This window comes from Pangasianodon hypophthalmus, chromosome 26 (assembly GCF_027358585.1).
Source record: "Pangasianodon hypophthalmus isolate fPanHyp1 chromosome 26, fPanHyp1.pri, whole genome shotgun sequence".
Taxonomy (NCBI): domain Eukaryota; kingdom Metazoa; phylum Chordata; class Actinopteri; order Siluriformes; family Pangasiidae; genus Pangasianodon; species Pangasianodon hypophthalmus.
The window spans coordinates 17,093,116-17,237,294 of record NC_069735.1 but is presented as its reverse complement, the minus strand read 5'-3'; the positions used below and the strand labels follow the sequence as shown (position 1 = coordinate 17,237,294).

Here is a 144,179-nt window from a genome sequence, read left to right as displayed (position 1 = left end):
TTTCAAAGAAACATCCATATGAATGCCAGAACCCAAAGCATCACACTGACTCTGCCGGCTTGTCTTCTTCCCATAGTGCATCCTGGTGCCATCTCTTCCCAAGGTAAGCAACGCACACACACCCTGCCATCTACATGATGGAAAAGAAAACTTGATTCATCAGACCAGGCCACCTTCTTCTATTGCTCGATGGTCCAGTTTTGAGGCTCACATGCCCATTGTAGGTGCTTTCGGTGGTGGACAGGGGTCAGCATGGGCACTCTGACAGGTCTGCAGCTACGCATCCCCATATGCAGCAAGTTGCTATGCACTGTGTGTTCTGACACCTTTTTATTAACTTTTTTCAGCAATTTGTGCTATAGTAGCTCTTCTGTGGGATCAGACCAGATGGACTAGTCTTCGCTCCCCACGCACATCAATGAGACGTCCATGACCCTGTCACTGGTTCACTGGTTGTCCTTCCTTGGACTACTTTGGTACACACTAACCACTGCATACTGGAAACACCCCACAAGACCTGCCGTGACCTGACCCAGTCATTCAGCCATCACAATGTGGCCCTTGTCAAAGTCACTCAGACTCTGACGCTTGCCCATTTTTCCTGCTTCCAACACGTCAACTTCTAGAATTGACTGTTCAATTCAATTCAGTTCAATTTGTTTCCAGAAATAAATACATTCAAATTGAATTAAATGATAATAAATTGTAAATATGTGAATTTATCCCTAATGAGCAAGCCAGAGGCAACGGTGGCAAGAAAAAAAATTCCCTGAGACGATATGAGGAAGAAACCTTGAGAGAAACCAGGCTCAAAAGGGAACCCATCCTCATCTGGGTGCTAACGGATAATGCAATTATAAATAAATCCCTTCTACAACTGTGTACTACATGGACATAGTGCAATTGTGCAATCAGTAAATTCATATTCATATTTCAAAATATAATTGTTATAAACTTATAAATGAGCAAAAGCATTTATTATCATATAGCATGTTGCATGTAACTGTCGTCGCTATTCCGTCATGTTGGTGGCTTTCCCAGACTTTGTAAGGAAGGAATTTTTGAAACTGGACCTTTATGAATTTTAATTGAATACTCATGCTTTAGAAGGAAGCTCTTTGGATTAAAGATTTTTTCTGGAATTATATTGATCTTTAACCTGGATTTTTAAGTAGGATGCAGAGTTCATAATGAGTCCTTCACATATCCAAACTGTGAATGGCAGCTAACAGATTAATCCTGACAAATGTTTACACTTTACACAATATTCTCCAGTTCTGTTGTTTAAAGTTGTCATGATTTGATTTCTTGTCGATTTCATAAAGCAAGTGTCCAGAAGACATCAGAAAGTCTAAAGACGGCTTTACACTGTATGATTTTCAGCCCGATTTTGCTGACACAGACAAAACTTACACGTTGTAAAAGAAATGTTTGTTTGTGAGCTGAGACCGGAGGTCTTACAACGCACAATGCGACACGCTCACCAGCGGATGATTAAGTGCCACTGGTCTGGCAGGATGAGATCTGTTAAAGCACTGCTGAAATCGTACAGTGTAAAACCAGCTTAATTTACAAATTAGCCATCGATGTTTCTAGAAGCTTTCCACTGACCAAGTAGGTGTTGTGATGAGGTTGAATAAACGGATGAATGGAAACTTTGTTGAGTACTTATCATTGTGCCTCGTGTCTCATGCGGTGAAATTAACGTGCTTCTGCAGATGTAGCATCAGATGGCTAAATGGAATACATTCACTTACCCTTAATGAGGGAGTTTGTTCATTTTATGTTTTTCTTATTTCAGTGGTTTATGTCTGCAGTGTTTTCACCCTGTCTAATAATACATTTTGATGTATTCCTCAGACACGATTATCATTGCTGCAGAGAATAAAAGAAGGAACAGACAACCAGATTATTGTGTGCGTCGTCCATTTAAAGTTTGTGACGGTTGTGTGGGATGTGTTAAGGCCACATTGGGGACAACAATCGTTACAGCAACACACCTGATTCAACTCATCAGATGATTAACAAAGCAGACATGAGTGTGTTAAAGCAGGAAAATGCTATATAAGATAACATTACTCCTGTAGCAGGACTCAGAAACATGACAACAGGTGTGGGCCACATGACCAAAATATCAAATCACACTTCATACCATACATGAAGACATTTTCAGGGTACACAATATGTATCATTATATAAACACTTGCTAAGGAACTGTCAGCAAAATATCAAAAAAAAAAGAAACTGTTTTAGAAACTACACTTACTACGGCCTGTCAGTCAGTCTGTGTGTTACCATGGCAACATGCAGCCTTGGCTTCTTTAGGAACTATTTCCATTGACGGAGCAAAAATAACCAAAAAATTTGGCCATATTTTGTCTGACATGTCAGTTACTTGATATTAATTTCTTATTAATAGAACTGTCACACTTGCAATCGTGCTGTTTATCTGTGGCCTCGTGCCTACGGCCACATCACAGCCACGCCCATATTCAGTTTAACAGCATTCTTGCTCATGTCTTATTGCTTAATTAATTTTAAAAATAATTATTTATCATTAAAAAAATAAGGAAATATAAAAAAAAATATTAGCAAAAAATTGCAACATTTTGCCCTTTTAAATATTCAATACAAATATTTTAATATTGACTTTGAAATTGTTATAAAAATACACAAAAAGCCACAATTGTCTCAGACACAATTCATCATGAAATCAGTATTATATCCATAATTCCCAGCACAGATAAGCAATCGGTAAAAGTTGCCAAAATTCACGTAGCTCCCAATTTAACAACAAAAACTACAACCGCATTGAAAAAAAACCAACACTGAGCCTCTCTATGTTCAGGAAATGTACATATACTGAGGAATAAATATTAAAATATTATTAAAATTAAATTAAAAAATTAAAATATTAAACATTATGTTTTCTTACTGTGCCTTCTTGACCTTCATGTCCAGCAACCAAACTACGACTAAAGAAAAGCGTGAGAGAAAGAGTGTGTGGTTAAGAGGTGTTGCTGATGTGTGTGAAAACACCCCCTTTTTGTTTCCTCTTTATTGCTGAATTAGTCCCTACGTCAGAATAGGAGAAAATATTCAGACAAAGAAAGATAAAAGATATACATTTTAAATGAATCTAAAGAAAATTCTCTATAGTAATCTGTAGTGCTTGTGCATTTATTACCTCAGAAGTTTTATACAAAAGCAAATTAAATACACCAGACTTTTTTTATTAATTAAGGCAAAAATAAAACTTTACTAACATTTTCAAACATGTGCTATTGCATCAGATTGTGTTTGCACCAGAGTAAAAACTGTGTATGCATTGTGTACAGTACATTTTAACACATCAGTCCAATGTGTGAACAAATGAACCCATTGCCATGCCAACTGAGGAAGTGAAACTACACCCCAAACCACAAAACATACACTACACAATGTTTAAAACTGTCTGTCCTATTTTTAGGTATTATGGGTATTTATCTAATTGTGTGGTATATTTCATCTTGGGGCAGATCTCTGTGAACATGGGCAGGAATGGGGTCAGCTCAGGGAGTGGAAAAAAAAACAAATATATTCAAATGTTGATCCCAGCTACATAACCTTTAGACTCTGGACTAATGCAGCTTTAACAGGAAGTGTTGGTGTTGAATTGTCCTGTAGTGCAGTACCACTGCTCTGCCACAAGGGGCAGTCATGAGCAGTTACTTTTCTAAACGCTAATCTCACATTTCAATTTCTGTTTGTGTAAGCAGAACTCAGATGGCAGTCCAAGTCCAAGATGGCGGCGCGGCAGTAGCACGCAGCGACCACTCCGGATACAAAATGGTGCTTTTTTCGTCCTTAGGCCGACTTTTTAACAGCACATGGACATCGGAGCTACCGGTGTTCGTGTATACCACCGCCAGACAGACACAACAATACAGCCACTCTGCAGGATGATCTGGTGGAGAAGCTAGGCGATCTCGGCTTGCTGCGGGGACCAGGCCTCCAGCCCTCGGCGTCGCCTGATGCCGGTGGCCGGGGGAGGGGACGTCGCAAGCGGTGCGCGAGAAAGCAGAAGCGCGACAAGAGGGCGGGGGTTCGTACTAGGCTAAAAACAAACCCTAGCCGTCTGGCTCTCCCATCCATCCTGCTCTCCAATGTCTGCTCCCTGGACAATAAACTGGATTACATCCGACTCCAGAAAACTACGTGGCGTGAGTTCAGAGACTGCTGCGTCTTTGTTTTCACGGAGACGTGGCTCAGCGACAGAGTTCCGGACGCTGCCATTCAGCTAGACGGGCTAGCCTCGTTTCGAGCCGACAGAAACACTGCTCTGTGCGGTAAGGCTCGCGGCGGTGGCTTGTGTTTACATCAACACGGAATGGTGCAAGAACTCTGTACTAGTCTCTAGTTACTGCTCATCGCTGGTGGAGTTTGTGACTGTTAGATGCAGACCTTTCTATTTACCACAGGAATTCACTATCATCCTCATAATTGGTGTATACATTCCCCCCAGTGCTAACGCTAATGCTAAGGAGGCGCTCTGTGAACTGTATGGGGCTATTAGCGAGCTGCAGAACTCAAACCCTGACGGACTGTTTATTGTTGCCAGAGATTTCAACTATTCAAATCTCAAGTCAGTGCTCCCTAAATTCCATCCGCATGTGGACTTTGCAACAAGAGGGAAGAACGTGCTGGACCTTGTTTACACAAACATCCCAGGCGCATACTGGGCGGAGCCCCGCCCCCACCTCGGCTACTCAGACCACATCTCTGTTATGCTAATCCCAGCATACAGACCGCTAGTCAGACGAACCCAACCGATTCTGAAGCAGGTGAAAACCTGGCCAGCAGGAGCCATCTCTGCTCTTCAGGACTGTTTTGAACACACTGACTGGCACATGTTCAGGGAAGCGGCAACTGACGGCGACTTCACCGACTTGGAAGAATACACGACATCAGTGACCTGCTATATCAGCAAGTGCATTGATGACGTCACTGTCTCCAAGACCATCACCTCACGCTCCAACCAGAAGCCATGGATGACTGCAGAGGTGCGCGCGCTACTGAGGACCCGGGACTCTGCTTTCAGAGCAGGCGACAAGGTGGCCCTAAGAACAGCGAGGGCCAAACTGTCCCGGGCCATCAAAGAAGCAAAGCGCGCACACGCTCAGAGAATCCACAACCACTTCAAAACCAGCAGAGACACACGGCGCATGTGGCAGGGCATCCAGAACATCACAAATTACAGGACACCACCATCTCCCTGTGACAGTGATGCCTCCCTCCCAGATGCGCTGAACGACTTCTACGCCCGGTTCGAGGCACAGAACGGCGTGACGGCGAGGAAGACCACCCCTTCTCCCAATGGCCAGGTGCTGTGTCTAACCACGGCCGACGTGAGAAAGACAGATCTACACAGAGTCAACCCACGAAAGGCTGCTGGACCAGACAACATTCCTGGCAGGGTGCTCAGGGGATGTGCAGACCAGTTGGCAGATGTTTTCACGGACATCTTCAACACCTCCCTGTGCAGCACCGTTGTTCCGACGTGCTTCAAGGCCACCACCATCGTCCCCGTGCCAAAGAAGTCTTCAGTGTCCTGCCTCAATGACTACCGTCCCGTTGCACTTACACCCATCATCATGAAGTGCTTCGAGAGGCTCGTCATGAGGCACATCAAGACCCTGCTGCCTCCCTCACTGGACCCCCTGCAATTCACTTACCGCCCCAACCGCTCAACAGATGACGCCATCACCACCGCCCTCCATCTGGCCCTCACCCACCTGGACAATAAAGACACTTATGTTAGAATGCTGTTCATAGACATTAGTTCAGCATTCAATACAATCATTCCTCAGCACCTGATTGGAAAGCTGAACCTGCTGGGCCTGAACACCTCCCTCTGTAACTGGATCCTGGACTTCCTGACCGGGAGACCTCAGTCAGTCCGGATCGGGAACAGCATCTCCAACACCACCACACTGAGCACTGGAGCCCCACAGGGCTGTGTGCTCAGTCCATTGCTGTTCACTCTGCTGACTCACGACTGTGTAGCAATGCACGGCTCAAATCACATCATCAAGTTCGCCAATGACATGACCGTGGTGGGTCTCATCAGCAAGAACGACGAGTCAGCATACAGAGATTAGGTGCAGCGGCTAACGGACTGGTGCAGAGCCAACAACCTGTCCCTGAATGTGGACAAAACTAAAGAGATGGTTGTTGACTTCAGAAGAGCACAGAGTGACCACTCTCCGCTGAACATCGGCGGCTCCTCCATGGAGATCGTCAAGAGCACCAAGTTTCTTGGTGTTCACATGGCGGAGAACCTCACCTGGTCGCTCAACACCAGCTCCATAACAAAGAAAGCCCAGCAGCGCCTGTACTTTCTGCGAAGGCTGAGGAAAGCGCATCTCCCTCCCTCCATCCTCACCATGTTCTACAGAGGGACTATCGAGAGCATCCTGAGCAGCTGCATCACTGCCTGGTTTGGGAATTGCACTGTCTCAGATCGCAAGACCATGCAGCGGATAGTGAGGACAGCTGAGAAGATCATCGGGGTCTCTCTTCTCTCCTTCTCGGACATTTACACCTCCCGCTGCATCCGCAAAGCCACCAGCATTGTGGATGACCCCACACACCCCTCACACACACTCTTCACCCTCCTGCCGTCTGGTAAACGGTATCGAAGCATTCGGGCCCTCACAACCAGACTGTGCAATAGTTTCTTCCCTCATGCCATCAGACTCCTCAACACCTAGAACTGGACTGAAGGAAGGAACACACACACACATACATATACACACATACACACAACTGAACATCTTCCATGCACATGTTTTACACATGTTTTGCACATGTTTTATGCTGCTGCTGCTACTATTATGTTTACACATAATACATTATGTTTACATTACTTCAGTTATTTATATCAAACTCTGTATTATTTGCACTATTGTCACTTGGTCAATTTCAAACAGAACTGCGTACTGGTTGGTGTTGTAGTTACTGTACTGTCTTGTTCTGTCTTGTGCGTCCGCACGTTTGCACTTGTGCACTTTATGTTCAATTTATGTAGTCCCCGTAGTTCTGTGTCGTTCTGTGTTGTCTTATGTAGCACCTTGGTCCTGGAGAAACGTTGTTTCGTTTCACTATGTACTTGTATATGGCTGAAATGACAATAAACTCCACTTGACTTAAATGCGTGTAAAGCAGTTCTTTCCACATGACTGAGTGAAATAAACTGAACAGCTCCTCCTTCAGGCCAAAGGAGTCACAGCAGGAGATGGTCATAGAGAGAAACTCATTAACCCAGTGTTAATTATGGCTTTACAGGACTGTGACACTGATACACACCGGCATGATTAAGTAAAAAAAAAAAAAAAAAAAGATGGTCATTTGTCATACACACTTCAATAAATGACCTCATTTAAAGACACACTGCATCTCAATGCACCAGGGTATACATGATAAACACTATATATTTATATATTTGACTGAATCTTGTAAGACATATTGAGGATGAGCATTCCTTTTTATTACGCTGAGTTACAAATAAAGGAAAAAATAAACCAACAAAACAAAATAATGCTAAAGTAACAGATATACACCAAACAAAGTAATAAACAGTAATAAAATACACTTAGGTTTAGGGGTAAATATTTAAAATATTCCAGCATACTCTATATGATAAACATAAAAAGATAAACTATAAAAATACAGTATAACCATATATTTATACATTATAAATCAACACAACAATTATCATATAGCATGTTATAGATAAGGGATTTCACCCCTGAACCTAGAGAAATGATGAACACCCCCTTAACATGAAATTTCAACTCGTTAACTTGGGGTAGTCTTCTCAAGTACCAGTTCCTTCCCCTTTTACGGAGTTACAGCACAACAACACGGCCGCTCGTTCTGTGAACAGTGTAAAGTTGGTCTTCTCTACTTTTAAATGAGTTTAAAGCAGTACTGGCTTTAGATCAGTTAATATATAGACAGTATAGTTTTGAGAAGGTAATCATCAACATTACAGTAATCACTAATGTACTCTAGCTTATTGCTAAGCTACTTACTGTTGTCTGCTGTAAGTGCTGTGATGCAATTTTAGTCCAAAATGTTGCATGAATGTTTATAGGGAACAGAACCAATAGTGCGGTTATAGTAGCTGTTTATGAGCTTCTGCTCTGACAGAACAAACAAAAGACACGCTTTTATGGAGATGTCCATGTTTTTTTTTTTCTCCACTTTGCGAATTGCAAATTAGCTATCGATAAATGAAAAACAAATACGTTTTTAGATTTCCAGTATGTACAGGCAGAAGTTTTATCAAAGTCTGGTGATGTTGATCATAATAAGCTGAATTTAACCAGGTGCTATATTTTCATTGGGCCTAACTGGATTTTGAGTTAGGATCCGCAAGTGAGTCACATTTACATTTACATTTATCTCATGGGGCTGAGGCTTTAAATATTCAAAATGTGAACGTTAGCTAACAGTTTAGTCCAAATATTTTTTTTAGTTATCCAATGTTCTCCAGTTACACTTGGTTGCACATGATATACACATCAAGACATCAGAAGGTATCAAAAAATAAAAAATAAAAAAGCTCATGTGGCATCTGGAGAGTTTCTAGAAGCTTTCCACTGACCAGGTGGGAGCTGTGGTGAGGTTGAATAAATGGGTGAATGTTGATTAATTCACTCTGCTGTAGATCACAGTGGGATCCTCAGCATTGGAAGGCCTGCAGAAAAAGAGTAAATGATCAGAGTAAGATCCAGCAGAAGATCATTTCCAGCTCTGTTGGAGTGGAGGAAACAGACGGGCTCCTCTCACCTGTAGTCAGCACCGGTGCGAGTAAATCTAATACTAGCGTACTGAACCTCCTTGTCCTCAGAGCCAGAAGCTTTCACAGCAGAACTCTCAGCGCTTCCGGGGTCACCGGCACTCCGGCGTACAACTCTGGCATACAGGACTTCATCCTGATCGGCCGAGGCTGAATCAGGTACAGTGTTGATTGGATTTGTCATTGCTACATTGGCATAAACATCATCCTGAGGTGGGAGAACATGACATCACAGAGACAGAGGAGTGAAAATGGTGAACATCTACATCACATTGTCGTTGAATTCTGGATTGTGATTGGTCAGAAGGTATTGATTAATTTTCTATAACAGCAGCTCCGACAGTAGGGCAGCTGCAAATCACAGGTTTATAGTAATGCACTCATTCGTTATACGTTATCGTTTCTATAGTAACGGCTCATTCACAGGGGTGTGTACAGTGGATGCTGCACATAAACAGATTAAAAAATGGGTATAATCATTGATATGGTTAAGTCTTCTGTAAGGAGACATGTATTTAACATTTATGGAAGGAGTCTCCAGTGTCATTGTAGCAGTCAGAGGTAAAGCTGTAACTTTAAGTTTTTTTGACATCTTCAGGACAGAGGAGTTTACGCTTTGCAGTATCTGAGGGAACGACTGTTTATAGCTGCGATAACATAAATGTGAACAGGAACTAACTTGTTTCACGAATGTCCCACAACATTAAATGTAACTATAAACAGATAAAAGTATGAAGTGTGGTACTGAAATAAATAAACAAGTAGAACTGGGGATGCCTCTGTTACATAAAGCAGGTCCAGGCAAGTTGAGATGGATGCAAATGCAGTAAAGGTTTTACTGAAGAGAGGCAGGCAGAAGAATCCAAAACGACAGACAGAATCAGCATCAATGAATATGCGTGGGTCAGACAATCAGCAAACAGAGAACGCTGGGCAAAGGCAGAACACGAAAACCATGTAATAAACAAAGTCGAGAAACCAGGAAAACAAACACAGAACAAAGGCTTGGTATGGATCAGGCCACAAAACACTGAAACAATACTTTGCAACTTTACAACGAAACACGAGGGTATAAATAAACAGACTAATCAAGGTCAAATCTATTTCAAGGTCAAATCAAGGTCGAAGCTATTGACGAAAACATATTTCTGACATTTGACCTTGATATGACCTTGACCCTGATTGGATCAATTCCAAAATGTATTCAAGTAAAAATCTATTCATCTACAGCTTATAATGTTAATGCCAAATAAACAAACACTCAACACTTGTTCTTGAGATTTTTTGCTTACAAGAATCTCAGATGTATGCACAGAAGGACCTAGTGGCGGGGGCAAAAAAATTGTAATCCCTGGCAAATCGCTGTTGTATAAGAGGAAAAAAACACTTAGGCACATGCTGTTATAGGAAATTAATCACAGTTGGGGTGGTAACAATAACTCACCACTCCGTTGTTGGTTATTTTGCTATAATAGAAATACACTGGAGTTTTTAAATGATAGTATAAACACACTTCTGAACAATTATCTGTACATTTACCTGTTTTGAACTTTGGTCTGCTGTTGAACCATTTCTTTTCTTTTTCCTGTTGAAAAAAAAAACAACAATAAAATATCTACATTGAATGAAATATAATAAATCCATTAGTCCTGTCACAGTAAACACTAAACATACACAATATGGCCAAAAGTACGTGCACCCCAACCATCACACCCATATGTGGTTCTTCCCCAAACTCTAACCACAAAGTTGGAAGAACACAATTGTATAGAATGTCTCTGTATGCTGTAGCATTACAATTTCCCTTCACTGGAACTAAAAGGCCCAGAAATGTTCCAGCATGACAATGCCCCTGTACACAAAGCGAGCTCCATGAAGACATGGTGTGTTAAGGTTGGAGTGGAAGAACTCGAGTGTCCTGCACAGAGCCCTGACCTCAACCCCACTGAACACCTTTGGGATGAACTAGAACACCGACTGCACCCCAGACCTCCTTGACATCCCAACATCATTGGCTGATCTCACTAATGCTCTTGTAGCTGAATGAACACAAATCCCCACAGCCACGCTCCAAAATCTAATTTAAAAGCCTTCCCAGAAGAGTGGAGCTTATTATAACAGCATAATAAAGATGTTCAACAAGCACATATGGGTGTGTTGGTCAGGAGACACATACTTTTGACCATGTAGTGTACATAAAACTTGGTCAATTAAAAACAGGAGTGTTTACTAGAAAAATATTCAAACGTGCAGAGCTGTACAACAGAAAATATTGTAAAAATTCTGACTATGACCTCACTCCAATTTTTATATTAAGGTGAAAAAGAAATCTTGTATTTTCTTACCTTATAAACATGAAGGTGATAATCAGACAAACACACACAAACACAACAGCCCCAACACCTGCGTACACACCTAAGCTCTGAAACCCTGTGTGGACGATGATGTGATAATGATTCAGTGTTAAATATTTATCAGTGTGATTCTGAGTTATCGATTTACATCATCGCTCTCACCGTTTAAAGTGACGGACACTGCAGCTGATCTCTCAGAGCCGTGTTTATTCTGAGCCTCGCAGTAGTACTGTCCACTCTGTAGAGCTCTGAAACTCTGTCCAGATCCTACAGGTGATGATTCTTTCTCCTTAAACCAGGTGTAGTTCTCCACAGGTGGGTTAGCATCACTGCTGCAGGTCAGAGTCACTGAAATGCCCTCCACTATCTCACCAGAGGAGTTGATGGACACTGAGACATTCTTTGGAGGATCTAAAATGGGTAGGGAAGTTAGACTTTAAATTAAATCTATGATAGTTTTATCTCTTATTGGCTGTGAGGAGATCTTCAGCTTTAACTTACACAGAACATTCAGAGTTACACCGATGGAGTCCTGATGTCCGACTTCATTACTGCACTTGCACTTGTACTCTCCACTGTCCTCAGTTCTGATCTTGGAGATGATGTAGGCCTTTCCTTTTCCTACTGATGTCTTCCCCTTAAACCAGGTGTAAATCTCAACAGGTGGGTTAGCATCACTGCTGCAGGTCAGAGTCACTGAACTGCCCTCCACTATCTCACCAGAGGAGCTGATGGACACTGAGACGTTCTTTGGAGGATCTAAAGTGTTCCATGGTAAGAGTGAGGAAATCAGTTCATGATCATAATCAATGTTTTTCTTGATTCCTTTACGTTCATTAAATATCATGTGTTTCATCATCAATTGAGTTACACTATATATAAGAAAAGATAAATAAAGCTCACATCTGACGCTGAGGGTTTGAGCAGGAGAGGGGAGATGTTCATATCCTCTTACAGCACAGCTATAACTGCCTGCATCCTCACTGCTGACCCGCTGCAGGTGGACTTCATTGCTCTTGGTGGTCTTTGTGGTTAAACCACGTCTGTTTTTGTACCAGATGAATGTGGGATCAGTCAGATTGCAGGTGGTTTTACAGGTCAGAACGGCTGATTGTCCCTCTGTCACTTCTGCAGGAGCGATCACCTGAAGATCTTAAACAATGAGAGAAACATTAATCTGCTTCAGTGAATAATCTACCAGCTCGTTTCCCTCAATCAGTCCTTCACAGTTTTTATGCAGATAAAGAAAGTAAACTCTGTGTTTTCCTCAACCATCAGTAAAGCTAAATGTTGTCAAACAAATAAACAAACAAACAAACAAGTAAATAAATACTAGGCCCTGATTTACTAAGTGTTTGTGCGTGTGTGTGTGTGATAACAATGGCAAATTGTCAATTTTGTGTTCGAATATGAGATTTGGAGGTTTTCTAACTAGTAAAAACTAGTGGGTGGAGTCAATGCAAATAAAATAATTTAGCACCTACAGTGTAAGTTATTGTCTTATAGAAATGAAAAACTGGTTTAAAATTCTCACAGTAAAGTTTTAGATTAGATATTCACCACAATTTTAATCATATCTACCTTATTAACAGAAATATGCTAACGTCTATGCTCTTTCATTTTTCCTTCATATTGTGGTTTGAAGTTTTCAGCACATCATATGACTTTTTATTGACATTATACTCGACCCGTAATTACACATACATGTGGCTGATATTAAATATAAAACCAACTTTATCACAGAAATATAATCTTTATTCTGAGAATCTTTCTTACTGAGATTATTTCTAGGAACTGAACATAAAGTCTGTATAAATGTATATTTTTCCTTTAAGTGGTGAACATGGGATGACATGATGAAGCTGTTATAATGATTATGTAATTATCTTCTTAAGCTCTGACTGGAACTTTTTGTTTAGCTGTTTATGTATTTGTTTTTGTTTTGTTTGTTTTAGCACTTTAATAAACTGTAATTAACATTTAATTCTGTCTTCTGAAATTTCATTTTACATTTCTGATCTAACAGCTGATGAGAAAATTTAACACACAGAAACTTTTGTAAATCACCTGTAAAACAAGCAGCAATTTGTCAGATCCATGACAAAATTAGTGTCTGAGTTTGTAATCTTAGTAAATCAAAGCTTTTAAGTGTTTAATTTTAAAAAATAATCATAATTCAATAAGAACATGTTAGAGAGCTTCATTAATCTGCTACAAAACTCTCACACTCCTGTATCTAAAGAGAGATTATGGCCTGAGTGATATATGTAGAAAATAAGATGATTTTATTTACCTGTAACAGTGAGTGTAACTCCGGGTTCACCCATCCATCTTTCTGTTTCTTTGTTTGTTCTGATTCTGAAGTAGTACTTGTGTTCATCTGTTTTCTTCACGTCACTCAGTCTGAGGGAGAAGTGTTTCTGCTCATCTCCTAAATACTTCACTCTGTCTGAGTAACCTGATTCCTTACACAGATCAGTCGGCTCTTTACCCTTAACTGGGTTTATTAACCAAAAACTGTTCTCCACTGTAAGACCTGTTGGGTGTGTGTAAGTGCCGTTCATAAACACTGTAGATCCTTTTATAGCACAGAGATTTAGTTGGCTGTATTTCACACTCCATTTATTCCCAAGAGCTCCTGAAACATGATATATGAAAGAGGTGATTAGAGGTCATTATCCTGAGCCCCATAAAACACTGAGTTAGCTTACAGCTTCACTTCTTTCCTCTGGAACTCCGGGTTGGAGAAATAAAACCAGTTCTTTACCACTGGAAGAAAACCGTGTGCAGGATTTGGACATAGTGGTGTGTTTTAAATTCAGAGCTTGTAATGTGAAATTAACATTTAACAGCATCCACTACTATTCAGTCGTCACTTACGTCTGTTTTTCTTTAAATCCAGCGTCACTGATAGACAAATTGTAACAAGAATATTTCACCTGGACTTCAGGTTTTGGGGGCAGGAGATGATGTTATTGTTTATTCCATTTTATATCTTACTAAGAGTTGAGTTAAGCACGCACACATCAGTATTCAGACCTCAGATTTAACTGCAGACTAAAACACTATTCACACGTTATGTGAGAGTTATGCACGGGGGCGGAGTTTTTCAAAAACACAGGCGTGTCTTAGTTAAACGTGATTCTGACCACGAACTTAATCCCATTTTTCTCACGTTATATCAGCTCAAGGGAGGAGCAGTGTTATATTTATAATGTTACAGTTATAACAAGTATCAAAATATACTGGTGGTTAAAGATTTATTTATTGTCTCTGGGGTGTGTAGTTGTGATGATGTTAATGTGTGACTCACCTGAGATCATGAACAGAAAGATCAGATAAAGTGGAGAAGCCATTTTGAGGGACATCATTGCTGGAAAGCTTCTATAGGAAAAAAAAAAAATATATATATATATATATATATATATATATAATCTGAGAATTGAAGGAGAAATGTTCTGGAAAGATGTCTAAAGTAGAATAGTACACAAAAATCACACATATTTTACAAACCAGGATGCTTCAAAAGAAAAAGATGCAGTGCTATCAGTTAAGATAAAGAATCGGGTAAAAAGAGAATAATTATGTAGATTTATTAGTTGTGCATGAAGCTAAGTAAATATTTCGAGTTTAAATAGTGCATGCACTCATGGGACAAACAGCAGTGATGATTGATTCGTGGTCTCGCTGGTTCATAAGTTTCAATATTGTCACCAATAAACTCAATTAAACAGCAGAAGATTTAATCAGAAACTAAGAATAGAAAGAGCAGGTATATAGAAGACAAACTGAACATGAAACTCTAGCTGTATGAAACACATTTGATAAATGAATAGAGCTACATGTATTGGCCCCGATGGCCTTCCACACTACATCACCACAGTACCACCTACAGCCACAGCTACATAATCAGCCTTTCTCCTCTCTGCTCCTGGAGTACTCCTGCTCTACTAATGTCAGTGCTTTCCCTTTTCCCAACACACCTGATTCAACTCATCAGATAATTAACAAAGCAGACGTGAGTGTGTTACAGCAGGAAAATGCTATATAAGATAACATTACTCCTGTAGCAGGACTCAGAAACATGACAATAGGTGTGGGTCACATGACCAAAATATCAAATCACACTTCATACCATACATGAAGACATTTTCAGGGTACACAATATGTATCACTATATAAACACTTGCTAAGGAACTGTCAGCAAAATAAAAAAAAAAACCCAAAAAAAAAAAAAAAAAAAAAACACAATGAAACTGCTACTACACTTACTACGGCCTGTCAGTCAGTCTGTGTGTTACCATGGCAACACGTAGCCTTGGCTTCTTTGAGAACTATTTCCACTGACTGAGCAAAAATAACCAACATATTTGGCCATATTGTGTCTGACATGTCAGTGACTTGATATTAATTTCTTATTAATAGAAATGTTACATTTGCAATCGTGCTGTTTATCTGTGGCATTGTGCCTACGGCCACATCACAGCCACGCCCATATTCAGTATAACAGCATTCTTGTTCACTGTTACAAATATTTTAACATTGTTAAAACCATTATCTCAGACACAATTCATCATGAAATCAGTATTATATCCATAATTCCCAGCACAGATAAGCGATCGGTAAAAGTTGCCAAAAGTCATGTAGCTCCCAATTTAACAACACAAACTACAACCGCATTGAAAAAAAAAACAACAGTGAACCTCTCTGTGGTCAGGAAATGTACATATACTGAGAAAATTTAGTAAAATATTAAACGTTAATGTTTTCTTACTGTGCCTTCTCGACCTTCATGTCCAGCAACCAAACTACGACTAAAGAAAAGCGCGAGAGAAAGAGTGTGTGGTTAAGAGCTGTTGCTGATGTGTGTGAAAACACGCCTTTTTGTTTCCTCTTTATTGCTGATTCAGTCCCTACTTCAGAATTGGACAAAATATTCAGACAAAGAAAGATAAGAGATACACATTTTTAATGAATCTAAAAGAAAATACTCTACATGCTCTCTAAATATATTTATAAGAAACCCTAAGAGACTTGCACTGAAGCAGAGAGTTTTCGCCTCGAGTAGGATGAAGTCATTTTTGGGTAATGTGTTGCGTGCTTGTGCATTTTTTTAATAAAACTGATCCATTTCAAAATTAATTACACCAGAATTTTTAAAATTATTATTAAATAAGCAAAACAAAACTTTACTAGAATTTGCACACATGTGTTACTGCATCAGCAAGACTGTCTTTGCACCAGAGTAAAAACTGTGAATGCGTTGTGTACAGTACATTTTAACACATCAGTCCAATGTGTGAACAAATGAACCCATTGCCATGCCAACTGAGGAAGTGAAACAACACCCCAAATGACAAAACACACACTACACAATGTTTAAAACTGTCTGTTTTATTTTTAAAACGAGTACTTTATAGGGTAAAAATTATATGTATTATGGGTATTTATCTAATTGTGTGGTATATTTTATCTTATTATGAGACTTTCTGTCCTCCCTAATGTGATACAACAAGCATTAGGTGTTTTTATCATCTATATCTAAATTACGAAGTAAGCCAATGCCCTTTATAAATAAACAGCTTAGCTCATTGCTTGAATGATCTAATGCTGATGCTAATCTTTGCTAATGCTAACTCTAGTTGGAATCTACTCTAGGGGCCTCCGTACATCCTGAGGCAGATCTCTGTGAACATGGGCAGGAATCGGGTCAGCTCAGGGAGTAAAAAAAAAAATCATTCAAATGTTGAACCCAGCTACTTAACCTTTAGACTCTGGACTAATGCAGCTTTAACAGGAAGTGTTGGTGTTGAATTGTCCTGCAGTGCAGTACCGCAGCTCTGCCACAAGGGGCAGTCACAAGGGGCAGTTACTTTTCTAAACACTAATCTCACATTTCAATCCTGTCTTCAATGCCTCCCTTCATCACTCGGAAGTGTGTATCACCTACATCACATGGGTGTGAGTGTGTAGAAGATTTTTAATATAATATTGTATATAATAGCAGAATACCGAAAGTAATACTGTAATACTGAATATTGCATCAGTATAAGTTTAGGATGTTGTGACAGGAAAAAGCTCTCAATTCCTGAGAAAACAGATTTTTATGTAATAGTGAATGAATGTATTATGAAATGAAAGTTTCTGTTTGTGTAAGCAGAACTCAGAATAAATGTGTGTAAAGCAGTTCCCCTTCAGGAACTCGAGCTGCGTCACAAAACGCTATGGGAATGCCCCCGCGTGACCGCGCTCTCAATCACGTATCTAATCCGTCCAATGGATGGGCGAGACGTCACGGGCAGGGTGACGTAGCGACCCGGAAGCATAATAGCCCGAGCGGCGAGCCCCACGTTAGCTTCCTGTTTTCAGCGAGTGCTCTATGTATATTGTTTGTCTTTGTTCTGTCTATTTTGTGTTTTATCGGCGGCATACCAAAGGCCAAAGATAAAACTAAGGGCGAGAGCGGGCAGCGCTTCAGGCTGTGTGTTCCTCCCTGTCCGCGATATATTACGGGCGGGGATACACACAGTCTGCGCGTTGCCTGTTTGGGAGCGGAGCACGCTCAGTTGGCTCTCGAGGGAGCCGGCTGCGCACATTGCGAGCGTTTACCGCTGCGCACTCTCCGCTCCTGCTGGGCTCTCTTTGAGGAGAGAGCCCTCACTAGCGTGCCTCGCGGTGCCGGCCCCGCTTCTGCCGAGGCAGAGCGGCGGTTGCGCTCGTGGGGCTCGCAGATGGACCTGGCGGAGGGAATGAAGACGGGCCCGTCCCTTTCTCCTTCCTCACCCTCCAGGTCCACTGTCCCCTCCCTGGGTTCGGAAGCACGCTCTGAGGTTTCTTCCCCCCGGGGAGCGGACTCTGCGCTCCACCTATCGTCCTCCGAGGAGGTCGATGTGGAGAGCGTCGACCCAGAGCCGCAGTCTCCTCAATACGGGGAGCTGCTCGAGGTGGTTACGCGGGCAGTCGCTAAGCTGAACATTGACTGGCCCACTGAGACACTGCCTGAGCCTCAGTGGTCTAAGCTGGATGAGCGCTTTTTGCGCAGTAGGCCGCCACCTCCGCCCCGGAGCCTGCCCTTTTTTCCAGACCTCCACACTGAGGTGTCGAGGTCCTGGAATAGGCCTTTTTCAGCCCGGTTGTTCAGCCCCACTCCCTCCTATTACGCTAATGTTGCGGGGCTGGACTACTCCGGTTACAGGGCGATGCCCAGGGTTGAACAGACGCTAGCCAGCTATTGGTCCCCTGCTGCTGCATCGTCCCTGAAGGCTCCGGCGTTGCCTACCAAGCCGCTGCGGACCACCGCTGGTCACGAAGTGCGAAGTGCGTGGATGCTGCCTTGGCTCCTATGCGAGTACAGGGCATCCGCATACTGAATTACAACACGACGGTGGTCTCTTACATCAACCGCCAGGGAGGTCTGCGTTTGCGCCCCCTTTACAGGCTGGCGCGCCAGATCCTTGTGTGGTCCCAAGGGAAGCTCCTCTCATTGAGAGCAGCCTACATCCCTGGTTATCTCAACGTGGGAGGAGACGCCCTGTTGAGGCAGGGGCCGGTGCCCGGGGAATGGAGACTCCACCTCGAGATGGTGGAGCTCATATGGCGTATGTTCGGCAGAGCCCAGGTGGATCTGTTTGCGACGCAGAAGACGTCGCACTGTCCCCTTTGGTTCTCTCTGACTCATCCTGCTCCTCTTGGACTGGATGCCATGGTACAGCCGTGGCCGAGGCTGCGTCTGTACGCCTTTCCTCCGGTCGCTCTGCTCCCGGGAGTTCTGGAGAGAGTGCGCCGGGACGGAATTCGCCTACTGTTAGTAGCCCCGTTCTGGCCGGGTCGAGTATGGTTCTCGGACCTGATTTCCCCCCTAGACGGCTCCCCATGGGAGATTCCGATCAGGAGGGATCTCCTCTCACAGGCAGGGGGCCATCTTCACCCCCGCCCGGAGCTGTGGAAGCTGTGGCTGTGGCCTCTGAGGGGGCACAACTCCGCGCTTACAGTCTCTTACCCGAGGTTGTGGAGACCATCCTCCAGTCCAGAGCTCCCTCTATGAGGAAACTGTACGCCCTGAAGTGGAAACTTTTCACTTCCTGGTGACCGCCGGCTTGACCCTGTTCACTGCCCAGTTGGTACAGTGCTGAAGTTCTTGCAGGCCCGCCTCTCTGTGGGGCTGACCCACTCCACCCTGAGGGTGTACGTGGCAGCTATTGCGGCCTGCCACGCCCCTCTCGATGGCCAATCAGTGGGCAGACACCCCTGGGTGACAGATTTCCTCCGCGGTGCGCTGAGGATCAGACCTCCAGCTCGATCTCGGGTCCCCTCGTGGGACCTGGCCGTGGTTTTAGAGGCTCTCTGCAAACCCCCCTTCGAGCCCATTGAGGAGATTTCGGACCATCTTCTGACGTTGAAAACTGCCTTTCTCTTGGCAATTTCCTCTCTTAGGAGAGTGGGGGATCTTCAGGCCCTCTCTGTGGCCCCTTCCTATTTAGACTTTGCGCCTGGGTTGGCCAAAGCGTTCTTGTACCCCCGTGCGGGGTACGTACCGAAAGTCTCCTCCTCGGCACCACGGCCGGTCGTGCTGCAGGCTTTCTGTCCTCCTCCCTTCAGGGAGCCCGACCATCGGAAGCTCAATTGTACCTGTCCAGTGCGAGCACTGGACGCGTACGTCCACAGAACTGCCCTGTGGAGAAAGGCGGACCAATTGCTTGTGTGCTTTGGTCCCCCTAAGAGGGGTTTTCCTGCTTCTAAGCAGACCCTCAGCCGGTGGATTGTAGAATCCATTTCTCTGGATTTCGAGTCCTCTGGTCTCGCCAGTCCCCTGGGGGTCAAGGCTCACTCTACCCGAGCGGTGGCAGCCTCTAAGGCCTTTCTGGCAGGTGTGTCCTTACAGGACATCTGCAACGCGGCGGGATGTCCACGCTCCTGACCTTTGCCAGGTTTTATGACCTAAATACGCGAGCCACTCCCGGCTCCTCTGTCCTTGTGCCTTAGGCTTGCCTCCTCCTGGAGGCAGGGACTTGTAAGTCTGGCAGCGTGGGTATACTCGTTCCCATAGCGTTTCGTGACGCAGCTCGAGTTCCTGAAGGGGAACGTCTCCAGGTTACGTATGTAACCATGGTTCCCCGAGGGAACGAGACGCTGCGTCTCGGTGCCACACTTCCGGCGTCCCTGCGGCGCTTGCTTCACTTTCCAGTAAGCTAACGCGGGGCTCGCCGCTCGGGCTTTTATGCTTCCGGGTCGCTACGTCACCCCACCTGTGACGTCTCGCCCATCCATTGGACGGATTAGACACGTGATTCAGAGCGCGGTCACGCGGGGGCATTCCCATAGCGTTTCGTGACGCAGCGTCTCGTTCCCTCCGGGAACCATGGTTACATACGTAACCTGGAGACGTTCTTTCCACATGACTGAGTGAAATGAACTCAACAGCTCCTCCTTCAGGCCAAAGGAGTCACAGCAGGAGATGGTCATAGAGAGAAACACATTAACCCAGTGTTGCATGATGAAGTGAAAAAAAGAAAAAAAAAAATGGTCTTTTATCATACACACTTCAAGTGAATGACCTCATTTAAAGACACACTGCATCTTAATGCACCAGTGTATACATGATAAACACTATATATTTACGTATTTCACTCAATCCTGTAAGTCTTATTGAGGATGAGGCTTCTTTTTAATATACTGAGATACAAATAAAGAAATAAAACAGAAAACACAAAATAGTCATAAAATACCAGATATAAACTAGCAAATGTAATATTTACAATAAAATATACTAAGGCTTGTAATTAAATATTTAATAATACTACTACATATGTAATAAACATAATGATGGTAAATTATTATAAATATATTACAAAATATAATTGTAACTTATAAATGAGCAAAAGCATTTATTATCATACAGCATGTTGCAGGTAACTGTCGTCGCCATTCCATCATGTTGCTGGCTTTCCCAGACTTTGTAAAGAAGAAATTATTTTAAACTGGCCCTTTATGAATTTTAATTGAATACTAAAGCTTTAGAAGAAAGCTCTTTGGATTAAAGATCATCTCAAGAATTTTAAAGACCAATAAAATTCTAGAGAGGATCTTTAATCCAAATAGCTTTCTTCTATTATAAAGTGGGGTACTTTCTGATTAAGTCAACAACATTGTAATGCTGGTCGTTGGGTAGATAAGAAAGGCATGACTCCAAAGTAGTCAGGACAGCAGAATTTGGCAATTTCCCACAAGAGATTTCAGCATTTTTATCTTCCAATCCATCTACTTCAGGGGTATATGGACGATCAACTACATTAACCACTGATACTGGTTTAATCATATCCATTGAGTAATAAGAGAAATAAGTCTTTAACATATTTATGTGACACACTCTGCTTTTACGATGTCGATCAGGTGTACGGATGGCGTAATCAATGTCACTTAGCTTTTTCTCAATCACATATGGACCAGAGAATCTTCCCTGCATGGCAGAGCCAGGAAGAGTGAGTAGCACCAACACAGCATCACCTGGTTGAAAACTGCACACAATACGTTTCTGGTCGTAATGGGTCTTCATCTTAGATTGAGCTTCAGAAAGATGGGCTTTAGCAATATCCCAAGCCTTGTGAAGTTGCTCATCAAAAGAACTAACATCATCTTAGATAGACACACTTTTTATACGCAAACCCAAATCTATTCCTTTTTATTGATGCAACTCTCTAATCAGTCACTGAAACACTGGAAGCCTGATTTATGATCTGTAGCCCAGAAACCCCACAGCAGCCTGCAGCTGGACACACCACAATAACACATGAACTTCATCCTTTTGACCACCAGGTGTCACAATCACACATTGTGATGAAAAGCTTTGCGTAATCAGCAATTTATTGATACGGTTGGCTGCTATCACTAGTTACTGCACTTTTTATAAAATGAAATTTCAAGCATTTTTCCAGCACTTTACAGTAAATTTTCAGAAGGCATTGATTAATTTTCTATAACAGCAGCTTTGACAATATCAGCAGTAGTAGTAGTAGTAGTAAAGACTTGTATGATGCTCCAGTAGCACCCTGAAGTTGATTATTTTCCTAAAAACAATAAGCCAACAATAAGCCTGCTTGTCTCTTAAGTCTATACCTAATGATATTTTATATTTTATTTGAATGAGCTTAGCCTTGTCTCCATTTCTGACTAATTCAACAAAAAAGGAAACAAAATGGTGTTTGGATGTTGGACGTAGTTAAGGAGGCACAGTAAGAAAATATAGTTCAATATATTTTAGCTAATAAATGCACTCATAAGACTAATATCTACATTTCCTGAACATGGAAAGTCTCAGTGTAGTTTTTTAAAGCAGTTAACTTTGTGTTGCTGACTTTCAGAAGCTTTTAATGGTCACCTCTCAGTGCTGTGAGATATAGATTTAGAATATTGACATCATGATAAATAATGGCTGAGATAATTGTGTTAATGTTAGTATTTTTATAACACATTTAAACTCTGATTGGAGGCAGAAGATTAAATGTTAAAATATTTGTATTAAATATGTAAAATTGCAAACGGTTAACTCATTAGTTATTTATATTTTTTTCTCATTTTCAGTGGCAATTAATAATATTTTATGCTAAATAAAATGAACTTTTTTTTGCTATTTTGCAGTTTGTCATATCGTGTACCCCAATACGTCTACAAGTATCATGATATTATTTAGATATTTTGGACCTACTTCCTCGTGTCCTGCTACAGGAGTAATCTTGTCTTGTCTCATATAGAGTTTTTGTATTATATAGCATTTTCCTGCTTTAACACACTCACCTCTGTTAATTATCTGATGAGTTGAATCAGGTGTGTTGGGAAAAGGGAAAACACTGACATTAGTAGAGCAGGAGTACTCCAGAAGCAGAGAAGAGAAAGGCTGATTATGTAGCTGTGGCTGTAGGTGGTACTGTGGTGATGTAGTGTGGAAGGCCATCGGGGCCAACACATGTAGCGCTAGTCATTACTGTTGTTTGTCCCACGAGTGCATGCACTATTTAAACTTGAAATATTTACTTAGCTTCATGCACAAGTAATAAATTTACATAATCATTCTCTTTTTACTCAATTCTTTATCTTAACTGATAGCACTGCATCTTTTTGTTTTAAAGCATCCAGGTTTATAAAATATGAGTGATTTTTGTATACTATTCTATGTTAGACATCTTTCCAGAAAAGTTCTCCTTCAGATATCAGATACTAATATGTAAATAATGACAATTCTATGAATATGCAAATTAGACCATGACAAGTAAGCAATGTTTTAAGCATGTGTTAACAGCAGTTGTTCTCAAATGGGGCAGAGGTTGCTGGGCAGAGGTTTGCTCTCGTCTTCCTTGCTGACGTCAGCCTCTAAGTGAGAGAGAGACAGAGATTAAGGCGCTGCATCACCTCACCTAATCTACCTTGAGAATGGCCGCTGGCTCCTTTTACACTGTCCAGTCTTCTGCTGGAGGGTAGATGATTGCTGCCGCACTCATTGACTGCCAGTCAAGTTGTATTTCCTTGCTCTGCCTCTCAGCCACGCGCACTCAAGCTCTCCAAAACAATAGGGGTGCTGAACCGGCACTGTCCGTTCAGCAACCTTGCAGCAATCATGCGAAGAACATTGTGCTTCTTTTGTGCGTGGGCTGCTGGGCCACCATCAAAGTGCCCCCCCAAAATCTGAGCCTACTTCCGGCATGCGATGTGCCCAGAGGGAGAATCGACGGGAGAGCCCATCTGCATTACCGTGCTCAGCCCCTGCTCAGTGTTGCACGGTGAAATTAAAGTCCTGCAGGGAGAGAAACCACAGTGTTACCCGGGCATTGGTGTCTTTGGCCTTGGCCATCCATTGCAGGGGGGCATATTCGGTGACCAGGGTGAAGAGTCGGTCAGCCATTTAGTACCTCAGTACCACTACTGCCCACTTGATAGCCAGGGCCTCCCTCTCCACCGGAGTATACTTCCTCTCAGCTGGGGTCAGCTTTCGGCTCACCTAGAGGACCGGGTGCACCTCCCCTTCAAAGGTTTGCAACAACACATATCCCAGTCCTGTCTCCAATGCATCCATATGTACTGTGAAGGGGAGGTTGAAGTCGGGGTTTCTCAGAACGAGAGAGCATGTCAGCGCCTGTTTCAGCATCTCGAAGGCCTCTTCGGTCTCTTGACTCCAGCACATCTGGTCCAGCTGGCCTTTCCTGGTATGGTCTGAGTGGGGAGAGGCAATCAAGGAGTTTTTTGTGGCTGGATGTGGGTAGGCTCTGACAACCTCCACCTTCTTGTCCTGTGGCATCAGGAGACCCCTGTTGATGCGGTACCCTAGGTACTGTGCCTGCATAAGTCCCAGGTGGCATTCCGGAGCTCGCCCAGGACCTCCCTGAGATGGTGGAGGGGGTCGGACCAGGTGGAAGAGTGGATCACTACATCGTCGATATACGAGGTGGCGTATTGGCGATGGGGCAGCAAGACGATGTCCATCAGTCCCTGGAACATAGTTGGAGCCCCATGAAGACTCAATAGGATGACCTGGTACTGCCATTGGCAGCCAGAGGTGGAGAACACCATCTTTGGTTTGTCCTCTGTGCTCAGGGCCACCTGCCAGTATCCTTTGGTCAGATCTAGGGTGGAGATGAACCGGGCCCTCCCAAGTGGTTGACCCTAGGGATGGGGTAGGTGTCGAATTCTGAAACCTGGTTGAGCTGCCAGAAGTCATTTCACAAATAGATGCTTCTGTCGGGCTTGGGCACCATGACTATGGGGCTCGAACAGTGGCTGGTGGACTCCTAGATGACTCCATCATGAAGCATCCTGCTGACCTCCTCCTCAATTGCCTTACGGCGGGCTTCTGGGACGTGGTAGGGCTGCTGTCTGACCACAACTCCCGGTGGGCTTTTAATGTTGCAGTGGACCAGATGCGTCAGGCCCAGGGTGGAGGAGAAGACATCAGCAAACTGGTCCACCAGCTCAGACAACTTCTGACTCTCGGCCAGGGTGAGCGGTCCATTGGAAAGACTCGCAAATGCAGACACTGCAGTGGCAGGTTCAGTCCACTTTTTCAGTAGGTTGATATGATACAATTGCGTGTCTGCATGATTAACAGGCTTCTGCAGGCGGTAGTTGATGGGGCTTACCTTCTCAAGGACTGTAGGACTACGGGCCTTGTCAGTGAGCCAGGAAACTACAGGAGGCATCGGGAAGGAGGAAGAGGACCTGGTCTCCGGGCTGGAACTCTCGGGGTTGTGTGGGAAGATTGGAGGTCCACCTCTTTTCTTGTTGGGCAGCCTCCATATGCTGATGATGGGAATCACCGGGTCGATTCGTTCTTGCATCTCCTGAACATAATCGTGGAGGGAGCACTAGGGGGAGGGTTGCTTTTCCTATGCCTCCCAGGGCACATCCAGCAGTCCTCGAGGTCACCGTCCGAAGAGGAGCTCAAAGGGGGTGAATCGGTGGATGCCTGGGGGGTCTCTCGGACTGCAAAGAGGACGGAGGGGAGGAGAAGGTCCCAGTTCCTCCTCTCCTTGTCAACCATCCTCTGGAGCATCCTCTTCAATGTTTAGTTGAAATGTTCCAACAGCCTATCTGTCTAGGGGTGGTAGACGGATGTCCTCAGGTGCTTCATCTGCAACAGCCAACACAGATCCGCCATTACTTTTGACATAAAGGACACACCTTGGTTGGTGAGGACGTCCTTTGGATTCCAACCCGGCTGAATAGGAGCAAGAGCTCACGGACGATGTCCCGGGAGGTGGCCTTCCGAAGTGGGACTGCCTCAGGGTACCAAGTGGCATAGTCCATGATGACCAATATGTATTCGTGGCCCCAGGCAGACTTCAGCAGTGGCCCCATGAGGACCATGCCTATCCTCTCGAAGGGGACGCCGATAATGGGGAGAGGGATGAGAGGCTCCAGAGCAGGCTTGTACGGGTAGCCCTTTGACACTGGGGGCACTGCTGGCAGAACACACGGACCTCAGCATCCATCCCAGGTCAGAGAAAGTGATCCTTCAGTTTCTCCAGTGTGTTGTGGGCCCCCAGAAGTCCCCATGTGCATGAGGGCTTCGCTTCAGCTCCGGGGGACCACCAGCAGCTCACAGAGCTGGCCTCACCTTTCTGTCTTGTCGTACAGGAGACCCCCACAAACAAGGAAGTGGGCAGCTGGGAGTTGCTGCTCAGGATTCTGAAGGATCCCCTCAGTGACTTGCACCTGGCCCCAACAGTTCTTCAGTCTGGCATCGTCCATCTGCTCCTGGCCAAAAGTCCCCTCCCGGGTGACCTGGGAAAACACAGAAGTGACAGGGTTAGTAGGGATAGAGGTCTCACCTGCTGAGGTCGCCTCGGTGTCTCCTTTGCCCTGGGCCAAGCAGGCCTGCCGGACTCGCAGCCATGTTGCTCTGGTTCTGGTGACTGTCAGGGAGCCAATGGCCTTGGGGTTGAACAGGAGGGAAGGCCAGGCTAGGGTGATGGTGCTCCCTGAGTCTAGGAGGGCCTGCCGTTGACCTCGACAGGGATAGTAGGGAGGCTGGGAGGGGTGACTTTGTGGAGGGTGCATCCAATGAGCCAGCGCTTGTCAGCATGTTGAGGGGCAGCGGTTCCGGTGTGGGGGGCATGGACTCATCCCTGCTGATTCTGTAGGTAGATCAATTTTGGCTGGGTCTCCCCTCCCCTTCAAAGTTCTGTTAAAGGCATCTCATCAGTGAAGGCTGGGAGTACTCTCAACGCTCACCCCTGCCAATATCCAGGGTGGCCACCGCTCGCTCCAGTGTCTCCACCATCTCCACATCTCCCCTCAGGCCTACAGCTTTCCGCTCTTTGGGCGGCAAAACCCTCGGGAACCGAGGACCTCGGCAGCAGAGAGGGTCTCCGGCTGTAGCCACCAAAAGGTGGTGCATTGGAGTATGTTAATTTGGCCGCTAGGGGTGGCTTTTGGGTTATAATTCCACCGGTGGAACTCTGCCACTGCACTGGTGGGAGAGAGGCCGCAGCATAGATGGATCTCCTTCTTCATCAGGTCATAGTGGGCGGCCTTGTCAGGGGAAAGCACGTGGTAGGCCAGCTGCGCTTCCCCCATGAGGAAGGGTGCAAGGGCGTGGGCCCAGTCCTCCCTGGGCCAGTTTTGACGCTGAGCAGCTCACTCAGATGTGACTAGGTAAGCCTCGACTTCATCTTCGTGGGTGAGCTTGGTCAAGCGGTGCTGGACCTCTCGGCAGGGTTTGAGGGGGACTGAAGGGGCAGATGGCCCTTTCCTCAGTTTCAGGAGCTCTTGGGACCTGGAGACTTTTTTCGGCCAACTCCTGGGTCACTGCCTGCTGCTGTAGATGGGTCTGCAGAAACTGTTTAAATATGGGGTCCATCTTGATGCTGGGGTCTGTGTTCATGCCCACATCCTCCACCACTGTGACAGCACGGGACCACAGAAAGGCAGAACACAGACACCATGAGGCAGGAGTGAGGGGAATGTGCTCTTTATTTTAGAAGTGGATGCAGCAGCAAGTGACTGGTGAAGTGGGGTGAGGGCATGGTCATCCCGGAGATGAGCGTGGCGAGCAGACAGCAGCAGCGTGGCGGGGGGACGTAGAGGGCACAGTGGTCACTCTCAAACGGGGTGGAGGTCAATGGGCAGAGGTTTGTTCTTGTCTTCCTCCCTGACGTCAGCCTCTAAGTGAGAGAGAGAGACAGAGATTAGTGCACTGCATAACCTCACCTAATCTACCTTGAGAGTAACCGCTGGCTCCTTTTATTCTCTTCAGTCTTCTGCTGGAGGGTAAATGATTGCCGCCGCTATCATTGGCTGCCAGCCTAGTTGAATTTCCTCACTCTGCCTCGTAGCCACGTCCACTCAAGCTCTCCAAAACAATAGGGGTGCTGAACCGGCGCAGTCCGTTCAACACCCTGGTGGCAGTCGTTCAAGGAGCGTTGTGCTTCTTTTGTGCGCAGGCTGCAAGCCAGCTGTCACAACAACTTTAACGACTTTCATTCTATATCAAACTTTTCTTTCCTTTCGAAAATTCTAGAACGCTCTGTTGTTTCTCAATTACACAATCACCTCATTGCTAACATTCTTTTCGAGCCCCTTCAATCCAGTTTCTGTAAACTCCACAGTACTGAAACAGCTTTAGTTAAGGTCATTAATGACTTGTTAATGGCTTCTAATTCTGGTTCAATTTCTATCCTCGTCCTTCTTGATCTCAGTGCCGCTTTTGACACTGTTGATCACACTCTTTTACTTACCTTTCTTGGAACTGTCTTTAGTGTCTCAGTGACTGCTTTAAATTGTTTTAGAGCCTATCTCTCAGATTGTAGGCAGGTTGTCTCTCTGGGTGGATGCAGGTCAGAAATGGGTTCAGTTCGCTGTGGTGTCCCTCAGGGTTCATTCTTGGGCCCCTTACTTTTTGCTTTTATATTTTTCCTCTTGTTCAACTCTTAAGATCTGTCTGTCTTAATTATCATCTTTATGCAGATAACACACAGATTTACATTCATTCTAAACCTGGTGATAACATGGCAGTCACTTTTCTTTCACATTGTATTTCTGAGATAAAAATATGGATGGATCAAAATTTTCTCTGTCTTAACAATAATACTGAAGTAATGCTCATTGGCTCTCGTCACCAGCTTCGTAAAGCTGCCGCTTTAAATTTAACAATGGATGGCTCTGCTTTAGAGTTTCAAACAAAATTCAAAAACCTAGGAGTTTTGATCCATACGTGCGGAATACTTTTAAAACATTCTTCTTTCATCTCAGAAATATTGCAAGATTGTGGCCTATGTTATGTTTTTCTGTGGCTGAAAAGTTGATCAACACTTTTGTCTTCTCTCACAGTGATTATTGCAATGTTCCTTGCTGAGGTCTCTAAGTCTACAATAAATAAACTGCTTTATGTGCAAAATTCTGCAGCTAGAATCCTGACTAGGTCTAGGACAAGTGATCACATCACTCCTATTTTGGAATCCTTGCACTGGCTCCCTGTCAGGTTTCGTGTAGATTGTAAAATTCTTATGCTTTGCATGGTTTGGGTGGTTTTGCATGGTTTTAACCCATTACACCCCAAAATGTGGTCTTTTAACTGCCCCTCAGACTTGTTGGCGTACTATGGTTGATAGCGCGTTCTCTTCTTATGCTCCAAAACTGTGGAACTTACTACCATCTGATCTTAGAGAAGCCCAGTCTGTTAGTATATTTAAATCTTCTCTTGAAACTTATTTCTTTAAGATTATTTTTACTTGATTACTTTGTTTTGTTTTTTGTTATGTAATTATTATTATTACTATTATTATTATTAATACTTGTTTATATTTGATTATTAACTGTTTTTTGATACATGTTTGTATACTCTTATGTAAAGCACCTTGAGAGGCCTTTTTAAAGGCACTATATAAAATAAATATAAAATAATATAAAATATTATTATTATTATTATTATTATGTAAAGTATCAGATTATGGACTGGATAAGATCAGCGCTATAAATCTGGACACAACGTGTAACTGCACTCACAGTCTAAGGAATGTGCATATCAAACATCTCCACTTTTTATGTGCAAGTTTATTTAAGTGTGTTAGAGCCTCTGTAACATGGAGTTTTACTTGAGTATGATATTTCAGAACTGTTTCCATCTACAAACTCCACAGCAGCCTGCAGCAGGATGCAGTACAATAACAGATGCACTTCATCCTTTTGACCACCAGGTGTCACTGTCACACACTGCAATGAAAAACTTTGGGTAATGAATCGACAGAGTAGGAAGGAAAGCTTCATTCTGCCATCACTAGTTAGTATACTTTTCAAAAGTCAAATTTGAAACATTTTCAGCACTTTAATGTCAATAGTCAGAGTTTTTCCCACTATAATGCAGATCAACACTTTTTAAACTAAGGTTTAATTTATTTTATATTAAACTATGTTAAATACACTTCACGATTGTCCTTACTCCAGAAGTGTGTGTGTGTGTGTGTGTGTGTGTGAGAGAGAGAGAGAAAGAGAGAGAGAGAAAGTGTAAATAATTAATTTTTAAGATTGAATAGTTCTGTGAGGTTGCTGTGAATGTTTTGCCTTTATCAATAACAACTGACATGTGATTAATGAAATCACTCACACAGACCCGAAGTATAACTTTTGTAATTGATACGACACCAAATTTATGTCTCTCTGCTCCAAATCTCAATAGTGACATGAGCACTTCACATACAAAGTGATATAATATGTTCATTTGGAGTGAGACAAATTTAAACAACAATGTATATGAACAGCTTTGGCTAGTTGAAGTGTCTGTAGTGTGATATATACAAGCACTTTATCCTGGTCAGAGTCACAGCGAATCAGGAGTCTATTCCAGAAACACTGGGTGCCAGTCAGGACCTATAACTATTACAGCGCACACACACACACACACACACACACACACACACGCACGCACACACTGTTTAATTTCTTACTAAATACACATTCTCTGCTGAATATTTACATTCTGGACATAAGTTGAGCTTCAATGCCTTTATTTGTTTCAAATATTCACAATAAAGAAATAATCACTAATAAGTGAAAACTCAACAGCTGACTGGAACAGTCCTAACCTGCTGGCAGTAGAAAAAAGCACTTCACACACTGCTATAAAATGATTAAAGCTGCTTTAAATGTCTGTAAGTTGCTGATGTTGCTGGTGTAAAGGAGCGATTCAGTTTCTCCACTTCAGTGAGGAGCTCTCTCTATTTATCAGCTGTTTCAGGACTCAATTTATTCATGTTCCTCAAAGTCTGAAAGGAAACACACAGAAAAATCAGAAATGTGTGTTACAGCAGAACATTACTAACATTTATTTACATCAGTCATCATCACACACACTCTGATTTACTTTTATTAATATTACTGATTAAGAAATAAATATAAATTTACTGTTGTAGCTCTCACATCTTCAAATTACAATAAGTAATATGTTCACATTACTCTAATCTAATGGTGATTTTGTGTTTAAAAGCTAAAACTCACTGCTGCAGTCTAGTAGTCAGAGGATGTGGGTGTGTCAGCAGCAGGACGGGGATGAAAAGTCTGTGAAAAAAGAGGCCATGCCTTGTTGACTTTGAATAATCAGGTGTGTAACTCCATATTAAAATCAAAAACAGAAAAAACAACTTGCGCTGCATAAATCTGAATTTAATAGAACATAGATTTACAACAATAAAATACATAATCGTTTGCTTAGACCATCATCATCAAACATACTACAAGTGACTGTAAACACTTTTTCAGTAACCACTTACTGCAAGTGTGTGATACACATCATCAGCTGTCCGGCCTGCGAGATCGAGAGCTGCGTACGTGTCGTCTTTAGCACTCGGCCCAGCGGTCTGCAGAGAGGAGGGGAGGAGAACGTGAGCAGGTTCGGCTGAAGATCTTTACAGTAAGAGTTTATTATGAACAAAGAAATCACCTGATGGATATTTCTGTAATAACTCACCTGATAGTCACCATCATCTTCCTTTTTCTTCTTTCTCTTGCATCTGCTCACACAAAGTCGAATATTTATTCAATTCAATTCAATTCAGTTTATTTCTAGAGCACATTTAAAACAGCTGAATCGGATCAAAGTGCTGTACAGCTGAGAGGAATTGAGGTCAAAAAGGCACCTCAACATTACAGCACAAGACAGGGTAATATAAAACAAAACACACTAAAAGATAATAAAATATACAAAGTATAAATCTCCTCATTAAAATGACTAATTAGACACATGACTTAAAAAAACAAGGGTTAGATACAGTCGTATGCCAAAGAGAAAAGATGGGTCTTAAGACAAGATTTAAATTCTTCAGTAGTTGAAGCAGATCAGGTAGTGTATTCGACAGTCTAGAGGCAGCTACTGAGAACGCACAGTCACCCTTGTATTTTAATCGTGAACAAATTTATCCATCAGAAACATCTTAAGAGGAATTAGTGATGAATTTATCAGCATTAATATTCTCACCTCAGCCAGAAGAGTGCAGAGAGAAGAGCTGCAAGCCCAAAAAGTCCAACTCCAACAGCCACATACACAATCAAAGAACCATGAAGGAAACCTGATAGTACACACACACACACAGGAAGAGCAGAAGTGAAAAGATTTTTTAAAAAGAAAATCCATAGTGTATGATGTATAACAGAGCAGAGATCAAACATGGATGTATAATCATCGCTCTCACCATTTAAAGTGACGGACACTGCAGCTGATCTCTCAGAGCCGTGTTTATTCTGAGCCTCGCAGTAGTACTGTCCACTCTGTAGAGCTCTGTAACTCTGTCCAGATCCTACAGGTGATGATTCTTTCTCCTTAAACCAGGTGTAGATCTCCACAGGTGGGTTAGCATCACTGCTGCAGGTCAGAGTCACTGAAATGCCCTCCACTATCTCACCAGAGGAGTTGATGGACACTGAGACATTCTTTGGAGGATCTAAAATGGGTAGGGAAGTTAGACTTTAAATTCAATCTATGATAGTTTTATCTCTTATTGGCTGTGAGGAGATCTTCAGCTTTAACTTACACAGAACATTCAGAGTTACACCGATGGAGTCCTGATGTCCGACTTCATTACTGCACTTGCACTTGTACTCTCCACTGTCCTCAGTTCTGATTTTGGAGATGATGTAGGCCTTTCCTTTTCCTACTGATGTCTTCCCCTTAAACCAGGTGTAGATCTCCACAGGTGGGTTAGCATCACTGCTGCAGGTCAGAGTCACTGAAATGCCCTCCACTATCTCACCAGAGGAGCTGATGGACACTGAGACGTTCTTTGGAGGATCTAAAGAGTTCCATGATAAGAGTGAGGAAATCAGTTCATGATCATAATCAATGATTTTCTTGATTCCTTTACTTTCATTAAATATCATGTGCTTCATCATCTATTGAGTTACACAATATATAAGAAAAGATAAATAAAGCTCACATCTGACGCTGAGGGTTTGAGCAGGAGAGGGGAGATGTTCATATCCTCTTACAGCACAGCTATAACTGCCTGCATCCTCACTGCTGACCCGCTGCAGGTGGACTTCATTGCTCTTGGTGGTCTTTGTGGTTAAACCACGTCTGTTTTTGTACCAGATGAATGTGGGATCAGTCAGACTGCAGGTGGTTTTACAGGTCAGAATGGCTGATTGTCCCTCTGTCACTTCTGCAGGAGCAATCACCTGAAGATCTTAAACAGCGAGAGAAACATTAATCTGCTTCAGTGAATAATCTACCAGCTCGTTTCCCTCAATCAGTCCTTCACAGTTTTTATGCAGATAAAGAAAATGAACTCTGTGTTTTCCTCAACCATCAGTAAAGCTAAAAGTTGTCAAACAAACAAATAAACAAACAAACAAACAAATAAATAAATACTAGGCCCTGATTTACTAAGTGTTTGTGCGTGTGTGTGTATGTGATAACAATGGCAAGTTGTAGATTCTGTGTTTGAATATGAGATTTGGAGGTTTTCTATGTACTAACTAGTAAAAACTAGTGGGTGGAGTCAATGCAAATAAAATAATTTAGCACCTACAGTGTGAGTTATTGTCTTATAGAAATGAAAAAGTGGTTTAAAATTCTCACAGTAAAGTTATAGATTAGATATTCACCACAATTTTAATCATATCTATCTTATTAACAGAAATATGCTAACGTCTGTACTCTTTCATTTTTCCTTCATATTGTGGTTTGAAGTTTTCAGCACATCATATGACTTTTTATTGACATTATACTCGACCCGTAATTACACATACATGCGGCTGATATTAAATATAAAACCAACTTTATTAGAGAAATATAATCTGAGAATCTTTCTTACTGAGATTATTTCTAGGAACTGAACATAAAGTCTCTATAAATGTATATTTTTCCTTTAAGTGGTGAACATGGCATTATATAGAGATCTATTTGTACCATAATCAGTATTTTTTAAATTGCTTAAAACTTGTTAGTCTTCAATTTTATCAGTTTTTATTATATGCTAATATAATAAATTAATCTTTTATGTCCTCTATTATTATGTGTCCTCTTTTATTATGTGCCCATGTTGCAGGTTGTTTCTTGGCTTATAGTCTTATTTTGGTTATTTGTTAGTGTATGACTTGTTAATTTAATAAAACGTCTGCACTTGCATCCACCTCAGCTACCCATTCCTGACATGATGAAGCTGTTATGATGATTATGTAATTATTCTCTTAAGCTCTGACTGGAACTTTTTGTTTAGCTGTTTATGTATTTGTTTTTGTTTTGTTTGTTTTAGCACTTTAATAAACTGTAATTAACATTTAATTCTGTCTTCTGAAATTTCATCTTACATTTCTGATCTAACAGCTAATGAGAAAATTTAACACACAGAAATTTTTTAAATCACCTGTAAAACAAGCAGCAATTTATCAGATCCATGACAAAATTAGTGTCTGGGTTTGTAATCTTAGTAAATCAAAGTTTTTAAGTGTTTAATTTGAAAAAAAAAAAATAATAATTCAATAAGAACATGTTAGAGATCGTCATTAATCTGCTACAAAACTCTCACACTCCTGTATCTAAAGAGAGATTATGGCCTGAGTGATATATGTAGAAAATAAGATGATTTTATTTACCTGTAACAGTGAGTGTAACTCCAGGAAAACCCTGGAATTTTTCTTTGTCTTCATTTGTTATGACTCTGACGCAGTACATGTGTTCATCTGTTTTCTTCACGTCACTCAGTCTGAGGGAGAAGTGTTTCTGTTCATCTCCTAAATACTCCACTCTGCCTGAGTAACCTGGTTCATTACGCAGATCAGTCGACTTTTTACCGTGAGCTGGGTTTATTAACCAAAACCTGTTCTTCACTGTAAGACGTGTTGGGTGTGTGTAAGTGCCGTTCATGAACACTGTAGATCCTTTTAAAGCACAGAGATTTAGTTGGCTGTATTTCACACTCCATTCATTCCCAAGAGATCCTGAAACATGATACATGAAAGAGGTGAATAGAGGTGATTATCCTGAGCCCCATAAAACACTGAGTTAGCTTACAGCTTCACTTCTCTCCTCTGGAACTCCGGGTTAGAGAAATAAAACCAGTTCTTTACCACTGGAAGAAAACTGTGTGCAGGATTTGGACATAGCAGTGTGTTCTAAATTCAGAACTCGTAATGTGGAATTAACATTTAACAGCATCCACTACTATTCAGTCATCACTTACGTCTGTTTTTCTTTAAATCCAGTGTCATTGATAGACAAATTGTAACAAGAATATTTCACCTGGACTTCAGGTTTTGGGGGCAGGAGATGATGTTATTGTTTATTCCATTTTATATCTTACTAAGAGTTGAGTTAAGCACACACACACATCAGTATTCAGACTTCAGATTTAACTGCAGACTAAAACACCATTCACACGTTATGTGAGAGTTATGCACGGGGGCGGAGTTTTTCAAAAACAGAGGCGTGTCTTAGTTAAACATGATTCTGACCACGAACTTAATCCCATTTTTCTCACATAATATCAGCTCAAGGGAGGAGCAGTGTTATATTTATAATGTTACAGTTATAACAAGTATCAAAATATACTGGTGGTTATTTATTGTCTCTGGGGTGTGTAGTTGTGATGATGTTAATGTGAGACTCACCTGAGATCATGAACAGAAAGATCAGATAAAGTGGAGAAGCCATTTTGAGGGACATCAATGCTGGAAAGCTTCTATAGAAAAAAAAAAAAAAAAATATATATATATATATATATATATATATATATATATATATATATATATATATATATGAATTTTACTTATAATAATTCACAACTACAATCTGTTAATCCTCCTTTTCTTTAGAGAAATAATTAATAACAGACAATTATCACAGCATCCATCAGACGTCTTTCATTAGCTGAGGGATTATTTATTTTTATACCACAGTGCTGTTGAATTCTGGACTGTGATTGGTCAGAAGGTGTTGATTAATTCTCTATAACAGCAGCTCTGATAGTAGCGCAGCTGCAAATCACAGGTTTATTTTAATGTGCTTGTTCTGATACATTATCATTTCTATAGCAACAGATGATTCACAGGGACTTGTACAGTGAACGCTCCACATAAACAGATTAAACAAATGACTATAATAATTGATAATAAGAAATATTCTATAAGGAGACATTTTTTTAATGGAAGGAGTCTCCAGTGTCAGAGCTTTGTAACAGTAAGAGGTAAAGCTGTAACATTATGTTTTCTGACATCTTCAGGACAGAGGAGTTTATGCTTTACATTACACACAACATTAAATATAACAATAAACAGATAAAAAGTATGATGTGTCATTTGTTAAGAAAAAAGGTACTTATTGGCAAATTGTTGTGGTGTAAAAGGAATAAACATTGGGATTATTATTCTTTACATAATAATCATATTATATTCTCTGAATATGAGGACTGCTCTTTTTAACTGTTTATAGAGCTTTTTAATTAATCACAATAATCAAACATTCACAAGCCAAAAAAAAAAAACCTGTACATGAATTCACTGTTACCAAATCTACTCAGAGAAGCTCACACATGCTTAAAACATTGCTTACTTGTCATGCACTAATCTGCATAGTCATAGAATTGTCATTATTTGCATATCAGAATCTGAGAATTGAAGGAGAAATGTTTTGGAAAGATGTCTGAAGTAGAATAGTACACAAAAATCACATATATTTTACAAACCAGGATGCTTTAAAACAAAAAGATGCAGTGCTATCAGTTAAGATAAAGAATCGTCTAAAAAGAGAATAATTATGTAGATTTATTACTTGTGCATGAAGCTAAGCAAATATTTCAAGTGTAAGTAATGCATGCACTCGTGGGACAAACAGCAGTGATGATTGATTCGTGGAAAGAGCAGGTATATAGAAGATAAACTGAACATGAAACTCTAGCTGTATGAAACACGTTTGATAAATGAATAGAGCTAAATGTATTGGCCCCGATGGCCTTCCACACTACATCACCACAGTACCACCTACAGCCACAGCTACATAACCAGCCTTTCTCCTCTCTGCTCCTGGAGTACTCCTGCTCTACTAATGTCAGTGTTTTCCCTTTTCCCAACACACCTTATTCAACTCATCAGATAATTAACAAAGCAGACGTGAGTGTGTTAAAGCAGGAAAATGCTATATAAGATAACATTACTCCTGTAGCAGGACTCAGAAACATGACAATAGGTGTGGGCCACATGACCAAAATATCAAATCACACTTCATACCACACATGAAGACATTTTCAGGGTACACAATATGTATCACTATATATATATATATATATATATATATATATATATATATATATATATATATCGCTAAGGAACTGTCAGCAAAATTTAAAAAAAAAACCCCACAATGAAACTGCTACTACACTTACTACGGCCTGTCAGTCAGTCTGTTTGTTACCATGGCAACATGTAGCCTTGGCTTCTTTGAGAACTATTTCCATTGACTGAGCAAAAATAACCAACATATTTGGCCATATTGTGTCTGACATGTCAGTTACTTGATATTAATTTCTTATTAATAGAAATGTTACATTTGAAATCGTGCTGTTTATCTGTGGCATCGTGCTTACGGCCACATCACAGCCACGCCCATATTCAGTTTAACAGCATTCTTGTTCACTGTTACAAATATTTTAACATTGAGTTTGAAATTGTTATAAAAAATACACAAAAAGTCACAATTATCTCAGACACAATTCATCATGAAATCAGTATTATATCCATAATTCCCAGCACAGATAAGTGATCGGTAAAAGTTGCCAGAAGTCATGTAGCTCCCACTTTAACAACACAAACTACAACCGCATTGAAAAAAAAAAAACAACAGTGAACCTCTCTGTGGTCAGGAAATGTACATATACTGAAAAAATTTTAAACGTAAATGTTTTCTTACTGTGCCTTCTCGACCTTCATGTCCAGCAACCAAACTACGACTAAAGAAAAGCGTGAGAGAAAGAGTGTGTGGTTAAGAGGTGTTGCTGATGTGTGTGAAAACACGCCTTTTTGTTTCCTCTTTATTGCTGCTTCAGTCCCTACTTCAGAATTGGACAAAATATTCAGACAAAGAAATATAAGAGATACACATTTTTAATGAATCTAAAAGAAAATACTCTACATGCTCCCTAAATATATTTTTAAGAAACCCTAAGAGACTAGCACTGAAGCAGAGAGTTTTCGCCTCGAGTAGGATGAAGTCATTTTTGGGTAATGTGTTGGGTGCTTGTGCATTTTTTAATAAAACTGATGCATTTCAAAATTAATTACACCAGAATTTTTTTAATTATTATTAAATAAGCAAAACAAAACTTTACTAGAATTTTCACACCTGTTACTGCATCAGCAAGACTGTCTTTGCACCAGAGTAAAAACTGTGAATGCGTTGTGTACAGTACATTTTAACACATCAGTCCAATGTGTGAACAAATGAACCCATTGCCATGCCAACTGAGGAAGTGAAACAACACCCCAAATGACAAAACACACACTACACAATGTTTAAAACTGTCTGTTTTATTTTTAAAACGAGTACTTTATAGGGATTATGGGTATTTATCTAATTGTGTGGTATATTTTATCTTATTATGAGACTTTCTGTCCTCCCTAATGTGATACAACAAGCATTAGGTGTTTTTATCATCTATATCTAAATTACGAAGTAAGCCAATGCCCTTTATAAATAAACAGCTTAGCTCATTGCTTGAATGATCTAATGCTGATGCTAATCTTTGCTAATGCTAACTCTAGTTGGAATCTACTCTAGGGGCCTCCGTACATCCTGAGGCAGATCTCTGTGAACATGGGCAGGAATCGGGTCAGCTCAGGGAGTAAAAAAAAAAATCATTCAAATGTTGAACCCAGCTACTTAACCTTTAGACTCTGGACTAATGCAGCTTTAACAGGAAGTGTTGGTGTTGAATTGTCCTGCAGTGCAGTACCGCAGCTCTGCCACAAGGGGCAGTCACAAGGGGCAGTTACTTTTCTAAACACTAATCTCACATTTCAATCCTGTCTTCAATGCCTCCCTTCATCACTCGGAAGTGTGTATCACCTACATCACATGGGTGTGAGTGTGTAGAAGATTTTTAATATAATATTGTATATAATAGCAGAATACCGAAAGTAATACTGTAATACTGAATATTGCATCAGTATAAGTTTAGGATGTTGTGACAGGAAAAAGCTCTCAATTCCTGAGAAAACAGATTTTTATGTAATAGTGAATGAATGTATTATGAAATGAAAGTTTCTGTTTGTGTAAGCAGAACTCAGAATAAATGTTTGTAAAGCAGTTCCCCTTCAGGAACTCGAGCTGCGTCACGAAACGCTATGGGAACGCCCCCGCGTGACCGCGCTCTCAATCACGTATCTAATCCGTCCAATGGATGGGCGAGACGTCACGCGCAGGGTGACGTAGCGACCCGGAAGCATAATAGCCCGAGCGGCGAGCCCCACGTTAGCTTCCTGTTTTCAGCGAGTGCTCTATGTATATTGTTTGTCTTTGTTTTGTCTATTTTGTGTTTTATCGGCGGCATGCCAAAGGCCAAAGATAAAACTAAGGGCGAGAGCGGGCAGCGCTTCAGGCTGTGTGTTCCTCCCTGTCCGCGATATATTACGGGCGGGGATACACACAGTCTGCGCGCTGCCTGTTTGGGAGCGGAGCACGCTCAGTTGGCTCTCGAGGGAGCCGGCTGCACACATTGCGAGCGTTTACCGCTGCGCACTCTCCGCTCCTGCTGGGCTCTCTTTGAGGAGAGAGCCCTCACTAGCGTGCCTCGCGGTGCCGGCCCCGCTTCTGCCGAGGCAGAGCGGCGGTCGCGCTCGTGGGGCTTGCAGATGGACCTGGCGGAGGGAATGAAGACGGGCCCGTCCCTTTCTCCTTCCTCACCCTCCAGGTCCACTGTCCCCTCCCTGGGTTCGGAAGCACGCTCTGAGGTTTCTTCCCCCCGGGGAGCGGACTCTGCGCTCCACCTATCGTCCTCCGAGGAGGTCGATGTGGAGAGCGTCGACCCAGAGCCGCAGTCTCCTCAATACGGGGAGCTGCTCGAGGTGGTTACGCGGGCAGTCGCTAAGCTGAACATTGACTGGCCCACTGAGACACTGCCTGAGCCTCAGTGGTCTAAGCTGGATGAGCGCTTTTTGCGCAGTAGGCCGCCACCTCCGCCCCGGAGCCTGCCCTTTTTTCCAGACCTCCACACTGAGGTGTCGAGGTCCTGGAATAGGCCTTTTTCAGCCCGGTTGTTCAGCCCCACTCCCTCCTATTACGCTAATGTGGCGGGGCTGGACTACTCCGTTACAGGGCGATGCCCAGGGTTGAACAGACGCTAGCCAGCTATTGGTCCCCTGCTGCTGCATCGTCCCTGAAGGCTCCGGCGTTGCCTACCAAGCCGCTGCGGACCACCGCTGGTCACGAAGTGCGAAGTGCGTGGATGCTGCCTTGGCTCCTATGCGAGTACAGGGCATCCGCATACTGAATTACATCAACGACTGGTTGATTTTAGCTCATTCAGAGCAGATGGCGGCTCGGCATCGAGATGTCGTTCTCGCCCATATGAAGGAACTGGGGTTAAGACTAAACGCCGAGAAAAGCGTGCTTTCTCCAGCTCAGAGAACCGCTTATCTAGGCATCGTGTGGGATTCGACCACGATGCAGGCACGTTTGTCTCCTGCTCGGATCGGTCCTCACAGCGGTCGCGAGAGTGAAAGTAGGCCGGTCACTCACTGTAAAGCAGTTTCAGAGACTGCTGGGCCTATTGGTGATACCTTTTGGCCTGCTGCACGTTAGACCCCTACAGTGGTGGCTCAAGACCAGGGGGTTTTTCCGAAACAGAGGAAACCCGCTCCGCATGATCAAGGTCACGCGGCGATGCTGCGGTGCCTTAGCTGTGTGGAGAGAACCTGGGTTCTTGTCTCAGGGCTCGGTCCTGGGAGCTCCTGGTCACCGCGTAGTGCTAGCGACAGATGCGTCCCTCACCGGATGGGGAGCGGTCATGAGTGGCCGTCCTGCCCGTGGTCTGTGGAGCGGCCGCCATCTCACTTGGCACATCAACTGCCTGAAGATGCTGGCCGTGTTTCTGGCTCTGAAACACTTTCTCCCAGACCTAAGAGGCCGCCACGTGTTGGTGCGCACCGACAACACGACGGTGGTCTCTTACATCAACCGCCAGGGAGGTCTGCGTTCGCGCCCCCTTTACAGGCTGGCGCGCCAGATCCTTGTGTGGTCCCAAGGGAAGCTCCTCTCATTGAGAGCAGCCTACATCCCTGGTTATCTCAACGTGGGAGGAGACGCCCTGTTGAGGCAGGGGCCGGTGCCCGGGGAATGGAGACTCCACCTCGAGATGGTGGAGCTCATATGGCGTATGTTCGGCAGAGCCCAGGTGGATCTGTTTGCGACGCAGAAGACGTCGCACTGTCCCCTTTGGTTCTCTCTGACTCATCCTGCTCCTCTTGGACTGGATGCCATGGTACAGCCGTGGCCGAGGCTGCGTCTGTACGCCTTTCCTCCGGTCGCTCTGCTCCCGGGAGTTCTGGAGAGAGTGCGCCGGGACGGAATTCGCCTACTGTTAGTAGCCCCGTTCTGGCCGGGTCGAGTATGGTTCTCGGACCTGATTTCCCCCCTAGACGGCTCCCCATGGGAGATTCCGATCAGGAGGGATCTCCTCTCACAGGCAGGGGGCCATCTTCACCCCCGCCCGGAGCTGTGGAAGCTGTGGCTGTGGCCTCTGAGGGGGCACAACTCCGCGCTTACAGTCTCTTACCCGAGGTTGTGGAGACCATCCTCCAGTCCAGAGCTCCCTCTATGAGGAAACTGTACGCCCTGAAGTGGAAACTTTTCACTTCCTGGTGACCGCCGGCTTGACCCTGTTCACTGCCCAGTTGGTACAGTGCTGAAGTTCTTGCAGGCCCGCCTCTCCCGAGCAGGGTACGTACCGAAAGTCTCCTCCTCGGCACCACGGCCGGTCGTGCTGCAGGCTTTCTGTCCTCCTCCCTTCAGGGAGCCCGACCATCGGAAGCTCAATTGTACCTGTCCAGTGCGAGCACTGGACGCGTACGTCCACAGAACTGCCCTGTGGAGAAAGGCGGACCAATTGCTTGTGTGCTTTGGTCCCCCTAAGAGGGGTTTTCCTGCTTCTAAGCAGACTCTCAGCCGGTGGATTGTAGAATCCATTTCTCTGGATTTCGAGTCCTCTGGTCTCGCCAGTCCCCTGGGGGTCAAGGCTCACTCTACCCGAGCGGTGGCAGCCTCTAAGGCCTTTCTGGCAGGTGTGTCCTTACAGGACATCTGCAACGCGGCGGGATGTCCACGCTCCTGACCTTTGCCAGGTTTTATGACCTAAATACGCGAGCCACTCCCGGCTCCTCTGTCCTTGTGCCTTAGGCTTGCCTCCTCCTGGAGGCAGGGACTTGTAAGTCTGGCAGCGTGGGTATACTCGTTCCCATAGCGTTTCGTGACGCAGCTCGAGTTCCTGAAGGGGAACGTCTCCAGGTTACGTATGTAACCATGGTTCCCCGAGGGAACGAGACGCTGCGTCTCGGTGCCACACTTCCGGCGTCCCTGCGGCGCTTGCTTCACTTTCCAGTAAGCTAACGCGGGGCTCGCCGCTCGGGCTTTTATGCTTCCAGGTCGCTACGTCCCCCCACCTGTGACGTCTCGCCCATCCATTGGACGGATTAGACACGTGATTCAGAGCGCGGTCACGCGGGGGCATTCCCATAGCGTTTCGTGACGCAGTGTCTCGTTCCCTCTGGGAACCATGGTTACATATGTAACCTGGAGACGTTCTTTCCACATGACTGAGTGAAATGAACTCAACAGCTCCTCCTTCAGGCCAAAGGAGTCACAGCAGGAGATGGTCATAGAGAGAAACACATTAACCCAGTGTTGCATGATGAAGTGAAAAAAAAAAAAAAAAAAATGGTCTTTTATCATACACACTTCAAGTGAATGACCTCATTTAAAGACACACTGCATCTTAATGCACCAGTGTATACATGATAAACACTATATATTTACGTATTTCACTCAATCCTGTAAGTCTTATTGAGGATGAGGCTTCTTTTTAATATACTGAGATACAAATAAAGAAATAAAACAGAAAACACAAAATAGTCATAAAATACCAGATATAAACTAGCAAATGTAATATTTACAATAAAATATACTAAGGCTTGTAATTAAATATTTAAAAATACTACTACATATGTAATAAACATAATGATGGTAAATTATCATAAATATATTACAAAATATAATTGTAACTTATAAATGAGCAAAAGCATTTATTATCATACAGCATGTTGCAGGTAACTGTCATCGCCATTCCATCATGTTGCTGGCTTTCCCAGACTTTGTAAAGAAGAAATTATTTTAAACTGGCCCTTTATCAATTTTAATTGTCTTCATCTTAGATTGAGCTTCAGAAAGATGGGCTTTAGCAATATCCCAAGCCTTGTGAAGTTGCTCATCAAAAGAACTAACATCATCTTAGATAGACACACTTTTTATATGCAAACCCAAATCTATTCCTTTTTATTGATGCAACTCTCTAATCAGTCACTGAAACACTGGAAGCCTGATTTATGATCTGTAGCCCAGAAACCCCACAGCAGCCTGCAGCTGGACACACCACAATAACACATGAACTTCATCCTTTTGACCACCAGGTGTCACAATCACACATTGTGATGAAAAGCTTTGCGTAATCAGCAATTTATTGATACGGTTGGCTGCTATCACTAGTTACTGCACTTTTTATAAAATGAAATTTCAAGCATTTTTCCAGCACTTTACAGTAAATTTTCAGAAGGCATTGATTAATTTTCTATAACAGCAGCTTTGACAATATCAGCAGTAGTAGTAGTAGTAGTAGTAAAGACTTGTATGATGCTCCAGTAGCACCCTGAAGTTGATTATTTTCCTAAAAACAATAAGCCAACAATAAGCCTGCTTGTCTCTTAAGTTTATACCTAATGATATTTTATATTTTATTTGTCTGAGCTGAGCCTTGTCTCCATTTCTGACTAATTCAACAAAAAAGGAAACAAAATGGTGTTTGGATGTTGGACGTAGTTAAGGAGGCACAGTAAGAAAATATAGTTCAATATATTTTAGCTAATAAATGCACTCATAAGACTAATATCTACATTTCCTGAACATGGAAAGTCTCAGTGTAGTTTTTTAAAGCAGTTAACTTTGTGTTGCTGACTTTCAGAAGCTTTTAATGGTCACCTCTCAGTGCTGTGAGATATAGATTTAGAATATTGACATCATGATAAATAATGGCTGAGATAATTGTGCTAATGTTAGTATTTTTATAACACATTTAAACTCTGATTGGAGGCAGAAGATTAAATGTTAAAATATTTGTACTAAATATGTAAAATTGCAAACGGTTAACTCATTAGTTATTTATATTTTTTTTCTCATTTTCAGTGGCAATTAATAATATTTTATGCTAAATAAAATGAACTTTTTTTTGCTATTTTGCAGTTTGTCATATCGTGTACCCTAATACGTCTACAAGTATCATGATATTATTTAGATATTTTGGACCTACTTCCTCGTGTCCTGCTACAGGAGTAATCTTGTCTTGTCTCATATAGAGTTTTTGTATTATATAGCATTTTCCTGCTTTAACACACTCACCTCTGTTAATTATCTGATGAGTTGAATCAGGTGTGTTGGGAAAAGGGAAAACACTGACATTAGTAGAGCAGGAGTACTCCAGGAGCAGAGAAGAGAAAGGCTGATTATGTAGCTGTGGCTGTAGGTGGTACTGTGGTGATGTAGTGTGGAAGGCCATCGGGGCCAACACATGTAGCGCTAGTCATTACTGTTGTTTGTCCCACGAGTGCATGCACTATTTAAACTTGAAATATTTACTTAGCTTCATGCACAAGTAATAAATTTACATAATCATTCTCTTTTTACTCAATTCTTTATCTTAACTGATAGCACTGCATCTTTTTGTTTTAAAGCATCCAGGTTTATAAAATATGAGTGATTTTTGTATACTATTCTATGTTAGACATCTTTCCAGAAAAGTTCTCCTTCAGATATCAGATACTAATATGTAAATAATGACAATTCTATGAATATGCAAATTAGACCATGACAAGTAAGCAATGTTTTAAGCATGTGTTAACAGCAGTTGTTCTCAAATGGGGCAGAGGTTGCTGGGCAGAGGTTTGCTCTCGTCTTCCTTGCTGACGTCAGCCTCTAAGTGAGAGAGAGACAGAGATTAAGGCGCTGCATCACCTCACCTAATCTACCTTGAGAACGGCCGCTGGCTCCTTTTACACTGTCCAGTCTTCTGCTGGAGGGTAGATGATTGCTGCCGCACTCATTGACTGCCAGTCAAGTTGTATTTCCTTGCTCTGCCTCTCAGCCACGCGCACTCAAGCTCTCCAAAACAATAGGGGTGCTGAACCGGCACTGTCCGTTCAGCAACCTTGCAGCAATCATGCGAAGAACATTGTGCTTCTTTTGTGCGTGGGCTGCTGGGCCACCATCAAAGTGCCCCCCCAAAATCTGAGCCTACTTCCGGCATGCGATGTGCCCAGAGGGAGAATCGACGGGAGAGCCCATCTGCATTACCGTGCTCAGCCCCTGCTCGGTGTTGCACGGTAAAATTAAAGTCCTGCAGGGAGAGAAACCACAGTGTTACCCGGGCATTGGTGTCTTTGGCCTTGGCCATCCATTGCAGGGGGGCATATTCGGTGACCAGGGTGAAGAGTCGGTCAGCCATTTAGTACCTCAGTACCACTACTGCCCACTTGATAGCCAGGGCCTCCCTCTCCACCGGAGTATACTTCCTCTCAGCTGGGGTCAGCTTTCGGCTCACCTAGAGGACCGGGTGCACCTCCCCTTCAAAGGTTTGCAACAACACATATCCCAGTCCTGTCTCCAATGCATCCATATGTACTGTGAAGGGGAGGTTGAAGTCGGGGTTTCTCAGAACGAGAGAGCATGTCAGCGCCTGTTTCAGCATCTCGAAGGCCTCTTCGGTCTCTTGACTCCAGCACATCTGGTCCAGCTGGCCTTTCCTGGTATGGTCTGAGTGGGGAGAGGCAATCAAGGAGTTTTTTGTGGCTGGATGTGGGTAGGCTCTGACAACCTCCACCTTCTTGTCCTGTGGCATCAGGAGACCCCTGTTGATGAGGTACCCTAGGTACTGTGCCTGCATAAGTCCCAGGTGGCATTCCGGAGCTCGCCCAGGACCTCCCTGAGATGGTGGAGGGGGTCGGACCAGGTGGAAGAGTGGATCACTACATCGTCGATATACGAGGTGGCGTATTGGCGATGGGGCAGCAAGACGATGTCCATCAGTCCCTGGAACATAGTTGGAGCCCCATGAAGACTCAATAGGATGACCTGGTACTGCCATTGGCAGCCAGAGGTGGAGAACACCATCTTTGGTTTGTCCTCTGTGCTCAGGGCCACCTGCCAGTATCCTTTGGTCAGATCTAGGGTGGAGATGAACCGGGCCCTCCCAAGTGGTTGACCCTAGGGATGGGGTAGGTGTCGAATTCTGAAACCTGGTTGAGCTGCCAGAAGTCATTTCACAAATAGATGCTTCTGTCGGGCTTGGGCACCATGACTATGGGGCTCGAACAGTGGCTGGTGGTCTCCTAGATGACTCCATCACGAAGCATCCGGCTGACCTCCTCCTCAATTGCCTTACGGCGGGCTTCTGGGACGTGGTAGGGCTGCTGTCTGACCACAACTCCCGGTGGGCTTTTAATGTTGCAGTGGACCAGATGCGTCAGGCCCAGGGTGGAGGAGAAGACATCAGCAAACTGGTCCACCAGCTCAGACAACTTCTGACTCTGGGCCGGGGTGAGTGGTCCATTGGAAAGACTCGCAAATGCAGACACTGCAGTGGCAGGTTCAGTCCACTTTTTCAGTAGGTTGATATGATACAATTGGGTGTCTGCATGATTAACAGGCTTCTGCAGGCGGTAGTTGATGGGGCTTACCTTCTCAAGGACTGTAGGACTACAGGCCTTGTCAGTGAGCCAGGAAACTACAGGAGGCATCGGGAAGGAGGAAGAGGACCTGGTCTCCGGGCTGGAACTCTCGGGGTTGTGTGGGAAGATTGGAGGTCCACCTCTTTTCTTGTTGGGCTGCCTCCATATGCTGATGATGGGAATCACCGGGTCGATTCGTTCTTGCATCTCCTGAACATAATCGTGGAGGGAGCACTAGGGGGAGGGTTGCTTTTCCCATGCCTCCCGGGCCACATCCAGCAGTCCTCGAGGTCACCGACCGAAGAGGAGCTCAAAGGGGGTGAATCGGTGGATGCCTGGGGGGTCTCTCGGACGGCAAAGAGGACGGAGGGGAGGAGAAGGTCCCAGTTCCTCCTCTCCTTGTCAACCATCCTCTGGAGCATCCTCTTCAATGTTTAGTTGAAATGTTCCAACAGCCTATCTGTCTAGGGGTGGTAGACGGATGTCCTCAGGTGCTTCATCTGCAACAGCCAACACAGATCCGCCATTACTTTTGACATAAAGGACACACCTTGGTTGGTGAGGATGTCCTTTGGATTCCAACCCGGCTGAATAGGAGCAAGAGCTCACGGACGATGTCCCGGGAGGTGGCCTTCCGAAGTGGGACTGCCTCAGGGTACCAAGTGGCATAGTCCATGATGACCAATATGTATTCGTGGCCCCAGGCAGACTTCAGCAGTGGCCCCATGAGGACCATGCCTATCCTCTCGAAGGGGACGCCGATAATGGGGAGAGGGATGAGAGGCTCCAGAGCAGGCTTGTACGGGTAGCCCTTTGACACTGGGGGCACTGCTGGCAGAACACACGGACCTCAGCATCCATCCCAGGTCAGAGAAAGTGATCCTTCAGTTTCTCTAGTGTGTTGTGGGCCCCCAGAAGTCCCCATGTGCATGAGGGCTTCGCTTCAGCTCCGGGGGACCACCAGCAGCTCACAGAGCTGGCCTCACCTTTCTGTCTTGTCGTACAGGAGACCCCCACAAACAAGGAAGTGGGCAGCTGGGAGTCGCTGCTTAGGATTCTGAAGGATCCCCTCAGTGACTTGCACCTGGCCCCAACAGTTCTTCAGTCTGGCATCGTCCATCTGCTCCTGGCCAAAAGTCCCCTCCCGGGTGACCTGGGAAAACACAGAAGTGACAGGGTTAGTAGGGATAGAGGTCTCACCTGCTGAGGTCGCCTCGGTGTCTCCTTTGCCCTGGGCCAAGCAGGCCTGCTGGACTCGCAGCCACGTTGCTCTGGTTCTGGTGACTGTCAGGGAGCCAATGGCCTTGGGGTTGAACAGGAGGGAAGGCCAGGCTAGGGTGATGGTGCTCCCTGAGTCTAGGAGGGCCTGCCGTTGACCTCGACAGGGATAGTAGGGAGGCTGGGAGGGGTGACTTTGTGGAGGGCGCATCCGATGAGCCAGCGCTTGTCAGCATGTTGAGGGGCAGCGGTTCCGGTGTGGGGGGCATGGACTCATCCCTGCTGATTCTGTAGGTAGATCAATTTTGGCTGGGTCTCCCCTCCCCTTCAAAGTTCTGTTAAAGGCATCTCATCAGTGAAGGCTGGGAGTACTCTCAACGCTCACCCCTTCCAATATCCAGGGTGGCCACCGCTCGCTCCAGTGTCTCCACCATCTCCACATCTCCCCTCAGGCCTACAGCTTTCCGCTCTTTGGGCGGCAAAACCCTCGGGAACCGAGGACCTCGGCAGCAGAGAGGGTCTCCGGCTGTAGCCACCAAAAGGTGGTGCATCGGAGTATGTTAATTTGGCCGCTAGGGGTGGCTTTTGGGTTATAATTCCACCGGTGGAACTCTGCCACTGCACTGGTGGGAGAGAGGCCGCAGCATAGATGGATCTCCTTCTTCATCAGGTCATAGTGGGCGGCCTTGTCAGGGGAAAGCACGTGGTAGGCCAGCTGCGCTTCCCCCATGAGGAAGGGTGCAAGGGCGTGGGCCCAGTCCTCCCTGGGCCAGTTTTGATGCTAAGCAGCTCACTCAGATGTGACTAGGTAAGCCTCAACTTCATCTTCGTGGGTGAGCTTGGTCAAGCGGTGCTGGACCTCTCGGCAGGGTTTGAGGGGGACTGAAGGGGCAGATGGCCCTTTCCTCAGTTTCAGGAGCTCTTGGGACCTGGAGACTTTTTTCGGCCAACTCCTGGGTCACTGCCTGCTGCTGTAGATGGGTCTGCAGAAACTGTTTAAATATGGGGTCCATCTTGATGCTGGGGTCTGTGTTCATGCCCACATCCTCCACCACTGTGACAGCACGGGACCACAGAAAGGCAGAACACAGACACCATGAGGCAGGAGTGAGGGGAATGTGCTCTTTATTTTAGAAGTGGATGCAGCAGCAAGTGACTGGTGAAGTGGGGTGAGGGCATGGTCATCCCGGAGATGAGCGTGGCGAGCAGACAGCAGCAGCGTGGCGGGGGGACGTAGAGGGCACAGTGGTCACTCTCAAACGGGGTGGAGGTCAATGGGCAGAGGTTTGTTCTTGTCTTCCTCCCTGACGTCAGCCTCTAAGTGAGAGAGAGAGACAGAGATTAGTGCACTGCATAACCTCACCTAATCTACCTTGAGAGTAACCGCTGGCTCCTTTTATTCTCTTCAGTCTTCTGCTGGAGGGTAAATGATTGCCGCCGCTATCATTGGCTGCCAGCCTAGTTGAATTTCCTCACTCTGCCTCGTAGCCACGTCCACTCAAGCTCTCCAAAACAATAGGGGTGCTGAACCGGCGCAGTCCGTTCAACACCCTGGTGGCAGTCGTTCAAGGAGCGTTGTGCTTCTTTTGTGCGCAGGCTGCAAGCCAGCTGTCACAACAACTTTAACGACTTTCATTCTATATCAAACTTTTCTTTCCTTTCGAAAATTCTAGAACGCTCTGTTGTTTCTCAATTACACAATCACCTCATTGCTAACATTCTTTTCGAGCCCCTTCAATCCAGTTTCTGTAAACTCCACAGTACTGAAACAGCTTTAGTTAAGGTCATTAATGACTTGTTAATGGCTTCTAATTCTGGTTCAATTTCTATCCTCGTCCTTCTTGATCTCAGTGCCGCTTTTGACACTGTTGATCACACTCTTTTACTTACCTTTCTTGGAACTGTCTTTAGTGTCTCAGTGACTGCTTTAAATTATTTTAGAGCCTATCTCTCAGATTGTAGGCAGGTTGTCTCTCTGGGTGGATGCAGGTCAGAAATGGGTTCAGTTCGCTGTGGTGTCCCTCAGGGTTCAGTCTTGGGCCCCTTACTTTTTGCTTTTATATTTTTCCTCTTGGTCAACTCTTAAGATCTGTCGGTCTTAATTATCATCTTTATGCAGATAACACACAGATTTACATTCATTCTAAACCTGGTGATAACATGGCAGTCACTTTTCTTTCACATTGTATTTCTGAGATAAAAATATGGATGGATCAAAATTTTCTCTGTCTTAACAATAATACTGAAGTAATGCTCATTGGCTCTCGTCACCAGCTTCGTAAAGCTGCCGCTTTAAATTTAACAATGGATGGCTCTGCTTTAGAGTTTCAAACAAAATTCAAAAACCTAGGCGTTTTGATCCATACGTGCGGAATACTTTTAAAACATTCTTCTTTCATCTCAGAAATATTGCAAGATTGTGGCCTATGTTATGTTTTTCTGTGGCTGAAAAGTTGATCAACACTTTTGTCTTCTCTCACAGTGATTATTGCAATGTTCCTTGCTGAGGTCTCTAAGTCTACAATAAATAAACTGCTTTATGTGCAAAATTCTGCAGCTAGAATCCTGACTAGGTCCAGGACAAGTGATCACATCACTCCTATTTTGGAATCCTTGCACTGGCTCCCTGTCAGGTTTCGTGTAGATTGTAAAATTCTTATGCTTTGCATGGTTTGGGTGGTTTTGCATGGTTTTAACCCATTACACCCCAAAATGTGGTCTTTTAACTGCCCCTCAGACTTGTTGGTGTACTATGGTTGATAGCGCGTTCTCTTCTTATGCTCCAAAACTGTGGAACTTACTACCATCTTATCTTAGAGAAGCCCAGTCTTTTAGTATATTTAAATCTTCTCTTGAAACTTATTTCTTTAAGATTATTTTTACTTGATTACTTTGTTTTGTTTTTTGTTATGTAATTATTATTATTACTATTATTATTATTAATACTTGTTTATATTTGATTATTAACTGTTTTTTGATACATGTTTGTATACTCTTATGTAAAGCACCTTGAGAGGCCTTTTTAAAGGCACTATATAAAATAAATATAAAATAATATAAAATATTATTATTATTATTATTATGTAAAGTATCAGATTATGGACTGGATAAGATCAGCGCTATAAATCTGGACACAACGTGTAACTGCACTCACAGTCTAAGGAATGTGCATATCAAACATCTCCACTTTTTATGTGCAAGTTTATTTAAGTGTGTTAGAGCCTCTGTAACATGGAGTTTTACTTGAGTATGATATTTCAGAACTGTTTCCATCTACAAACTCCACAGCAGCCTGCAGCAGGATGCAGTACAATAACAGATGCACTTCATCCTTTTGACCACCAGGTGTCACTATCACACACTGCAATGAAAAACTTTGGGTAATGAATCGACAGAGTAGGAAGGAAAGTTTCATTCTGCCATCACTAGTCAGTACACTTTTCAAAAGTCAAATTTGAAACATTTTCAGCACTTTAATGTCAATAGTCAGAGTTTTTCCCACTATAATGCAGATCAACACTTTTTAAACTAAGGTTTAATTTATTTTATATTAAACTATGTTAAATACACTTCACGATTGTCCTTACTCCAGAAGTGTGTGTGTGTGTGTGTGTGTGTGTGTGTGAGAGAGAGAGAGAAAGAGAGAGAGAGAAAGTGTAAATAATTAATTTTTAAGATTGAATAGTTCTGTGAGGTTGCTGTGAATGTTTTGCCTTTATCAATAACAACTGACATGTGATTAATGAAATCACTCACACAGACCCGAAGTATAACTTTTGTAATTGATACGACACCAAATTTATGTCTCTCTGCTCCAAATCTCAATAGCGCCATGAGCACTTCACATACAAAGTGATATAATATGTTTATTTGGAGTGAGACAAATTTAAACAACAATGTATATGAACAGCTTTGGCTAGTTGAAGTGTCTATAGTGCGATATATACAAGCACTTTATCCTGGTCAGAGTCACAGTGAATCAGGAGTCTATTCCAGAAACACTGGGTGCCAATCAGGACCTATAACTATTACAGCACACACACACACGCACGCACACACTGTTTAATTTCTTACTAAATACACATTCTCTGCTGAATATTTACATTCTGGACGTCAGTTGAGCTTCAATGCCTTTAATCGCTTCAAATATTCACAATAAAGAAATAACCACTAATATGTGAAAACTCAACAGCTGACTGGAACAGTCCTAACCTGCTGGCAGTAGAAAAAAGCACTTCACACACTGCTATAAAATGATTAAAGCTGCTTTAAATGTCTGTAAGTTGCTGATGTTGCTGGTGTAAAGGAGTGATTCAGTTTCTCCACTTCAGTGAGGAGCTCTCTCTATTCATCAGCTGTTTCAGGACTCAATTTATTCATCATGTTCCTCAAAGTCTGAAAAAAAACCACACAAACATCAGAAATGTGTATTACAGCAGAACATTACTAACATTTATTTACATCAGTCATCATCATACACTCTCTGATTTACTTTTATTAATATTACTGATTAAGAAATAAATATCAATTTACTGTTGTAGCCCATATCTTCAAATTACAATAAGTAATATGATCACATTACTCTAATCTAATGGTGGTTTTGTGTTTAAAAGCTAAAACTCACTACCTTAGTCTAGTAGTCAGAGGATGTGGGTGTGTCAGCAGCAGGACGGGGATGAAAAATCTGTGAGAAAAGAACGAGGCCATGCCTTGTTGACTTTGAATAATCAGGTGTGTATCTCCATAGTAAAATCAAAAACAGAAAAAACAACTTGCGTTGCATAAATCTGAATTTAATAGAACATAGATTTACAACAATAAAGTACATAATCATTTGCTTAGACCATCATCATCAAACATACTACAAGTGACTGTATTTTTCAATAAACACTTACTGCAAGTGTGTGATACACATCATCAGCTGTCCGGCCTGCGAGATCGAGAGCTGCGTACGTGTCGTCTTTAGCACTGGGCCCAGCGGTCTGCAGAGAGGAGGGGAGGAGAACGTGAGCAGGTTCGGCTGAAGATCTTTACAGTAAGAGTTTATGAACAAAGAAATCACCTGATAGATATTTCTCTAATAACTCACCTGATAGTCACCATCATTTTCCTTTTTCTTCTTTCTCCTGCATCTGCTCACACAAAGTCGAATATTTATTCAACTCAATTCAATTCAGTTTATTTCTAGAGCACATTTAAAACAGCCGAATCTGATCAAAGTGCTGTACAGCTGAGAGGAATTGAGATAAAAAAGGCACCTCAACATTACAGCACAAGACGGTGTAATATAAAACAAAACACGCTAAAAGATAATAAAATATACAAAGTATAATTCTCCTTATTAAAATGACTAATTAGACACATGACTTAAAAAAACAAGGGTTAGATACAGTCATACGCCAAAGAGAAAAGATGGGTCTTAAGGCAAGATTTAAATTCTTCAGTAGTTGAAACAGATCAGGTAGTGTATTCGACAGTCTAGAGGCAGCTACTGAGGACGCACAGTCACCCTTGTATTTTAATCGTGAATGAATCTATCCATCAGAAACATCTTAAGAGGAATTAGTGATGAATTTATCAGCATAAATATTCTCACCTCAGCCAGAAGAGTGCAGAGAGAAGAGCTGCAAGCCCAAAAAGTCCAACTCCAACAGCCACATACACAATCAAAGAACCATGAAGGAAACCTGATAGTACCCACGCACATACACACACGCACACACAGGAATAGCAGAAGTGAAAAGATTTTTTAAAAAGAAAATCCATAGTGTATGACGTATAACAGCAGAGATCAAACATGGACATATAATCATCGCTCTCACCGTTTAAAGTGACGGACACTGCAGCTGATCTCTCAGAGCCGTGTTTATTCTGAGCCTCGCAGTAGTACTGTCCACTCTGTAGAGCTCTGTAACTCTGTCCAGATCCTACAGGTGATGATTCTTTCCCCTTAAACCAGGTGTAGTTCTCCACAGGTGGGTTAGCATCACTGCTGCAGGTCAGAGTCACTGATCTGCCCTCCACTATCTCACCAGAGGAGCTGATGGACACTGAGACGTTCTTTGGAGGATCTAGACAGTTCCATGATAAGAGTGAGGAAATCAGTTCATGATCATAATCAGTGATTTTCTTGATTCCTTTACTTTCATTAAATATCATGTGCTGCATCATCTATTGAGTTACACAATATATAAGAAAAGATAAATAAAGCTCACATCTGACGCTGAGGTTTTCAGCAGGAGAGGGGAGATGTTCATATCCTCTTACAGCACAGCTATAACTGCCTGCATCCTCACTGCTGACCCGCTGCAGGTGGACTTCATTGCTCTTGGTGGTCTTTGTGGTTAAACCATGTCTGGTTTTGTACCAGATGAATGTGGGATCAGTCAGACTGCAGGTGGTTTTACAGGTCAGAACGGCTGATTGTCCCTCTGTCACTTCTGCAGGAGCGATCACCTGAAGATCTTAAACAATGAGAGAAACATTAAATCAGGAAAGCTGTCCTGAAGCAAGGAAAGCGTCTAATTTAAAACTCTGCTCTCTCAAATTGTTTTTCAATCTAATGGCATTCATTTCAGTATTATTTTCAGTGTTTATAACCTTCTTAACTCTGGAGGCTAGTCACTTTTTGTCAAATTAATGATCAGATCAATCAGAGAAAACACTTTGTACTTTGACAAAAAATATTGACATAAGCAGTATGAATGTTTCAGAGACTCTCATTAATCAGGTATAAAACTCTCAAACCTTTTTCAGTATGAACATAATAATGACATTCATAAGTTTCAATAATCTGGTACAAAACTCTGACACTTCTGTGTGTAAAGAGAGATTATCACCTGAGTGACATACAGTGGCCCTAAAAATACTTGAACACTGAAGCCACACAAACATATGAATTTCACTACATTAGAAATCAACATTTCAAACCAAATGGCATTTATTTTAAAGAAGGATACCACAAGCACACTTTTTAAGCAAAACATTTCCCACAAAAACAGTTATTTTTAAAAATATAAAATAATAAATATACTTTTCAAAATTAGACAAAAAATTATTTGGACACTTAATATGAAGAATTTGTACAGTTAATATGATGAACTACACCACGTGTTACTCTGCTAGGAGCGTCTGTATGAAATTAAATGTAATTAGCTACATACATCCACTATAAATTAGCTTGGGAGCAGTTAAAGTTCAAAGATGAAGGACTTCTTGAGTGAAAACAGATGACATACAGACAGACCCTGAAAGCCCACTATCAGCCTGAACAGGATAATTGTGAGTAAAATCAAGAAAAACAGATGAGAAACAGCAGCAAGGATTGCTTCAGACATCAATGATACAGATACAATGTGCACAAACTATTCAAAACAGGATCAACGAGCATGGCTACAGAGGGAGAGTAGTGCAGCGGAAACCATTCATCAGCCTCAAGAATAAGAAAGCAAGGGTGAAATGTGCAAAAGAACATGCACAAAAAGAAAGCAGTTTCTGGCCATCTATCTTATTTTCAGATGAATCCTAATGGAACTTGGATGGATCTGATGTTGGAGTGTTTGTGTGGAGAAAGTCAGGATAAGAACTCCAAACACAGCACCAAGGGTATTATAAAGCACAGAGGAGGCTGGGGCTGTTTTTCCTACAGTGGTGTTGCTGAGCTTGGGTTCATTGATGGCATCATGGACTGAGGTATTCTGGATGGAAACTTGCAGAAATCAGCAAAGAAATTATTCATGAGACAGAAATGGATTTTTCAGCAGGATAATGATCCAAAGCACCAGCTGCTTTTTGAAAGAACACTTCCCAGATCACTGACCTAAACTCTATAAAGCATCCATGGTTGCAGTGGAGAAGAAATTGACAGATTGTCAATGTCAGTGGATGAACTGAAAGATTTGTTGGTTGAAACCTAAAGAAAATTCCACCAAAAGTTACAGAAACAGGCTGATTTCAGTCCCAGGCATTGTCAAGAAGTTCAGCAAAACAAAAGATGACAGACTAAACACTGGAACTGTGATCTTTAATGAAGGAACTATTGAGTGTCTACATACTTTTCCTCTAAATATTATTTTTATACTTTTAGTGTAATATATTTTTGGGAAGTGTTTTGCTTGAAAAGTTTGCTTGTGGCGTCTCTCTTGAAAATTAATGATATTATGTTTGACAGGTTGTTTTCTAATGCAATGAAGATTATAATTGTGAAATTAATTTAAAAAAAAGGTTGTCAAATTGTAAGTGTGGCTTAAGTGTCAAAGTACTTTTTAGGACCACTGTATGTAGAAAATAAAATGATTTTATTTACCTGTAACAGTGAGTGTAACTCCGGGTACACCCACCCATCGTTCTTTTTGATCATTTGTTATGACTCTGACGCAGTACATGTGTTCATCTGTTTTCTTCACATCACTCAGTCTGAGGGAGAAGTGATTCTGTTCATCTCCTAAATACTCCACTCTGCCTGAGTAACCTGATTCATTACGCAGATCAGTCGGCTCTTTATCCTCAACTGGGTTTATTAACCAAAACCTGTTCATCACTGTAAGATGTGTTGGGTGTGTGTAAGAGCCGTTCATAAACACTGTAGATCCTTTTATAGCACAGAGATTTAGTTGGCTGTATTTCACACTCCGTTCATTCCCAAGAGCTCCTGAAACATGATACATGAAAGAGGTGATTAGAGGTCATTATCCTGAGCCCCATAAAACACTGAGTTAGCTTACAGCTTCACTTCTGAACTCCGGGTTGGAGAAATAAAACCAGTTCTTTACCACTGGAAGAAAACCATGTGCAGGATTTGGACATAGCAGTGTGTTCTAAATTCAGAACTCGTAATGTGGAATTAACATTTAACAGCATCCACTACTATTCAGTCGTCACTTACGTTTGTTTTTCTTTAAATCCAGCGTCACTGATAGACAAATTGTAACAAGAATATTTCACCTGGACTTCAGGTTTTGGGGGCAGGAGATGATGTTATTGTTTATTCCATTTTCTATCTTACTAAGAGTTGAGTTAAGCACACACATATCAGTATTCAGACCTCAGATTTAACTGCAGACTTAAACACTATTCACATGTGAGAGTTATGCACGGGGGCGGAGTTTTTCAAAAACAGAGGTATGTCTTAGTTAAACGTGATTCTGACTTTGAACTTAATCCCATTTTTCTCACATAATATCAGTTCAAGGGAGGAGCAGTGTTATATTTATAATGTTACAGTTATAACAAGTATCAAAATATACTGGTGGTTAAAGTTTTATTTATTGTCTCTGGGGTGTGTAGTTGTGATGATGTTAATGTGTGACTCACCTGAGATCATGAACAGAAAGATCAGATAAAGTGGGGAAGCCATTTTGAGGGACAACATTGCTGGAGAGCTTCTATAGAAAAAAAAGGAAAACCTATAAAATTTGCTTATAATAAGTCACAACAACAACATACAACCTACTAAGCTGTTAATCCTCCTTTTCTTTGGAGAAATAATTAAGTAATGATATACAATTATCACAGCATCCATCAGAAGTCTTTCATTAGCTGAGGGATTATTTATTTTAATACCACAGTGCAGTTGAATTCTGGTTTTCTGACATCATCAGGACAGAGAAGTTTATGCTTTACATTACACAGAACATTAAATATAACAATAAACAGGTAAAAAGTATGATGTTTATGACAAATATTCACAAGCCACAAAAGAAAACCTGTACATGAATTCACTGTTACCAAATCTACTCAGAGAAGCTCACACATGCTTAAAACATTGCTTACTTGTCATGCACTAATCTGCATAGTCTTAGAATTGTCATTATTTGCATATCGGAATCTGATACTTCAAGGAGGAATTTTCTGGAAAGATGTCTAAAGTAGAATAGTACACAAAAATCACACATATTTTACAAACCAGGATGCTTTAAAACAAAAAGATGCAGTGCTATCAGTTAAGATAAAGAATCTGGTAAATATAGAATAATTATGTAGATTTATTTCTTGTGCATGAAGCTAAGCAAATATTTCGAGTTTAAATAATGCATGCACTCGTGGGACAAACAGCAGTGATGATTGATTTGTGGTCTCGCTGGTTCATAAGTTTCAATATTGTCACCAATAAACTCAATTAAACAGCAGAAGATTTTATCAGAAACTAAGGATGGAAAGAGCAGGTATATAGAAGACAAACTGAACATGAACCTCTAGCTGTATGAAACACATTTGATAAATGAATAGAGCTACATGTATTGGCCCCGATGGCCTTCCACACTACATCACCACAGTACCACCTACAGCCACAGCTACATAATCAGCCTTTCTCCTCTCTGCTCCTGGAGTACTCCTGCTCTACTAATGTCAGTGTTTTCCCTTTTCCCAACACACCTGATTCAACTCATCAGATAATTAACAGAGCAGACGTGAGTGTGTTAAAGCAGGAAAATGCTATATAAGATAACATTACTGCTGTAGCAGGACTCAGAAACATGACAATAGATGTGGGCCACATGACCAAAATATCAAATCACACTTCATACTATACATGAAGACATTTTCAGGGTAGACAATATGTATCACTATATAAACACTTGCTAGGGAACTGTCAGCAAAATTTAAAGAAAAAAAAAAAGAAGAAACTGCTACTACACTTACTACGGCCTGTCAGTAAGTCTGTGCGTTACCATGGCAACATGCAGCCTTGGCTTCTTTGGGAACTATTTCTATCGACGGAGCAAAAATAACCAAAATATTTGGCCATATTGTGTCTGACATGTCAGTTACTTGATATTAATTTTTATTAATAGAACTGTCACACTTGCAATCGTGCTGTTTATCAGTGGCCTCGTGCCTACGGCCACATCACAGCCACGCCCATATTCAGTTTAACAGCATTCTTGCTCATGTCATATTGCTTAATTGATTTTAAAAATAATTATTTATCATTAAAAAAATAAGGAAACATAAAAAATATTAGTAAAAAATTGCAGCATTTTGCCATTTTAAATATTCAATACAAATATTTTAATATTGACTTTGAAATTGTTATAAAAAATACACAAAAAGCCACAATTATCTCAGATACAATTTATCATGAAATCAGAATTATTTCCTTAATTCCCAGCACAGATGAGCGATCGGTAAAAGTTGCCAAAAGTCATGTAGCTCCCAATTTAACAACACAAACTACAACCGCATTGGAAAAACCCAACACTGAGCCTCTCTATGTTCAGGAAATGTACATATACTGAGGAATATATATTAAAATATTATTGAAATATTACTAAAATTATAAAAATAAAATATTAAACATTATGTTTTCTTACTGTGCTTTCTCGACCTTCATGTCCAGCAACCAAACTACGACTAAAGAAAAGCGTGAGAGAAAGAGTGTGTGGTTAAGAGGTGTTGCTGATGTGTGTGAAAACACCCCCTTTTGTTTCCTCTTTATTGCTGATTCAGTCCCTACTTCAGAATTGGAGAAAATAGTCAGACAAAGAAAGATAAAAGATATACATTTTTAATGAATCTAAAGAAAATGCTCTATAGTAATCTGTAGTGCTTGTGCATTTATTACCTCAGAAGTTTTATTCAAAAGCAAATTAATTACACCAGACTTTTTTTATTAAATAAGCCAAAAAAAACTTTATTAGCATTTTCAAACATGTGTTATTGCATCAGCAAGACTGTCTTTGCACCAGAGTAAAAACTATGCATGCATTGTGTACAGTACATTTTAACACATCAGTCCAATGTGTGAACAAATAAACCTATTGCCATGCCAACTGAGGAAGTGAAACAACACCCCAAACCACAAAACACACACTACACAATGTTTAAAACTGTCTGTCCTATTTTTAGGTATTATGGGTATTTATCTAATTGTGTGGTATATTTTATCTTGGGGCAGATCTCTGTGAACATGGGCACGAAAGAGGTCAGCTCAGGGAGTAAAAAAAACCCAAATATATTCAAATGTTGAATCGAGCTACTTAACCTTTAGACTCTGGACTAATGCAGCTTTAACAGGAAGTGTTGGTGTTGAATTGTCCTGTAGTGCAGTACCGCTGCTCATGAGCAGTTACTTTTCTAAATGCTAATTTCACATTTCAATCCTGTCTTCAATGCCTCCCTTCATCACTCTGAAGTTTATATTACCTACATCACATGGCTGTGAGTGTGTAGTGTGGAGAACATTTTTTCAATATCAACACACTCTACACTGAAAGTAAATACACTGCAGTTACAGAGAACATTATAGCCAGAAATAACCAGGAGTGAAGATCATTAAATTAAATACTGAAGATAATGCTGTAATATTGAAGATAATAATATAATATTTAATGCAATATTATAATACTAAATATTATACTGTAATACTAAATATAATACTATATATGATGTAGCACTTGTATATGTATTACATTTAACACTTAATGTAATACAGAATATACTACTATAATACTGTGTAATATTGAATATAATACAATAATACTGAATATGATACTCTAATACTAAATATAATACTCTAATCCTGTAGTATTGCATCAGTATAAGTTTAGGATGCTGTGACAGAAAAAAACTCACAATTCCTGAGAAAACAGATTTTTAGTTAATGGTGAATGAATGTATTAAGTATTATGAAATTGTATTATGAAAGTTAAATGTATTATGAAAGTTTCTGTTTGTGTAAGCAGAACTCAGAATAAATGTGTGTAAAGTAGTTACCCTTCGGGAACTCGAGCTGCGTCGACAACGCTTTTGGAACGCCTCTGTGTGACCACGCTCTGAATCACGCGTAATCCATCCAACGGAATCGCGTAATGTCACCGGCAGGATGACATAGCGACCCGGAAGTGTAAAAGCGCATATGGTGGAGCCGGCGCCAGCTTCTGTTGTTCAGTAAGCGCTCTATGTGTGTTTGTCTGTTTTAATGTTGTATGTCTCAGTATTATATCAATGACGAGCAAAAGCAAACAATCATTTAGACTGTGTGCTTCTCCGTGGCCAGGTTTCATTGTGGGTGGGGACAATCACAGTCTGTGTGTGGCTTGTTTGGGAGCAGGGCTCTTGAGGGAGCTGATTGCCCGCATTGCGTCTGGCTTTCGTTGCGCACGCTCTGCTCCTGGAGGGTGCTCTTTGAGGACGAGGATGAGTCTGTGCGCTGCTCAGCCCTGCTGAGAACGAGTCTGTGGACTTGCCACCACAGTCTGTCCAGTTTGAGGAGTTATTGGAGGTGGTGACTCGAGCTGTGGCTAAATTAAATATTGACTGGCCGACTGAAAAGCAGGAAGCACGCCTGCGTAGTAAATTAGATGAGCGTTTTCTGCGATCTAAGTCACTGCCTCCACACCAGGGCCTGCCTTTCTTTCACCGCGGTGTCCAGATCGTGGAACAATCCATATTCGACCTGCGCGGTTACAGGGCGATTCCCCGGGTTGAAGAGACGCTATCTCTGCGGGCTATCTCTCTCCCGGCAGTGTATCATCACTTAAGTCCCTGGTATTACCCTCCAAGCCGCTTCGGACCTCCTTGGCTTTGGTGGGCAAAGCGTGCATGGCCGCGGGCCAGGCTGGTGCTTGCTTGAACACCATGGCAGTGTTGCAGGCATACCAGGCTGACCTGCTTAAAGGATTGGATGAGGGAGATGATATAAATAATGATGACATTGTGGAACTGCGTCGTGCCACGGATTTGTCTCTCTGGGCCACTAAAGAGACCGCCAGGGCAATTGGGCGGTCTATGGCGGCCCTGGTAGCTACGGAGACACATTTGTGGCTGACTCTGTCTAATTTAAAAGAAAATGACAGGGTCTTTCTCCTGGATGCCCCGATTGTGCCGACTGGCCTGTTCGGCGACGCTGTAAATACAGACGTCGACAGGTTCCAGTCGGCGGCATTCCTGCGATTTCTCCCTCGCCGCTCTCATGGGGCTGCTCGGCAGCCTTGTACCAGCTCCTCACACCGGGAGGTCCAGAAATGGAGCGTCATCACTCGCACTCCCCCTGAAAAGAGGGAGTCAGGGTGGCGCTCCAGGTCGAGGCCAAGGGAGATGACGGATCTGAGGACCGAAAAGTCGGGACCTCTGAGGGCAGGCCCCTCTGGGGAAGGGAGGTGTACACCTCATCGTACGGTGCCCATCTCACCTCAGTGCCCTCAGGAGATCGTTTTGTCAACCCTGCCACCTCCGGTGCTTCAGGGCACGGCGGTCTCCAGCGAGCGGTTCTCTCGGCTTCCGCCCGGACACGTTGCGGTTCTGGGGGGCTCGCTACCTCCGAGGAGGTCTCTAGTCCCTGCCAGTCCTCCACTTCAGGGCACCAATCTAGCCGCTCTAAGTACGCCAGAGGTCAGTCTCGACAGACTGATTCCCTTAGTAGACTTTCTGGCAGCGTGGAAGCTTCTGCCAAATGTGTCTCAATGGGTCCTGCATACCGTAGAAAAAGGCTACAAGATTCAGTTTGGGTCTCGTCCTCCTCTATTTAGCGGGGTTTTTCCCACTCTGGTGGGCCCCGAGTAGGCTCTGGTCATGGAACGAGAAGTAGATAATTTCCTAAGGAAGGAGGCCATCGAGGTGGTCCCTCCTCTCGACAGAGAGTCGGGGATGGAGGGTTGCGTCCTATTTTAGATCTGGGTCTGCTGAACCGCTAAGTTATGAGACTCAGGTTCAAAATGTCAAACAAGTCGTGTCTCAAATCAGGTCCAAGGACTGGTTTGTCACGATAGATCTGAAGGACGCGTACTTCCACATTTCCATTCTTCCTCAGCACAGGAGGTACCTGAGGTTTGCTTTTGGGGGTGAAGCTTACCAATATCGGTTTCTTCTCTTTAGTCTTGCACTCTCACCCCGCACTTTCACCAAGTGTGTGGATGCTGCTCTGAATCCATTGCTTCTCCAGGGGATGCGCATACTCAGTTACATTGACGATTGGTTGATTTTAGCTCAATCAGAGCAGATGGCGGTTCGACATTGAGATGTCGTTCTCGCCCATATGAGAGAATTGGGGTTAAGACTAAACGCAAAGAAAAGTGTGCTTTCTCCAGTGCAGAGGACCACTTATCTAGGCGTGGTGTGGGATTCGACCACGATGCAGGCACATCTGTCTCCTGCTCGGATCGAGTCGATCATCACGGTGGTCCAGAGAGTGAGAGAAGGCCAGTCACTCACTGCTATACAGTTTCAGAGACTGTTGGGTCTGATGGCAGCTGCATCCAACGTGATATCTTTTGGCCTGCTGTACATAAGGCCGTTGCAGTGGTGGCTCAGGACCAAAGGGTTTTCCCCGAGGGGCAACCCGTTTCGCATGATCAAGGTCACGCGGCGAGGCTCACGGGCCTTAGACATGTGGAAGAAACCATGGTTCCTGTTACAAGGCCCCATGTTGGGGGCTCCATGTCGTCGCGTAACACTAATGATGGATGCCTCCCTCAAGCGCTGGGGGCTGGTCATGAGTGGCCACTCTGCCCAAGGTCTGTGGGAAGGGCCCCATCTCAATTGGCACATAAACTGCCTGGAGATGCTGGCCGTGTTTCGAGCAGTGAGACATTTTCTCCCAGACCTGAGGGGCCATCATGTGTTGGTCTGCAAGCACAACACTTCAGTGGTCTCCTACCTGAACTGGCAGGGGGGTCTGTGCTCGCACCCCCTTTACAGGCTGGTGCACCGGATCCTTCTGTGGGCCCAAGGGAAGCTGCTCTCACTGAGTGCAGTATATATCCCGGGGCATCTCAATCAGGGGGCAGACATCCTGTCGAGGCAGGGGCTGAGGCCCGGGGAATGGGGGCTCCACTCAGAGGTTTTACAGAGCACAAGTGGGTTTGTTTGCAACTCAGGAGACTTTACACTGTCCCCTCTGGTTTTCCCTCACTCACCCAGCTCCTCTTGGATTGGACGCTATGGTACAGACTTGGCCGAGGCTGCACCTGTATGCTTTCCCCCCCGAACGCTCTGCTCCCAGGAGTTCTGGAAAGGGTCCGCCGAGACGGAGTACGTCTTGTATTAGTAGCCCCTTACTGGCCGGGCCGGCCATGGTTTGCGAACCTGGTAGCCGTTCTCGAAGACGCTCCTTGGGAGATTCCCGTCAGGTGGGATCTCCTCTCTCAGGTGGGTGGTACCCTATTTCACCCTCGTCCGAAGTTATGGAGGCTGTGGCTGTGGCCCCTGAGGGGGCACAGCTAGTAGCCTCTGGTCTCTCAACCGAGGTCTTTACCATATTTATGTGACACACTCAGTTTTTATGACATCGATCAGGGGTACGGATGGTGTAATTAGTGTCGTTTAGCTTTTTCTCACATATCACATATGGACCAGAGAATCTTTGCCTGCATGGCAGAGCTAGGAACAGGGAGTAGCACCAACACAGCATCACCTGGTTGAAAACTGCACACAATACGTTTCTGGTCGTAACGGGTCTTTATCTTAGATTGAGTTACAGAAAGATGGGCTTTAGCAATATCCCAAGCCTTGTGAAGTTGCTGACCAAAAGAACTAACATAATCTTAGGTAGACACACTTTTTATATGCAAACCCAAATCTATTCCTTTTTATTGATTCAATTCTATAATCGTTCACTCAAACCTTTATATTAAACTTTCATTTTCTAATGTATTCCTGTGGCTTCAGAATAAACTCAGGACATCACTGCAGAATTGTAAGACATTTTTTTTCCCCATCACATCAACCTAAACTCACTCAACTATCAAATCCTCCTCTAGAGGGTAGTGTAGCTCTGCTGTGTGTGGAACGGAGCAGTGGACATCTTTAACTCCAGCTGTTACACTCCATAAAAATAAAACAAGCAGCTGCATATTCAAAAACAACAGCAACCTGTGAGCTCTTATGTTGACGTGCAATGAAGAGTGATGAGTGAACTGCGTTTGTCTGATCACATAACAGTCTCGATCAGATTTACAGTGTGGTATGAAATGCTTCATGTGATTTACGCTGATGATGTTGTTAGACTCCTCTCCATGTGGTGTTCAGTCAGAAGAATACGTGTTATCTTTCTTACTAATCCATTTTTTTCCCCGCATATATTTCTGATGGTTTTTATATTTCAATATATTTCTTTGTTATGTTTTGCCCAAATCTATTTCTTTATCTGTGCTGCTGCTCTGTACACAGTTTAAATCACTGGAATCACCTGATTTATGATCTGTAGCCCAGAAACCCCACAGCAACCTGCAGCTGGACACACTACAATAACAGATGCACTTCATCATTCTGACCACCAGGTGTCATTATCACACACCGCGATGAAAAGCTTTGAGTAATGAACTCTTTATCGATACAGTTGGCTGCCATCACTAGTTACTGCACTTTTTAGAAAGCGAAATTTCATTTTTTCAGCACTTTACAGGAAATATTCAGAAGGTGTTGATTAATTTTCTATAACAGCAGCTGTGATAATAGTAGTAGTAGTAGTAGTGATTTGTATGATACTCCAGTAGTACCCTGAACTTGATTATTTTCCTAACAACAATTAGCCAACAATGACCATTTTTGAGTGTGTGTGTGTGTGTGTTTGTGTGTGTGTGTTGTAGTTAATAGAAATAAAATAAGTTCATTTATTTAGCAGTTCTATCGTTGAGCAGGAAAAAGTGAGAGACTGAGTATATTACAGTTTCTAGTTTTAGATTTAGTCTTTTTTCAATCCATCTTGGCTCTACACCTTTAACATCTTACTGTCCAGAAATGTGAAGATGACCTCAGTGTACACATCACTACTCACTCTGTCCACTGAACACCAGTTATTATAATAAACAGTTATGAGCTACACAAAGAGGAAAATTAGAATCGCTGAAGATGAACAATTGACAACCTATGGTTTGGTTTAAGGAAGTGAAGATGCCCTACTTTTACATTGGGTTAATCAAGTGAAACAACAAAGCCCCCCTTTCTCAACAAATATTAACATAGGAGATAAGTCACATGTTACAAGGCCATATTTAATTATAAACATGGCCACAGCAGACACCCATGCTCTGTTTGGACAGATGAAGAAATAAAAGTTTTATTTGGCAACATCAAATGTCACTGCAACCCAAATTCACACTTAAGTCAGCATAACCCAGAAAACTTTCTGCTTGTCTTAATCCGTAGGGTTTAATATGGAGTTCGCCCACCCTTTGCAGCTATAACAGCTTCAACTCTTCTGGGAAGGCTTACCAAAAGGTTTAGGACTGTGTTTATGGGAATTTCTGACCATTCTTCTAGAAGCGCATTTGTGAGGTCAGGCATTGATGTTGGACGAGAAGTCTCCACTCTAATTCATCCCAAAGGTGTTCTATCGGGTTGAGGTCAGGACTCTGTGGAGGCCAGTCAAGTTCCTCCACACCAAACTTGCTCATCCATGTCTTTATGGACCTTGCTTTGTGCACTGGTGCACAGTCATGTTGTAACACCAAGGGGCCATCCCCAAACTCTTCCCACAAAGTTGGGAGCATGAAATTGTCCAAAATGTCTTGGTATGTCTTGGCCAAGCCCAACCCCTGAAAAACAACCGCACACGATAATCCACCTCCATCAAACTTTACACTTGGCACAATGCAGTCAGGCAAGTACCTTTCTCCTGGCAACCGCCAAACCCAGACTCATCCATCGGATTGCCAGAGAACATGTCTCCACTGCTCTAGGGTCCAGTGGTGGCGTGTTTTACACCACTGCATCCCACGCTTTGCATTGCACTTGGTGATGTAAGGCTTGGATGCAGCTGCTTGGCCATGGAAACCCATACAATGAAGCTCTCTATGCACTGTTCTCGAGCTAATCTGAAGGCCACACGAAGTTTGGAGGTCTGTAGCTATTGACTCTGCAGAAAGTTGGCAACTTCTGCGCACTGTACGCCTCAGCATGCGCTGACCCCGCTCTGTGATTTTACATGACCTACCACTTCATGGCTGAGTTGCTGTTGTTCCCAACTGCTTCCACTTTATTATAATACAGCTAACAGTTGACCGTGGAATATTTAGTAGTGAGGAAATTTCACGAATGGACTTATTGCACAGGTGGCAACCTCTCACGGTACCACACTTGAATTCACTGAGCTCCTGAGAGAGACCCATTCTTTCACAAATGTTTGTAGAAGCAGTCTGCATGCCTAGGTGCTTGATTTTATACACCTGTGGCCATGGAAGTGATTGGAACACCTGAATTCAATGATTTGGAGGGGTGTCCAAAACCTTTGGCAATATAGTATATAGTAGTATATATATATATATATATATATATATATATATATATATATATATATATGTATATTACTATATACTATAATATAGTATATAGTAGTATGTGTATATATATATATATATATATATATATATATATATATATATATATATATATATATATATATATATATATAATGATATTTTATATATTATTTGAATGAGCTTAGCCTCGTCTCCATTTCTGAAGAAGAGACTAATTCAACAGAAAAGGAAACAAAATGGTGGTTGGATGTTGGACGTAGTTAAGGAGGCAAAGTAAGAAAATATAGTCCAATATATTTTAGATAATAAATGCACTCATAAGACTAATATCTACATTTCCTGAACATGAAAAGTCTCAGTGTAGTTTTTTTTAAAGCAGTTAAGTTTGTGTAGCTGACTTTCAGAAGCGTTTAATGGTCACCTGTCAGTGCTGTGAGACAAAGATTTAGAATATTGACTTTATGACGAACAATGGCTGAGATAATTGTGGTAACGTCAGTATTTTTTTTTTTATTAACACATTTAAACTCTGATTGGAGGCGAAAGATTAAATGTTAAAATATTTGTACTAAATATGTAAAATTGCAAAAGATATTTAGATATTTATATTTTTTCTCATTTTCAGTGGCAAATAATAATATTTTATGATAAATAAAATGAACTTTTTTTTGCTATTTTGCAGTTTGTCATAAAACTGTTTATATTTTGATACTTAACTTGTACTCTAATATGTCTACAAGTAGCATGATATTTTTTAGATATTTTGGACCTACTTCCTCGTACTTTGATTCTGAGTCCTGCTACAGGAGTAATCTTGTCTTGTCTCATATAGTGTTTTTGTCTTATATAGCATTTTCCTGCTTTAACACACTTACCTCTGCTTTGTTAATTATCTGCTGAGTTCAATCAGGTGTGTTGGGAAAAGGGAAAACACTGACATTTACAGGAATTTACAGGAGGCATCGGGATAGAGGAGCAGGACCTGGTCTCCAGGCTGGAACTCTCGGGGTTGTGCGGGACGATTGGAGGTCCTCCTGTGTTCTTGCTGGGAAGCCTCCATATGCTCCCGGACAATGGGAATTACCCGGTCAATCCGTTCTTGCATCTCCTAATGTAATCGTTGAGGGAGCACTAGGGGGAGGGTTACTTTTCCCATGCCTCCCGGGCCACGTCCAGTGACTCCTAGCTGCCCACTTCCTGGTTCACTGGGGACTCCTGTACTACAAGACAGAGCGGCGAGGCCAGTCCTGCGAGCTGCTTGTGGTCCCCCGCAGCCAAACCGAAGCCCTCATCAACCTGGCCCACTCACATCCACTGGGGGAACATCTGGTGGAACACAACACCCTGGAGAATCTGAAGGATCACTTCCTCTGGCCTGGGATGGACGCTGAGGTCCATGTGTTCTGCCAGCAGTGCCCCCAGTTTCGAAGGACTACATCCTAGAAGCTTGCTCCCATGCCCCTCATCCCTCTCCCCATTATCGGCATCCGCTTCGAGAGGATAGACATGGTCCTCGTGAGGCTGATGCCGAAGTCTGCCTGGGGCCACGAATACATGCTGGTCATCGTGGACTACGCCACTCAATACCCTGAGGCAGTCCCACTTCGGAAGGCCACCTCCCGGGACATCGTCTGTGAGCTTCTGCTCCTATTCAGCCGGGTTGGAATCCCAAAGGACATCCTCACCGACCAAGGTGCGCCCTTTATATCAAAACTAATGTTGGATCTGTGTTGGCTGTTGCAGATGAAGCACCTGGGGATGTCCATCTACCACTCCCAGAAAGATGGGCTGTTGGAACATTTCAACTAAACATTGAAGAAGATGCTCTGGAGGGTGGTTGATGAGGAGGGGAGGAACTGGGAACTTCTCCTCCCCTCCGTCCTCTTTGCCATCCGAAAGACCCCCGAGGCATCCACCGGGTTCACCCCCTTTGAGCTCTTCTTCGGACGGCGACCTCGAGTGGTAGATGGACATCCCCAGGTGCTTCATCTGCAACAGCCAACACAGATCCAACATTAGTTTTGATATAAAGGGCGCACCTTGGTCGGTGAGGATGTCCTTTGGGATTCCAACCCGGCTGAATAGGAGCAGAAGCTCACAGACGATGTCCCGGGAGGTGGCCTTCCGAAGTGGGACTGCCTCAGGGTATTGAGTGGCGTAGTCCACGATGACCAGCATGTATTCGTGGCCCCAGGCAGACTTCGGCATCAGCCTCACGAGGACCATGTCTATCCTCTCGAAGCGGATGCCGATAATGGGGAGAGGGATGAGGGGCATGGGAGCAAGCTTCTAGGATGTAGTCCTTCGAAACTGGGGGCACTGCTGGCAGAACACATGGACCTCAGCGTCCATCCCAGGCCAGAGGAAGTGATCCTTCAGATTCTCCAGGGTGTTGTGTTCCACCAGATGTTCCCCCAGTGGATGTGAGTGGGCCAGGTTGATGAGGGCTTCGGTTTGGCTGCGGGGGACCACAAGCAGCTCGCAGGACTGGCCTCGCCGCTCTGTCTTGTAGTACAGGAGTCCCCAGTGAACCAGGAAGTGGGCAGCTAGGAGTCACTGCTCGGGATTCTGAAGGACCCCTTCGATGACTTGCAACTGGCCCCAACAGTTCTTCAGTCTGGCATCATCCATCTGCTCCTGGCAGAAATTCCCCTCCCGGGCGACCTGGGAAAACACAGAAGTGACAGGGTTAGTAGGGATGGAGATCTCACCTGCTGAGGTCGCCTCAGCGTCTCCTTTGCCCCGGTCCAAGCAGGCCCACCGGACCCGCAGCCACGTTGCTTTGGTTCTGCGTCTCCTTGGTGATCTGGGGCTTCATGTCTCATGCTGACTCGGGCCGCTGGTACCTCGCGGATGTCCCCTTGCACACCGGTGTCTGTCAGGGAGCCATTGGCCTTGGGGTTGGACAGGAGGGAAGACCGGGCCAGGGTGACGGTGCTCCCTGAGTCAAGTCAAGTCAAGTGGAGTTTATTGTCATTTCAGCCGTATACAAGTACACAGTGAAACGAAACAACGTTTCTCCAGGACTAAGGTGCCACATAAGACAACACAGAACAACACAGAACTACGGGGACTACATAAATTACATAAATTAAACGTAAACTGCACAAGTGCAAACATGTGCAGACAGCACAAGACAGAACAGACAGTACATAACTACGACGCAGACCAGTACACAGTCCTGTTGAAAGTGATAAAGTGACAGTAGTGCAAATATTACAGCTGAGGTAGTGTAGACAGTGTAAATATAGTAGTAGCAGCAATAAAAAAACATGTGCAAAAGCAGTGCATGTGCATAGAGGATGTTCCGTTGTGTGTGTATATATGTATGTATGCGTGAGTTCCTTGGACCAGTTCAGATGTGTGTGTGTGTGTGTTCTTTCAGTCCAGTTCTAGGTATTTAGGAGTCTGATGGCATGAGGGAAGAAACTGTTGCACAGTCTGGTTGTGAGGGCCCGAATGCTTTGGTACCATTTACCAGACGGCAGGAGGATCATCCACAATGCTGGTGGCTTTGCGGATGCGGCGAGAGGTGTAAATGTCTGTGATGGAGGGAAGAGAGACCCCGATGATCTTCTCAGCTGTCCTCACTATCCGCTGCAGGGTCTTGCGATCTGAAACAGTGCAATTCCCAAACCAGGCAGTGATGCAGCTGCGCAGGATGCTCTCGATAGTCCCTCTGTAGAACATGGTGAGGATGGAGGGTGGAAGATGTTCTTTCCTCAGCCTTCGCAAAAAGTACAGGCACTGCTGGGCTTTCTTTATTATGGAGCTGGTGTTGAGCGACCAGGTGAGGTTCTCCGCCAGGTGAACACCAAGAAACTTGGTGCACTTGACGATCTCCACGGAGGATGTTCAGCGGAGAGTGGTCATTCTGTGCTCTTCTGAAGTCAACAACCATCTCTTTAGTTTTGTCCACGTTCAGGGACAGGTTGTTGGCTTTGCACCAGTCCGTTAGCCGCTGCACCTCCTCTCTGTATGCTGACTCGTTGTTCTTGCTGATGAGACCCACCACGGAGGTGTCATCGGCGAACTTGATGATATGATTCGAGCTGTGCATTGCTACACAGTCGTGAGTCAGCAGAGTGAACAGCAATGGACTGAGCACACAGCCCTGTGGGGCCCCAGTGTTCAGTGTGGTGGTGTTGGAGATGCTGTTCCCCATCTGGACTGACTGAGGTCTCCCAGTCAGGAAGTCCAGGATCCAGTTGCAGAGGGAGGTGTTCAGGCCCAGCAGGTTCAGCTTTCCGATCAAGTGCTGAGGAATGATTGTGTTGAATGCTGAACTGAAGTCTATGAACAGCATTCTAACATAAGTGTCTTTATTGTCCAGGTGGGTGAGGGCCAGATGGAGGGTGGTGGTGATGGCATCATCTGTTGAGCGGTTGGGGCGGTAAGCAAATTGCAGGGGGTCCAGTGAGGGAGGCAGCAGGGTCTTGACGTGCCTCATGACGAGCCTCTCGAAGCACTTCATGATGATGGGTGTAAGTGCAACGGGACAGTAGTCATTGAGGCAGGACACTGAAGACTTCTTTGTCACGGGGACGATGGTGGTGGCCTTGAAGCTGGTCGGGACAACGGTGCTGCACAGGGAGGTGTTGAAGATGTCCGTGAAAACATCTGCCAACTGGTCTGCACATCCCCTGAGCACCCTGCCAGGAATGTTGTCTGGTCCAGCAGCCTTCCGTGGGTTGACTCTGTGTAGAGTCTTCCTCACGTCAGCCGTGGTTAGACGCAGCACCTGGTCATTGGGAGAAGGGGTGATCTTCCTCGCCTCGAGTCTAGGAGGGCCTGCCTTTGACCTCGACAGGGATAGTAGGGAGGCTGGGAGGGGCGACTGTGGCTCGCTGGATGCGCCCTCCAGGGCTTGTCAGCATGTTGTGGGCAGCGGGTCTGGTGTGGTGGGCATGCACTCCATAGGCAGAGAGATTTTAGCTGGGTCTCCCATCCCCTTAGGAGTGCTGTTCAAGGCGACTCATCAGCAAAGGCTTGGAGTACTCTCATCGCTCGCCCCTGCCAATATCCAGGATGGCCAACACTTGCTCCAGTGTCTCCATCATCTCCTGGGGTTGCAGGCACCCTTCAGGCCTACAGTTTTTCGTTCTTCGGGCAGCAGTGCCCTCGGGAACCGGTCCATGGCCACCTTGTCGACGACCTTGGCAGCAGAGAGAGTCTCCGGCTGTAGCCACCAACGGGCGATGCATAGGAGCATGTCCATTTATGTAAAGGCACAACGGTCACTCTCAAATGGGGCGGAGGTCGCTGAGCAGAGGTTTGCTCTTGTCTTCCTTGCTGACGTCGGCCTCTAAGTGAGAGACAGACACAGATCAGTGCACTGCATCAACTCACCTAATCTACCTTGAGAGCAGCTGCTGGCTCCTTTTATATTCTCCAGTCTTCTGCTGGAGGGTAAATGATTGCTGCTCCAATCACTGGCTGCCAGCCGAGTTGAATTTCCTCACTCTGCCTTGCAGCCATGCGCACTCGAGCTCTCCAAAACAACTGCTGCTCTCTGTTCAGCACCCTGTCGGCAGTCGTGCGAGGAGAGTTGTGCTTCTTTTGTGCGCAGGCTGCTTTAACTTTAACTTTAACAACTTTGATGATTTATCAAACATTTCTTTCCTTTTGAAAGTCCTAGAACATTCTGTTGTTTCTCAATTACACAATCACCTCAGTACTAACAATCTTTTCGAGCCCCTTCAGTCGGGTTTCTGTAATCTCCACAGTACTGAAACAGCTTTTGTTAAGGTCACTAATGACTTGCTAATGGCTTGTGATTCTGGTTCAATTTCTATCCTCGTCCTTCTTGATCTCAGTGCCGCTTTTGACACTGTTGAGCGCGCTCTTTTACTTACCTCTCTTGGAACTGTCTTTAGTGTCTCAGCGACTGCTTTGAATTGTTTTAGAGCCTATCTCTCAGATCGTAGGCAGTTTGTCTCGCTTGGTGGATGCAGGTCAGAAATGGGTTCAGTTCGCTGTGATGTCCCTCAGGGTTCAATCTTGAGCCCCTTACTTTTTAGCATTTATATTTTTCCTCTTGTTCAACTCTTAAGATCTCTCGGTCTTGATTATCATTTTTATGCAGATGACACACAGATTTACACTCATTCTAAACCTGGTGATAACGTGGCAGTCACTTTTCTTTCACATTGTATTTCTGAGCTAAAAATATGAATGGCTCAAAATTTTCTCTGTCTTAACAGTAATAAGACTGAAGTAATGCTCATTGGCTCTCCTTACCAGCTTCGTAATGAAGGCTCTTTAAATTTAACAATGGATGGCTCTGCTTTAGAATTTCAAACAAAATTAAAAAAACCTAGGAGTTATATTTGATGCAAGTCTGTCTTTTGTTCCACATGTGCAGAATACTGTTAAAACATCCTTCTTTCATCTCAGAAATATTGCAAGATATTGGCCCATGTTATCTTTTTCTGTGGCTGAAAAGTTGATCAACACTTTTGTCTTCTCTCACATTGATTATTGCAATGCGCTCCTTACTGGGGTCTCTAAGTCTACAATAAATAAACTGCAGTATGTGCAAAAGTCTGCAGCTAGAATCTTGACTAGGTCCAGGACAAGTGATCACATCACTCCTATTTTGGAATCCTTGCACTGGCTCCCTGTCAGGTTTCATGTAGATTTTAAAATTCTTATGTTTACACACAAGGCTTTGCATGGTTTGACTCCTCAGTATTTGGCTGAGCTTTTAACCCATTAAACCCCAAAACGTGGTCTTTTACCTGTCCCTCAGACTCGTTTGCGTACTATGGGTGATAGCACCTTCTCTTCAGTCGTGGCCTAATGGATAGAGAGTCGGACTTGCAACCCGAAGGTGAACCTGAAGGTTGTGGGTTCGAGTCTCGGTTCCGGCAGGGATTGTAGGTGGGGGGAGTGAATGACCAGCGCTCTCTCCCACCCTCAATACCACGACTGAGGTGAGACCCTTGAGCAGGGCACCGTACCCCCAAACTGCTCCCCGGGCGCCGCAGCAAAAAAGGCTGCCCACTGCTCCGGGTGTGTGTGTGTGTTCACGGTGTGTGTGTGTTCACTACTGTGTGTGTGCACTTGGATGGGTTAAATGCAGAGCACAAATTCCGAGTATAGGTCACCATACTTGGCCACAAGTCACTTCACTTCACTTCTTATGCTTTAAAACTGTGGAACTCACTACCATCTGATCTTAGAGAAGCCCAATCTCTTAGTACATTTAAATCTTCTCTTAAAACTTATTTCTTTAAGATTGTTTTTACTTGATTACTTTGTTTTAATTATTAATTAATTAAAAATGTATTAATTAATGTATTATTATTATTATTATTATTATTATTGTATAAAATATCAGATTACGTACTGGATAAGATCAGCGCTATAAAATGCTGGACACCACGTGTAACTGCACTCACAGTCTAAGTAATGTGCATATCAAACATCTCCACTTTTTATGTGCAAGTTTATTTAAGTGTGTTAAAGCCGCTGTAACATGGAGTTTCTCTCTATGACTGAGCACTATACACATGCAGAAGATCACACAGAGTTTATTTATGTTTAGGACTTACTTTAGGTATGAAATTTTATACTTTGTAAAAGCTTACAGTCAAAATGAAAACTGTTGCAGGATCCCTGTGTTCATTCTTTAAGGATGAGTACTTTGAGTATTTTGGGAAGTAACAGTACTTTTACTTGAGTATGATATTTCAGTACTGTTTCCATCTAAAAACTCCACAGCAGCCTGCAGCAGGATGCAGTACAATAACAGATGCACATCATCCCTTTGACCACCAGGTGTCACTATCACCCACTGCAATGAAAAACTTTGGGTAATGAATCGATAGAGTAGGAAGGAAAGCTTCATTCTGCCATCACGAAACATTTTCAGCACTTTAATGTAAATATTCAGAGTTTTTCCCCACTATAATGCAGATCAAAACTTTAAGTTTAATATAAAATAAATTAAACCTATGTTAAATACACTTCTGGATTGTCCTTACTCCAGAAGTGTGTGTCAGAGAGAAAGTGTAAATAATTAATTTTTAAGACAGAATATTTCTGTGAGGTTGCTGTGAAAGTTTTTCCTTTATCAATAATAACTGTCATGTGATTAGAGAAATCACTCACACAGACCCAAAGCATAATTTTTATAATTGATACGACACCAAATTTACGTCTATCTGCTCCAAATCTCAATAGTGACATGAGCACTTCACATACAAAGTGATATAATATGTTTATTTGGAGTGAGACAAATTTAAACAACAATGTATATGAACAGCTTTGGCTAGTTTAAGTGTCTGTAGTGCGATATATACAAGCACTTTATCCTGGTCAGAGTCACAGTGAATCAGGAGTCTATTCCAGAAACATTGGGTGCCAATCAGGACCTATAACTATTACAGCACACACACACTGTTTAATTTCTTACTTAACACACATTCTCTGGTGAATATTTACATTCTGGACTTCAGTTGAGCCTCAATGCCTTTAATCACTTCAAATATTCACAAAAAAGAAACAATCACTAACAAGTGAAAACTCAACAGCTGACTGGAACAGTCCTAACCTGCTGGCAGTAGAAAAAAGCACTTCACACACTGCTATAAAATGATTAAAGCTGCTTTAAATGTCTGTGAGTTGCTGATGTTGCTGGTGTAAAGGAGCGATTCAGTTTCTCTGTTTCAGTGAGGAGCTCTCTCTATTCATCAGCTGTTTCGGGACTCATCATGTTCTTCAAAGTCTGAAAGAGAACACACACAAACATCAGAAACGTGTGTTACAGCAGAACATTACTAACATTTATTTACACCAGTCATCATCACACACTCTCTGATTTACTTTTATTAATATTACTGATTAAGAAATAAATATAAATTTACTGTTGTAGCTCTGACATCTTCAAATTACAATAAGTAATATGTTCACATTACTCTAATCTAACGGTGGTTTTGTGTTTAAAAGCTAAAACTCACTGCTGCAGTCTAGTAGTCAGAGGATGTGGGTGTATCAGCAGTAGGACGGGGATGAAAAGTCTGTGAAAAAAAGAGGCCATGCCTTGTTGACTTTGAATAATCAGGTGTGTAACTCCATAGTAAAATCAAAAACAGAAAAAACAACTTGCGCTGAATAAATCTGAATTTAATAGAACATAGATTTACAACAATAAAATACATAATCATTTGCTTAGACCATCATCATCAAACATACTACAAGTGACTGTATTTTTCAGTAACCACTTACTGCAAGTGTGTGATACACATCATCAGCTGTCCGGCCTGCGAGATCGAGAGCTGCGTACGTGTCGTCTTTTGCACTCGGCCCAGCGGTCTGCAGAGAGGAGGGGAGGAGAACGTGAGCAGGTTCGGCTGAAGATCTTTACAGTAAGAGTTTATTATGAACAAAGAAATCACCTGATGGATATTTCTGTAATAACTCACCTGATAGTCACCATCATCTTCCTTTTTCTTCTTTCTCTTGCATCTGCTCACACAAAGTCAGATATTTATTCAATTCAGTTCAGTTTATTTCTAGAGCACATTTAAAACAGCAGAATCGGATCAAAGTGCTGTACAGCTGAGAGGAATTGAGGTCAAAAAGGCACATCAACATTACAGCACAAGACAGGGTAATATAAAACAAAACACACAAAGATAATAAAATATACAAAGTATAAATCTCATTAAAATGACTAATTAAACACATGACTTAAAAAACAAGGCTTAGATACAGTCATATGCCAAAGAGAAAAGATGGATCTTAAGACAAGATTTAAATTCTTCAGTAGTTGAAACAGATCAGGTAGTGTATTCGACAGTCTAGAGGCAGCTACTGAGAACGCACAGTCACCCTTGTATTTTAATCGTGAACAAATTTATCCATCAGAAACATCTTAAGAGGAATTAGTGATGAATTTATCAGAATAAATATTCTCACCTCAGCCAGAAGAGTGCAGAGAGAAGAGCTGCAAGCCCAAAAAGTCCAACTCCAACAGCCACATACACAATCAAAGAACCATGAAGGAAACCTACCCACACACACACACACACACACACACACACACACAGGAAGAGCAGAAATGAAAAGATTTTTTAAAAAGAAAATCCATAGTGTATGATGTATAACAGAGCAGAGATCAAACATGGACGTATAATCATCGCTCTCACCGTTTAAAGTGACGGACACTGCAGCTGATCTCTCAGAGCCGTGTTTATTCTGAGCCTCGCAGTAGTACTGTCCACTCTGTAGAGCTCTGTAACTCTGTCCAGATCCTACAGGTGATGATTCTTTCTCCTTAAACCAGGTGTAGATCTCCACAGGTGGGTTAGCATCACTGCTGCAGGTCAGAGTCACTGAACTGCCCTCCACTATCTCACCAGAGGAGCTGATGGACACTGAGACGTTCTTTGGAGGATCTAGACAGTTCCATGATAAGAGTGAGGAAATCAGTTCATGATCATAATGTTTTTCTTGATTCCTTTACTTTCATTAAATATCATGTGCTTCATCATCTATTGAGTTACACAATATATAAGAAAAGATAAATAAAGCTCACATCCGACGCTGAGAGTTTTAGCAGGAGAGGGGAGATGTTCATATCCTCTTACAGCACAGCTATAACTGCCTGCATCCTCACTGCTGACCCGCTGCAGGTGGACTTCATTGCTCTTGGTGGTCTTTGTGGATAAACCACGTCTGTTTTTGTACCAGATGAATGTGGGATCAGTCAGACTGCAGGTGGTTTTACAGGTCAGAACGGCTGATTGTCCCTCTGTCACTTCTGCAGGAGCGATCACCTGAAGATCTTAAACAATGAGAGAAACATTAATCTGCTTCAGTGAATAATCTACCAGCTCGTTTCCCTCAATCAGTCCTTCACAGTTTTTATGCAGATAAAGAAAATAAACTCTGTGTTTTCCTCAACCATCAGTAAAGCTAAACGTTGTCAAACAAACAAATAAACAAACAAACAAACAAATAAATAAAAAGTAGCCCCTGATTTACTAAATGTGTGTGTGTGCGCAATAACAATGGGAAATTGACAATTTTGGGTTTGAATATGAGATTTGGAAGTTTTCTATGTAATAACTAGTAAAAACTAGTGGGCGGAGTCAATGCAAATAAAATAATTTAGCACCTACAGTGTGAGTTATTGTCTTATAGAAATAAAAAACTGGTTTAAAATTCTCACAGTAAAGTTTTAGATTAGATATTCACCACAATTTTAATCATATCTACCTTATTAACAGAAATATGCTAACATCTATACTCTTTCATTTTTCCTTCATATTGTGGTTTCAAGTTTTCAGCACATCATATGACTTTTTATTGACATTATACTCGACCTGTAATTACACATACATGCAGCTCATATTAAATATAAAACCAACTTTATTCCAGAAATATAATCTTAATTCTGAAAATCTTTCTTACTGACATTATTTCTAGGAACTGAACATAAAGTCTGTATAAATATATATTTTTCCTTTAAGTGGTGAACATGGGATTATATAGACATGTATTTATACCAAAGTCAGAATTTTTAAATTGCTTAAAACTTGTTAGTCTTCAATTTAATCAGTTTTTATTACATGCTAATATAATAAATTCATCTTTTGTGTTCTCTCTACTACATTACCCATCAGCCCCTGCATGTCACGTCACCCTCAGCTGTGTCTCATTATGCCTTCTTACGCTATTTAAGTTCTGGTGGTTGTGTGTTTCTTGGTCAGGCTTTTTGTTGTAGTTGTTGTTGTTCACCCATGTTGCAGGTTGTTTCTTGGCTTATAGTCTTGTTTTGGTTATTTGTTAGTGTATGACTTGTTAATTTAATAAAACGTCTGCACTTGCATCCACCTCAGCTACCCATTCCTGACATGATGAAGCTGTTATAATGATTATGTAATTATCTTCTTAAGCTCTGACTGGCACTTTTTGTTTAGCTGTTTATGTATTTGTTTTTGTTTTGTTTGTTTTAGCACTTTAATAAACTGTAATTAACATTTAATTCTGTCTTCTGAAATTTCATTTTCCATTTCTGATCTAACAGCTAATGAGAAAATGTAACACACAGAAACTTTTGTAAATCACCTGTAAAACAAGCAGCAATGTTCAATTTATCAGATCCACAACAAAACTAGTGTCTAAGTTTGTAATCTTAGTAAATCAAAGCTTATAAGTGTTTAATTTTAAAAAATAATAATAATTCAATAAGAACATGCTAGAGAGCTTCATTAATCTGGTACAAAACTCTCACACTCCTGTGTCTAAAGAGAGATTATGGCCTGAGTGATATATGTAGAAAATAAGATGATTTTATTTACCTGTAACAGTGAGTGTAACTCCGGGTTCACCGAGCCACCTTTCTTTTTCTTCGTTTGTTCTGATTCTGAAGCAGTACATGTGTTCATCTGTTTTCTTCACGTCTCTCAGTCTGAGGGAGAAGTGATTCTGTTCATCTCCTAAATACTCCACTCTGTCTGAGTAACCTGATTCCTTAAGCAGATCAGTCGGCTCTATACCGTGAGCTGGGTTTATTAACCAAAACCTGTTCATCACTGTAAGACCTGTTGGGTGTGTGTAAGAGCCGTTCATAAACACTGTAGATCCTTTTATAGCACAGAGATTTAGTTGGCTGTATTTCACACTCCATTCATTCCCAAGAGCTCCTGAAGCATGATACATGAAAGAGGTGATTAGAGGTCATTATCCTGAGCCCCATAAAACACTGAGTTAGCTTACAGCTTCACTTCTGTTTTCTGGAACTCCAGGTTGGAGAAATAAAACCAGTTCTTTACCACTGGAAGAAAACCGTGTGCAGGATTTGGACATAGCAGTGTGTTCTAAATTCAGAGCTCGTAATGTGGAATTAACATTTAACAGCATCCACTACTATTCAGTCATAACTTACGTCTGTTTTTCTTTAAATCCAGTGTCACTGATAGACAAATTGTAACAAGAATATTTCACCTGGACTTCAGGTTTTGGGGGCAGAAGATGATGTTATTGTTTATTCCATTTTATATCTTACTAAGAGTTGAGTTAAGCACACACACATCAGTATTCAGACCTCAGATTTAACTGCAGACTAAAACACTATTCACACGTTATGTGAGGGTTATGCACGGGGGGCGGAGTTTTTCAAAAACAGAGGCGTGTCTTAGTTAAACGTGATTCTGACCTTGAACTTAATCCCATTTTTCTCACGTAATATCAGCTCAAGGGAGGAGCAGTGTTATATTTATAATGTTACAATTATAACAAGTATCAAAATATACTGGTGGTTAAAGTTGTATTTATTGTCTCTGGGGTGTGTAGTTGTGATGATGTTAATGTGTGACTCACCTGAGATCATGAACAGAAAGATCAGATAAAGTGGAGAAGCCATTTTGAGGGACATCATTGCTGGAAAGCTTCTATAGAAAAAAAAAGGAAAACCTATAAAATTTGCTTATAATAAGTCACAACAACAACATACAACCTACTAAGCTGTTAATCCTCCTTTTCTTTGGAGAAATAATTAAGTAATAACATACAATTATCACAGCATCCATCAGAAGTCTTTCATTAGCTGAGGGATTATTTATTTTAATACCACAGTGCAGCTGAATTCTGGTTTCTGATTGGTCAGAAGGTGTTGATTAATTCTCTATAATTAATCAACACCTTGTACAGTGAACGCTTCACATAAATGGATTAAACAAATGACTATAATCATTGATATGGTGAAGTTTTCTGTAAGGAGAAATTTATTCAGTGGAAGGAGTCTCCAGTGTCAGAGCTTTGTAATAGTAAGAGGTAAAGCTGTAACTTTAAGTTTTCTGACATCATCAGGACAGAGAAGTTTATGCTTTACATTACACAGAACATTAAATATAACATTAAACAGGAAAAAGTATGATGTTTATGACAAATATTCACAAGCCACAAAAGAAAACCTGTACATGAATTCACTGTTACCAAATCTACTCAGAGAAGCTCACACATGCTTAAAACATTGCTTACTTGCCATGCACTAATCTGCATAGTCTTAGAATTGTCATTATTTGCATATCAGAATCTGAGAATTGAAGGAGAAATGTTTTGGAAAGATATCTAAAGTAGAATAGTACACAAAAATCACATATATTTTACAAACCAGGATGCTTTAAAACAAAAAGATGCAGTGCTATCAGTTAAGATAAAAAATTGTCTAAAAAGAGAATAATTATGTAGATTTATTACTTGTGCATGAAGCTAAGTAAATATTTCAAGTTTAAATAGTGCATGCACTCGTGGGACAAACAGCAGTGATGATTGATTCGTGGTCTCACTGGTTCATAAGTTTCAATATTGTCACCAATAAACTCAATTAAACAGCAGAAGATTTAATCAGAAACTAAGGATGGAAAGAGCAGGTATATAGAAGACAAACTGAACATGAAATTCTAGCTGTATGAAACACATTTGATAAATGAATAGAGCTACATGTATTGGCCCCGATGGCCTTCCACACTACATCACCACAGTACCACCTACAGCCACAGCTACATAATCAGCCTTTCTCCTCTCTGCTCCTGGAGTACTCCTGCTCTACTAATGTCAGTGTTTTCCCTTTTCCCAACACACCTGATTCAACTCATCAGATAATTAACAAAGCAGACGTGAGTGTGTTAAAGCAGGAAAATGCTATATAAGATAACATTACTCCTGTAGCAGGACTCAGAAACATGACAATAGGCGTGGGCCACATGACCAAAATATCAAATCACACTTCATAATATACATGAAGACATTTTCAGGGTACACAATATGTATCACTATATAAACACTTGCTAAGGAACTGTCAGCAAAATAACAAAAAAAAAAAAGAAACTGTTTTAGAAACTACACTTACTACGGCCTATCAGTCAGTCTGTGTGTTACCATGGCAACATGCAGCCTTGGCTTCTTTGGGATCTATTTCTATCGACGGAGCAAAAATAACCCAAATATTTGGCCATATTGTGTCTGCCATGTCAGTTACTTGATATTAATGTCTTATTAATAGAATTGTCACACTTGCAATCGTGCTGTTTATCTGTGGCCTCGTGCCTACGGCCACATCACAGCCACGCCCATATTCAGTTTAACAGTTTAACACATTCTTGCTCATGTCTTATTGCTTAATTGACTTTAAAAATAATTATTTATCATTAAAAGTAAGGAAATAAAAAATATTAGTAAAAAATTGCAACATTTTGCCATTTTAAATATCCAATACAAATATTTTAACATCGAGTTTGAAATTATTATAAAAAGAACACAAAAAGCCACAATTATCACAGACACAATTCATCATGAAATCAGTATTATATCCATAATTCCCAGCACAGATAAGCGATCGGTAAAATCGATAAAAGTTGCCAAAAGTCACGTAGTTCCCAATTTAACAGCACAAACTACAACCGTGTTGGAAAAACAACACTGAGCCTCTCTCTGGTCAGGAAATGTACATATACTGAGGAAATTTAGTAAAATATTAAACATTAATGTTTTCTTACTGTGCCTTCTCGACCTTCATGTCCAGCAACCAAACTACGACTAAAGAAAAGCGTGAGAGAAAGAGTGTGTGGTTAAGAGGTGTTGCTGATGTGTGTGAAAACACGCCTTTTTGTTTCCTCTTTATTGCTCCCTAAATGTATTTTTAAGAAACCCTAAGAGACTAGCACTGAAGCAGAGAGTTTTCGCCTCGAGTAGGATGAAGTCATTTTTGGGTAATGTGCTGCGTGCTTGTGCATTTATTACCTCAGATGTTTCATACAAAAGCAAATTAATTACAATAGATTACTTTTTATTAATTAAGCCAAAAAACTTTACTAGCATTTTCAAACATGTGTTACTGCATCAGCAAGACTGTCTTTGCACCAGAGTAAAAACTGTGCATGCATTGTGTACAGTACATTTTAACACATCAGTCCAATGTGTGAATGAATCAACCCATTGCCATGCCAACTGAGGAAATGAAACAACACCCCAAACCACAAAACACACACTACACAATGTTTAAAACTGTCTGTTTTATTTTTAAAATGAGTACTTTATAGATATTATGAGTATTTATCTAATTGTGTGGTATATTTTATCTTTCTGTCTTTCTTAGACTTTCTATCCTTCCTAATGTGATACAACAAGCATTAGGTATTTTTATCATCTATATTTAAATTACGAAGTAAGCCAATACCCTTTATAAATAAACAGCTTAGCTCATTGCTTGAAAATGATCTAATGCTGATGCTAATCTTTGCTAACGCTAATCTTTGCTAATGCTAACTCTAGTTGAAATCTACTCTAGGGGCCTCCGTACATCCTGGGGCAGATCTCTGTGAACATGGGCAGGAATGGGGTCAGCTCAGGGAGTAAAAAAAAAAAAATTATTCAAATGTTGAACCAGCTACTTAACCTTTAGACTCTGGACTAATGCAGCTTTAACAGGAAGTGTTGGTGTTGACTTGTCCTGTAGTGCAGTACCGCTGCTCTGCCACAAGGGGCAGTCATGAGTTACTTTTCTAAACACTAATCTCACATTTCAATCCTGTCTTCAATGCCTCCCTTCATCACTCTGAAGTGTGTATTACCTACATCACACGGGTGTCAGTGTGTAGTGTGGAGAAGATTTATAATATAATATTGAATATAATAGAAGAATACCGAAAGTAATACTGAATATTGCATCAGTATAAGTTTAGGATGTTGTGAAAGGAAAAAGCTCCCAATTCCTGAGAAGACAGATTTTTATTTAATAGTGATTGAATGTATTATGAAATGAAAGTTTCTGTTTGTGTAAGCAGAACTCAGAATAAATGTGTGTAAAGTAGCTCTTTCCACATGACTGAGTGAAATGAACTCAACAGCTCCTCCTTCAGGCCAAAGGAGTCACAGCAGGAGATGGTCATAGAGAGAAACACATTAACCCAGTGTTAGTTATGGCTTTACACGACTGTAAACACTGATACACACCGGCATGATGAAGTAAAAAAAAAAAAGTAGGTGGTCATTTATCATACACACTTCAAGTAAATGACCTCATTTAAAGACACACTGCACCAGTGTATACGTGATAAACATTATACACAATTATCCATAACATTAAAACCACCTGCCTAATATTATGTAGTTCCCCCTTGTGCTGCCAAAACATCTCTGACCTGTCGAGGCATGGACTCCACAAGACTTCTGAAGGTGTGCTGTGGTATCTGGAACAAGATGTTAGCAGCAAATCCTTTAAGTCCTGTAAGGGGCCTCCATGGATCAGACTTGTTTGTCCAGCCCATCACAGATGCTCGATCAGATTGAGATCTGGGGAATTTGGAGGCCAAGTCAACACCTTGAACTCTTTGACATGTTTCATAAACTTTTCCTGAACAATTTTTGCAGTGTGGCAGGGCGCATTATCCTGCTGAAAGATGCCACTGCCATTACGGAATACAGTTGCCATGAAATATTGTACTTGGTCTGCAAAAATGATTATGCACGTGGTCCGTTTCAAAGAAACATCCATATGAATGCCAGAACCCAAAGCATCACACTGACTCTGCCGGCTTGTCTTCTTCCCATAGTGCATCCTGGTGCCATCTCTTCCCAAGGTAAGCAATGCACACGCACCCAGCCATCTACATGATGGAAAAGAAAACTTGATTCATCAGACCAGGCCACCTTCTTCTATTGCTTGATGGTCCAGTTCTGAGGCTCACATGCCCATTTAAGGTGCTTTTGGTGGTGGACAGGGGTCAGCATGGGCACTCTGAGAGGTCTGCAGCTACGCATCCCCATATGCAGCAAGTTGCTATGCACTGTGTGTTCTGACACCTTTCTATCAGAGCCAGCATTAACTTTTTTCAGCAATTTGTGCAACAGTAGCTGTTCTGTGGGATCAGACCAGATGGACTAACCTTCGCTCCCCACGCACATCAATGAGACGTCCATGACCCTGTCACTGGTTCACTGGTTGCCCTTCCTTGGACTACTTTGGTACACACTAACCACTGCATACTGGGAACACCCCACAAGACCTGCCGTGACCTGACCCAGTCATTCAGCCATCACAATGTGGCCCTTGTCAAAGTCACTCAGATTCTGACGCTTGCCCATTTTTCCTTCTTCCAACACATCAACTTCTAGAATTGACTGTTCAATTCAATTCAATTCAGTTCAATTTGTATAGCGCTTTTAACAATGGACATTGTCACAAAGCAGCTTTCCAGAAATAAATCCATTCAAATTGAATTAAATGATAATAAATTGTAAATATGTGAATTTATCCCTAACGAGCAATCCAGAGGAGACGGTGGCAAGGAAAAATTCCCTGAGACGATATGAAGAAACCTTGAGAGAACCAGGCTCAAAAGGGAACCCATCCTCATCTGGGTGCTAACAGATAGTGCAATTATAAATAAATCCCTTCTACAACTGTGTACTACATGGACAAATAGTGCAATTGTGCATCCAGCAAATTCATTAGAGTTTTCACATGAAGTCTGGTTTGTTAAACCTATTCACTGTCCACTGACGGAGACCTGAGTGTTCACTTGCTGTCTACTATATCCCATTGTAACAAGATAATCAATGTGAGTCACTTCATCTGTCATTGAGTTTAATGTTATGGCTGATTGGTGTATATTTATGTGTTTCACTGAATCCTGTAAGTCTTATTGAGGATGAGGCTTCTTTTTTAACATCCTGAGATACAAATAAAGAAATAAAATAGAAAACACAAAATAGACATAAAATAACAGACATAAACTAGCAAAAGTAATATTTACAATAAAATATACTAAAGCTTGTGATTAAATATTTAAATATGCTACTACATATGTAATAAACATAATGATGGTAAATTATCATAAATATATTACAAAATATAACTGTTATAAACTTATAAATGAGCAAAAGCATTTATTATCATATAGCATGTTGCATGTAACTGTCGTCGCTATTCCGTCATGTTGGTTGCTTTCCCAGACTTTGTAAGGAAGCAATTTTTGAAACTGGAGTTTATGAATTTTAATTGAATACTCATGCTTTAGACGGAAGCTCTTTGGATTAAAGATTTTTTCTGGAATTATATTGATGTTTAACCTGGATTTTTAACTAGGATGCAGAGTTCATAATGAGTCCTTCACATATCCAAACTGTGAATGGCAGCTAACAGTTCTGACAAATATTTACACTTTACACAATATTCTGCAGTTCTGTTGTTTAAACTTGTCATTATTTGAGTTCTTATCGATTTCATAAAGCAAGTGTCCAGAAGACATCAGAAGGTATGAAGACAGCTTTACACTGTATGATTTTCAGCCCGATTTTGCTGACACAGACAAAACTTACACGTGAGCTGAGACCGGAGGTCTTACAACGCATAATGTGACACGCTCACCAGCATATGATTAAGTGCAACTGGTCTGGCAGGATGAGATCTCTTAAAGCACTGCTGAAATCTCACAGTGTAAAACCAGCTTAATTTACAAATTAGCCATCGACGTTTCTAGAAGCTTTCCACTGACCAGGTGGGAGCTGTGGTGAGGTTGAATAAATGGGTGAATGTTGATTAATTCACTCTGCTGTAGATCACAGTGGGATCCTCAGCATTGGAAGGCCTGCAGAAAGAGAATAAATGATCAGAGTAAGATCCAGCAGAAGATCATTTCCAGCTCTGTTGGAGTGGAGGAAATAGACAGGCTCCTCTCACCTGTAGTCAGCACCGGTGTGAGTAAATCTAATACTAGCGTACTGAACCTCCTTGTCCTCAGAGCCAGAAGCTTTCAGAGCAGAACTCTCAGCGCTCCCGGGGTCACTGGCACTCCGGCATACAACTCTGGCATACAGGACTTCATCCTGATTGGCCGAAGCTGAATCAGGTACAGTGTTGATTGGATTTGTCATTGCTACATTGGCATAAATATTATCCTGAGGTGGGAGAACATGACATCACAGAGGAGTGAAAATGGTGAACATCTAACTTCACACCACAGGACTGCTGAATTCTAGATTGTGATTGGTCAGAAGGTGTTTATTAATTTTCCATAATAGGAGCTCTGTTACTTGTTATAATGCATTATCTGATGTCAGAACTGATTTTTTTTTTCGATTTTATTAACTTTAAGAGATAGAAAAAAGAGAGGCTGGATAAATATGTATGACACGATCTTTATTAAAAATTAATTGTTGGTAAATTGGTATAAGAGGAATAAAGCAGTTGGTAACAGTAACTCCTCTTCATCACACCACCTCACTGTTGATTGTTCTACTAAAACAGCAACACACTGTAGTGTTTAAATGGCGATATAAATACACAGCTCAACAATTAAATCTGTAATAAATATGTACATTTATTTACCTGTTTTAAACTTTGCTCTGCTGTTGACCCAATTCTTTTATTTTTCCTGTTGAAAAAGTGTATTAAACAAATTAATAAACAACATATCAACATTGAATGACATATGTGAAATACATTAGTCCTGACTCTAACACTAAACATTCATAAACTTGTGCAGTTAAAAACAGGAGTGTTTACTAGTAAACTATTCATACAGAGCTGGACAACAGACAATTCTGTAAAAAAAAAAAATCAGACAATGAGCAAACTATAGTTTTTACAATATGGTAAAAAAAAAAATCTTGTATTTTCTTACCTTATAAACAAGAAGGCGACAATCAGACAAACACACACAAACACAACAGCCCCAACACCTGCGTACACACCTAAGCTCTGAGACCCTGTGTGGACGATGATGTGATAATGATTCAGTGTTAAATATTTATCAGTGTGATTCTGAGTTATAGATTTACATCATCGTACTCACCGTTTAAAGTGACGGACACTGCAGCTGATCTGTTAGAGCCGTGTTTATTCTGAGCCTCGCAGTAGTACTGTCCACTCTGTAGAGCTCTGTAACTCTGTCCAGATCCTATAGGTGACGATTCATTCCCCTTAAACCAGGTGTAGTTCTCCACAGGTGGATTAGCATCACTGCTGCAGGTCAGAGTCACTGAACTGCCCTCCACTATCTCACCAGAGGAGTTGATGGACACTGAGACGTTCTTTGGAGGATCTAAAATGGGTAGGGAAGTGAGACTTTAAATCTGTGATAATTTTATCTCTTATTGGCCGGGAGGAGATCTTCAGCTTTAACTTACACAGAACATTCAGAGTTACACCGATGGAGTCCTGATGTCCGACTTCATTACTGCACTTGCACTTGTACTCTCCGCTGTCCTCAGTGCTGATGTTGGAGATGTTGTAGGTCTTTCCTTTTCCTACTGATGTCGTCCCCTTAAACCAGGTGTAGGTCTCGACAGGTGGGTTAGCATCACTGCTGCAGGTCAGAGTCACTGAACTGCCCTCCACTATCTCACCAGAGGAGCTGATGGACACTGAGACGTTCTTTGGAGGATCTACAGCAAAGCAAATTCAAAACAGTATTTGGTACTATTAGGTGCACAAACAAATCAAGTAAAAATACTGTACTTAAATAATGAATTCAAAGTAATGAATTAACACCTGCACATCTCTTTAGCTCATCAGGAAGAAATGGATTGTATACAGCAACAACCTCTGAGTCATTTGCACTTCCCAACAAAATGTAAATAAATATTTATATGATCAAAACAATTAGAAGGGTGCATACTGTAATTTAAAAATTAATTAAAAGGTCCATCGCCTCTACTAATGTTTTTAACATTGCAAAAAATCTAAAGGTGAATGATTGGTGAGTGAGTATTTAAACATGGTTAAATAATGAATATATTAGTTGAGTTGGTTTTACATTTTTATTTAACTTTTACAAGCTGTACGTTTCTTTTTTTTTTTTTTTTTTTAGACTGATATGTTCTTTGGGGACTCTAAATGTTGTCACTGAACTGCCCTCCACTATCTTACCAGAGGAGATGATGGACACTGAGACGTTCTTTGGAGGATCTAGAGAGCTCCATGATAAGAGTGAGGAAAGCAGTTCATGATCATAATCAATGTTTATTTATTTATTTTTTTTGTACTTTCATCAAAACTTGAACACAATGTGATTTCTAACCATTTTCAGCAATAAATAAATAAACAATTAAACTAGCTGGTTTAGATGTTCCTAAGCCAAAAAAAAGATAAAGGCTTTGTTCTAATTACCACCCTATTTCACTAATCAACACGGGTATTAAAATCATCAGCAATTACATTAGCTTCTATAATTGCATCAGTTATCTCATCTCATTCATCCAGATCAAACAGGCTTCAATCTTGGCCATTCCAAGATTTTAGTAATGTGATGTAAATATTGTTAATGTCACTTAATAGTGTGCCTTATATACTTGTTTTATTATTTTATTTCATGTTTGTGGAGAAATTTATTAAAAAGATACGCATGTATGTGAGTATATAGTAGCTAAAACATCTAGTTCATGTGTGCATGGAATTTGACAACCTGTGAGGAATTTTTTTTTTTTTATTTTTGCCCCATTTTCTACCTAATTTAGTCATTCCCATCTGTCAGCCATCCCTCCCGTATCACATGCCAGCTACCAACCAGGGAGGATGAAGACTAACACATGCTTCCTCTGAGGCATGTGAAGGCCGTCGACTGCAGCTTTTTGAACTGCTGCTGTTCATGCAATGTCAGGCAGCGTAACTCTCTCAGAGGAAAGCGCTGTCTACCCACTTCTGCATGCAAGAGCTCACAGACGCCCATGATTGGCTAGTATCATTGTGATTGATAGGAGAGAGAGAGTAATCCCCTCCCTCCCCGAGAGCATGGCCAGTTTTGCTCTCTTGGACTCCTGGCCAAGAACATCTGTGGCATCATCAAGCCTGCACCGTCAAGCTGCCTAAAATCAGTCAGCAATAATGCAGCTACACCACCTGTATTTCACTAGATGCAGAAAAAGCTTCTGACCGAGTAAACGGGACTTACCTTCTTGCTGCACTCTAAACAGTTGTTTTTGCGAAATCATTTCTTAGTTGGATCAGAGCAATTCATCACTCACCCAGGGCCATGAGGGACCAGGCAAGGATGTCCACTCTCTCCATCTCTTTTTGCTTTATGAATAGAACCATTAGCTGCAGCAATACGTCATGACAGCGTCACAGGTATGAAAACGAATAATCTGACTCATTATATAAATCTGTATACAGATTACAGTGTGTTGCCAGGAAGAAGGTATGGTGCCCGTAAGGGAGGTGCAGAAGAACCAAAGGGTCCTAAGGATCACACACTCTGGGAACTGTCTGGGGTGCTCTATGCTCTGGACCTTATACCGCACCCTCCATGTGGACACAGCAGTTCTGTCAGCAGCAGCTACTTCAGCAGAACTACACATTGCTTACTAGCTAAAGGTACCGTATCAATGCATGCTCCCCAGCAACCCTAACCTCTGTCTCCTCCTGACTGCTGTGGTGAACACATGGGTCAGTGCACTGCAGAAATGGTGTGACTAAAGACAGCCTCTTAGTCATGGGGAAAGGACAACACTCTGAAACAGTACAGGAACAGGTCTCTGATATCTAACCCCCAAGCTCCAGCTCAGACAAACAACCGCCTCCTGCCCCCAACACCCCCTTCTTGCCTCTGAGGAGAGTCAGATGAATACAAAGGCAGAGGATATTGAGATATGCTGGAAAAACACTGGGTGGATCTGATGAAAGACCTGATAAAGCAAATACACAAACGCAAAAAGCTAGCTCTTCAGCTTAGTGGTAAAGCCATGCAATCCTCATCACCTCGTCTGTTTTTTTGTTTTTATGAGCCACACTAACATTATGACTCAGTCATTCATTGAAATACATCAATGCCCCGCCCCCACCCCAGTTTTTAGTTTTACAATATATAAGAAAAGATAAGTAAAGCTCACATCTGACGCTGAGGGTTTGTGCAGGAGAGGGGAGATGTTCATATCCTCTTACAGCACAGCTATAACTGCCTGCATCCTCACTGCTGACCCGCTGCAGGTGGACTTCATTGCTCTTGGTGGTCTTTGTGGTTAAACCACGGCTGTTTTTGTACCAGATGAATGTGGGATCAGTCAGACTGCAGGTGGTTTTACAGGTCAGAATGGCTGATTGTCCCTCTGTCACTTCTGCAGGAGCGATTACCTGAAGATCTTAAACAACGAGAGAAACATTAAATCAGGAAAGCTCTCCCGAAGCAAGTAAAACATCTACTTATAAAATTCTGCTCTCTCAAAGTGTTTTTCTATCTAATAATATTCATTTCATTATTATTTTCAGTGGTTCTAACCTTCTCAACTATGGAGGCTAGTAATTTTCCCCCAAGCACCTATCATTCAATTCATTTTAGTAAGAACATGTTAGTGATCTTCATTAATCTGGTACAAAACTCTCACACTCCTGTATCTAAAGAGAGATTATGGTCTGAGTGATATATGTAGAAAATAAGATGATTTTATTTACCTGTAACAGTGAGTGTAACTCCAGGAAAACCCAGGAATCTTTCTTTTTCTTCGTTTGTTATGATTCTGAAGCAGTACTTGTGTTCATCTGTTTTCTTCACGTCACTCAGTCTGAGGGAGAAGTGTTTCTGTTCATTTCCTAAATACTCCACTCTGTCTGAGTAACCTGATTCATTACGCAGATCAGTCGGCTCTATACCTGGAACTGGGTTTATTAACCAAAACCTGTTCTCCACTTTAAGACGTGTTGGGTGTGTGTAAGTGCCGTTCATAAAAACTGTAGATCCTTTTATAGCACAGAGATTTAGTTGGCTGTATTTCACACTCCATTCATTCCCAAGAGCTCCTGAAACATGATACATGAAAGAGGTGATTAGAGGTCATTATCCTGAGCCCCATAAAACACTGAGTTAGCTTACAGCTTCCCTTCTGTCCTCTGGAACTCGGGGTTGGAGAAATAAAAACAATTTTATATTGGTATGTCACTACATTATGCCTTCCACACTCATTATTCAGCAGCACATAAAATAGCACTGGATTAGGATGTTTCTCCTCCAATGTCCTCTGAGCAAAAAAAAAAAAAATAAATCTTAACAAATATTGATAGTTAAATATGTATTTATTGTGTCCAGTGTGTGTGACTGAGAATGTAAACATATGACTCACCTGTCATCAAGAGGAGAAAGATCAGACAAAACAGAGAAGCTGTTTTAAGGGACATCATTCTTCTATAATGATTCTATATGCAACTAAGAACAAAAAATTAAATTACACCAAGTTAAAAAAAAACACCATACATGCTAGTAAGCAGTTAAACCTTTCTTTAGATAAAATGATATGTGACTATGTGAGGAGATGTTTATTTATGGAAGGAGTCTCCAGTGTCAGTGCACTGTAACAGTCAGAGGTAAAGCTGTAACTAAGTTTTCCAACATCTTCAGGACAGAGGAGTTTACGCTTTGCGGTTTCTTAGTAACGTGACAAGCTGTGTTTCTTTTGCATTATTAACTTCAAGAGAGAGAAAAAAGAGAGGCTGGTGAAGGAACGACTGTTTATAGCAGCTATAATGTAAGTGAGAACAGGAACTGGTTTCATGACTTTCCACAACATAAACTGTAACTATAAACAGATAGAAAAGTTGGCAAATTGCTGTACTATAAGAGGAAAAAAAAAAAAAAAACATGGCGACGTGCTGTTGTGGGAAAATAATCAACTTCAGGGTGGTGACAGTAACTTTGTTTCTTCACACCACTCCATCACTCAGTAGTTTACACCACACACAGTGTTTCATTTCCTACACAATAATCACACTATATTCTAATAATATTAGGACCACTCTAAGTATTTAGAGAAATTTTAATTATTCACAACAGTCAAACATTCACAAGCTACAAATGAAAACCTGTGCATGAATTCACTGATACCAGCTCTAGTCAAAGCAGCTAATGCATGATTAAAGTGTGCTTAATTGCCATGCACTTATCATCGCTCATCAGTCAGTTTCATTTGCCCCATACAATTTTGTAAAGTGCTGTGTCCAGTGGTAGCTGGTGGTGATATTAGATGGCACGGCTAAAATCTATCAATAGCTCAACAATTAAACTATTAGGGTTAATCAACACATTGCATTCTGAGGTCTCATTAATAAAATAATAATAATAATAATAATAATAATAATAATAATAATAATAATAATAATTAAAGCTGCAATTGGGGGGGGGTGGCAAGCAGCCAGACTCGATGAGCCGTACATTTACAGATGCTCTACAATTGTTGCCTAAGCAATCACAGGAAAGCAGAGAGAACTCCAGGCAAAGGGATTCAAGTATTTAAACCATGAAAAATCATTTGATAACTTTTGTAAGGCATGAAACAAGTTTCAATCAATTTCAAATTGGCAAACAGGAAGTATTCTTGGAATTCAGACACTGATAAGCATTCACTTCAGCTTACCCTAGGGAATTATAAGAATGCAGAACTGTGAATGTAGAACTGTGAAATTCTTAAAATGAAATTAGGTCATTATACTTTTGGGGACATTAGGGTGAGGTCCTAAAGATCAAGTCTCATGACAATATGCAAATGTCTTACTGAGATACAGCTTATCATCCTGTTTGATGCATTTGCCAGTCTGTTATGGGAGAACAGTTTTGAATATCAAAGTTCCATTGAAAGTTTTTGTTTAGACAGGTCTCAAGATGATGTGAGCCAAAGTTGGTGAAGATTGGACAAAATTTGGTGGAGAAGTAGCAAAAATGGCATTTTTTAGCATGTTATTGTAAGTTTTGACTAGTACGTGGCACTGGCATGACATTTGTTGCATAGCTTCAAGTCCTGGCCCTGAAGATGCTTACCAAGATTTGTGTCAGTGTGCAAAGTTGTTTTTGAGACACAGTCTCACTTCCTGTTTGGCAGCTTCGCTGTCAGATCCATTGGACCATTACGGGCAAACCGTTTGGAATATCAAAATTCTTTTGATAAATTTTGTGAGGCTGACTCTGAAGATGACAGATGCCAAATCTGGTGATGATTGGATAAATTTTGTAGGAGGAATGGCAAAAGTTTCAGTTTTTGAAAAACCGAAGATGGCGGAACATCGAATTAGGCGGATTTTAAATTTTGGACACATGGTTCAAAAGTTATGACCATAAATTATGGTCATAACAAATTTCACAACTTTTTACCAGACTGTTCAATGGGCTGCCAAAGACACCTTAGCCAGAAGAAGAAGAAGAAGAAGAAGAAGAAGAAAAGGTAAAATAACAATACGGCGTCAACGCACCTTTGGTGCCTGGCGCCTTAATAATAATAATAATAGTAACAATAATAATAATAATAATCATCATCATCATCATCCTGTAAGTTGCGTTGGGTGTTTGTAACTGAGACTGAGTCTGTAACATGTCTACTGATGACGTATTACCAAAAACATCACCGAAACAGGCTTAAAGATTATAGCTCAAATTACGCTCAAATGTGATCTGCATCATTTTTACTATTTTAAATAATCTGTACAAACATTTAAATATGTAATCTTCTGCCTGCAGAGTGCCTACTGGACCCTCATGTGCAATGGCCAAATAAAGAAAAGTGTGAGAGAAAGTGTGTGTGCTTAAGATGTGTTGCTGATGTTATTTTGCATAAACACTCCATAATGTTTACTTTTTTCTGAATTAGTCACTTCAACAGAATGCTGCATTTTATCACATCTGCATAATTTATCACAATATTAGACTAATGACCGCTCATTTAGTAACTATAAAACATGAAACTTTTTTCTTACCTTGCCTACTTGACCCTCATATGCAACAGCAGACAGAGAATAAAACAAAACGTGAGAGAAAGAGTGTGTGATTAAGACGTGTTGCTGATGTTTTACACATCATTTTGTTTCCTCTTTTCGCTGAAGCAGTCACTTTTTCTGAAATGGAGAAAATACTCAGACAAAGATACAGAGAAAAATCCACTTTTTTTTCCTCTACTCAAGTAAAATGCAATCTCAAAATAAACACGCTCAAAATATTGAAAACACTCCTAAAAGATTAGCATATTCTCATGATTAGCACTGAAGCAGAACGTTTTCAGAGCTGCTTTTTGACTCGACTGTGATGGTCATTTGCATTTTTGTTTGTAAATGAGCAGCTGCTCTGCAGCTTAATGCTTGAATGATATCCTCTGCTCAGAAGGGCTCTTGCAACAGACTTTTCACCATTTCCTTCTTCTCCTATGCAAAAATACCTTTGTGTAAATGTGACTTCAGTGATGAAGTTAACTGTGGATTTACATTGCCAGTTCTAGTCAAAGCACAGATCTATTAAAGGAGCTGCATTTATTTACTGATTTACACTTCACCCTCTCAAAAGCCCTCTCAGCATTACACAACTATTACTCTGGAAGAACTGAAGCAGCACTGGAGCACATTTTTAACCTCGAATTAGGCCGAGAAAAGAGACCGCTTAGCATGTGACCATTTATAAAGCTAACATGGTGGTTAATGTTTCCATGTGCATGATGCTAACATGCCCAGCACATCCTGTATGTAAACCTGTTAACTGGCACTAGTGATGCATCGCTCATGAACAATTCGGCTCTTTGATTCGACTCTTTTAGCTGAACGTTAAGTCAACTTGAATACCTGATCCACTTTTTTACTTCTTCTTGTAGTAAAATTGAATAAAAATGTCTGCATGGAAACCTTTTTTCAACATGTGAAATGCTGATTAGCATGATTTAGTCTTCAGTAACAGCTTTATCCTGTTCAAGGTTGTGGTGATGTTTGGTGTTGCTTTACTTAGTTTTATCAAATAAAACTTTTATTTCCAAAGCATGGGTGTCCTCTGTCGCCATGTTTATGATTTAATATAGTGCTGAATCATGTGACGTACATCCCACACATCATTTATTCAGAAAACCTATTGTAACTGTCAAAATATCACAAACTTTGTCCAGTTTAGAGCCTTTGAGAGCTGAAAGAGTCGACTCTGATCAGTCAGCTGAGCCAAACCACTTAAATGAGCAGAAATTTGCTTCATTAACTGGAGTTATTTTTGTATTGTGTACTCGTGCAGCTTCAGGACATCACTGTAGAATTGTAAGCCCTTTTTTGCCCCATCACATCAACCTAAACTCACTCAACTATCAAATCCTCCTCTAGAGGGTAGTGTAGCTCTGCTGTGTGTGGAACGGAGCAGTGGACATCTTTAACTCCAGCTGTTACACTCCATAAAAATAAAACAAGCAGCTGCATATTCACAAACAACAGCAACCTGTGAGCTCTTATGTTGACGTGCAATGAAGAGTGATGAGTGAACTGCGTTTGTCTGATCACATAACAGTCTCGATCAGATTTACAGAGTGGTATGAAATGCTTCATGTGATTTACGCTGATGATGTTGTTAGACTCCTCTCCATCTGGTGTTCAGTCAGAAGAAAACATGTTATCTTTCTTACTAATAATTTTTTTTCCCCGCATATATTTCTGATGGTTTTTATATTTCAATATATTTCTTTGTTGTGTTTTGCCCAAATTCATTTCTTTATCTGTGCTGGTGCTCTGTACACAGTTCAAATCACTGGAATCACCTGATTTATGATCTGTAGCCCAGAAACCCCACAGCAGCCTGCAGCTGGACGCACTACAATAACAGATGCACTTCATCATTCTGACCACCAGGTGTCACTATCACACACTGAGGTGAAAATATTTGAGTAATGAACTCTGGCTGCTATCACTAGTTACTTTTATACTTATATTTTTTATAAAGTGGAATTTCAAGCATTTTTTCAGCACTTTACAGGAAATATTCAGAAGGTGTTGATTAATTTTCTATAACAGCAGCTCTGGTAATAGTAGTAGTAGTAGTAGTAGTAGTGACTTGTATGATGCTCCAGTAGCACCCTGAAGTTGATTATTTTCCTAACAACAATTAGCCAACAATGACCATTTTTCAGTGTGTGTGTGTGTGTTGTAGTTAATAGAAATAAAATAAGTTCCTGTATTCAGCAGTTCTATGGTTGAGCAGGAAAAAGTGAAAGAATATATTACAGTTTCTAGTTTTAGATTTAGTCTTTTTTTAATCCATCTTGGCTCAACATCTTACCGTCCAGAACTGTGAAGATGACCTCAGTGTACACATCACTACTCACTCTGTCCTCTGCACACTAGTTATTATAATGAACAGTTATGAGCTACAAAAAAATGAAAATTAGAATCACTGAAGATGAACAACTGACAACGTGTGGTTTGGTTTAAGGAAGTGAAGATGCCCTACTTTTACATTGGGTTAATCAAGTGAAACAACAGAGCCTCTCTTTCTCACCACACACGGCTCTGTGCTGGTTGGCTCTCCCTCTCTGGCTTGTTACGGGAGGCTCTGAAGGCACACAAAAGACACACATAAGTAAACTAAGGCTAATAACACACAGGTGATAAGCATTACGCATTACCTATCGGTTCGACACGCCTTCTCTCTGTCCACAGCCGACGCTTGACCACGCCCCTGCTGCCACAGTGTGTTGATTTACTCTTTACTTTTATATATTTATCCCACAACAGTGTTAAAATCTGGATTCTGATTGGTCAGAAGGCCTTGATTAATTTTCTATAACAGCAGACCTGAGAGAACGCACAGTTTTTGGGCTCTGTACAGAATATTTAACTTGCTGCAGGTTCAAACTTGAACAAAGGGTCTCTGTTTTTCATCTGGTAAATTAATGTACAATCCATTGTAAACATTTCCTTTGTACAGTTTCATGCTTTGTTTTTACTTGTGTGTTTTAATAATATCTCATTTTATGGCTGCTTCACTGGTTTGTTGATGTGTGTGCAAATGTCACATTGACTTACAAGTTGTGAATTGGGAACAGGATAGTTCTGAATGGAAACGCACATGTACATGTACACGTGAACATAATAAGAATGTGGTTAAAACTGCATCTTTATTTAAACACATACAATGTTTAAATGATATGATAACATGATAATGATTATTTATATGCAATCACAGAAATGCCTCTGCCTTCAGCACCACTTTTTAAGCATCTTGCGTCTGGTGTTTATTTTATGTTTTATGTATTGCTGGGTTAATAGCAAAGAGCAAAATTGAAGTTTTTCATTTTAAATGAACAAACAAACAAACAAAATAATCATATTTTTATCTGTGCGGTATTCAGTAATCAAGCACTTTTTTAGATAAACCCGTGAAGGAAGCTGTTATGGTTTTCCTGCAGAAACAGAAGTGAGTGAAGAGGCCAAAATTTACCAAAAAACAAAAAAAAACAAAAACGAAACAATCAAGATGCAGGAAAAATTACAGCCAGTTTTAGTAAACCTGAGAGAAGTGATATAGATTTAAAGGTAAAGAGGTATAATACTAAATACTGATTTGGTTTACTTTTATACAGTCTATTTCTCTTTAATAATACATTATATGTCAGATTTCTTCATGTGTGCTTAAGAATTTTAACCAGTGCTTTAAATAAATAAATAAATAAATAAATAAAGTTTTTCATATTTTAGTATATTGATTATAGACAGTAATATGAACCAAAACCAGCTGGGTGTGTGAACATATTCTTTTCAGATGGTCCTATTTAAGAAGAAGAGATGTAGATGCAAACACAGCTACTATTTAGCTAAGTAAATGCACAAGTCAGTGGAAATATCCTATAAATTACAAGTGTGTGTGTGTGTGTGTGTGTGTGTGTGTGTGTGTGGTTTGTCATAAATATGAACACCATCATCAAGCCTCTAGATGCTTACCAAAAACACTCAGAGACTCAAACAATGAAATCAATGAATCTCAATAAAAAAGCAGTTACAGTGACAAACTAATTAATTGACTAATTATTAACACTATTTTATAATACAATATCTGCAACTATAATTATGGCCTTATGAAATAAAAATCATTATTATTATTATTATTATTATTATTATTATTATTATTATTGTTTTTAATCACAGGGTCCTTATATAGTTAACAGGGTTTTAGCTCAATGGTGCTCTTAGTCCCTGAACTAGTGAACTTGCATGAGGATGTGTTTTTGATAGAAACTGCAAAGTACTAGATAAGTGCATCTGATAGATACTGTATATGTAAATATAAATGCAAATGAGTATATAAATTATTCTCTTGTAGAAAGATGTTTTATTACAAGGTTGATTTTCCTGCTACTTTGAGGTTACATAGTGACAGAATGAAGAACAACTAGAAAGAGAGTGTGTGAGAGGAGGTGTTTTGTGGGTTTGTGTATGTATGTATGTATGTGTATGTATGTGTATGTGTGTGTGTGTGTGCGTGTGTGTGTGTGTTTGTGTGTGTGCGTGTGTGGGTGTGTGTGTGTTTGGGTGGGTATGTGTGTGTGTGTGTGAAAAAATTTTTTTTGGCTAATTTTACTATCCGGTTGAACAAAAAACACTAATTTCTGAGTTTGCCTTGCTTTCAGTATTTGATTCCAATGTGGCCAAAGATCCCATGTCTGTATTTAACTAGACAACATATAAACTGGAGAAAAGTGGTTTGAAATTTTGCATTTGAAGTAAGACTGTAACAACTAATCTTCAAAATTGATCAAATTTGCTCATTAAAATAATTGGCAATGAATTTAATTCATAATTCATAAAAATAGTTTGTTGTTAAAAATATGTACATTAATAAAAAATAAAATTGTAGCATTTTTCAGCACCAATGAACCAGATTCCTATTAAAAATATGAGTTCAAGCTTTGGATTCAAATCCACACACCAAATATGACAGCAAGCAAATGAATTTAGCAAAATGAATGTTTCAGTTAGTGAGACAGCCAGTGGATATTTGCTTTTATGGATACACTGTATGCCTTCTATGAATTTGGCTTGTCTGAATTGAAGAAACTGTTTCAGTGATTCCTACACATTAACAGGATGTTGTGTCAGAGGTGCACTTTATTGCTTCTGGACAACTTATGTTGTTTTTTATGGTATTACATAAATAAAATTGACATTGTCATTGACATTGACAAATGTCAGTAATATTGTAATTAGTATAACTCAACAATTCAAGGAAAAAGTCAATAGATTAATCCAAAAATAATAATCATAGATAGATAGATTTCTGAGAGAAGTGGTTTCGGTAAAGGTAGAGGAAGTTTGCACTGGGAAGCTAATTTGACTATCCTGCTGAACAGAAACAAATCAAGTAAAGGGTCTGGGGAAGAGGGAGGGGGGTGAGTGTCTGTGTGTGGACACATTAACATGGTGTGGTGTCAGAGATGCACTTTATGGCTTATTGTCAAAGATGCAAACACATTGGAGACCAGACTGAACTCCCTAAAGCAGTGTTTTTTAAACTGGACCCTAGACAGTCCACATTTTTGTTGAATCTATGGTACTGATGTGTTGGGGAGCTGGGGGGAGAGCTATAGCATGTACAACCTGAGTTCTCAGAGAAGCGACTGGGAAACACGAACAACAAGTCAGATTACTCAGACTAATTCCATCCAAAATAATGTTAATGTGTGTAGTATTTCCTTCTATACCTCAGGAAAAATGCTTCAGTGATTTTGAATGAAATGCTTCAATACACAGGATAGTTTCATGAGGTGAGTATGAACAGGAGTGAAACTAATCTAATAGATCTAGAAATCATAGTCTTTTTAAACTAAAAATGACAGACAAGGAGATGAATTATGAACTATGAATTAACTTGAACTAGAGGAATCATTAACATTATTGAAGTTCAGTATTCTATGGGGCATACTGGGACTGTATTCAAGGAAGAACTAGAAAATACAATGTGAGAGCACTGAAGGACTGAAATCATTCATTAATTCATTCTTTCATTCAATTTCCTTCCATTTTTCATGGTGGGAGTCAGGGTGGCAACAAGCCGAGGAGGTCAGTCCAGGCTTCTCCATCCATAGCTACAGATTATAGCTCCTCCTAGGGGATCCCAAGATGTTCCTGGGTCAACTGTGAGATATAATCTCTCCAGCAGGTCCTGGGTCTGCCCCAGGGTCTCCAGTGGGATGTGCCTGATACAGATCTACTGGGAGCTGACTAAGAGGCATCCTTGCAAAATTCCCAAATCATCTCAAATGGCCCCTCTCAATTCAGAGGAGCAGGAGCTCTTCTCTGAGGTTATAGGGTGAGGATCTTCTCTGTCAAGCTTCGCACCATATAATAAAGTATAAGCCCACAAACCCTGCAGAGAAACCTGATTTGAACTGCTTGTACTCATGACCTTTTTCTTTAGGTCACTACGCACAGCTTGTGACCATAGGTGAAGACAGGGACGTAGACTGATTGCCCGCAAACTGAGCTCCTGCTTCCCCACACAGACTGGCATACCGACTGAAACACTGGTGCAGCTGATATGATCCATTTGTCAATCTCACATACCATCACTCACGAAAAAGATCTTAACGTACTTAAAGTCCTCCACCATAGGCAAGTTCTCTCCCCTCACCTGAAGGGAGAATACCACTCTTTCCTGTGGGAGAACCATAGCCTCAGACTTGAAGATGATGATTTTCATCCCAGCAGTGAAACGGTCAAGTGTGTGTTTGTGTCAGAGGACCAGTTCAGAAGGTGCTAAAAACATTATCTGCCAATAACAGGGATGTTACCTCCATACTGGACACAGGCAAGGACTGTGGCATGAGTATTTTTCCCCATTTTTCTTCTTACATTTGGTCACCTGCTAATTTCCACACACTTCAGAGACACATGAAGCCAGCCAAATTTTCTCTCTTTACTCCCTGAAAATCATTTGCAGTCACGTTGCAGTTCAGGCAGAGCAGTCACGTTGCAGAAGGTGGGGTGATTTGGAGTCTGGGAATTGAAGTTCAATTAGAGAAGGCCTACCACCATCAAACTACAGTTTATAAGATTTAATGGAACATGGGAAACTATTGTTATATTTGACACAGAATTATTGCTTGAGTGTCACAGTCAAAACCTGAGTTTAGATATGAATATAGGAAAGTAGGCTTATATTTCCAGATGTAAGGAGAATGACGACTCGACTATGTAGAGCTAAAGGTGTTAATCCAAAGATGCACACAGAGTGAGAAAGAGGCTCAACATCATAACCACGACATTTGACTATGGTCTGACTTTCCTGGAATATATGCAGATTTCTTCGACACAGCACTAGTTAAAGAGAAGAGCCTTTGTTTGCTTCAGTGGAAAGCTGAACGGCATTGTCGTGGAAAGTCATAAACATCTGCAGTACGCGTCTTTCTGCCGCTATGACCGAAACCCAGGCCAGACTCTGGCATGCTCCTATTAACTTGCATAGTAAAATAGTTTAGCAAAAATTTTACACAGTTTATATTTAACGTGATTTAAGGAAACTTCAAAATCTTTACATTGATGACTTTTCAATTTAAAGTTTTTAAAGTACCTCTCTAAAGCCAAACATGAGACACAAAGATGGGAGAGAAGCCACACCCAGCTACGACTGCTTTCTTGTTGGTCCTTGTGTTGATGATGTCATCACCACTGTTCAGTTGGACAGACCTGAGCTTGTCCACAATCTCAGTCTCTCCATACGTCAGCACAGAACAAGAAGGAGAAAGATGAGCTCTTTTTGGCCATGTGAGTATCCACTCCTTATTCTTCATTCTAAACTAAATCTATACGAAGAAAAGACACAGCACAAAATTTAATTTAGTAATATATCAGGATTTTTTTTGTACTAATAACAGGGCTTACCATGATTCTACTGACTGTACTCACAAACATCAGCACTGCTCAACACCGTAAGTTTAATAAATGTATGTGTGTGTTTGTGTGTGTGTGTGTATATATAATGAGCAAATGATGGCACAGGAGGTCTCAGGAGTGCATTTGTTGTTAACTGTTGTTAATTCTTGCTAATTTTCTGACCAATGATTTGTTTTTAAGGCCATTAAAAGCTTAATATTTACCATTTTGGGCATATTTATATCCTTCCTTTAGTTTTAAAGTATCATTTTAGTTAATTTTAATTTAGTCTATTACCACATTACCCACTACCTTTTATGTTTTGATTATTATTATTCATTTATTTATCCTTTAATTATAAACACAAATTATTTTGACTTGTAGCTAGAAGAAAACAGTGTCCATTTCAGGAAACTTTAGAGCTCAAATTTGACTAAACAAACATTCTATTGTCCATCTATTTATTTGAATTCATCATTAGTGAAAGATTTGTTCAATTTCTATCACTGAGTTGAAAAATAAAAGTTTTTGAATTTGTTGAGCTATGAGTTATGAAGTAAAGAATAAAACACTGTATCAGTGATTGCATGCATTTTTTATGCGGAGTTTTGCTGTACAAGTGAATGAGCTGTAACTATAGAAACTATATAACATAAAACAATAACTTTCTGACCAACCACAATAGAGAATTCATCAGCGCTGTGGTCTAAATTTGCTTAATCTTAATCTCAAGTACAAGATTTCTCTTTGTAACACTTATAATTTAGCTACATTAATAAAACATATTTATATCTCCTTCACAGCTTCATGTATAAATTATCGAAACATATCTGAGCCATGGCGGAATGTTGGCTTTTGCTCCATCTCTTGTAATAAAAGTGACAGTAACCTGAAGGAAGGATGGTACCGCTTCATTGGTGTAGGTGGAGACCAGGTAGTCTCTTCCTGCGCAAGTGCACTGAATAACAAATATGGAAACATAACGAGTTACAGTTACAACTTATTCACATGTAATTCAAGCATCAACTACACGGATTATATGACCTGCAACGAAGGATTCACTGTCTACTTCCTCCGGCCCACCAAAGAAACTTACGCTACACGTGAGAAAAACTTGCTTTGATTAAGCTAAAAAAAATGTATCAATGTTTTTGATATTCGTTATATATTCTCATCAGTTCATTCTGTGCATTTCTGCTCATTTTATGGTTACAGCCTTTAGCACTTGTTTAATTATTAAGATACAATTAATATAGTTTGTACAACTTTGTTTACAAGCAGTGAACATATAAACAAAAAAATCCATACATTTTTATTAAGTTGGCATGTTACATTTTTGTTCCTTACAGTTATTGCAGTTTAAAACCCTTAAATCCCTGAAATCCCTACGTCACTGCTATATACAAACAAATAAAATATCAATAATTTAAGAGTTTAAAAAAAACTAGCTTTAATTATTGTTTTATGCTTATGACTGTTAGCAATAATGTTATTAAGATACAATTAATGTTGTTTGGAAACAATGCAAATATGAAAAACGTCAAAGATTTTGAATTTTACGTTTTTGTTTTGGATATTGCAGTACTGAAAGCCCTGAAATCCTTGCTTTGCTGCTTCAAACAAACAAACAAAAATCCCACAAACAAACAAACAAACAAATAAATCCAATGATCAGATAAATAAATAAATCCAATGAATAAAGGAATAAATAAATAAAGTCAACAAACAAACTAAATAAATAAATAAGCAAACATTTAAATAGATTTGATGAGTTTATTTTTTAATAGCTTTAATATTTTGTAAATGCAGAATAAATTTACCTGAAAACTATCATGATAAAATGAATGGTTGCAGCATTGGAAGCCTCTCAACACATTATTTTAATTTCTGAACATTAAAAATAGCAACAATTAAACCAATAGAATTATTGTATATTAATTTGTACCTGTATTGTAGCTAAAGCGAGAACATACAAATGTTCATAGATCATCTCACTGTAGCCTGAAGCTGCAAAGACGCGAGTTATTATCACTGGAAAAGAGGTCAGTTTGGTTATTTGTTTGATTTAACAGTAATCCTCCGGTCCGCAGGTCATTCATCCTGCAGCAATTCTTCTTCCTGTGGAGAGCATGCTCAGTGTGGTACTGTTTATGGCAGCTGTGTGTGTGACCCTGGCTTAGTCGTGCTTGAAACCTCATCAAGAAATGACACGTACGGATGCAAAGGTATGAGCTCTGTGTAAAAAAACAAAACAAAACAAACAAAAAAAACCCTTAAAAACCACGCACGGTGAAGTCATACTGTTCTGCAGTGTATATCACTAGACTTAGGATGAAATGCATGAGAAAAAGATGATCTAATTCAGCTTTTGAGACATTGTCAAAATTATAATTTATTACCACACTCTCTTTTTTTTTTCCAGTTCTCAGAGTGTCTGATGGCTGCCAGGTAAGACTGAATGAAACAGTTCTGCCACTGTTTGGCTTTGTAATATTATTTTTTAAAGTGAATTTTTAGCATTTTGTCCGTCTTGGTTTTCATCTTTGGTGGTTGTAAATCTTGATGTAAATGGTTTACATAATGGATTAAATGCTATGGCACCTTGCACAGTAGTTTTATTATTATTTTTTAACCATCAATACATCAGTTGGCAGCATATTCTGGGTTTTATTACTATACTGAAGCTACTTGATCAAACTGAGAAAAATCAAGTGTGACAATTTCATTTTATTGTGCAGTAATTTTTGCACACAATAAAATGGACATCCTTTGTAGAAAGATTTTGCTTTTCTATTTTTAAACCAATCTCATTAAAAAGCAGTTAACTTTACTGTAAAATAAAATTTTAAAAAAGATATAGATATGGTACTCTGCTACATTTGGTTGTTAGTTTCTGAAAATATTTAGCTAGCTAGTTTTGATGTGCTACACCGTTACCTGGCAAGTAGCTTGTTACTGGAAATGCTACATTTAAAAAAAAATGTAGCTGTAGTTGAAGGATCAGTTGCACTGATATTTGTAGTTAACTGGTAGTATTATATTATACCCATATTGCATCAATTTTCTCAAAAAAGCAATTTTACTGGCAAGGCTAACATTTTAGTAATGTGCTCGGTTGATTTTTAAAACATTTACAGCATTTATGAATAGATGGAAATGACATGACACTTTTAGTTCACTTTGTTCTAGACAGAAAAGTGTGCACAGGACTTTCTGAAAGATCTTGAGAAACTTCTAAACAATACAGATGAACCACTACCACAGAAGGTAAGACATATTTGTGATGTAATTATCTGATTCCTGAATTTCCGGATGATCATTTCATGGGGATATGTAATCAGTGAATGTCTCTTTTGCTGTTGATAGACTGTGGAATTTTATTTGGGCTCAGTAATGAATATAACATCTACCATAAAGAATTTTACTGACGACAAAGCGATAATCTCCTATGGAAATAATGTACTATCTGTCACTGAGAAACTGGTGTCTTCACTAGTGACACCAACAGAGACCCAGAATATGACGAGCATTTCACTCAGCAATATTGGTATGGAACCTGCATTAAATGTATAACATTGAACTTTTAGAAGTTTAAATTAAAGTTACTCTACATAATTTACTAATTAAAGTAGATTATAATCTCATTTATGGATATTTTCAGAGGCTCAAGTATTTATGGTTGGAAATCAGACTACCTTGAGTGAAATCCCCCCGCTCAACGCAAGCGGTTCTTCCCTGAAAATTGATCTCCTTGGGATTTCCAAGAACAACAATGGTACAGTAGTAATCTTTTCATGCTTAGTCTTGCTTTTTTGTATATTTAAGCTAATTATTGAGCCTGTTTTCATAGGTCAAACTGAATAAAACAATTCCTGACAGTTTTTAAATATTTTCTGTAATTTTCTTCATATTCATGTGTATATGCTGAGCAATGAAAATTAGCTATAAATTAACAATTTCCAAGCTGATTTAGATTTAGTCATTCCCACAAAACTCCAGAAAAGACAAAACTCACAGAGAGACTTGACAATAATAGAATGATGACTAAATGGTAAAAAATTCCTCCTAAGTGTGGCGTGTGAGATGCTAAATGCTACACCCATTTTGTGTCTTCTTGAAAAAGATGTGGCATACATTATCTACCTCATACAACAAGGACTCTGTGTTCCAAATTTTGCATTTTTGTCTAAAACCTTGCATTTCTATTATATGATATTATTCATTATCTATATATCTATCTATCTATCTATCTATCAATCACTTTTAAATAATATAGTTTCATTATTTCCTTACTAAAAATGAATAGTGCACTTCCTATTTGTGTCTGTTTTTGTAATAAATTGTTATTTCGAAAAATGAGTTTAAAATCGGCATTCAGTTCATGTCATGAGATCTAACCACATTCAATTCACAGCATGCAAAATGCAAATTTCCAAATCATGACGTTTTAGCTTTTATTATTATATTATTATTATTATTATTATTATTATTATTGTAGCTGTTGTTGTTGTTGTTTTCAGGGTCAGCTGCAGTGGTCTTTATGAGTTACACCAACATGTCCAACATCCTGAAACCTAGCTTCTTCAAGACAACTACCAGTGCAACTAAAACCATGTTGTCCAATGTGGTGTCAGCAACACTTCCTAAAACCACCAACACACAACTCACCAAACCAGTCAACTTCACCTTAAAACACAATGCAAGTTATTCTGATTTAATCATATCAGATGAGTTTATTTGGGTAATGCTATTTGGATAGTCCACTGTAGACACCCTTCAAACCATTGATAGACCATTGACAACTGCTCACGTGCTAACCATCCACTAACATGTCAACCATTTATGGTTGTTGATGTTTAATAGGTAGTCTACGCACTGTTTACAGATCAGAGATGGTCAGCTGGTGGACAAATTTCAGCAGATTTATCCATACTACTCGATAAAATACTGTAGCAGAGCTGATAAATGTATGAACAAAGAGGCAGGATGACATCCCAAAATTTTATTAAAAGTCCAAGTCACCAAGCAGATTTTGTGTTCAAAATCAGGCAAACAAGCAATTTAGGAAAGTGAAAGGATTGAGAGAAAGTACATGTTGATTATGGAAAAACATGAGACAGGTGTGTTAGAAATCAGGAGAGTGTGAGTATTGTAAAGTCCAGGCTGGATTGGGATGCGGAGCAGTGGCTCCTGGATCAGCACTGGATCCAGATGTGACCAATAACATGAAGCATCACTTCAAAACAAAACATAAACACAAATTGTCTTATTTATACGCATAAATTAATCATAATCCTATGTTTAATGAATCATAATCCTATCATTATCCTTGTGTCTCTTCTGGTCATGTAACGACTGCTATTGTTGTCGCTTATAGGCGTGGCCTGTCCAGTGTTCTTATGAGAAATGGTAGTAGCTATAGCTTTGTAAAGCTAATTAATTTTAAATATGAATGCTCATATAACTCTAGTGAGAACATTGTGTTAATAGTTAAGTATCAAAATCTAATTCATGTCGCCATTTAATCATGTTAGTCGCTTAGCCAGACTTTTGCAAACAATGTAGCTAGACCTTTACAAAGTTTAGGTGATGACAAGAATGACCAGTTTTTTTGTTTTTTTTTAACTTTATTTGGATAGTACAAATAATCACTCTTTATGTTTAGTAGATCATCTATAAATTATTGATAAATAAGGTGTTTATTTATGTAATCTTTTGTTGGCCAGGCACCAGACCGTACAGGAAATCTCTCCTGTGTGTACTGGAAGGAAACTGAATGGGTTGAAGATGGTTGTAGCATCACAGAGAAAAACCGCACTCAGACAGTGTGCTCCTGTGTTCACCTTTCTACTTTCGCTCTCATCATGATGACTGACCCAGACAAGGTAAGCGACCAACAGATTCACAAAGAAATGTATGGTTTTAATGTCTATTCTTTTTATTTAAATAAATATTATTTTCCAATTTTTACATCAAAAGGGTTGATGGAATGGAAAACTTGTTTGGAGTAAAAGGCAGCGTTTTTTTTTGTTGCTAAAACAGTACGAAAGCTACTAGCTATTAGCCTGATAGGAAAGTTTCCTGTTTTTCACGAATAATATGAATATTTTGCATGATTTTCCCCCTTGTGGTAAAAACTGGTATAACATGTAAGAATCACTTAACTCCCCTAAATTTTTTTAACCTGGCTTCATGAAGGGTCAGGCCTGGTTTATACTTTTATGTTAATGTGTATTTGAGTTGTGATGCAGAGAGGGGGTTTATGGGTAAACGTGGCATGCAGAGAGACACAATGACTCTTTTTAGAGAAGCTAACAGTGCATTGTATGTAACCATGGTGTTGTGCTTCAAGCAGCCTTCAGGTGACTGCTGATTGGTTAGCAGGGAGGCGTGTCCGGTTCTGTGTTTTAAACAATAAAGCATAAACAAAACTAATTTTCTTTCTACCAGTACTTTTCGTCTTCTATAGACTGGGGATGTGCTCGTGCTCCCCAACCACTTTTTGAATGAAAATCTTTTATGTAATATCTTGTGACAGAAACTGATGAAAAATGTTCGAAAATGACAAGTTTAGACTTAGTCACTCAAATGCCTTTAATACAATTTCTCTTCGATGATAAAACTCCTGCATCGGACAGCTATAAATGAACAACACAAGTTTTTCCACCTGGGTTTCATGTTTGCTTCACACATGGCAATATGATCACACTATTTATATCATGATGTTGTGGTGTGTGTGAATACAAAGTGTGTATAATAATTGTAGAATAAAGTGTGAGGCCTGGATATTATTATAATCCTGCAGGATCACACACTTTACTTTCTTTTTCTTCTAACTGTCTCCCAGTTAAGACACGGTGTAGGTGATGTAAACCTCAGCAACCCAATTAAAAAATAAGTATTGCATGGTTGCTAGTACTCTTTATTTAAATACTAATTAAACTGACATGCTTTTATACGTGGTGCAGTTCATACTGCTGAATACAGATGAGAGAATGAACTTCAGAAATGCTTTCAGTGAGCATGCAATGTTTTTTTCCCAGCACTTTTCAAAGCAAATTTACACTTTTGTTTTCACTCATTTTTGCTTGCCTTTTTCTGTAAATTCTTGTGTGGTTCATGCAACACTGTCCTTTAGTGGACACGCTCAATTATGTGCAAGTATAAAGACTTTGCAGTTACACCCTTTGAGAAAGTCCACACTCGATGTCATGACATGATCAGCAACACATGCTGACAGAAGTAGAAATCACCCCTAAGGAGAAAAAAAACAGCTACCGCTTGTGGTCAAAGTTTGTATAACATGTTAATTGTTGTAGTATGCTTTCAGTGCACCTTTTTTTTAATAGACAAAAAAGCAAAATCGATCCTGGGAATTTTTTTTTAATTTGTTTTATGTTACACAAAGCAGAAGAAACTACTACAAAACATCCCACAAGTTCTCTATAGGATTGAAGTAAAGTGTCCGAGTTGTCCATCATGCTCCTTCAAGGATGTCAGTGATCTAACACTTCACAGCTTTAGGAGTCTGTATTATTTACATTTTTACTCCTCATAAAACAGACTTAAAAAATTGACAGTTGTGCGTGTTTAGCAATTAACAATGCTGATCTTAAAAAAAATGTTTAAAAAAGTAGGAACTCATCTTTATCTTGGTCCAATCCTCCATGTAGTACAAGAATGTAAAGTTGCTTTACATTCTTAAGTTTAAGGTAACAGATCCATCTGTTAAAGTTCACAACCATGTACAGCCATGTGTACATTTCCTGGCATAAGCATCCACATTTTGGGGCAAAATATCCTGGTACATAGTAGAACTCATGATAGCTCAATCTTCACAAAACAGACTTGAAGCATGACTCACCTACAATTTGTAACAGTCAGTTTTGGGGCTTTTTCTTGAACACGGTACACTATGTTTATTATTCTGATGGTTTTCACAGAAAAAAAAGTTTGAATTTTTCTTATCTAACCACAAACACATGCAGCCAATTATAGTTCCAGTGAGGGTTGGTAAAGTTCAAGCATTGCATTTTGATTGTTGATCTCATTTGTTTTATACAATAGTTGGTTTTAAAAGTTCACAAACTTGGTTTTAAAACAAGAATCAATTATGTTTCCCAAAAGCAGAAAGATCATCATTAAACAATCAACACTACTAGTTACGATCATCTTAACTTTATAATGCCTTTGAGAAACTGGGCCCTGTGCAGTTCTGTACTTCTGATCATGGAGTTCTTCTTTGCCTCCCTTGCCATTTTCTTCTGTGAAGATGGAATTATTATTAACGATCCAAAACAGCAGAGAAAATTGCATTCAAAAATCAAGCAGGGGTAAACATCTGAGTCACGTACAGTAATCAGGTGAATGAGATCCATATAATGTCTGGGAAGGATTCAGATTGGGAATTGACACTAATAGTTGCATTTGAGTTTCTTAAAACTGAGAGCAATAAAAAAGGAAAGATAAATTATTGGATGTCAATCCTTTTGACATTTCTGAGAGAGTCAAAGTAAATTGTTTCACCAACTTTTTGGATGTAAAATTTTAACCTGCGTAATATTTGTTTCATACAAGCATTATTTGCTCCTTCTTATCAAGGGAATCCAATAATTCCAGAGTTTACTGTAATTTAAAAAAAACAACTAAAAATAGGTGACATTTTAATTTTTTCTTTTGTCAGGTGTATTGGAAATTGATGAGTACTTGATTTGCAGGGTGGTAAACCTGATGATGTGATGGAGCTCATTAACACAGTGGCAGTGTCCGTGGGGTTGGTGTTCCTCATCTTGACTATACTGACTCTTGCTGTTTGCCAGAGAGGCCCAAAATTGACCAACGCAGCTTTGATCAACCTGTGTGTAAGCTTGTTTCTTGCTCACTTGGTTTTCCTGCTCACACAACACTACCTGGAAAACATAAAAAAATCTAAGGTAAGTGTAATTACTAATATAAAGTCACTTGATGGTACATCATATTTTCTACATGTGTGTTTGCCTACCTCTCTTTAATTACCCTCACTACAATTAGTGTTTATCAAGGAAAAAATAAAAACATTGGCAATTTTGACTCTAACTAGTTCCACCATGGTTACATTGTGACATACAAGTTAAACCAGACTATCACGGGTCTCCTTCATTGACACTCTGGGTTAGTAATGGGATCTCCTGAAATGAATATCCTCCATCTAACTAACACAGTATAGCAGAAGACTATACTCAGTCATAGCAGAAGTTTGAGCTTAAGGTTAGAGGAATCATACAAGACAGGATATATTCACCATTGGTCCTACAGATGTACAGTGTTGTGCATAACCTTTCCCCATTTTGTAGTGCTACAACTAGGAGTTTAACTTGGGATTATTGATTATGAATATACACAAAATAACCCAGAATACTGAATTGTGTGGAAATCAATATAGTTTGCAAAATTATTTATAATTCAGAAATAAAAAAGTTGTGTTTGTGTAAGTATTCACCCTGTTGCTGTGACCAGTTATCATCAGAAGTTACACAATTAGACGAATGGAGTTGCAATTAAAGTGCCATATGATCTCAGTATAAATACACCAAGAGTCCAGCATGATGGTACCACCACCATGCTTCACTGTGAGGATTAGTTACCTTTAGCCTCTTTGTTGTTTCTCTGACTAACCCACTTTTTACCCACTCACTGACTTTTGGTTGACAGTCTCCTCTAGGCAGAGTCACAGTGGTGTCACTTTCTTTCCATTTTTTAATAATGGATTTAACATACCTCTGTGGGATGTTCAAAGTTTGTGATTATTTTTTTTTATAACCAAAGCCTAATTGATTGATGTTCCAGAACTTTTTTTTTTTCTGGACTACTTTTGATCACTTCTTGGTCTTCATGATGCTGTTTGTTTAAATATGCTTTCTAATAAAGTCTGGGTTCTTCCAGGAACACGTGCATGTATATATATATATATATATATATATATATATATATATATATATATAGATCACATGCCTTTAATTACACACGACTCTATTCAACTAATCATGTCACTTCTGATACAATCACAACTAAAAATATTATCTCACTCTCTATCTCCTTCTCTCTGTCTCTCTCTCTTTCTGTTTTTGTCCCTCTGTCTCTCTTTCTGTCTCTCTGTTTCACCCTATATACCTCTCTCTCTGTTTCTCTCTGTCTCCCATTGTCTCTCTTGCCCTATGGACAGTGTGTTTTGGTATTCTGCACTTGTACATTGGCGCCACCTACTGACAATGCTCTATGTGCAGTTTTAAGTAAAGTGACTTATTTTTAGTTGATGATGTCATCGGTCTGGTTCATGTAGTTGCCACCAGTTGAAGCATGACTACCTTGTCTCTGTTTTATCTTTAAAAATCCTCTACAACTTGGTTTTAGCTGGCATTGTCGGTGTATAGGAAGTCCTTTCTACGGTTTATCTTTCTATACTGACAATTGACAATATTTTTTAACATGTAACCTGAAAATCTGATGCGTTAAATTCATCTTAAAAGGCCAAACCCTCTCTCTCTCTCTCTCTCTGTCTCTCAGTTGTGTGTAGTGCTGGCTGGTGTCATACACTTCCTCTTTTTATCAGCATTTGTGTGGATGTTCATTGAGGCAGTATTGCTCTACATCTTTGTGAAGAACCTATCAAGGATCAGCTCAATGCAGAGTGAGGTGCTTAACTGGAAATGCATGATTGTCATTGGATACGTCATCCCCCTGGCTATGGTGGGCGTGACTTCTGGACTGTATCCTGACGTCTACGGTGATGAGCGGTAAGATTCTAGTTAAAGCTTTAGGTTTCATCTGTTGTACCATAATATGGTCATGATCTTTTGACACTGTACACAAAGTTATCTTAATTTAAGAACCTCTGGTTTACCTTTGTGCAGTTGCTGGCTTAAGAACACAGGTGTCTGGATCTTTCTGGGTCCTGTGTCTTGCATTCTTGCTGTAAGTCCTAAATATAGATGCATCGAGCAGACAGTGCTTTAAGTCAGATGTATTTATAATGTATATTGTTTAATTAACTTAATATTTGCAACAATGACTTACTAATATGTGCAAAAGAAAAACAAAGAAAACACATTTTATATCTGATTTCTGGATTGTGATTGGTCGAAAGGTGTTGATTAATTTTCTATAACAGCAGCTCTGACAATAGTGCAGCTTATATATGTTATTGTTTCTATAGTAACACCTGATTCAAAGGGACTTGAAAAGGAGAGACAGGTGTTGAGGAGAGACAGGACACAATCATGTGAGATCGGCACTGATTTTATTGAGGACAGTCCAAATATCATCGACACAATTCCAGATGAGTCAATACAAAGGCAGACATGGTTAACACAGGCATGTCTATATGCAAAAAAAAGGAAAACAAGCAAGGGTCAAAACCAGAGAACACAGAACTAGGAAAACTCAGAAAAACATGGGACTTGGAAACAGGAAAATAAGGCTCTGACATAACTACAAGAAACACAAGAGGATATAAACAGGCAAACTGATCAGAAATTAATACAAAACAGCTGAGAACAGTCAACACACAATAGGGCACTAAACTAGGGACAGGGTAGGGGTGGAGACAGGACTCAGATCTAAACAACACGCACATGGACAGGACAGTGATAAAAACAAAAGAAAAACACAGAAGCACTGATTCACACTGGAAGCCACAGAGCGTGCACCAAAAACCATAGCGCATGCTGAAAGTGGAATTACATGACAGTTATAGGGCAATAATCAACTTCAAGGTGTTAACAGTAACTGTGTTTCAGTTTTTACTTAATTAATATATAAATTTTATATATTTGTGGATCATGTTGCAAATATTCAAATTTGAAATTAAAATTTACATCCTTGTCTAGTCATAATGGTATGACTATAATGATTAATTTATTTTCATCACTCTTACAGATCAACATGCTCTTTTCTTGTGTAATCATAATAAATCTCAGGTGGGCTTTGTCAAGGCTGGATAAAACCGTCTCGCACCTAAAACACACCCGGTAACACACATCACACACCTCGACTTATTCACCTAACATTATATTTACATATTTTCATAAATACTTTCTTTCTGACTTTTCTACGGTTTTTCACAAACCGTAGAAAATGTGAATGTCTGATGCATTAAAGGCATCTTAAAAGGCCAAACCCCCTCCCTCTCTCTCTCTCTCTTTCTCTCTCTCTCTCTCTCTCTCTCTCTCTTTCTCTCTCTCTAGGACCCTCGTGTTTAAAACCCTGCTCCAGTTTGTCATTCTTGGCTGCCCCTGGACCCTGGGCTTCTTCATTGATCACTCCAAGATGCTAGAGATCGTCTTCCTGTTCTTAAATTCTCAGCAAGGAACCTTCATCTTCATTGTTCATTGTGTCCTCAACCAGGAGGTGAGAAGTCAGTGGTTCAAGAGGGAGCTGATAGAGTTGTACCCACTCGCCAAATCAATGTTCTCTCACATGATTCCATGAGTGTACCATGCCTTGTAACTCTTAAATATTGCACTTAATTTTATTTTTTTAGCATACAATTACAAATAGGGGGGCATGGTGGCTTAGTGGTTAACACTATTGCTTCGCACGTCTGGGGTTGAGGGCTTGATTCCCACCTCTGTCCCATGTGCGCAGAGCTTGCATTTTCTCCTCGTGCTTCGGGGGTTTCCTCCTGGTATTCCAGTTTCCTCCGCCAGTTCAAAGACGTGTTGTAGGCTGATTGGATTCTCTAAATTGTCCTGCGTGTGTGTGATTGTGCCGTGCGATGGGTTGGCTCCCCGACCAGGATGTCCCCGGCCTTGTGCCCCAAATCCCCTGGGATAGGCTCCAGGTTACCCCGTGACCCTGTGTAGGATAAGTGGTACAGAAAATGGATGGATGGATAGACAGTTACAAATACACAAATTGAGTTTAACCAGAGTGCTGTTGGATTCTTGTTGTATAGCGGATGTGCCACATAAACAGATTAAAAAAGGTGTAATCTTTGATATGCTAAAGATTTTAGTAAGGAAATGTTTATTTAATATTTATGAAAGGACATATGTAACAGTCCAACATGCTCCGGACAGACGAGTTTGCACTTTATGATTTCTCTGTAACATGACAAGCTGAGTCTCAAGAGAGAGAAAAAAGAGAGGCTGGTGAGGCAATGACTGTTTAAGGCTGAGTGAGTTTCACAGACATTCCACACTATTACATGTAACTATAAACGGGTGAAAAGTGTTCTTTAATAAATGCAAAATTGTAGCTATTGTCAAATTGTGGTATAGGTGGAATACAACGTGCTTTTATAAGAAAAAACTTTAGGTGGAATCAGTACCTCCACTGTAACATTGCACCATCCATATTCTATTATTTACTTAATAACATTACTATATATTTGAGAACATTTCAGGCAGGTTTGATTGAATCATAAAGTTAATTGTTTGTACTGTTTTACTTGATTTTAGGTCAGGAAGCAGTACAAGAAGTGGTGGCTTGCCCTTCACCACAGCTCCAAGTACAAGTCCATGGCAGAAGATCAGACGAGAGCTTCACATTCACATTCAAATTAATAGGAAACAATGTTAATGTTTAGAGAATGTCTTGTTTAAAGAACAGTCAGTGTGGCACATGACCAAGGAATAGTTCAGGAAGACAAATATGACAGCAGAAATATGATGGCTGCAATTTACCAACTATTTGTGTACAAATCTTGGGTAAAGTACATTTGAGACCTGTCAGAGTGAGCTACAGCTACAGTTATGTTCATTAGCTTTATTAATATACCATTTCTCTACAAAATAAGTAATTACACAGAGAATCTGAAAGCAAAATAATTATGCTAAAAACTCAATGCTATTGTTTTCATATTCTTTGACAAAATAGCTAGTGGTAACTTCAGTCTGTACAACATTTCATACTGGAGCACAAAAACATCCATCTAAATATCTGAAGTGTTAAGTGAACCTGAAAAGCCCCTAATAGGCTTTAATTTCACCAGCTTTTGTAAGTACTTTAAGATGATAAATGAAAAAATGAAAATGATAACATGAAAAATGACTTATTTCTCCTAAGTTAATTCCTCCTTGCACTTTTTACAGTACAACTTTCAGCACAACATTCATAAATTTGCATTATGTGATTTTTTTAAGAATTTGCATTTGCAAAATTATATTGTTAAATATCTAACATTTTAAAGTAATGCTTTATACCATGAATACAAAAAAACAATGAATTAAACATTTCTGCTTCTGCAGACATGTGGTTGTTGTTGCTGTTGTTTTGTTGTTGTGAATTCAAGAAGTGAACACATTTAATTTATTAAAGCCAACCTAAAATGATAGGTCCATGCAACAAGGTCATTTTTTAGAACTATAAAGATAATACCTATAACTATAAAGATTATATATATACACGATATATATCAGCCATAACATTATGACCACTGACAGGTGAAGTGAATAATATTGATTATATCGTTACAATAGCACCTGTCAAGGGTTGAGATATATTAGGCAGCATGTGACCAGTCGGTTCCCGAAGTTGATGTGTTGCAAACAGGAAAAATGGGCAAGCGTAAGGATTAGAGAGACTTTGACAACGGCCAAATTGTGATGGCTAGACGACTGGGTCAAAGCATCTTTAAAATCGCAGGTCTTGTGGGGTGTTCCCAGTATGCAGTGGTTAGTACCTACCAAAAGTGGTCCAAGGAAGGACAACCGGTGAACTAGCGACAGGGTCATGGCCGCCCAAGGCTCACTGATGTATGTGGGGAGCGAAGGCTAGTCCATCTGGTCTGATCCCACAGAAGAGCTATTGTAGCACAAATTGCTGAAAAGTTAAAGCTGGCTATGATAGAAAGGTGTCAGAACACACAGTGTATCGCAGCTTGCTGTGTATGGGGCTGTGTAGCTACAGACCTGTCAGAGTGCCCATGCTGACCCTGTCCACTGCCAAAAGTGCCTACAATGGACAGGGGAGCATCAGAACTGGACCATGGAGCAATGGAAGAAGGTGGCCTGGTCCGATAAATCACATTTTCTTTTACATCATGTGGAAGGCCGGGTGCGTGTGCATCGTTTACCTGGGGAAGAGATGGCACCAGCATGCACTATGGGAAGAACACAAGCTGGCGGAGGCAGTGTGATGCTCTGGGCAATGTTCTCCTGGGAAACTTTGGGTCCTGTCATTCATGTGGATGTTACTTTGACACGTACCACCTACCTAAACATTGTTGCAGACCAGGTACACCCCTTCATAGCGGCGGTATTCCCTAGTGGAAATGACCTCTTTCGGCAGGATAATGCGCCCTGCCACACTTTAAAAATTGTTCAGGAATGGTTTGAAGACCATGACAAAGAGTTCAAGGTGTTGACTCGGCCTCCAAATTCCCCAGATCTCAATCCAATCGAACATCTGTGGAGTGTGCTGGCCATCACGTCCGATCCATGGAGGCCCCACCTCGCAACTTACAGGACTTAAAGGATCTGCTGTTAACATCTTAGTGCCAGATACCACAGCACACCTTCAGGGATCTAGTGGAGTCCATGCCTCGATGGGTCAGGGCTGTTTTGGCAGCAAAAGGGGGACCAACACAATATTAGGCAGGTGGTCATAATGTTATGACTGATAATATACACACACACACACACAAACATATATATATATATATATATATTTATATAGTATCACATGATTGCTGCAGATCTTGAAAAAATCTAATTGAAAGACATTAAAAAATGACAAAGATGATACTCATGTAGCCCCTGAGATGCAAGATACAGTGGACATAAAAAGTCCACACACCCCTATGAAAATGGCACGTTTATGTGATTAAACCAAGATACAAGAACATTTGCAAAGCTCCTTTTAGTTAACTGGAGAAAGGCATCAGACTGTTTGCTTCATCATCAAACAAATATGAAGGTAAGGAAAGTGAGTGAGATGCAACACACAGTGGGGGGAAAAACAGGAAAAATTAAAAAAAAGTTACAATAAACTTGTTGCAAGAGTGTGCACAGCCTTTTATAATTGGGGATGTGGCTGTGTTCAGAATGAACCAATCATATTCGATGTCATGCACAAAAGTAATTATCATACAGCTGTCATCAATGAAGTTATTCTGATTAACCCCAAATAAAGATCAGCTGTTTCTGTAGGATCTTCTTCACATCTTCTTGGTTTCATCTCCTGAAGCCATGGTCCGCAAAGAGCTTACAAAGCATGTATGGTATCTAACTTGTTGAAAGATATCGCTCAGGGGAGGAGTATAAAAGAATTTCCAAAACATTTGATGTACCATGGAACACCTTAAAGGCCATCATCAACAAGTGGAGAAAATGTAGAACCACAGTGACATCACCAAGAACAGGACATCCCTCCAAAATTTATAAAAGGACAGGATGAAAACTTACCAGGGAGGCTGCTAAGAGACAAACAGCAACATTAAAGGAGCTGCAGAAATTTCTGACAAGTACTGATTACTCTCTGCATGTGACAACAATATCTCATATTCTTCACGGCTAGGCTATGGGGTCGGGCGGCTAGACGGAAGCCCTTTCTCACAAAATACATACAAACCTTACTAAATCACCCCAAACTATGTAGCAAAATGTGTTATGGTCTGACGAGACCAATTCGAAAAGATATGTTTGATGCAAAAAAAGCACATCACCAAAAGAACACCATACCCAGGGTACAGCATAGTGGTGGCATCATCATCATGTTTTAGAGCTGCTTTTCTTCAGCCAGAACTGAGGCATTTATCAGGGTGGAGGGAATCATGAATAGCTACAAATACCAGCCGATTTTAATGCAAAATCATCAGGTATCTGCTAGTAAGCTGAAGATGAAAAGGAATTTCTCCTTTGGACACAACAGTGACCCAAAGCATACATCCAAATCAACAAAGGAACGGCTTCACCAAAAGAAGATCAATGTTTTTGAATGGCCGAGTCAGAGCCCAGATTTGAATCCAATTAAAAATCTGTGGGGTGACCTGAAGCAGGCTGTGCACAGGAGATGCTCTTACAATCTGATGGATCTAGAATGTTTTTGCAAGAAAGAGAGAGAAAATATTGCCAAGTCAAGACACGCTGATAGACTCTTAACCAAAAAGACTGAGTGGTGTAATAAAATCAAAAGGTGCTTCAACAAAGTATTAGTTTAGGGTGTACACGCTTACACAACTAGGTTATTGTAAGTTTTTTCACTTTATTTGTATACTTTATTTGCAATTTCACATTAAAGGTGTGAAAAGTTCTGACATGATTTATCTTAGTTTCATTCTTTTACTTCACAAAAACCTGCCAGGGGTGTGTAAACTTTTTATATCCACTGTAGGTGTGTCTGTTTCAGAGTGTTTCAATATTACAAAAAAAAAAAAAAAAAAAGAAAAGAAATTGCTTTTATAAATAAATAGTGTCTTACAACTTATTATAACTTATTATAACAAATGCACTTTACTTGAAGCATTCAGTGATGACATTGTAAATGTTTGTAATGTTTTTATAATTTTTGTTAAACATTCTGGTCACTTTATAATTATTCACAGGTCATTCTTAGTCATAAAGGTTTTGAAGTACAAGCAGGTGGCATTATAATTTACAAATAAGGTATTAATTCTAGCTCATCATTAGAGCATTATGAAGCATTAAAACTATTCTTACAATGCATTTTTTAATTAAAAAGTTTCTCATGTAAATGAAACAAAGTAAATGTAGTGCATTACTAACCAAGTATAAGCATCTGATTTACTATTAGTAGAATTTCTCTGAGTATGTAGGTGTGCTTTTTGGAATGAACTTAAATTACATTACATATTTCATCACAGATGATTACACTCAATAAAAAAAAAGAAATGAAAGTTTTCAATTCAAAGTAGTCAGACTCAACTCAATAATTAATCAGAAACTTACCTTTAAATACCATTAAATTCCCTGTGAATATTTTGTGAATACTTCAGCTCACCACTAGAGGGAGTCAAAGAACAAAAGTTTTTACACAGAAGCCATTTCATTCGCACAATCATACAGCTTAAAATGTAAGTTAAAGATATGGTTCTGCGTAACCAATAGAGGAGTCAAATAACTTAAAAATAGACAAATCATAATGAACACACAGTGTATACGGATCTCTTTAAACAGATCAAAATTGTCTACTTGAGTCATTCAGGTATAAATAATCCCTGTAATACACATGCATGTCTAAAACACACAAACAATCCTACACAGAATCTTGTACTGTACAATACCAACACATGCAAAAAATGACTTACCTCTTATTAGTTACAGTAATACATTCTGCAGTTTTATTAAATTTGTTAATCTTGAATTTATATCCTCATGTTCAAACTTTGGTAAAATCTATTTTAATAATATTTTATGTTTTGTTTGATTTAATCAGTCTCTATGTCATTTAGTTAAAGGATTGATCTGCACTCTTTTTTGTTATCTTTACACTCAGCCTGTATTTCCACTTCTCTGGAACTTACTATATGCAAAAGCTGCTTCGCTGCTCCTGTAACAATGAAGCATCACATTTTCGATGCCAAATGCAAATGATTGTGATTTACAGATATGTACACAAAGAGTATTTAGTATTGAGTTTCAGTTGGACCACACTCACTCGTTCCGTCCTTCAGTTAACAAGAATATTTCTATGGACTACAAGAGAAGATTTAGACAAAAATAAACAGAAGCATGATTCTTCTATTAAAAGGTGAGTGTGTGAGAATGTTTGCATCCTCTTGGACAGAAATACCCATTGTAAACTAATTCAGTTAAAACTAATTCAGTTAAAAAAAAATTATTGTGGCTTTTCTCTACTAAGTACACATTCCCTAAAATAATAGAGTTAAAAGGAAGGAAATGATTTAGACACCAAATATCATGACTGTCTTTCTTTGGGGGAAAAGTTGTTAAATGGGGACTTTGCTTGTAATTAGTGAGTTTTTATGTCTCCCCTTTTCATTTTGGTGCATTTCTTTTTTATTTAAAAAAGATCCTATATTTTATTTGTATTTTCATTAAAAAAACTAGCAAATGTACAGTATTTTGAAAATAATTTTAAAAAATGGTTTTATTTTGCATATTGTATATATTTGTAGGATTATTATTATTATCATTATTGTTATTGTTGCTGTTGATGTTGTTGTCAGTAGAAAGTTAATTTTAAAGTTAGTCCATTTGACTGATACTGTGAATTTTATATCTCATCTTATTAAAATTGGAGATGCTGCACGTTTACACTTTATAAAAGATATGTTGATGAGGCGTGTAACAAATATCAGAAATAACATTTATTCATGTGTCTTTCATTCCAGGAGTCACTGTGCTGTTATTCACAACACTTACAGCATGTGATACTTCACTCACCAGTAAGTAAACCTTAAATGAACCAAAAGAACTGTAGATTCACTCAGAGTGAATCTCTTGTAAAGAAACAGATCTGGTGTTGAACATACAAAAGGTAACATTTAAATTCATAGTAAAATATTACAAGAAAGAAAGAAAGAAAGAAAAGGCTTGAGTACAGGCAGACTTTAGGGAGCATTTGCTGGACTCTTTACAGATGTGTAACGCACTGTGTTTTTCAGGTGGCAGTGTGACTCTGCCTGACAAATGCCAGGTAAAGAAATAATAGAAAAATACTTAAACAGATGTTATCTTTTTTTCTTGTAATGTATTTTCTCCTTAGTATTTTATCTTTTTGATTTTTAATAACTGAAGGTGACTAAGTTTAGTGTTTATTTAAATACTGATCATATTTGCTGTAGGTTAATTTGACAGTAAAGTGTGTACAGGACTTCCTGAAGCAAATCCAGGGCATTACAGATCGAGATTTATCTCAGGAGGTGAGAGGTATTTGGTGCAGTGATGCTTTAACTGACAGGATTGCCATTGCATTTGAATACATAATCATTGGTGTTTCTCTCGTTGTTGTGTAGGATGTGGAAAGTTATTTAAACACAATAATGAATCTTACGAATCACATGATAAACAACTCTGCTGACCAAACTGATCTAAGATCCTTTGCAAATGATTTACTGAATGTAAATGAGAAACTGGTGTCTACACTGGTGAAGAAAATAGACACCTACAGCAACATCAGCTTCTCTGTCCAAAATTTAGGTAAGAAACCAGCTTCTAAACTGTAGAACATCCAGGGCTACATTTCTAGCAATTTCTAATTTTGGACTTGATTAAAAAAAATATCTCTTGATTTATATCTTTACAGAGGTTCGAGTATTCACAATTGGACCTAATATCACCTTCAGAAAACCCCCCCGAATCATCACAAGGGACGTCTCATTGGATGTCAATCTCTTTGAAGTTTCAGGCACGAACACAGGTACTGTACGAACTTTTAGAAATATATCTGGCTAAATTGTATCTCCTTTAAAGATGTGCTCAGATACTTGTGGTAGCTTTTAATGCACACATTGCCTCAAAGAGAAATTTCATCATAAAACTAGAATTTAAATTAACATTTGTCATGGTATGTAGTGATTTGTTGCATGGGAATGTATTGCTTACTGTCTGCAGGTTAGCAGAATTTGTGATTTTTCCACATTTTTCTGTTTTCCCCCGAAAGGTACAATACCCAGATTGCAATACAGCAATATATAATTCAAAAGTTGGGACTCCTTACTGTAACCAACCATTTAGAACCTCTGAGTGAGACCCGTGACTTTGACATCTCATGTAACGATATTCAGGAAATCTGGGGTGTAACCATAGTGGGACTTTAGTGATTTTTTTTTTAAAATGCAAGCCAGAATTTGTTTTCTAGAATGTCGCATTGTGCATATTATTGAACCAGACATGTGTTCAGGCCAACAGCAGAACATCCAGAAGCAGCTTGTTTTTACAGGCAGTTTGGGGGTAATTCTGGTCTGAGTTGCTCTGTCTTTGCAAGTAGTGAACTATAAGTAAACTGGGCATGCTAACTAAGAATTTCCTAGTTAATGAACATGTCTAATTTATATCACTCTAACGAACCTATGTAACTCTACATCAATCACATTCTTACTGAGGAGTTGCCTATAATAGACATTTAGCTATCTAAGTTGAGCTTAAAAAAGAAGGCAGCACCTCAGCTTTTATGATTACAGCTACTTCCTTAAAGTTGTAATTAAAAAACAAAATATAACATGTCCAAAAACGACAAAGTTGTAAGCAGCAAGTGACTTTTATTCATTTCTCATTAGTACAAACACTCAGAGTTTGTATGAGATATGTATGGTATACATGTCCGGTCATTGCACGTTAGACCACGACTTAGCATTTTTTAGCCATTGACAGAAACACAATCCATAATGGTCTTCTAGGGTTACACCATATTTTAGCCAAATAGCACTCCATGTCATTTAGTTCTAATCCAGAATAATAATGGATAACATTTTAGCTAATATCAATCTGATTTCTAAATAAAGTTCTTGATAAATACTTGGGCCAGATTACAACCAACTAGCTCGTTTGTTAGAGTATTGGCTTCTCTTGCTTCTCTAACACTAAATCAGTCTCTATACTGGCAATGATATATAATGGATATTTAAGAGTGTACAGCCAGCACTTCAAATCGGAGGACTATAAATTTGATTTGAAAGTGGAGTTACTGAGATTTCCATCAAACAAGATACTAAAGAAAACAGAGATTCTGTCTGTATTTAATACGAAACAGAGACCAGAGAAGCTCAATGCCCAGAAAAAAGGAGCCGTATTGAAGAAGGACAACTAGCTAATCTCTGTTAGCAAAGGCTTGCCGTCCAGCATGTAACTACTAGTAAGATGGCTAGTAAGGTTAACACAAAGGTAAATGATGATGTAATATTATTAGGTAACATTATGGTAGTTACTTGTGTTGTTAACTTCAGATATTTGGCTGTGTAATTTTGAAAGACCTACAATTGCTCTCTGCTTCTGTGCCACGGAAGTGCCAATATGGTGCTGGACTACAGCACCCATAAGCCACTGCATGTCACATGTTCACTGCATGCACCATGTCACATGAGCAGAGCACCTGAATCACATTGTTGTTTGATTTTCACAGGTATTTAAATCACGTATTGTTTAGCACATTGTGTCAGGCTTTAGTCGTTGTCACCATTTCCTCGTATCATGTTCATGTTCATGTTCATGTTCATGTTCATGTTCGTGTTCATGTTCATGTTGTTGTCTAGCCTTGTTATTTCTCATTCTTGTTTCCTAGTCTGTGAGTTTCCTTCTGTTTCACTGTAAATAAACGTTTTTCTGTACTTGCATCTGCCTCTACCACCCATTCCTGACACTCAGCTTTTCTCACTGATGCAGTTCTTTTTCTGTGTATTCCGGCTCCAACATGTATTGCAGGATGTCACTATATAACAATAACTAAGTCTTCATCTGTTGAGTCATTTCTGTCACTTGAGTAATCCATTCACTCCCTCTCTCTAACTAACTATCTCACTTCCATGAACATATTATTTTTTAGTCAGCACTGTCCCCATTTTCCCCTTCTCTCCCAATATCATTTCCAAAAAATATCCTGAGTAACCATTATAGTTTTTCACATCCACCTCCAAGATATGTACTCAGGAGGGGGTTTCCCTGGTACTCAAACAGGGAAATTTTAGATTTTGGCAGAAGTTGCTCTTTAATTTTTGTTTTTAGTTTCAGGATCAGCTGTTGTGGTCTTCCTGAGCTACACCAACATGGCAGACATCTTTAAAGCTAGTTTCTTCAACCCAGCGTTTGACTCAAAGAAAACCCTGATGTCCGCTGTGGTCTCAGCCTCACTTTCCACATCCACCAATGCGTGGCCCCTCATAAATTTCACCATCACCTTCAAACGCAGCAAAGTAAATTAATTGGTTTTTCTCATATTTCAAATAGATTTTAAAATAATTTATTATTTATTAAACATTTTTTAATACATTGCATTATTTAAAACCTTTCATATTTTATTATCTACTTGGCTAGGAGATAGACCGTGCTGGGATATTATCCTGTTTAGCGTGGGATACTCAATGGGGTAGCAGCTGTTTCCATGCACAGACGAACAGAACTCACACTGTCTGCACTTGTTTTCACCTGACTACAGTTGCTCTCATCAGTGCGACTGACCCATGCATGGTAAGAGATTATGTAAGGAGTAAAACAGTTGGGGTTTTGCTGGTTTAAGAAAATAATCAGTGACAAGGTGGTATGATTTATAGCTTCATCACACCGTCATTCCCTCACCAGCCTCTCTATCTGTATTGAGGTGAATAAGGCTAAAATAATGCAGATTGTCACGTTACTAAGAAACTGCAAAGCGTAAACTCCTCTGTCCTGAAGATGTTGAAAAACCTCAAGTTACAGCTTTTCCTCTGACTGTTACAAAAAGCTGACACTGGAGACTTCTTCCATAAATGTAAAAAAATAATAATAATACACTTAAAGAAAATTTTACTATATCGATTGCCATACAAGTTCCTGTGAATAAGCTGTTACTATAGAAACAGTACATAACAAGCGCATTATTATAAACCAGTGATTCGGAGCTGCACTACTATCAGCTGCTGTTACAGAAAATGAATCATCACCTGACCAATTCAAATCTATAATTCACTGAATATTCTGTATATTTTTAATTGATCACTGAGTAAATATTTATGGAAACGCATTATTGGAACAATAATTCTGGCCTATTCAAGGACACTTGCGTTAAAATCTCTAAACCAGAGAGCCACCCATATATTTGGCAAGCAAAAACAATGAGAAACAACAAGCAAAAAAGAATTTTAGATTTTTAATTTTTAATGTCAGTGCTCTGGTGCTCTTGGCAGCTCTGTGTATTATAGTGACCATACCTACATAATGGTGCCAGGGTGGTCATGCAAGAACAGCTCACGAGTGCAAACTAGCTAATTAACAATAGATAGGTATCTAGGCAACATCTAGAGTGGCGAACAAAACACAAAGCAGAGAAGGAAAAATATGCTTAGATATGCTTAAATTATGCTTCAGTTGATTTTTATCTTGAAGGTGCAAAATACAAACACATAAAAACCAGAGAGCTAATTAGTCAGCTAATATTTTCTAGCTAGCTAAAACACATACTCATCAAGACTAGCTGACTAATTGATAATAATGACCTTGTCTGTTAATTGGCAAGTCTTTGGCAAAATGTTATTTCTTTAAGCCATCCTCAAGTACTGTATATTGTGTGTTTTGAACCCATCAGTGATGTAAGACTTATTTCTATCTAAAATCCTCTCCTGGTGGATTTATTTATATATATTTATTAATATACAAATTCCTGCCATGTGATAAGCATGGCTAGGCACAATGTCCCTTCACAGAACGTAAAATTCCAAGTGCATTGCATTAATGTGCATCTTTGATATAAGAATTGATTTTAAAACATTAATTGTTTACTATTTTAATTTTTAATTTATATTATTTTATCTAGGTTGACTTGACAGATTCCTGTCTGTACCAGTTGATGCTTAGTATGCCTAATGCCATAAATTCAGAAGAAGCTGTCACAGAAGAGGTGTGAGATATTTAATTCTGTTATTTCCTAATTGTGAGTAAACATGCTTTTATGGATGGTCATTTGAATTGGATACTGTATGTACTCATGGAAATCTCCCTGGTTGTTGGGTAGACTGTGGGAAACTATTTGACCATAATATTCAACATCCATCTTCCAACGTGGAAGACAGTGCAAGACGACCTTCTTAAAAAGTATAAACTTTTTAAAATATACACGGCTATGAGCCTGGTGTCTTCATTGGCGAAGGAAACGGATACTTACACTTTCATCAACATCTCTCTCCAAGCTTTAGGTATGAAACCTACATAACGCTGCATCTGTATTCAGATTTAAACCAGGAGCAGGTGTGGCCTAAACCTGAATATCATACAAATAATCTTTTTTTTTTCCAGAAACACCACAAAAAATAGTCAATTTCATTAACACAATATACAGAATATAACAAATTAAGTGGCATTTCATTATGGTGCCCATATGATTTTTTGGTAAGATGTTAATTTACTGATGAAGAATGTCAAAAACATACAATGAACATACTAATTAAATAAATCTTTGCTGGAGAACTCAGAAGAGATATGCAGCCATGTGCACAGTGTGTGGTCTGTGTAGGCCTTATGGAGTGACGACTCTGCTGGGAAGTGATGAGGGGGGGATCATATTTGAGTCATATAAATAAAAGCCTATTTCTTTTGTGAATTTTGGTTTAGTTTATGTAGAAATATTTTTTTAAGTAATGCAGTGTTTAGATCAGGAGAAAAATAGGATTCATAATCGGTTATTCACACACTACCCCTTCATGCATGGTACTACATATTCACATTAATTTTTGTTCATACACTCTAATCTTCTTATATCAGTTTCTTGGCTCAAATTTTTCTTTCAGCATTTTCTACATGGGATTGAGATGCCAATAAGATAATATACTGTATGTTTTAAAAGAGGTTTTGGTACAACCCTGACTTTTAATTCATATTTTTCCAGAGGCTTACATTTTTGTGGTTGGATCTAATGCCAACCTAAATGAAACTCCCACACTCATCACAAGCTATGCTTCTCTGGATGTCAATCTCATTGAGATTTTGGAGCACAACCATGGTATAGTAGTAACTTGTTTCTAGTTAATTGTGGGGAGGCACTAGCCTGGACAACATGTGTTTTGGGGGCATGATTTTGTAATAAGGGGCTGTAATGTTTGGATCATGAGTTTCTAAACAGCTAGTTTTTCCAAAATTTTACCAAAATTACTGACCTTTATGCAGCTGGATATTATAGCTACCACACCTTCAAATATTCCAAAGGAAGAAAAAAATGTAAATCTAATTCAAAGTTCTTAATTGTTTAATTGTTTTAATTAAATTAAAACTATAAATACAACGTCAAAAGAAAATGTGTGTTAATTTGCTAGGAGCAACCACAGCTCAGCCATTAAGCAGTAGGCCATGAAAACTCGCAGAAAGGGCCATCAGGTGCTGAGGCACGTAGCACAAAAAATCGCCTATCCTCTGTTGCATCACTCACTACAGAGTCCCAAACTGCCTCTGGGAACAACACTGGCACAAGAACTGTATGTGGGGAGTTTCATGAAATGGGTTTCCATGGCTGAGCAGCTGCGCCCAACCCTTGCTTCACTATGCGAAATGCAATGCATGGGCTGGAGTGGTGTAAAGTATCACCACTGGACTCCGGAGCAGTAGAAATGCTCACTCTCACGTTTCACTCTCTGACAGTCTGATGGCTCCAACAAGCTCATATAGGTGTGATAGTCAGATGTCCACATACTTTTGGCCATGGTGCATGTATTAAATAACAAAAACAAAAGTGTCTGAATACTTATTTTCCCTTGAATACTTTAAATGTACTTTTATGCCACTGACTTTTTATTAATATCTTTCCAGAGGTTCAAAATTTTGTGGGTGGATCTAATAACAGCCTAAAAGGAAAGCCCCAAATCGTCATAATCACCGGACCTCAGGAAGCCCATCTCAGTTGGGATTTACAGCAGAAATATGGTACAGTAGCCTTTATATTTGTTCCTGGTTAACTGTGGAGGCTCTGGACAACATATAAATGTGTTTTAGTGCCATGGTGTTGGAATGAATAAGGAATAAACAGAGTGTTTATAATGTTTGGATCATGAGTTTCAAAACTGGTTATACTAGATAGCTATACCAAAATTGTTGACCAAAATTTTACCAAAGTTGCTGACCTTTATGCAGACAGATATTATAGCTATTACATTTCTTTTTTTAAAAAAAAATCACATTCAAAGGTTCCTAATGAAGAAAAAGAAGTAACTCTAAATTACATCCCTGATATTTTTCTGTTTTAAATTAAAGCTTACATGTAAGTCATCTATGATACAACAAACCACTTTAGGGCCACATGACCTAAAAGAAATCTGTTAACCATTGTCATTTTTTTCCAAGGGGCAATTTAACTGTGCACTGCAACCTTGGGGTCATGTTTACAAGCAATATTAATGAGACATAATATAGCTTCTGTCTTAGAGCGAATAGGAGACAACAGACACAAAGACTAAGTAATGTAATGTAATGCAAAACATCGGGCAGGCTTTGAATCTGCTTGAGTAGCAAATATTATTACAGTATTTCTACAATCCAAATAAGAAATACAGTACTTTGTGGTGCTTATATGAAAATAATGAAGCTGAGATACTGTTACCCAAGGTTGATCATTTATATATCTACACTGATCAGCCATAACATTAAAATCACCTGCCTAATATTGTGTAGGTCCCCCTTGTGCCACCAAAACAGCTCTCACTCATCAAGGCATGGATTCCACAAGAACTCTGAAGGTGTGCTGTGATAAGGGCATCTGCCAAATGCTGTAAATGTAATGTAAATGCTGTGGTATCTGGCACCAAGACATTAGCAGCAGATCCTTTAAGTCCTGTAAGTTGTGAGAAGGAGCCTCCATGGATCAGACTTGTTTGTCCAGCACATCCCACAGATGCTCGACTGGATTAAGAGCTGGGGAATTTGGACGCCAAGTCAACACCTTGAACTCTTTGCATTGTTACTGAAATCATTCCTGAACAATTTTTGCAGTGTGGCAGGGAGCATTATCCTGCTGAAAGAAGCCACTGCCATTAGGGAATACTGTTGCCATGAAGGGGTGTACCTGGTCTGCAACAATGTTTAGGTAGGTGGTACGTGTCAAAGTAACATCCACATGAATGCCAGGACCCAAGGTTTCCCAGCAGAACATTGCCCAGAGCATCACACTGCCTACGCCAGCTTGCGTTCTTCCCATAGTGCATCCTGGTACCATCTCTTCCCCAGGTAAATGATGCACTCGCACCCGGCCTTCCACATGATGTAAAAGAAAATGTGATTTATCAGACCAGGCCACCTTCTTCATTGCTCCATGGTCCATTTCTGATGCTTGCATACCCATTGTAGATGCTTTTTGGTGGAGGACAGGGTCAGCATGGGCACTCTGACAGGTCTGTGGCTACACAGCCCTATACACAGCAAGCTACGATGCACTGTGTGTTCTGACACCTTTCTATCATAGCCAGCATGAACTTTTTCAGCAATTTGTGCTACAGTAACTCTTCTGTGGGATCAGACCAGACGGGCTAGCCTTCGCTCCCTACTTGCATCAGTGAGCCTTGGGCGCCCATGACCCTGTCGCCAGTTCACCAGTTGCGATTCTTTGGACCACTTTTGGTAGGTACTAACCACTGCATACTAGGAACACCCCACAAGGCCTGCCATTTTGGAGATGCTCTGACCCATTTGTCTAGCCATCTCAATTTGGCTCTTTCAAAATCGCTCAGATCCTTACACTTGCGCACTTACACTTTCCTGTTTCCATCACATCAACTTCTAACACCTAATATATCTCACGCCTTCAGAGGTGCCACTGTAACAAGATAATCAAAGTTATTCACTTTTCATCCTCTTATACCACAGTAATTTTCCAACAATCACAAATTTTATTTATTGATGAACAACATGTTTTTTTTATCCATTTCTAGTTAATTTATTGTCAAATGTTAATAAAACAAGTCAGCTCCTGTTTTCACTTACATTAGTGAAGACAAATAATGCAGCTTGTCAAGTTACAGAGAAACTGCAAAGGCTAAACTCCTCTGTCCTGAATACATAGGAAAATGTAGTTACAGTTTTACCCCTGACTACTGACCACTGACAACATGCTTACACTGGAGACTCCTTCCATAAATCTTAAATAAATATCTCCTTAAAAGAAAACAATTTTTGATAAATAATCAGTTTATTATTTATTATGTGGAGGATAATAATGTGCACCATATATGTCCTACAAATAACTAATTATATAAGCTATATTATTATAGCATATACAGTGTAAACCTGTAATTTTCAGGTTGCTGCTATTACAGAAATTTAATCAACACCTCCTAACCAATCAGAATCCAGAATTCAACAGTGTTGTGAAATTAATAACTCCTTATTTATTTTAAAATGTAGTGAAAAAAGATTAATATTTACTCTTTTAACTGGAATACCACTAACAGAGAAGAAGAACAGCTCAGAATCCATGTTTAAATGGTACAGAGCACAAATGTACTGGCCTTAGTGTGCATCTGATAGATAAATAAATAAATAAATAAATAATAACATGATGGGATCTGTTTGTTACCTCGTGTTAAATTTCCATTTAATTTTAGAACCTATTGAAGATCAGACGATGTTGTGTTACAGTACTTTATGATGATGTAATCTTGTTTTCTAATAACTGTACATTTTTGATCATTTGAGTTTCCTTGCAGGAAACAAAGCAATTGGATGTGACTGAATGCACATCTGAAGTGCTCATTAATCAAGATTGGACTTGTCAACATTCACTAAAAGTTTACTAATTTTGACATGTTTAGGTTTGCTGCAACTTTACTATACATAAATACAACAGCACAACAACAATACTACTACTACTAATAATAATAATAATAGACATACAAATACATTTATATTTAAATTTACATGATTAAACATCTTTACCAGAAATTGATCTAGAAACATGAAGCAGCCTCGAGTTATCCTATCTATTGTAAATTGCATCACGTAAATTATGCACGCAAAAAAGTCAATAAGTCTATATATTTATTTTACTGAACTTTACACATCCAACCAAGTATTAACTCAAAAGTATAATTTCAACTTCTATTTCATTGTAACTTCAGGATCAGCTGCTGTAGCCTTCATGAGCTTTGCCACCTTCACAGACATTCTGGTTCCTAGCTTCTCCTACAAACTTACTGACTCAAATCAAACCATCATGTCCACTGTGGTGATAGCAGTACTTCTCATTATCCCTGATATATATATCACCAAACCAGTCAACTTCAACCTCAGACACATCAACGTAAGTTAATTATCTTTTGGATTTTTTTTTTTGGCTTCAGAATTTTTAATAAACATGCTTTCTCTCTCTCTCTGTCTCTCTCTCTCTCTTTTAGGAGTTAGACCCTGAGGGCATTCTCTCCTGTGCACACTGGGACTGGTTTTGGAGCAAATGGGACATAGGTCTCTGTACAGTCACACATACCAATAGCACTCACACTGTGTGTTCTTGTCATCAGATGCAAATGCTTGCTCTTTTCATGCTGACTATCCCATGCAGGGTAAGAGATCATCAGGGGAAAAATGGCATATTGTAGTCTGTACTATGTTCTCTTCTTTATTTCATCCTGCACTTCCTTGGCTATCACTTCAATGTCTCAGAGTGTAGCGAAATGTCTAGCAGCTTTAAACCATTTTCCTGAGTGGTGAATCCTATTTATAACAGCTGGTAGCTGGTAGTTTGATTGTTGACACTAAACGATGCATTCTTAAATTGTCTGGGGCAAAACAGTAGAATCATAATCATGACTTCATTGACCTTTTATGAATAACATTATCCATGAGTAAGCATGTGGAAGTGTTAAGAGTTGTTGTCTATCCATGATACCTAGGGATTATGCTTTTGTTGCCACAGGAGGTACGATGGGTGACAGTACCTCCTTCAACAGGTTGTCCATCAAGAGCTTGAATATAAATGGGGGTCTAAAGTGGTGGATCTTCATTTGGATCTCCGTGGCCAGACTCTGGTCCCACAACACCCATGTCGAGAAGTGCTGAAACAATAGATTGTGTTGGAATGGTGTAGAACAACTTTTATTAAAAAAAGGTTTGACTGGAAAAGGATTTAATGGACTCACTCAGCACATGGTTAAGTTTCCACATGCCTCTCAGGTGGATGGGGTGTGTGTCTGGTGGGCAAGTTGGACACTGAAAATGAGATATGTTGAAGCACCACAGTAGAAGCACAAGCCCTGTGCATGGGTTCAAGTTCCTTCTCCAGACATGGTATTTTTTTTCCAAGGCTCTGCTTTGAGCACACATTCTTCCACCTACTTCCAGCTGCCGGCATTTGAAATTCAAGTACATACTATATTATGCTGCATTGTACAACTGTAGTGCACTTTGTGTTGCTTGGTTGAGAGTGAGAAGGCATTCCCCCACCTTCTTATCCTTGGATGGATGATCAAAAATGTTGCTCATGAAATGCGAGTTCAGACAGCTGTAACCCATGTAAGAGAAGGTTGGTAAGCAATTAGATAAGTTGTGTGATCTTGTTGCAACTGGTGATGCTTGTTGAATCAAGAAGAAAAAGAACACTGTAGAAGACACCCTTGGCACTTAACTCAATTGCCTCTGTATTTTTTGTGTTCTAAAATAATGGATTGCTGTTGTGAACTAGAAGAAAATGAGAGGTTGTCAGCTGTTGAATCCTGGTTTAGTGTAGTTCAGCTGGTTTAGTGTAGTATGAATTGGGGTCAACCGTTGTTGATCTTCCACGGTTCTTCCCTGAACTGACAGCATCTGGTTAACCTCAGGGAAACCAACTGCATCCATGGCTGGTGATGTGACATAGCCACTACACAGCCTGAAACTGTTGGAATTGGGTCATCGCCAATGAAGAACTTTGTGTCACTTCGCACACCCTTGCTTTGTTACTTGCTGGGTTTGATTTCCATTAGGGCCCACTTGATGTTTTCTCCAATTAGTCGCTTGGTGCATGCTGCAGTAGTAGTCAGTGATGTCATGTCGCCCATGTATATTAGGTGGCAGATGAATTCCAGCCCTTGTTCTCCACCAACTACCCATCTTGAGGCCCTTATGTTGATCTCCACGGCCATTGTGAAGGCCAATGGTGAGATAGTACATCCTGCCATAATGCCTATTTCCAACCTCTGCATTTACATTTATGGCATCTGGCATTTACATTTATGGCATCTGGCAGACGACCTTATCCAGAATGACTTACAAAAGTGCTTTGAAGTCTCTGTCAATAAACACATTCTAATACTGGTTCGCTAGGCCACAAACTAAGAATATCATCAGTCCAAAAACTCTGTTGGGGAGGTAATATAGTAACAAGCGCTCAGACAATACAAAGTTCTTTTTTTTAAAGAGTTAAATTAAGTACTTTACGAAGACTTAAATCTTTAGACGTCATTTGAAGACTGCCAGGGACTCAGCTGTTTGGATATCTAAGGGAAGTTCATTCCACCACCTAGGTGCCAGAACAGAGAAGAGTCTCGATGCATGCCTTCCTTGTACCCTGAGAGAAGGTGGGACCAATCAAGCAGTGCTAGAGGATCGGAGGGAGCGTGGTGCAGTGTGAGATAAATCTTATGCGGGCAGCTACAGGAAGTCAGTGGAGGGAGCGCAGCAATGGGGTGGTGTGGGAAAATTTAGAAAGGTTGAAAACCAGTTGTGCAGCTGCATTCTGGATCAGTTGCAGAGGACAAGTGGCACTCAGAGGCAGACCTGCCAGGAGTGAGTTGCAGTAGTCCAGTCTTGAAATGATAAGAGACTGAACAAGCATCTGTGTAGCCTGTGTGGAAAGAAATGGACAAATTCTTCTGATGTTATAAAGGAGAAATCGGCATGAGTGTGTCAGATTAGCAATGTGAGAGGAAAAGGACATTTGATTGTCCATGGTTACCCCAAGGTTGCGTGTAGTAACCGAAGGCGAGATCAGAGAGTTGTCCAGGGAGACTGTAAGATATTGACATTGGGATGAATCACCTGGGATGAACAGCATTTCATTTTTGCTGGGATTAAGTTTCAGCTGATGAGCTGCCATCCATGATAAGATGTCTGCCAGACATGCTGATATCCAAGCAGAAACATAAGTGTCTGAGGGATGGAAGGAGAGAATTAGTCGAGTGTCATGCGCATAGCAGTGGTATGAAAACCTATGTGAGGATAAGACCACATTGAGTGAAAGAGTATAGAGGGATAACAGAAGAGGACCAAGCACTGAGCCTTGTGGGACACCAGGGGAGAGTCTGTGGGGTGCAGATGTGGATCCCTTCCATGTCACCTGATATGACTGACCTTCCAGGTAGAAAGCAAACCATTGCCATGCTGCACCACAAAATCCTAGACTCGTGAGGGTGGACAAGAGTTTTGCTGATATCAGAGGGATCCAGAGTGGGTTTCTTCAGGATAGGAATAACCCTTGCTCTCTTGAATGAGGTTGGTACATGACCACATGTTATGGAGCCATTGATGATAGTGGTGATGAAAGGGAGGAGGTCTTGAGAGATGGTCTGGAGCATCATAAGATATGACCACATCACCCCTATCTTATCCACACTGCATTGGCTCCCAATCAAATTTCGTATTGATTATAAAATATTACTATTGGCCTATAAAGCACTGAATGGTCTCGCACCACAGTACCACAGAGTGAACTTTTGGTCTTTTATGATCCGCCACGCCTATTTAGATCAAAAGGTGCAGGCTATTTGTTGGTACCTCAAATAGTGTGTACTACAGCTGGGGGTAGAGCTTTCTCTTACACAGTTAAAGCCCCACAGTTATGGAACAGCCTTCCACTTAGTGTTCGGGGCTCAGACACAGTCTCAGTGTTTAATTCTAGGCTGAAAACGTATTTGTTTAGTCAAGCCTTTTGTGAATAGTTTTTTCTTAGGTACAGGGGCAGGTCTGGAGAGTTCACAGGCATAGAGTGTTGTGGCGAACTAGGATGTTTGGATGCTGTCGCCCCTCCACTCTCACACGTTCACTCAGGTTTGTTGACGGTGGAGTGGCTGGCTGCCTTATGTCCCAGGGTGCCCTCATGTCTGTGTTAGCTTCTGGCTCTCCCTTTTAGTTATGCTGTCATAACTAGTCTTGCCGGAGTCCCTGCTTGCACTCTGCAGGAAAAGTACATTGTCCTTAACCGTTAGAGGACAAAAGCTTACCTAACAATCTCTCCCTCTCTCTCCATCACTGTCGAGCTACACATGCTACTTCTGACATGCCAGTGATCCTGACCCCTTCTGCTCCCCAGAGCTGCCTGACCCATCCTGATGCCCTACTTCTGGATGGAGTTCTTATCGGTTGAGTTCGCTCACTGCTGCTGGGGGCGGCCCCATATGGACGGCCTGAAGAACCATTTGGATTGCTGGGGATAGTGCCACCTGGGGGCTGTGGAGATGGCTTGGGGATCACATATGGGGAGCTGTACTGTAATGGCTTGGGACTGCGATTGCTGTGGTGGCTTTGGGGCTGCAGTTGCCACGAGCACCTTTGTACTCAGGACTCCATCAGTGGACAGTGGATAGATTTTAACCAACCGGACTTCTTGCAAAAACTGTGATGAATTTATTGGTTGCACAATTGCACTATTTATCCATATAGTACACAATAATAGAAGGGATTTATTTATAATTGCACTATCCATTGCACCCAGATGAGGATGAGTTCCCTCTTGAGCTTGGTTCCTCTCAAGGTTTCTTCCTCATATTGTCTCAGGAAGTTTTTCCTCGCCACCGTTGCCTCTGGCTTGCTCATTAAGGATAAATTCACAGGGATAAATTCACATATATTATTTTTTCATATATATTTTTTGTGAATCCATTTATTTCTGTAAAGCTGCTTTGTGACAATGTCCATTGTTAAAAGCGCTATACAAATAAAATTTAATTGAAATTGAATAAAAGATGGCAAAGTTTTCAGCAGTCAGGGAGGACAGAGCAGGAGGAGCCGGTGGGTAGAGTAGTGAAGAAAATATGTTGTGGAGCTTGCAAGGATCTTGTGCAGAGGTTTCCAGCTTTTCCTTGTAGAAGGTAGTCTTAGCAGAATCACTTTAGATGAGAATTTGGACAGGAGAGCATGATAAGAGGCAAGATCTGTGCCAAGTTTCTCTTTGCTGTTCTTAACTCTCTCAGATTGCTGTGTAACACATCTGATAGCCAAGGAGCAGGGCAGGAAATCTTCCTGGGTTTAGAAGATGGAGAGCAGAGGAGGTCCATGGATGAGGAAAGTGAGGAGAGGAAAGTGTCTGTGCCTAATTCCAATGGTAGGGAGGAAAAGGAGTCAGGGTCAGGAAGGGATGATAGGGTGCAGGAAGTTTTGTAGGAAGGGGAGAAGGAGTGGAGGTTTCTATGAGTGGGAGAGAAGGGTATGGAGACGGGGTATGGAGAGTAATGATGAAGGATACCAAGTGATGATCGGAGATGTGGAGTGGGGTAGCAATGATATCTGTAGCTGGAGGGGCAAGATCCAGGGCTCAAGACAAGATCCAGGGCATTTCCACCCTTGTGTGTGGGAGGGCAACTGTTGAATGTTAAGGAGAAGGAGCACAGAAGAGGGAGAAGGCAAGAGGACTGGAGCTTGTCAGAGGGGAGGGTGAAGTCTCCAAGGACAGTAAGAGGGCTGCTGTCAGTAGGGAAAAGACTGAGGAGTATGCCCATTTCTTCAAGGAAGGCCCCTAGGGGACCAGGAAGGCGGTAGATGACAATGATGAGAAGGTTATCGGGGAGCTAACTGTAACTACATGGAATTCAAAGGATGAGATGTTGAGATGAGACAGGGAGAGAGTTGTGAAGCACCATCTCCGAGACAACAGCAGATCTGTACCACCACCCCTGCCAGCTTCTTGTGAAGTGTGAGAGAAAGCATAAGCAGAGGATAAGGCAGCCGGTGTAGCTGAGTTCTGTGGAGAGATCCAAGTCTCAGTTAATGCCAGAAAGTCAAGAGAATAATGGGAATCATTATTACCTGAGATGAAATCAGCTTTCTTTACAACAGACTGGCAGTTCCAGAGCCCACCTACCACCACTGTTTGAGACTGAGACAACAGAGGAGGGTAGATGAGATTTCTGGTAGTTTGGCCTCTGGATTGTGGATAAGAGCTTCTGGGTCTGTGAGAGGTGACAAAAGAAATGGGTTTGAGGCACATGTCTGCAGCCTAGTCAGGAGTGGCGTTAGTGAAAATTGGGCTGAGAGGGAACTGGTAGCACTTAACTGAGCAAGAAAAAATAAACACTACTAAACTTGGCACTCTATCTAAATTTATGTGTCTAACTATTGTGAAATATGCTTCTGACCATATTGGATAACCTTCAGTATATCTTAGTAAGCCCTGACCACAACACTCCTTAAGTGAGACTGAAACTACTCTTGACTAGCCACCTGAGAGAACTAATTAGCACAGGCTAACAGACTTCCAAGCAACACAACAGAATCAAACTAGATCCAACTGAGTCAAGTAGATAGTACACAAAGTCAGAATCCTACCTTACCAGTAGAGAACAAATTCAAGATAGAAAAACTTAAAGCTCACATTGAGTCTGCTCTGCCATGCTGTTGTAAACCCTGCTGTTGTAAAGCACAGTTGCAGGTCCTGACAGTATAACTTCACCTGCATTGTGATGGGCGCTGGAACTTGGAAGATGTGGAATGCTTCACATAGATGCAATCTAAGCTGAACATATTTGCAAGGTCTAGGAAGATAATGTGGAGGTCGGTCTTTTCCTTCTTGGCTTCTGGTGCCAGATCATGCTTGTATGTGTCAGGCATCCAGAGAATTCAGGGAATCTAGCTTTTTGTACAGATGTGTTAGTGTACCTTTTTTGTTTATTTATTTTTTATTTTATTTTATTTTTCAATATAACTAATACATTAAATGCACAGCTGGATTAGTCCTTACTTTGGTAGCCTAGCTAAGTCTAGCTAATTATAAAATCCATAAAATGTCAAAGTAAAGATTTCACATTCATTGAACATGGTTTTGCATCTATGCATCTCAATGTAAAAATTTAGGACACATTAATGGATGGCAATGAAATATAAATGTTCAGGAAATTAACTGTTGTTTTTTATCTAGGGTAATTTGACAATACGGTGTGCAACGAACTTCCTGAAACAAATTCAGTATAATATAGCTCAAGGCTTAGCACAGGAGGTGAGATATCTATGGTGCTGGTATTGATTGTTAAATTGTTTTGTTAATCCTAATTGTTAATATAAATACTTTCATGTTTTTATATGTACTCATATAAGTCTTTCTGGTTGTTGTACAGCTTGTGGAACGTTATTTAAACATAACAGAAAATCTTATGATTCGTGCAAAAGATGTTTTTGAACAAAATGATCTAATATCCTTTGGAAATTATGTATTGGAAGTCACTGAGAAACTGGTGTTTACCCTGGTGGAGAAAAAAGATAACTACATGTTAAACAACATCTCTATCCAAACTTTAGGTACAGAACCTGCTTATAAATTATGTAACACTACATATACATTTATACAACTAAAACTGTAGATAAAAGTTACTTCTTCTAGTCTACTTCTTTTACATGACATATTCCTTCCTTGTCTAGTTCTTAGATCTTTATTTTTATTATTGAACATTTTGCAAGTAGAATTTGAAATAAATGACAGACTGTATACCCTAAAGGTTAAGGTTAAAACACAAATGACTCCAAATTTATCTTTTCAGAGGCTGAAGTATTCATGGTTGGACCTAATGTCTCCTTGAACAAAATCCCCACAATCATCACAAGCCATGCCTCTCTGGATATTGATCTCATTGGAATTTCAAAGAATAACAAAGGTGCAGTAGTAACTGTTTCACGTTATATATTGTGTCTGGCTAAAAGTTCCCCTTTAACGCTTGGGGCATGTCAATTTCAAATCAAACTACTTTCTATAATACTTTAGCATTTTTAATAAAATATCTGCTAGGTTCACTTTCAGAACGAGCATTTGAGAGTTAGTCAAAAGGCATAAAAAAATTAAGATGGGGTTCAATATTAAGTCTGAAAACAATATGTAGAAAAAGAAAGCATTAATTGAAGAGATGGTAAGATTGGAAAAATGTACATTCCACTTCTCTGAACTACCTATCTCCCTGTACATTAAAATTCTAAAATTAAGCGAAATTGCTGTTTATGCATAAACAACAATTTCAATTTAATGATATCATAAAATAAACTGATGAAGATTTAATTTTGGCTTTCAGGATCAGCTGCTGTGGCCTTAATAACTTATGCCAATGTGTCAGATATTTTCAAACCTATCTTCTTCAACACAATTATCCAAACAAAGAAAACCATGATGTCTGCTGTGGTTTCAGTTTTACTACCCCAAACCACCAAGAAACAACTCACGAGACCAGTCAATGTCACCTTCAAACACATCAGTGTAATATATTTGCTTTTTTGGTCAAGTATTTTTTTAATATTAACTTTTCATAATCACTTTTAAGATGTATCTCCCTTCTCTCTTGGCTAGGTGTTAGAACCTGAATTCAGTCTCTCGTGTGCGTACTGGAAGAAAACAGAATGGGCTGAAGATGGCTGTGATGTCATACAGACCAACAGCAGTCACACAGTGTGCTCGTGTAATTGCCTGGGTACGTTTGCGCTTATTATGGAGACAGACCCATGCAGGGTAAGACACCAGTTTATTGAACATAGTATATAGTATGCACAGTAAGCATCACAAAATATACATCCATCATTTCCTGGTGAGACAGTCATTTACGCTTCTGCTTGACAAGCTGCAGCCAGGGAGGCTTAAGCCAGAGGCTAACACAGGCATGAGGGAGCCCTGGAACATTAAGTGTTTTGCTGATCTACAGTCTGAGTGATAGCGTGAGAGAGGGTTTTTAGGTATGAGTCACTAGTACTGTCCCACCAACCTAAAAAAAGGGTACATATCTGGGTCATGGTCCTGGGCTTATTTACGCAGCCACTCCTGGGAGCACAGAAGGCCGTAACTAATCCAGTAGCTTGCATACTGCAGACAGGCTGCAGTATATCTGGGACAGGGGTGCTTGAGATGCTGGAAGATTTGAAAGCCAAACAAAGAGGATCTGGTACAGCCAAAGCCCAGTCAGGGTAGAGAAGGAAATCTGGGGCTGCACATCTTGTGTGTGTGTGTGTCTGCATCCTGGTGCTGTCTCATCCCCAGATAAGAGAGACACAGTAAGAGACAGCCATCCTTTTGATTTAAAAGAAAATGTGATTCATCAGACCAGGCCACCTTCTTCCATTGCTCCATGGTCCAGTTCTGATGCTCACGTACCCATTGTAAGTGCTTTCGGCGGTGGACAGGGTTCAGCATGGGCACTCTGACAGGTCTGTGGCTACACAGCCCCATACACAGCAAGCTGCGATGCACTGGGTGTTCTGACACCTTTCTATCATAGCCAGCATTAACTTTTTCAGCGATTTGTGCTACAGTAACTCTTCTGTGGGATCAGACCAGATGGGCTAGCCTTCGCCCCCCACACGCCTCAGTGAGCCTTGGGTGCCCATGACCCTGTCGCTGGTTCACCAGTTGTCCTTCCTTGGACAACTTTTGGTAGGTACCAACTACTGCATACCAGGAACACCCCACAAGACCTGCCATTTTGGGGATACTCTGACTCAGTCATCTAGTCATCACAATTTGGCCCTTTTCAAAGTCTCTCAGATCCTTATGCTTGCACATTTTTCCTGCTTCCAACACAAAAACTTTGATACCTGACTGTTTACTTGCTTCCAAATATATCCCACCCCTTGACAGGTGCCACTGTAACAAGATAATCAATATTATTCACATCACCTGTCAGTGATTTTAATGTTATGGCTGATCAGTGTGTGTGTATGTATGTGTGGTGCTTATCAGTAACCTTTTATTTAGATCCAATGTTGATAAGTATGCAACCTTCTCAGGTCCGTTCACTCTGGGCATGAGATAAGTGTTGGTCTTTGTTGAACCTAGTACAGCCTCTGGGAGTTGTCACAAAACCGGAGAGAACAGTCAGGCTTTGATACTTTGAGCTTTGTACAGGACCACAGACTGGCAAATCATAATCAGCAAGTTAAGGAAACTGTTTAAAACACTTTTAAGAGATTTATGTAGAAGGTTTAAGGTATTTATGTGGTAAGTTCATGTGGCTCTGTGACACCTGTAGCACCGCGAGGTTGCAAGGGGCAGTGCTCTTTTTTTCAAGTGAAGGTTTAGGGGGAAGGCTGGTGAAGGAAGGTGATGTTGTGGTCATCCCAGAGCTGGGCGCGGTGAACACAGGGGGAGCTTGAGTCCAGGCGTAGGGGAGAGGGACAGCAGCGGTGGCTGGGCCTTTCTTCAGCTCCAGGAGCTCCTGGGTGGTGATCCGAGGGCTTTGGGCCAGCTCCTGGGTCACCGCATTCTGCTGGAGGCTGGTTTGAAGAAGGTGTTGAAACATGGTGTCCATCAAGGGGTCGTGGCCTGTGTCTGTATTCACACCCACATCCTCCACCACTGTAGCATTGCGAGGTTGCAAGGGGGCAGAACACAGGACAGCAGCATACTTATTGGCCACCAGCCGAGTCGAGTTTCTCCGCCCCGCCTTGCAGCCATGTGCTCTAATGCTGTCCAAAACAATGGTGGTGCTGAACCAGTGCTGTCCGTTCAGTACTATGGCTGCAGTCGCGTGAGGAGCGCTTTGTGCCTTTTGTCATCACACACTTTAGACTCCCCAAAAATGCACAATGATTTTTCAGATTGTTAATAATTATTGTTTTATTGTTTATGAAATTATTGTTTTAATTATTGCCCAGGTTAATTTGACAGAACCATGCACAAGGAATTTTCTGAGTCAAATTCAGTACAACACGACTCAAGAATTACCACTGGAGGTAAGACATAATTGGTGCTGTTATTTCCACATTGTGAAGTGCTTTTTTGGACAAGATGGTTATATTGTTTGAATATGCAATCATTGCATATCTTTCTGGCTAACATTTAGGTTGTGGAACGTTATTTGAATATTATAATGAAACTTATGACTCATGTGAAAAACAATGCTACTGACCAAAATAATCTGATGTACTTTGGAAAAGCTATATTGGATCTAAATGAGAAACTGGTGTCTACACTGGTGACAAAAAGAGACAACTACAACAACATCAACTTGTCTCTTCGAAATTTAAGTATGGAACCTGCTACTGATTATAAATTATATAACACTAGAGCTGGATTTCTAACATTATAAATTCACATTACTATATAATTTAATTAATAGCTGTAAATACATGTTCTTATCAAAGTTATCACTTTATTGTTTCAAACATTTTTATTTATTCTGAAGTAAAATCAATTCATTTTTTAAGTGTTTTGGGGTCAATTGTTGCATTATGTCAGCAGAACAACCCATGTACTCTATAATAGTTGATCCCTGTTTTATATCTTTCCAGAGGTTCACGTATTCATGGTGGTTGAAC

The 144,179-nt window shown here is 40.5% G+C and overlaps 5 protein-coding genes across 6 annotated transcripts in view; 2 read left to right on the top strand and 3 right to left on the bottom strand.

Annotated features, from left to right (window-relative positions):
* Positions 1 to 11,335: 11,335 nt before the first annotated feature.
* On the bottom strand, positions 11,336 to 21,751 carry LOC128317495 (B-cell receptor CD22-like). Its single transcript, XM_053229674.1, has 5 exons — positions 21,577 to 21,751; positions 13,493 to 13,837; positions 12,103 to 12,351; positions 11,701 to 11,958; positions 11,336 to 11,610 (listed from the first exon to the last, which is right to left on the bottom strand). The coding sequence occupies exons 1-5, from the start codon at positions 21,749 to 21,751 to the stop codon at positions 11,336 to 11,338; spliced, it is 1,302 nt and encodes a 433-aa protein (XP_053085649.1).
* Positions 21,752 to 27,352: 5,601 nt separating this feature from the next.
* Positions 27,353 to 35,824, bottom strand: LOC128317494 (B-cell receptor CD22-like). The gene is made up of 10 exons (XM_053229673.1): positions 35,782 to 35,824; positions 34,768 to 35,112; positions 33,108 to 33,356; positions 32,706 to 32,963; positions 32,367 to 32,615; positions 32,153 to 32,243; positions 31,646 to 31,688; positions 31,449 to 31,535; positions 27,689 to 27,848; positions 27,353 to 27,585 (listed from the first exon to the last, which is right to left on the bottom strand). Exons 1-10 carry the CDS (start codon positions 35,822 to 35,824, stop codon positions 27,353 to 27,355), a joined length of 1,758 nt encoding a protein of 585 aa, XP_053085648.1.
* Positions 35,825 to 53,687: 17,863 nt separating this feature from the next.
* On the bottom strand, positions 53,688 to 101,977 carry LOC113537676 (sialoadhesin-like). Its single transcript, XM_053229672.1, has 13 exons — positions 101,842 to 101,977; positions 97,781 to 97,834; positions 91,963 to 92,307; positions 91,404 to 91,652; positions 88,704 to 88,961; positions 88,356 to 88,618; positions 87,256 to 87,473; positions 80,895 to 80,965; positions 79,874 to 80,218; positions 78,106 to 78,354; positions 77,717 to 77,965; positions 66,027 to 66,032; positions 53,688 to 54,437 (listed from the first exon to the last, which is right to left on the bottom strand). The coding sequence occupies exons 1-13, from the start codon at positions 101,975 to 101,977 to the stop codon at positions 53,959 to 53,961; spliced, it is 2,922 nt and encodes a 973-aa protein (XP_053085647.1). The 3' UTR covers positions 53,688 to 53,958.
* A 902-nt stretch (positions 101,978 to 102,879) lies between these two features.
* On the top strand, positions 102,880 to 117,310 carry LOC113537677 (adhesion G protein-coupled receptor E3-like). 2 transcript variants are annotated; one of them, XM_034299901.2, is made up of 16 exons: positions 102,880 to 103,041; positions 103,152 to 103,205; positions 103,953 to 104,252; positions 105,240 to 105,374; positions 105,572 to 105,597; positions 106,339 to 106,416; positions 106,516 to 106,696; positions 106,811 to 106,924; positions 107,670 to 107,848; positions 108,876 to 109,034; positions 111,867 to 112,082; positions 113,692 to 113,921; positions 114,039 to 114,099; positions 115,063 to 115,154; positions 115,371 to 115,533; positions 116,586 to 117,310. In XM_034299901.2, the coding sequence occupies exons 1-16, from the start codon at positions 103,023 to 103,025 to the stop codon at positions 116,688 to 116,690; spliced, it is 2,112 nt and encodes a 703-aa protein (XP_034155792.2). In that variant the 5' UTR covers positions 102,880 to 103,022; the 3' UTR covers positions 116,691 to 117,310. The 2 variants fall into 2 exon arrangements, with proteins under 2 accessions (XP_034155792.2, XP_053085737.1); XM_053229762.1 differs by lacking the exons at positions 115,063 to 115,154; positions 115,371 to 115,533; positions 116,586 to 117,310 and adding an exon at positions 114,341 to 115,045.
* A 26,856-nt stretch (positions 117,311 to 144,166) lies between these two features.
* LOC113537424 (adhesion G protein-coupled receptor E3-like) overlaps positions 144,167 to 144,179 on the top strand; it is a 4,914-nt gene continuing 4,901 nt past the window's right edge. Inside the window, exon 1 of the mRNA XM_053229671.1 lies at positions 144,167 to 144,179. This exon is cut by the window's right edge and continues 90 nt beyond it. Within this exon, the coding sequence (XP_053085646.1) occupies positions 144,167 to 144,179 (13 nt within the window).

Coding starts and splice junctions, on each gene's coding strand:
- LOC113537677 (XM_034299901.2), top strand. Junction 106,417..106,515: donor ATGAACCACTACCACAGAAG/GTAAGACATATT, acceptor TGCTGTTGATAG/ACTGTGGAATTTTATTTGGG. Junction 112,083..113,691: donor AAAACATAAAAAAATCTAAG/GTAAGTGTAATT, acceptor TCTGTCTCTCAG/TTGTGTGTAGTGCTGGCTGG.
- LOC113537676 (XM_053229672.1), bottom strand. CDS start 101,977: ATGAAAATCATCATCTTCAAGTCTGAGGCTATGGTTCTCCCACAGGAA. Junction 97,835..101,841: donor GATCTTTTTCGTGAGTGATG/GTATGTGAGATT, acceptor GTGTGCCTTCAG/AGCCTCCCGTAACAAGCCAG. Junction 88,619..88,703: donor TGTAACTCTGAATGTTCTGT/GTAAGTTAAAGC, acceptor TACCCATTTTAG/ATCCTCCAAAGAACGTCTCA.
- LOC128317495 (XM_053229674.1), bottom strand. CDS start 21,751: ATGAAGACCCATTACGACCAGAAACGTATTGTGTGCAGTTTTCAACCA. Junction 11,959..12,102: donor TCAAACCCTCAGCGTCAGAT/GTGAGCTTTATT, acceptor GGAACACTTTAG/ATCCTCCAAAGAACGTCTCA. Junction 11,611..11,700: donor TGTAACTCTGAATGTTCTGT/GTAAGTTAAAGC, acceptor TACCCATTTTAG/ATCCTCCAAAGAATGTCTCA.
- LOC128317494 (XM_053229673.1), bottom strand. CDS start 35,824: ATGGCTTCTCCACTTTATCTGATCTTTCTGTTCATGATCTCAG. Junction 31,536..31,645: donor AAGATGATGGTGACTATCAG/GTGAGTTATTAC, acceptor TCCTCTCTGCAG/ACCGCTGGGCCGAGTGCTAA. Junction 27,586..27,688: donor GCCCTCACCCCACTTCACCA/GTCACTTGCTGC, acceptor GTGCTGTCACAG/TGGTGGAGGATGTGGGCATG.